Source organism: Coregonus clupeaformis, chromosome 10 (genome assembly GCF_020615455.1).
Source record: "Coregonus clupeaformis isolate EN_2021a chromosome 10, ASM2061545v1, whole genome shotgun sequence".
Taxonomy (NCBI): domain Eukaryota; kingdom Metazoa; phylum Chordata; class Actinopteri; order Salmoniformes; family Salmonidae; genus Coregonus; species Coregonus clupeaformis.
The window spans coordinates 46,414,671-46,558,849 of NC_059201.1; the positions used below are offsets into that span (position 1 = coordinate 46,414,671).

The window sequence follows — 144,179 nt, forward strand, 5'->3', positions numbered from 1 at the left end:
GCTGGAGGTGAAGGAGCAGACCTGGGAGGAGAGAGAAGCATTCTGTTAGCTAATGACAAACAAACAACACAATATGAAGTAGAGTGTTTTGCGATCCGTGGCCTGTATGCTTTGAGTTTGAGAAAAAAGGCCTCATGGATCAAATGTACCTCGTAGTGGGACCAGTATCCTGCTTCGCGGGTGAAGGGGCCGGCATCAGCGGGGCCGTTGGCGGGGGCTCCCAGGCCAGTGTTGGAGGTGGTGAGATGGTAGGTACGGCCGTAGGTGGAGAAACCCATCAGCAGCTTCTCAGCAGGGGCACCGTTGTCCAGCCAGTAGGTCATGGCAGAGTCCTAACACACAGGGACAGGTGGTTAGGACAAGGAAGCTAAGTTGGAGGACATCAACACCAATATTTCCTATATTTAAATAGTTTGTTTACAAGTTTCCTTTATATCATCATGGTCAATAACACAATGGTTTACAAGTACTTCCTGGTTTAATACTCAGCATGGAATAGAATCAATCCTAATAAAACCAAGTGTGTGTTAGTCTTACGACGTTGAAGTGGTAGTGTGTCACTGAGTCGTGGCTGCTGCGGTACAGAGGGCTGTTGTGTCCGGTTGCTCTCTCCCAGTGTCCATGGAAGTCATAGGTCATCACGTTGATGAAGTCCAGAGAGCTGCAGAGACATTTAGAGACAAGTATATGAAGTATAGTGTGTTTGTTGAGTTTGTAAGATTCATGAATTGGATGTATGGTGTTATTCTCTATTATGAGGTTTTCCTTTACTGACTAATTTGTCTTTTTAGATCAAATGGAATTTACCCCAACTCTGGTTTAAAATCAATTGGAAGTGTGTTTGACGAATCTCTTTCAGCCTCAGTCACATTCTGCCTACCTGGCGATCTGGGCCACCTCGTAGCTGGAGTTGATGGTGGGCTGTAGAGCTGCCACGCTGGCAGACAGCAGCAGCTGGGTCAGCCTGGTGTCTTTGGCGTCGTCCTCAAAGGCCTTCTGCAGCTCCTGTAAAGCCATATAGAGACATAACGCTCTGACAGAAAGTAGTAGAAACTATATGGCCCTTCAGCCTGAGCTAACCCTTCAGAAGTTATGGCTCTACAACCATAAATAGTCCCAGAAAATGACAGGAACACATTGAAAGATATTGGTGCAAATCCTCACTCATGTTATAACTGTCAGTAAAAAAAAAAGGTTATGTGCAAGCTTACCCTGACGAGCTCGGTGAACCTCTTCCTGTCTCCATCGGGGCTGCCGTTCTGAGTGGGGTACTCCCAGGCCAGGTTGAGACCGTCAAAGCCGTGGGAACGCAGGTAGTTGATGGCTGACTTGATGAAGGCCTGCCGGCTCTCAGGTTTGGACACCATGCCGATGAATCTGGAGGGGTGGAAGGAGACATAATGTAACCGTTACTCTGGTTGTGAGCCTATACGAAAGGACTGAAACCCAACAGACACAGCAGTCCTCCAGATTAGGACAAAGACTGGGAAACACTATGATAAAAACTTGCAACATTATAATTGATATCTCAGGTGCTGGGTACAAAAAGACAAATCTGCCCAATGTGGAATTGCGCAAAATAATATTGTGATGAACCAATAACAATCATCACTAGACTTACGGGCTGAGTCCTTTGACTGTGCCTCCGACAGACAGCAGAGTCTTCATCATTGGGTTCCTGCAGATCAGAGAGATGAGATGAGGAGTCAAACCTAGTGTTCATCATGAAGTCATCAACTAAGGCCCAACTCTCACTGAAGTCAACGCAGAGTCACTCACACATTCTTCAGGTTGTTGAGGCTATTGTACAATGTTTCGTCGTTCCACTCAATGGGGGCGACCTGGTTGAAGCTGTTGATGGTGGCCAGGCTGTAGATCACATGGGTGCAGAGGAAGGGGTCGATGTTCTCAGGGGTGAACTTCCCACTGCTGGGGCGGTACTGGGCCCAGTTGGTCATGTGGCACACCAGTTTGGTGGAGGTGGCTGAAGGTAGAGGTGGAAAACTATTCAGAGACAGCAGTTCACATTGACCCTTTGGGGTACCTTAAAATAGCAGGCTGGACAATTGTGTTTATTGGGATGCCCTCTTTAATATTCCAAATGCTTATGGGGGATGTGTGGTTTTTGATGCGATTGCCAAGCCTCTTGGGTGTGAACCACAGATTTAGATAGAATACATAATCTATCTCTATGGTCTAAACATGTCAATTGAGAAATGTAAAAATGTTGATGAGGGAAATGCTTACCAATCTGCACCATCAGCAGAAGGCCCAGACCTGAGGAGAGATGACAGTGTTCACATACACTGAATGACCAAGACCCAGAGGTTCATGTTGAAGAATAATGATAAGAATAAGATGAGGATGATGATAATGATTAGAATGACTGAGGAAGCCATTTACCTGCAAGCACAGTGAGTCTGGCCATTGTGTTGTGAAATCAAGTCTGTTAGCCTTAAAAACAATGTACCTGTAAAAATAAATACCAAATAAAACATAAATACATTAGTAGACACACAAACAAAAAAATTAATAAACAAATACTTAAATATAGCTATATAACAACATGTTATAATTATACAATTATAACATTTCATAGAGCAGTTATGTTTTTATGTTGTTAATTCAGATGAAACAAGTTTGTAAATATTAAGTATTGGATACTGTTCGTATTACACAATCCCTAATATTTAGCAATGAACCTATGGTTCTTTAATAGCGAGATAGCAAACAAAGCCAGATTTATGTATGTCCAGACCTAGGTCAAATGTATAAACAATTTCAAATACTTGAGGTGCACTTTACATAACTTGACTGGTACAATTGAATCGATGAAATGGTCCCAAAAGTGCAAACCCCACCCACCCCACAGTGTATTCTATAATGTATTTGAACCAAGTCTGTTACTGCATACAGATGTAGGATCTTTTTTTGATCACTCTTTTGTTGCTGTGAATTTTTGCAGGAAATGCAAACTTGTAGTGTATTTGAGGTTTAAAAAAGCTTCTAAAGTTTGTAATTTCCACTTTGAAATGTCAGACTTCATTTGCCGTAATGAAAAATGTATGTACCCCCTACGAAAAAAGTTAATTTAATTATAATTCACATAATAATTCACATTTCCTGTTGCTGCAGGATTATTTTCCTGCTGTAGCAAACTCGCTCAAATGAATATCCTACATTTGTACACAAACACTCACCCACTCACTGTTAACAAACCTGCTAGATCTCTTCACATGCAATTCATAATTAATAAACACACTTTTATCACTATGTAATCCATGATAAGTAAGGTGCAATATAGTAGGGATATTACCTCTGATATTACAAGGTATGTTACATAAATGAATATAAAGTTACATATTACATTCAGTAAATGAATATAGACGTGACCATGTTACCTTTCTCCACCAGTGACAGAGGGAGAGTTCCTGCAGTATGCTGTGCTGTGTTCTTGCTGATTTATACTTCTCACTTTCCCTAATAATAATTGGTACCAAAGTGCAGGTGATAAGATTCCTGGGTATTCTGGGAAGTGGGAGACATACTGATTACCTAATAGATTAAATTACGCACACTAGGTAAAATGGCAAGTATTATGACTTACTTGAAAAGGGGCTATTCATGCTGCTAGGTCACAACCTAATATGATCATGCTACATCTACCATGCAAATTCAACAGTGGTAAGGAAATAAAAAACACAGTGGAACAAGCATGATTTAAATACAATCCCAAGGTGTTTATTGATTAATATTTACAAGTGCCATACCCCACCCCTTCACATTCCCATTTAATCACAGATTTAGATACCCAATGGTATCAGAACATATCAACATTTCAGCCCAGCCAGCTGACAGACAAACACATCCTGGCAAACAGGTTGCCCTTAACCACTGATACAGTGACAGATTTGTTTTCAGCCCCGTATGGTTCAGGTTATGATTAGGGGGAGTGTAATCTGATCCTAGATCTGTGGTTAAGGGCAACCTCTACCTCAATAGCCATTGTAGCTTCCACCAGGAAGTGAGATTTGAACCGACCAATCAGACTTCTTGAAGTTGACACATAATATTCAGAGAACAGTAGTTGGAAAAGATGTCACCTTAGTATTACAGAGATGCTGTAAGATGATAATTACATTTAATGGGTCTTTAGCTGATGGGAACTTTGAATACAAAAAGCGTTGGGTTAACAAAAACATTCACACACACACATACGCAAATGAATAAGCTAGCATTAAGTACATAACCAAAAAGGCAGTGTTTCCAATATTTCCCATTGGGTTAGAAACAAAGCAAGGGCAGATGACGTGTACATGTGTTGTGTGTCTTTCAGGTCTATACCCGTGCTGGTTGAAGAAGGAACAACACTAACCACCAAACAGTAGGCTATTTTTTCGGAGTTTGTGAGCTAAGTGTACTCTAGCAGTACAGTATCTACAGACTGATGATAAGTGAGATCCAGTGTATATATATTTCTTCACTACGATAACTCCTATCTTGCTCTTGAGGGAACACAGGCTGCTTTCTCAGTTGGCAGCTCTATCAGTTTATCTTGAACATTATTGAACAGCTAGATGAGATATAGTGTATAGTGATCTCAGAGCTGGGTGGTCCAGTAGCTTAAAGCATATAGGGCCATCTGTTAGGCCCTGCAGTAACTGCTACACGGAGGAGAGTGAGATATCATATCACCAGCAACATGTTTGACTACAGTTTGACAGGCAGGTTGAAAGAGAGTCGAGTTGACTCCCTTGTTCTGCAGTTTCGTATAGCCAGACAGTAGTTCCAATCACACATTCACTGTCTTCAACTACGAAGTGTGAGTTTGAGTTTCCCCAAGTAAGTCATCACTGCAAGACATCTGGACATTCACATATTTTTAAGCTGCCCTCTTTTTTTTTAAGTTACAGTGAGCCACATACAAAAACAGTTTATAAAACACAACACTCCCAATCCAATATAAAAGGACCCTGAATGAACACCGTCAGGCACAGGGTAAAGTGGCTTCACACACTAAAATCCAAACAACATTATTGGTCTAAAACATAAAAACTGTCAGGTGGGGACTAGTGTGGTGCTGAATATGTCTATGTATTAAACAAGACTGTCACTAATGGGCACTCTGGGTATACACTTAGAAAAAAAATGCTATTTTAGAACCTAAAAGGGTTCTTCGGCTGTCCCCATATGAGAACCCTTTGAATAACTATTTTTGATTCCAGGTAGAACCCTTTTGGTTCCAGGTAGAACCCTTTCCACAGAGGGTTCTACATGGAACCCAAAAGGGTTATCCTATGAGAACAGCTGAAGAACCCTTATGGAACCCTTTTTTCTACGATTGTACTGGTGGTGTTGCTGTACTAACAGATTGTCATCAACATGTTTCATGTGCAGAGTGTGTTTGTATCTTGCTCATTCTGATGTTGACAATCAGTCGATGTCTGTTTAAAAGAGTCAATAACATCATAATAACTTATATACAGTTGTGGGCACTACAAAGTGAGATGTAGCTAACAAACAAACAGCACTGAAAAAACCAAGTGGTCCATCATCCAACCACTTACTCAACAAACCTTTTTCACCACCCAGACTTTTACAAATAACAAAAAAAAACATGATTTTGGCTTCTCCGGACCGCTTGCAAACCATAAAAAGTATTATTTGATTCCTACACTCCTGAGATGTATTGAAATCATAAACTTACAATACAATTTACGATGACCCACAAACCCTGGAGTGCCACAAAGCTTCTTGATACCTTGCACTGTTCTACTGCATAGAACAACATGTAGTAGCATACATGTACTGCTACTGGCCAACCTGCCTCTCAATGGTTCAGAGCAACAGAAATGGAGAAAACAACAAGAGACAACATACAGTAGTTGCCATCTTGTTTGCTGTTGCCTAAGCTTTATGTACCGGTAGTTATATTCAGAACAGACACACTGTGTTGAAATGGCTGTTTACTATTGAACTACTTGACTATGCCCAAAATCAATAGTTCAAGGTATTATACAGAACACACATTCCACAGACTTTACAGGTGCAAAGGGTATCAGATATGGAAAAAGAAAGTAGAATACCAACTGTTCAAATGCTGCCACGGGTTTAATATACAGTGGCAACAGGCTTGACAAAGACAGTGGTTGACATTGTAACTCTGGGAACATCGGGAACATCTAAACGGTGTGCAGGTATTCTCCTTGCTTTCCATCCAAATCAATCCTACAGGGGCTTCATGATTAACTAGCAGATGCGGCATGTTCCTTAGATGACGTATCCTTGCTGTGAACTCTCCTCAGACAGACAGTGTTTATAGCAGAAGTGTTGCATGATTAACAGTTAATGAACAACAGGACATGTTATATGAGAGGTGAACGATAACACTGTCCTTTGTGATCAGTCTTCAATACCTGCTTTCATAGTTTTATCGCAACAATTGCCATGGTGAAAGACCTCTTATCTTTCAGCATAGATGGGTTTCATAGCCAACCCCAAACCACTGAATGTAAATAGTTTTCCATTTGTGTCAGAATCTTCTAAACAATGCAGGCACAAAAAAAGTGTAAACAAAGAACTGATAAATATCTTTATCAAGTTGAGTTCTCTCAACATAAAATAAACGATAAAAAAGGTAAACATTCATTTGGACGAGTGAAGTTATTCATCCGTTCGCTGTCGTCGCCATAACTACATCACATAAATCAAACAAACCAACACACAGGCAGAAAATCCTAGGTTGAGACAATGGGTTGTGTCATAAGAAAGTAAGTAAGCGTTCCATTCACAGGGGGTTCCATTTGAAGTAGACTTCCTGAAGAACCATGAGTTTTATGGCATCACTGTTTAATCCCCCTTCATCTTATTCTAGAGAAAAACGTAAGAGTTGGTCAGTGTCTGAGTGAACCAGGGATGTCTACTGCTCTGTATGTACTGTATGTACACATCATGTTCTACATACAGAGGTTAAGTTGGGTTACATATAGTGCTGAGCGATTAACCAAAATGTTATTTTTCGTTTTTTAAATAACTAATTGACCGATGTTGGTTCAATTATTTGAATTCCATTTAGTTATTTTTTTATACTGTAAGCTCAATGCTCCGTTTCTCTAGAGAGAAATCAGATCAAGCACAAACTGTGTGACGTAGTAGGGAGTTGTAGTTTCCAACAGCCCAATATTCTACATAGTTTAGTGCAGAAAACGTGGTAATTAACTACAATGACCATAATCCATTGCGTGCCTACTTGTCCGGTCAAGTTGGTGGGGCAGATACGGAGAGGGAGAGAAGAACGTGTGATTGAGAGGGTTAGAGAGAGTAGTTGTTTCTTCGCGAGGTATCTCTTCCTGACAATACATGAACTAAGTGATTGATAGTTGGTAATCAGCAGTCATAAAAGTATGCCTTATTTACTTGGAAGAACTACTAAAATAGTGATTTTGTCAGACAACATAGGCAGCAGCTCTATAGCCAGCAAATATATAGGATGACTCGACCGGGAGCACAGAGATAGAAGGCTGGCTGGCTGCTACTCCATGAGTAGAGATTAGACAATGACTTGGAATAAAATAAAAAAGGGCCCAATCAGATCCGCTTTAGCTGACATCCACATAGCTGATGTTTTGACCGTGTAGTAGGTGGAACTGTGTTAAATCTGTCAAATCCACAAGCAGCTCCCAGCATTATACCTAAAGTGGACATTCCCATTGGCTGCACTGAGTTGCAATAAGAGAAATCCCATGCAGCCTTGTTTACAAGTTTGAACACCTGAATGTGAGATGTAATCTACACCTTATATTTAGTTGAATGATTTTCAATTTAAGCGTAATTATTTCTATATAGCCTACACTTTCTTGTTGTGAACTTCTAACGCAAATGGGGCGGGTGTGGCTTCGTGACAATGATCGCCAGAGGAGCTGCTCACTGATTTGACTGCAATGCAGTTCCACCTCTTACACATCCAAAACATCCACTATGCAGGTGTCTGCTATCGCCAGTTAATGCTTGATCTGATTGAATCTAGTCCAAAGTTATCAAATAAAATAAATGTATACATACACAACAATGAAATATTTTATTAAATAAAGTAATGTGAATAAATGATGGTTAATAAGTGATAAGCAGTATTGGGCAGTCACTACCATCATGGGGCTTTAAAAAAAATGTTATTCTGTGTTGTTACAGCATTCAACCCACATAATGCATAGTGCATTTATTGTAAAAAATGTAACATTGAAACCGAAATCGAAAACCATGATTATTATTTTTTAAACGAAACGAAGCCGAACAGACTTCAAAAAGCACTACTGACATACGCTATCGAGCCTAGGGTTCATAGCAGAGTAGGGGAAGCCAGGAGACATGGAGAGTGTGACGCGTTGCCCTGCTGCTGTGACGGAGAAGGACAAAAGCCTATCGTGTCCCCATAAGGAATGGTTCTAATGACACCAACGTAATTGACAATCAGGTAGTCTGACCCCTTGAAACCCATAGACACACACACATAAAAAAATTCCCGCTTTGATGTTCTTATAAAAAGAAGAATAAAATCACCATTAGTCATTTTAACGCCCCCCATCCTCCTTGCTTCAAAATATTACCCCACACCCCCACACCCCTGTCCTCCTGTTCAAATTCCCCTCTCCCCCCCGCCACAACGATAGATAGGTGAATCTGAACATTAGGCTTAGACCATGAAACCATAATGTCCAGGGATTGGCGGAGATCACAGGTCCAGTAAGCCAATGAGAGTGAGGGAGAGTGTGGCGGTGAGAAGGAGAGGAGCGTGATTGGACCATGGGGATCTTGCTTGATTCTGCACCATCATTCCAGTTCCTGTTTGAGAGAAAGAGAGAGAGCGAGAAAGAGAAAGAGATAGAGGGTGGGGGGACGGGGTGGGGGGTCAGAATTTTAGACATGCTCTAGTACAGTATTATCCCAACAGTTGCCTTCTTGTCTCCTTTGCTTTTTTGAGGAGTCACAGTTAGGGGCTCAGAATAGTGACAGACAGCTCCTAAGGAAAACCCCATTGACTGACACTGACTCATATTTAAAACTGTCTCTCTGATTGGCTAAAACAGCTCTTTTGTGGTCTAAAATGTGCAATATGTAACTTTTTGGGCGACAACAACATTCTCACCAGCTTCAAACAACTGAAAATACAATATTTTTGGTTATGGAAAATATATTTCACAGCGGTGTCGATGGTACAATGATTCTCTACACTATGCTTGCTTGTTTTGTCACATAAACTGAAATTAGGCGAACTATTAGAATTTTAGCAACCAGGAAATGACGGAGCGATTTCTGCATAGTGCATCTTTAAGTAGAATTTAAGGACTAATGTGTGTACGCGTGTGTGTGTGTGTGTTAGGTGCGGACGCATACGTGTGTACAGTACAGATTTAGGATCTTAATTTGATCACTCTTTTGTTGCTGAGATGTTTCCGCACTAACACACGGTTATATTAACAGTATTCTACTTTTCATGTAGCCTTGTTTTGACCAGCTAATAGCCTAACCACCGATCAAGCAACATTATGGACTAAATGTTCAAATCCTGCTTCTGCAAAATTAAGACAAATTAAGATCCATATGTGCATGTCTGCGTGCACTAATACAGAGCCCAGTGAGGCAAACCCCCATTAACCCTCACTGCCTCTCACTAAACCCTGTCACTCACTGACAAACCTCAACTTCCCTCAGCAGCCTATCAACCTAACTTCACAGGCAGCTGCCGTGTGTAGCCGCAACTTGAGACAAAATACAAATTAGTCCCTTGGTTCAAATGAGCACTTATGCTCTTGTAAACTTATGCTTGTGACAGCTAGCTAATCCTGTTAGCCACGGGCCACACTAGCTGTTGGGGCAGACTCGGTGCAGACAGGAGGTGGGATTTGATTTATTTCCTGCTGTAGTGAGATCTAGTCACAGCAGGAGTGGTGTTGCTTCTAGGCAAGTCCCAGGTGGGGATGTAACTTAAACCTGACACAAAACCTTGCCTGGATAAGCTCTGGGGCTATGTGGTGTGTGACTCTGTAATAATGTGTTGTGCTGAAGTCTCATTTCCATCAAACCTCAGTGTCAGTGGCTATGTTCCTATTATATCTCTTTCCGCCCAAATGTGCAATTGTTCACTTCCCTTCACTGATTTGAAAGGAAATAACTGGTATATACATATGGTGGAAATTCCTTTTCGTCTTCCTTCCACCAATCCAATGCTTTTAGATTTGTGAGAAGTAGTGAACGAGTGTACACCTCAGGAAAAATTTGATATTATTGGGACGCACCCAGTCAGTCTGTCTTACCTGAGTCGCGGGAGACAATGGTCTCGTGTGCGGCTCCGTCTCCGCCCTCCCCCCAGGAGCGTATCTCCAGGACCACATAGCTGTTGTCTTTGGGTAGGGGCAGGGTGACAGACGTCTTCCCCTTGTCCAGAACCTTTAGTGCAGACTGGCCCTCATGCTTATACAGCACCTGAAAGAAGAGAGAGGGAGGGAACATCTTCACTTCAGATTCTGACAAACTCTACAGAGGAAATACAGTTATTTCATGTTTTTCCTTTGCCCCTATGTTTAATGTTTGTTTAAGTATTTTTGTTTAACTAACTAATGTTTTTATTTCTTTTCATTTTTCGTTTTGCACAGTATCACATTATAAAAGCAATAAATGATTGTTAATGTTATCTATTGATGATATGCCGTACCATGCTCTTAGATTTTTTTATGACCTTTTTATTACTCTGAAAATCTGATTATATACAGAAGTAGCTCATTATGACTTATCCAAACAACATGAATAATTTTGGCCGCATATCCCCTTTCACTTCACACATCTTAACATTATATTATATATTTTGACAGTGCATTTGCAATATGACAAACACATACCCACCTGCACACACACCGTTCCTTCAAACAGACAGCACTCACCTTGTAGCCCAGTACAGCTGATTCGTTGTCTAGGGCCTTGACATGATCCCACCTTACAGTTACCCATGAGCCATCAGTTTTCCAGAACACATTACCAGGGGGACGATTAGGAGCTGTAAACATAAAAGAACAACAGACAACAAATTAGAGTTACCTGACCAAGACCTGACCAGGAAGTTATTGAAGAATTAAACTTAGCAACGTAATAATAACTTGATAATACAAAGGTCTCACGCACATATTATAGATACAGAAACGTGACAATCCAAACTGTAACCGAACTGCAAACTAAAAGGCATGATATCATATAGAATATATTAACATAGGTTTATGTGTGTGTTATGTTGACGTTAGTGGTGTTAAGGTATCAGAGTGTCTACAATACACTCTTATAAATAATGGTTCCGAAAGGGTTCTTCGGCTGTCCCCATAGGAGAACCCTTTTTGGTTCCAGAGAGAACCCTTTTTGGTTCTACCTGTAACCAAAAAGGGTTCTTCAAAGGGTGGGGACAGCCGAAGAACCATATTAGGTTCTAGATAGCTCCTTTTTTTCTAAGAGTGTAGCTCCAGGAGAAGAGGAGAAGAGAGAGGAGAATATCCTCTGTATCAGGATCTAAATCCCCCACTAGAATCCCTTTACACCCTTAAAGGAAAATTCCACCCACAAACTATATTTTGGTATTTGTTTCATCAGTCCATTGTTGATATAGTCCCAAAATGTTTTGCATGTCAGCGATAAAGTTTTCGAGATATATAACAAAATGCATCATACCGGCTGTATTTCTGTATTTTAAAAGTTACATATGTTGAAAACTTGATAGCTGACATGCAAAACATTTAGGGAACTATATCAATGGACAAATATTTTTGGGAGGTATCTTTCTTGAAGCCCAGTAGATACCGGTAGTCAGGTGCATGGTGGTTATCTCCCCTCCCAAACACACTGTGTGTTTGACCCCCTGGGGTATTCTCAGCTGGTAGGGACAATCCATCTTAGCCCACAGGGGAGAACTCATACTTACACTACTGGCCTAACCCAGTTATGTCACATATGATCCTGGAGGAGGGTTGGGGCCAAGGGACTGAAATAATATTTGAGTGTGTGTGTTTGTTATGTCATACATACAGTACGGTGTGTTGGTGGTGGCAATACTGTGTGTGTCCTACATACGTGGTCTCCTGGTAGTGACAGTGGATTTGGGTGAGGCTGGTCCTGTGCCAGCGCTGTTGTAGGCCAGCACGGTAACATGGTACCGGGTGCTGGGTCTCAGTCCTGCCACACGAGCCGTTGTCTCCAACCCAGCTGTACGCACACGGTCTGCAGCTGCCTCCCGCTCATGCTGACGCCAGTACCGGATCTGTAAACACACATTTTGTTTAGTGTGCTGATGCCACCAAGAGTACATCTCTGTGAGAAACTGGGGGCCTAATCCTAGGAAAGGTTTGCAGCAAAATAGTTCATTTTTCCCAAAAAAATAAAGTATCAAATAATTATGACGGTTTCTTCCTCACAATATACTGTGAGTTAAATATGAACAGATCACCTGAAGGCCCTAAAATGTAAGCATTTTGATATCTTTCTTATCTAAACAGTTTTCTTTCAAATGCGTACAATAACCAGATTAAAGAGCAAAGTTTCCTCCAGCTGCCCTGTCATAACATTAATGACTCTCACTCTGACTCTCCCATTTTTTCCCCTCAGGGCCATCATGATAACCAACCATTAGACCTAATCTGCCTGGCGACGGACAAAAACATGCTGATCCCAACCAAACAGCACAGCAAGTAAATGAATAAAACCCTTATTAGTAGGGGGATATAAGACATCAAGGCTGAGGAGATGAGGTGAGGTCAACTCCAGGGCAGTGTCACCTCAGGATGGTAATAGCACCATAGCTGTTACCTCAGTTAACCTCCACACCAGTACTGACTGGTTCAGACTGGTTTGAACCAGAAGTCTAGAGATGCGTCCCCAATGGCATGCTATTCCCTTTATAGTGCACTACTTTAGACCAGGGCCCATTGCTTGTCACATTGTTTGGGGTAAATGCACATGTCGGGGTATATCGTGAGATATATTTAATGGTATATGTATATGTTCGTGTGTATGTTGTGCAGGTCCTTAACCTCGTAACCTCTGAGGATGCCGTTGGCGCTGAGGTGTTGGACGGGGTCCCACGACACCTGCATCTCGAATGCCGTCAGAGCCGTGGCGTTGATCCTCGAGGGCGCCACCGTGGGCTCTGCATGGAGGGGCAGGGGTCAGAGGTCAGGGGTGAAATTAGGGTTGGGGATAATATCCAACACACATAAGTACGATAAACACAATGAACAATGGATTTACACAATGTGGTTGGTAAGTTCATTTAGTTTTTTGTGTTTTTGTTCGCCCTCTTGTGGCAAAACAGCATAATGTTCCTCTTCCTTCCTGTATGCCCCCGATCTGTTCTGACTCACCCTCCTCTGCAGAGTGCACCAGGGCGATCTGGCTGAAGGGACCCTCTCCTTTACGGTTGTAGGCTTTGATCTTCACCTCAAATGGGCAGTAGGGGGACAGGCTCTGGTTGGAGTACACGTAGCGTGATGACTCCACATTAGAAACACGCTCCACCACCCACGTCGGAGAGTTCCGCTTCCGGAATGCCAGGATGTAGCCGAAGCCATCTCCATTCTGGTACTCTCTGGCCATGGGCTGGGATCAGATTCAAACAAAACTTTAAGTCAACTTTGACAAAGACTAAACTCTCTAACTTTCTCTCTAACATGCACAAACACACACACACACACACACGTACACACACACATACACAGACAGACAGACAGACAGACACACTTACGGTCCAGGTGATGATGAGTTCGTTGCGGTCTCCTCCTCCTCCACCTAGTCCACTAGGGGCCACTGTGGGAGCTGCTTGCTGGGTGCGTACAGTGTGAGAGGACATGCTAGGCTCTCCACTACCCAGGATGTTACTGGCGATGACCTGGAACTCATAGTCCATCCAGGGCAACAGGCCAACCACACGAGCCAATTCAGCATTGCCTTCAATGTTAGATGGGTCTGTGAGGGGAGAGCAGGAGGGGGAGAGGTCAGGGACTGATTGATTGATATAAAAACATCCATTCATACACACGTGTGCACACACACACAGTGGTGGTCCTCTCACCTGTCCTCATCGTCCTCCATCCAGATGACAGTGGCGAGCGACCCATGATGACATACTTCCCGATGGGGCTGTGGTTGTCATAGCCACGACTCCACCGCAACTCCACCGACGTCTCGGCAACATTCTTCACCACTAAACCACCAGGAGGTCCCGGGGGGCCTGAGGAGAGACAGTTGGAGAATGCCTAGTCAGGACTTTTATCCAACTTCCTTCATTTACAAGCAACTACAAATCCTCACCCAGAAAGTAGTGGACGGAGCTCATTGTGGCCTGGGGATGAAGAGGATTACGCAAGTAAGTAACTAAGTAAAAATCCTCATAAAATGTAGAATCGAAATCCTGCAATGCTGTAACACAAACATTTCATGAGGATGACCATCATAGAAAAAGGGCAGGTTAGTTGTTGTGATATTCTCAGGTCTTACCTCTGACTACCAGTTTAGCGGAGGCTGAGGCGCTGTCCACCACGGTCTGAGCTGTACAGCTGTATGTACCTGCCTGACTCAGCTGACCACTCACTATCAACAGATCCCCTATGGTCTCCTTCTGTTAGAGAGATATAGAGGGGATGGAGGGGGAGTGGGGGGGAGAAAGACAGAGAGAGAGAGAGACAGAGAGAGAAAGAGAGAGATTGTTCAGAATTAGAGACATACTCAGTAATTGGAGACATGGTCTGTCTCATACAGAGAAACAAGTCAGGTATTCAGTATTCATATAATCACAGTTTCACAGCAGTACCCAAGGTAACTTTAATTCAAATGAAATTCAATTATATCCAACACTCTGCTTTGAAAGTCTATCCCATTATAAAGACGACTCCAGTGACAGTGTAATCATGGTGCTGACCGTAATTTGTTTGGGTCAGGATTATAAACTCTAATCCCCAGTAAACCCAGAGGCATGGAAAACGGCAACGTCACATCATCAACCTAGAAGTGTTTAATTAGCAAGACATGAACAGTAGGGAGTGACTCTGCACATCAAATTGAAAGTTTCCTTGATATGGTGTGCAGCTTAGATTGCAATGACGCATATAATATCTGACTAATGTTTTGTAAATACACCCTTCTTCATGGTTCTTATTTTCATTAACCCTACCAATCACACAAAAAAATCATACTAATGTATTTTTGATTTAAAATAAACAGTTAAGCAGTTTGATTCAATTTCAAACTGTTTGATTGAAAATAACCCCAAGTGAACCTGTGGATTTTTTGTTGTCTTATTCATCATGACACACCCCCATTCCTGCAATGGTACGTTCTACTGTGGTCTGACTAACTCACCCCCTCCACACGGTGGTACGGTCCAGCGGGGTCCTCCAGGTCCAGCAGAGCTCCGTTATGAGCCCAGGTGAAGGTGAGGTCCATGGTGGGGTCATGTGACGCGTGACACTGCAGCGTGACATTCTCCTCCTGGTTGATATCAGCGTTGGAGGGAGCCAGGGTGATCTTAGTGGCATCTGGGGAAGAGAGGGGGAGAGAGCGAAGGAGGAGAGGAGGGGAGGAGTGAGACTGTTTTAAAACTTTCAGTGGGCCAGTGTGTGTGTTTGTGTGTGCACGTGCGTGTGAATGTGCATGTCGTGTGTGTGCATGTGCAAGTGTGTGTGTGTGTTTTTGCATGTGTCCCTGGTGTGTACCGTGTGTGTGTGTGTGTACCTCTAACTGACAGGTGTCCAGTGCTGTTGGCCTTGCCCAAGTAGTTCTCAGCAAAGCAGGTGTACTTCCCCTCATCTGCCCTGCTGATGTTGTGGATCCACAGGATCCCATCTGGAGTCACTGTCACCCTGGGAGAAGAAGCAGGAAACTTAATCTTTATTATCCCAACTGTTTGGAAATTCATTTGGGCTTTTTATGTGTGGCAGTTTGCACTTGTTGTTAGGTGGGAGTAGTGGACAAAATCGAAGCTAAAACATGAGACACTTTTCCTTCAGATCACATTTCTCTTTTAATCTCCATTTTACCAGTTATTCTGCCATTTATGTTTAATTCCCTCCGGAGATGTAACAAGTACATATTCATACACACACACACACACACACACACACACACGCCACACCTGTTGAGGCTTCCTGAATCAAGCTTCAGTAAGTCCGAATCCAAGGTTATAGTGAGGTTCAGGGTCAGGTGTGTGTTTGTGTATGTGCGTGTACCTGCTGCTGTTGGTGAGGAGCTCAGTGCCACGGCTCCAGAACAGGGTGGGTTTTGGGGCGGCTCGCGGCCGACACTCCAACATCACCTGCCCCCCTCGGGCTGCTGGGACCAACCTCCTCACTGGGTTGGAGCGGAAGTCTGGGGCCTGGACTGGAGACCACAACACAGGGGTAAGGACAGGGGGATAGAGAGGTTAGAACTCGGGTGTTAAGTTGCATTTCTCTTGGGCTGCAGTGTTTATGGGGTTTGGTTTTAACCCTTGAACCCTGACCTCTCACCTTGCACCCTCAGTTCGGCATTGGAGTAGATGGTGCCGTGTTTGTTTTCAGCCACACACTGATACATCCCAGAATCCTCCAGTGCCAGGTTGATGATCTTCAGACGACCCCCGTTGACCTCCACTCGGTCCTGATGTCAGAGTGATGGATGGATGCAGAGATAGAGGGAGGAAGAGATGATGGAGAGATAGAGGAAGGGATGGAGGGAGACATAGGTAAATTAATACGGAGGGGGAAAAACATCACATAAGGGAGGGGAGAAATGAGAGATATGGGCTTGTGAGTGTGTATGTGTACATGCGTGTGTGTGTATACCTGTGTGCTAAGGGGCTGTCCATTACGTAGCCAGTGTATGGAGGGTCTTGGTTTGCCAGCGGCCACACAGGTCCAGTGCAGCTCTGAGCTGATCTCCACCTCAGAGTCACTCATCACCTGCAGCCACTCTGGCTGGGCTGAAGGGACAAGGCAGACACAGGGACAAGTTCACAGACAAGTTCAGGTAAACACGGATGGTTTTGATGGTCATATAATGGTGATATTCAGGGGGAACAGAGTTTCAGACTTGCTGCTGGATACTACACTGAACAAAAATATAAACACATGTAAAGTGTTGGTCCCATGTTTCATGAGCTGAAATAAAAGATCCCAGAAATGTGCCATACGCACAAAAAGCTTATTTCTCTAAAAAGTTGTTGATATTTTTTTTGTATATCTCTGTTAATAAGTATTTATCCGATGCCAAAAGGATCCATCCACCTGACAGGTGTGGCATATCATTACAGCATGATCATTACACAGGTGCACCTTGTGCTGGGGATAATAAAAGGCCACTCTAAAATGTGCCGTTTTGTCACACAACACAATGCCAAAGATGTCTCAAATTTTGAGGGAGCGTTAAATTGGCATGCTGACTGCAGGAATGTCCACCAGAGCAGTTGCCAGAAAATACAGTGCCTTGCAAAAGTATTCATCCCCCTTGGCATATTTCCTATTTTGTTGCATTACAACCTGTGATTTAAATGGATTTTTATTTGGATTTCATGTAATGGACATACACAAAATAGCTTGTTTCAAAAAATGCAAAAAAATTAATAACGGAAAAGTGGTGCGTGCATATATATTCACCCCCTTTGCTATGAAGCCCCTAAATAAGATCTGGTGCAACCAATTACCGTCAGAAGTCACATAATTAGTTAAATAAAGTCCACCTGTGTGCAATCTAAGTGTCACATGATCTGTCACATGATCTCAGTATATATACACCTGTTCTGACAGGCCCAAGAGCCTGCAACACCACTAAGCAAGGGGCACCACCAAGAAAATGGCACTATGAAGACCAAGGAGCTCTCCAAACAGGTCAGGGATAAAGTTATGGAGAAGTACAGATCAGAGTTGGGTTATAAAAAAATATCAGAAACTTTGAACATCCCACGGAGCACCATTAAATCCATTATTACAAATTGAAAGAATATGGCACCACAACAAACCTGCCAAGAGAGGACCGCCCACCAAAACTCACAGACCAGGCAATGAGGGCATTAATCAGAGAGGCAACAAAGAGACCAAAGAGAACCCTGAAGGAGCTGCAAAGCTCCACAGCGGAGATTGGAGTATCTGTCCATAGGAAAACTATAAGCCGTACACTCCACAGAGCTGGGCATTATGGAACAGTGGCCAGAAAAAAGCCATTGCTTAAAGAAAAAAATAAGCAAACACATTTGGTATTCACCAAAAGGAATGTGGGAGACTCCCCAAACATATGGAAGAAGGTACTCTGGTCAGATGAGACTAAAATTTTGCTTTTTGGCCATCAAGGAAAATGCTATGTCTGGCGCAAACCCAGCACCTCTCATCACCACGAGAACACCATCAGCATGGTGGTGGCAGCATCATGCTGTGGGGATATTTTTCATCGGCAGGGACTGGGAAACTGGTCAGAATTTAAGGAATGATGGATGGCTCTAAATACAGGGAAGTTCTTGAGGGAAACCTGTTTCAGTCTTCCAGAGATTTGAGACTGGGACGGAGGTTCACCTTCCAGCAGGACAATGACCCTAAGCATACTGTTGAGCTGAATCTCAGGAGTGAGTCAAAGAACTACACTTCCCAGAGTGCACCAGCAGCAGCAAACCGGCTGCTTGTCACCTGATCAGTCATTTTCACTGATGTGGAGCACCTGTGAAGGCATGGAGGGGCTCAGTCATTCAGAAGAACAAACTTCAGAGAGAAGACTCCAAGTTCACTCACAGGTTCAGTCCAAAGACGCCAATGGTAAAAGGCTTAAATGGTTAATTCATTTAAGTTATTTAGAATGTTTATTTAAATGTTTTAACTAATTTAAGTTCATTAAAATGTTTAATTAAAATGGTAAGTTTTTGTTCTGTCTTTAAAGGTTTACAACCTAATTTACTGGCTAATTTACTGGACAGACCAATCAACTGAAAGCAAAAAAAAAAAAAAAAGATTGAGTCGGAAATTTGAGTTGTCCCTGTGTCCTTTGGATGGTGAACAAGAGGAGGACTTGACAGTTGTAAACCACGCGGAGCGGCCTGGCCCTGAGGATAAACGGCTTCAGATCCAGAAATAAGCTGTTGACGCAGAGGAAGTCAAGATGGCGGAAGTTGTCCTGGGGAAGTCGGTCCAGCAGCTCAAAAAGGAGAGGACCACTGCAAAAAGCAGCTTCACCAGACAAGCCAACTTCATTTCAAGAGGAGCAAGCAGCATGCTTCAAGTGGAGTTAAAGGAGGAATTCGCTAAGCTTTCAGATTGTTTCAGAAAGATGCTCGATGCCAATGATGACTACAGGATTGGACTGGAGGCTGACATGACTGAGGATAAGGAACCAGGTCTTAATGAACAGCAAGAGGCTGACATTGATAGATCTGTAAATGAAGGTGAAACAAAGTTGGCGGAGATAAGAGACATTGTTCAAACAAACCTGTGGTCGAGGTATGGAAGGAGTGAACTTCTTGTGGCAATCCTGGAAGCAGAAAAAGCCAATGATAAAGTGGCTGATGTACCTGTGGAAAGTGCCAATTTAGAGGGCTATGAAGTGCACCTCGCTCTCTTGGACAAGAGAATAAAAGAGGCCATCTCAGCAATGTCAACATGGGAGCGATGGATCCCTGTAGGATTAAAGGATGAATTAGATGGAAGAGTCAAGGACGTAAGAGCATTCTACTACAGGCTTGAGTTAAGGAGACCTGAATTTCAACCTACACCACTGCCGATGACATGTTCAGAGTCCTGGAGAACAGGTATGGCAACAAGTCAACCATCATAGTGGAAATCCTGGAAGAGCTGGAGAAGATGCCACATGTGAAAGGGAACCAACCAAGAAAGGTCATTGATCTCATACAGTCAGTGGAGAAGGCTCTAGCAGATCTCACAGAGTTAGGAAACTCTGGAGCCATAAATAACCCACTGGTAATTAGATCCATTGAAAGCAAGTTGCCTGACTTCATTAAGAGAGACTGGGTGATGTTCATGGTTGAACCCAGAAACAATGTCACATCAGACAACCACTTTGTCATGCTCTTGAAGTTCCTGAAAAGTCAAGAAGAAATACTAGAGAGACTCGAACAGCTCAGAACTGTGGAGAAGGTGGAAAAATCAGATCGTTTGGACAAGAAGTATGACAGAAAGATTGCCTCAACAAAAACCACAAAGAAAGAAGAGCTTGATGAGGTATGTGGTGTATGTGGTGATAGTGGGCACAACAACAAAATCTTTTTCTGTAGAAAGTTCAAAAGACTTAAGCTACCTGAAAAGAAAACTGTATTGAGAAAGCTGGGAGCATGCAGAACATTTCTCGGATGCCATGATGAAGATGGATACTGCAGAGACACTTTCCTATGCAGAAACAAAGACTGTAAAAGGGAAGGTGGTGCCCCAGACCACCATTTTTTCCTCTGCCCAAAAGGAGAAGTCAAAAGAGGGGAAGAGAGAAAGAGTGGAAAAGACGGCAAAGGTGAAAGCAAGCTAACGGAGGAACAAGAGGAGATCTTGTCTGAACTTTCCCAGGAAATGGCAGATCGATGCAGAAAGGCTTTCACCAACACCAACAAAACCGCAGTGACACTCGATGCTTCAGGCCAGTCTGAGCTACCGCAGAGAAATGGGCTCTCTGAACTTCCTGTCATCATGATGTTGATGCAAGTCACGGCAAACTCAGGGCAGAAGATTGGGACTTTAATTGACCTTGCTTCAGACACAAACTACATTACCCATAAGGCTGCTGAAAGACTGAGGTTAAGACATGAGAAGATAACTTTAGTTGTGCATGGGGTTGGTGGTATGACCATGGAGGTGAACACACAAAGGTATCTCCTCAAAGTCAGAATCAAGACACCTAAAGGGACAGAGAGAGCTCATGAAATGGTCTGCTACGGCTTGGATGAAATCGCCAGAGTGCATCAAGTAATTCAACCTGAGAAGTTGAAAAAATTCTTCCCAGAAGTCAAACTTACAGAATTGGAAAGGCCAGAAGAACTTCTCATTAGCCACCGAGAGGGAAGACTCGCTCCCCAGAGGGTAAAAATCATCGGAGACCTCGTCTTGTGGGAGGGTCCATTGGGGAAAACAGTGGGTGGAGCACATCCCGACTTATTTGAAGAAGTGGAGGTTGCAGCATATGAGTCCAAAACACACTTCGCTCGCTCCATGAGGACAGCAGCTGTCAAATATCAAGAAATCACAAGTCCAACAACTGACACAGCCCAGCTACAGCAGGAGGATGTGACTCAGACCAAATTTACAGCTGCCAGTGAGTTCCTTGAGTGGTGGCACTGGGACAGCATTGGAGCTGCATGTGAGCCAAGATGTGGAGGATGCCGATGTGGAAACTGTCCAGCAGGAGGAAAATAAATGACCCTGGCAGAGGAGAGGGAACTGGAGATCATTAAAGAAGGCCTCACCTACAAGAAGGGGGATGCTCATACACCGGCTCCACATTGGGATGCAAAGTATCCTTGGACGGTAGATCCAGCCTCTCTCCTGAACAACAAAAGTGCAGTCCAGGCTTGTTTCTTAAGGATGGAAAAGCAACTAAGCAGAGAGCCAGACTGGAAAGTCGCATATGCTACCCAGATCCATGAAATGGTCGAGCGAGGCGCAGCCATAAAACTCACCAACAAAATCATGGACGAGTGGAACGGACCAGTGTGGTACGTAAGCCACCTGGTGGCACCAAACCCTCATTCGGTGACAACACCGGTTCGTATTGTATGGACTAGTAGCCAGAAATACAAAGGCGTGGGTATGATGATCTTCTTCTGAAGGGACCAGACGTTCTCAACCCTATAAGAGCTGTCTTGCTGAGGTTCAGAGAAGGGACGTATGCATCTCTAGGAGACATCAAAAACATGTACAACTCTGTATGGCTGGAGGAGCGTGAGATGCATCTCACAGGTTCCTCTGGAGGGACAGCCCAGATGAAGAGATAAGTGAATTTGCAATAACCAGAGTCAACATTGGGGACAGACCTGCTGGTTGCATTGCTCAATTGGCTATGAGGGAAACAGCACGCCTGCCCAACTTTCTTCACTTGGAGGATGAGCGCAGAGTCATTGAAGAGGACAGTTATGTGGATGACCTCTTAACCTCCCAAAATGACCTGAATAAACTTGACAAGATCACAGCAAATGTCGAAGAGATCTTGAAAGCTGGAGGGTTCTTCCTCAAACCATGGGTCCGGTCAGGGCAAAGTGGGAGGCAAGGAATGGAGATGGAGGTTCTAACAAAGACACAAAGTAAAACCTTAATTCTTCCAAATCAAATGAGGGACGAAGACAACAAAGCCTTGGGTATCGGCTACCAAATGGATGAAGACAAGCTCTACATGTTAACCTCAGTTAACTTTTCCAAAAGGAAAAAGAAGATTAGAGTTGGAAAAAATCTTCTCAAGGAGGAGGTGAGAACTGAGACACCTAACCAACTGACTAGGAGGGCTCTCTTAAGCCAAGTGGCTGGACTGTATGACCCAATTGGCTTAGTTACACCTGCCAAACAGAAGGGAGCAATTCTTGTTCGAAAAGCATTCCAAGAGGGAGGGGGTGGGAAACTAACCCAAGAAACCTGGGACCAACCTCTCTCAGAAAGCCTCAGAGAAGAAGCCATCCAGCTTTTTGAAGAATATGTGCAGCTTGGAGAGGTGAAATTCCACAGGAGCCTCACACCAGCTGGCTGGGAAGGGAAACCTTGGGGCATCACATTTTCTGATGGAAGTGACAAAACCTATGGAGCTGTGATGTACTTAAGATGGGAGACAAGTCAAGGCACTAAAGTTCGATTCGTTGAATCAAAAGCCAAGCTGACACCCCTGGATCAGAAGGGAGAAGCTGTAAAAGCTGAGATCTGTGGTGCTGTCTTCGCAGCCAGGATCAGGAAGTATGTGGAAAAGCATGCTCGAATGAAGATCGAGAGATGGTTCCATCTACTTGACAGTCAAATGGTCTTGGGAGCCATTCAAAGAGTCAGTTATGGGTACAAAAGGCTGGACAAGTGCTGGACAAGTGCAAGACTGGTGGTGGATCTGTGGGGATCTAAACATAGCTGACATCATAACAAGAGGGGGTGCTCCTGAAGATTTGAAGGAGAATTCCACATGGCAAAATGGACCAGAGTTCCTAAAGTGGCCAGTGGAGGAGTGGCCTATAAAATCAGCTGGAGAGGTTGCAGCTCATGCCAGGGAGAGTGTAAACAAGCTCCAGAGGAAGGCATTCTCAGGTGCATTAACAAGAGCTCAAGCAAGAAGTAGTCAGCAGAAAGAAGACCTACAAGGCACTCAGGAAAGTCCAAAGAGTGAAACTCAAGAGGGAATACCTGTGGTAAACCCAACTCTTCTTAGAAGGAAGCCCACTGGCTGGGTTAAAGATATTGTGGAAGTAAGAAGATTCAGTAGCCTGTCCAAACTGGTGAGAGTCGTTGCCTGGGTTTGTCTAGCAGCCAAGCAGTGGCTGAAGAGGAAGGGCCGGGCCCCTAAACAGGCAAAGAGGGAGGTAAGATCACCCAAGCAAGCTGTGCTGACTGTCAAAGAACATGAAGATGCACTCAAGTACCTTTTCCTCGCAGCTCAACAAGGTACAGATTTTTCAGACACAACTCTAAGCAGACTGACAGTGTACAAAGATGTGAACTCTGGGCTGCTAGTTTGTGGAGGCAGAATTCAGACATTCAACGAAGATAAGACAGCAGTGCCAGTTTTACCCTTTGAAGCATGGGTGTCTACACTGCTGGCACAAGAATCCCACAAAGCAAACCACGAGGGAGTGGCAGGAACCCTTCTCCGGATGAGGAAGAAAGCCTGGGTAATAAAAGGCAGTAGACTTGCCAAGAAAATGGTTGACAGCTGTGTGGTCTGCAGGAAAAACAAGGCAAAACAGTGTCAATAAATCATGGCTGACCTGCCTCTAGATCGAACAGGCCCAGCTGCACCTTTTGAATTCACCACCATGGACCTGTTCGGCCCTTATGAAGTGAAAGATGAGGTCAAGAAGAGAACTAGACTCAAAGTATGGGGAATAGTCTTCTGCTGCATGGCTTCCCGAGCCATACACACTGAAGTGGTGAGTGACATGTCATCTGAAGGATTCCTGCTAGCCTATCAAAGGTTCACTTCACTGAGAGGACACCCCAGGAAACTCTGGTCAGACCCTGGCACTAACTTTGTGGGAGCCAAACCTGCACTTCAAAAATTCCTTAACCAACTAAACAAGTCTGAACTTGAAGACACAGCTGCCATGCATGGTACAGAATGGTCATGGAAGATCCACCCTGCAGACTCTCCCCATAGGAATGGTGCCGCAGAGGCAGCTGTCAAAGTAGTGAAGCGGGCGTTGAGCAACCTTGGTGGAGATGGTGTTTTCACGTGGGGAGAATTCCAAACTTTTCTCTTCATGGCAGCCAACCTTGCTAATGAGAGACCCATCGATGCAAGAACTCAAAGCAGAGAAGACTGTGTAGAGTACATCACCCCGAATTCTCTGCTTTTAGGACGCATCGAATCCAAAGGGAGACCCTGGAGATTTCCAGTTTGATGGCTACCCTTACAAAAGACTTAAACATATTCAAGCAGAGTTAAGCCATTTCTGGAAGAAGTGGAGCCAATTGGCTGGACCTAATCTGTTCATAAGGAACAAATGGCACACCAAAGAGCGAAATGTTGCTGTTGGAGATGTGGTCTGGTTGGCTGACCAAAACGCCCTAAGAGGACAGTAAAAGCTGGCTAGAGTGGTCGGTGTCAATGCTGACAGCAAAGGCATCGTAAGAGATGTGCTTGTGAAGACTTTTCCCAGCTATCCTGTTCACATCACAAAGTCAAACAGCAAAAAAGGGCCCACAAGAGCAAACGGTGAAAGAACGAAGAGGCTTCAAACCAAAATCCCAGCCACAATTCTTCATAGAAATGTCAGACGCCTTGTCATTCTACTTCCCATTGAAGAACAAACAGAGGTGTGAAGGGCTTGTTTGACCTCTCTGGATTTGAAAAAAACAGGAGCTCAAGTGGGAGGTGTTGAGCTGAATCTCAGGAGTGAGTCAAAGAACTACACTTCCCAGAGTGCACCAGCAGCAGCAAACCGGCTGCTTGTCACCTGATCAGTCATTTTCACTGATTTGGAGCACCTGTGAAGGCATGGAGGGGCTCAGTCATTCAGAAGAACAAACTTCAGAGAGAAGACTCCAAGTTCACTCACAGGTTCAGTCCAAAGACGCCAATGGTAAAAGGCTTAAATGGTTAATTCATTTAAGTTATTTAGAATGTTTATTTGAATGTTTAAACTAATTTAAGTTCATTAAAATGTTTAATTAAAATGGTAACTTTTTGTTCTGTCTTTAAAGGTTTACAACCTAATTTACTGGCTAATTTACTGGACAGACCAATCAACTGCAAGCAAACTAAAAATAAAAAAGATTGAGTCTGAAATTTGAGTTGTCCCTGTGTCCTTTGGATGGTGAACAAGAGGAGGACTTGACACATACTGCTAAAGCAACACTCGAGTGGTTTAAGGGGAAACATTTTAAATATATTTTGCATCTTCAAAGTGGTAGGCATGTTGTGTAAATCAAATGATACAAACCCCCCCAAAATCCATTTAAATTCCAGGTTGTAAGGCAACAAAATAGGAAAAATGCCAAGGGGGGTGAATACTTTCGTAAGCCACTGTATCATGTTCATTTCTCTATCATAAGCTGCCTCCAACGTCATTTTAGAGAATTTGGCAGTACGTCCAACAGGCCTCACACCCGCAGATCACGTGTAACCACGCCAGCCGAGGACCTCCACATCCGACTTTCTCACCTGCTGAATAGTCTGAGACCAGCCACCTGGACAGCTGATGAAACTGAATAATTTTTGCACAAACTGTCAGAAATTGTCTCAGGGAAGCTCATCTCGTGCTCGTCATCCTCACCAGGGTCTTGACCTGACTGCAGTTCGGAGTCGTAACCGACTTTTGTGGGAAAATGCTCACCTTCGATGACCACTGGCACGCTGGAGAAGAGTGCTCTTCACAGATGAATCCCGGTTTCAACTGTACCGGGCAGATGGCAGACAGTGTGGCAATTTGAATGCACAGAGATACCGTGACGAAATCCTGAGGCCCATTCATCCGCCGCCATCACCTGATGTTTCAGCATGATAATGCACCGCCCCATGTTGCAAGGATCTGTACACAATTCCAGGATGCTGAAAATGTCCCAGTTCTTCCATGGCTTGCATACTCACCAGACATGTCACCCATTGAGCATGTTTGGGATGCTCTGGATCGATGTGTACGACGGCGTGTTCCAGTTCCCGTCAATATCCACCAACTTTGCACAGCCATTGAAGAGGAGTGGGACAACATTCCACAGGCCACAATCAACAGCCTGATCAACTCTATGCGAAGGAGATGTGTCGTGCTGCATGAGGCAAATGGTGGTCACACCAGATACTGACTGGTTTTCTGATCCACGCCCATACCTTTTTTTTAAAGGTATCTGTGACCAACAGATGCATATCTGTATTCCCAGTAATGTTAAATCCATAGATTAGAGCCTAATGATTTTTCAATTGACTGATTTCCTTATATGATCTGTAACTCAGTAAAATCTTAGAAATTGTTGCGTTTATATTTTTGTTCAGTGTAGATCAGGTTATGATGAGTGTAAGCTTTGTTGTTTTGGGCTTGTGTGTGTGTGTGTTTTTGTGTCTCTACCCTACCTTGCACGGTGATGCGTCCCTGGTGTGTGTCGCGGCCCTCAGAGTTGTAGGCCTCACACTCGTACATGCCCTCGTCATGGAAGGTCATCTCAGGCAGAGTGAGGATGGGTCCCTCTGCACTGGCCCCGGACTTAGACGGCAACAGACCATCCACCTTCCTCCAACGCAACTTTGGGACGGGACTAAGGTGAGGGAAGGGAAGCAGTGGGGGATAAAGAGGGAGAGAGGCATTGAGGTGGGACGTAGAGGAAATGGGAGGAAGGTACAAGGCGAGGAGAGGGAGGGAGAGGCAAGAAGAGGAATGCAGGGAGAGTGTGTGAGTACAGAAGAAATACAACAAATCCTGTATATAGAATGCTTATTTACTATATCGTGTTATTCTTATTTTTATATATAGTGTGTTTTTGTTCTACCTTGTGTTATTTTTAGTATTACATTGTTATTGATTACTGCATTATTGGGGTTAGAGCTTGCAAGAAAGGCATTTAACTATACATGTGACATTAAAACATGAAACTTGAAAATCTGAGATTTCTAACATTGTGGGACAATAACATGGATCAGGGACTTACTTTCCATAGGCAAAGCATTCCAGCTGGGTGGTGTGTCCTACCAGGGCGTAGGTCTCTGCTGGAAAACGGACTTTGATAGCAGGAGCTGACTTCCTGGCATTGGCTGTGGTTAATAGAGCGGACATGTCAACAACAGAGAAAATGGCTGATGTGAAATAAAGCAAATTATAGGCTACACCTGCACTTCAAGTCTCCCCTCTTAGAGGAGAAACACATAGCATTTTCCCGAAATTGTCAATTGAAATGTCAAAAGCTTTTCAAAGCTGCACAATTACCATGTAAGAGAAACAGAGTCTTGAATAGTTATTTTCTCTCTACTCAGCTACCCACACACACACACACACACATACACACACACACACTCCTGTACCGTGTGGCTGTACGGTGAGCTGGTTGGCCTTGCTGAAGGTACTCTTGGTGCTGATGTCCATGTTGACTGTGGTGAAACAAAAGTAGCTTGCTGTATCGTTAAGCTCCGCCTTGGCCAGGTACAGGTTGCCCGTTACCTGGGAGACAAACCACCGACCCCCATCAGGCTTCACAAAGCTGGGGAACTCGTTAACGATCCAGCGGTAGGACAGCGCTAATGAGAGGACAAAAGAGAGACAGAAAGAGAGAAAGGAGAGAGAAAGAGAGAGAGGAGGAGGAGAATGAGACTTAATCAATGTGCCATAAATAGGGGCTTATTGATGAAAACATTCCACAAACTAGTTCAAGAGAGCACTCAGAGAGGAAGCAGAGATTGAGCATATGTGTGTGTGTGTGTTTGTGTGTGTACCTGGGTAGTGGGCGGGGGCCTGACAGGCCAGGAAGGCACCTGCACCCTCGTAAGCTGTCTGTGGGCTCTGCCCTTCCCCAGGGAAGTCATGGAGGTCTAAAAAATAACAATAAAGAAGGATATCACAGGAAGATAGAAACAAACTAAACAAAACAGGGAAAAAAATCAATTAAATCCAGTCAAGAGTACCACAAGATGAAAGTGTACTCCTCACTGAGCAATTTCTTCTTTTCATTATGTAAGCCAATCAATGTAATGAGATGATATCTACACAAAATATAGTTTGATGAATAATAACTTGGATCCAATACATCTTGATTAATATGCTTCAACACTGAGAGAAATATAAAATAAATGAATAAATTAATGTACTCACAGCCGAATTTGAGGTTGGCGACCCGGCTGAGTATGGTGCCACAGCGGTTGATGGCCAGACACTGGTAGGAGCCTCCATCACGGCCGTACAGGGGACCACTGATCACCAGGTTACCGGCTACCAGTGTGTACTGGGGGTCCCCTACCGGGACATTCGTACCATTCACACGCCACCTACCGGACAGGGAGGGGAAGAAGTTACATAACGCTGTAGAGATGAGCACTTAGTACCTGTCCCACCTCTCTGATGACTGCTTCTCTGATGTGTGTGTGTGTGTTCTTACCTGTACATAGCAGCAGGGCTGGCTCTAGCCTGGCAGTTGAGAGTAACTGTTCCCTTACTGAGTTCCTCTGGGTAGACCACACTGCTGGGCTGCTCCTCAAACACTGGCCCGCTGTCATGACCCGTTATGCACACGTCCCCGCCTGTCAACACACACAGCCAATCAGAATTACCAACCACCCAATTTCCTACTACCATCCCCTTCCAACCAATCAGGATTTAGAATCAAAGGGTCTTTCCCTTTTCAAACTGTATTCAACTGAAACTGTGTTGTACTGCGGCTGTTGAAAGACACTAGCATTTCAAAACAAGTTGTTCTGTATCACTATAACATATTTTTTATTAATTAAATGGAAATGGAGCATTCCCAAAACACCATGTATCACCATTCAGAAACTCAGTTAATTAGAGGTAAATCCGAGTTTCATCTGTGCTTTGGGAAGCCAAGGTCAGAAAATGTTAAAGTGTCTAATTTAATGAGAAATATTTACAAATTACAGTGGAATATTTGATTAAATGTAATCTAATCCATTTTAATCTCGTCTAAATAATGTACTCTGAGATGGTGTTGAGATGGCCTGTTTTCCCCTATTCCCTGTTCCCCTGACAGAAAACCCATAATTATGTGTTCATGGCTCAGAGACGTGTGTGTGTGTGTGTGTGAGGGAGGAGAGGAGAGGACATAGAGGTGGAGAGTTAAAAGAGGGGAAGAGATTGAGTGTTGGGGTGGAGAGAGGGAGGAGAGGCATAGGTAAAGGTGGAGAGGGGGAGGAGCAGAGTAGAAGAGTGGAGCGGTGGGGAGATAAATAGATGAGAGAAGCAGAAGGTGCAGTAGAAACAGCAGGTTGGAACAGACAGCTATTCTCCAGGTACACAGAGAATCTGTCCATGTTATACAGCGCAAATTGGGTTAGAGACGCATAATGAACATATGGGAATCTAATGCTGAATCCTCGTGGCACAAAAAGTGTGTACGAGAAAGGGAAAGAGGGAGGGAGGAAAAAAGAGAGATAAAAGGTTGAGATGGTATGTGTGTGTGTGTGTGTGTGCACATGAGCATGTACGTGCATGCGTACTTGTGTGTGTATGAAAGTGAGTTCTTAAAGGCCCAGTGCAGTCAAAAACTTAATTTTCCGGTGTTTTATATATATATATAGTAGTATTTCCACACTATGAGGTTGGAATAATACTGTGAAATTTAGAACATTACGATAATGCCCTTTTAGTGTAAGAGTTGTTTAAAAAGACCGCTTTAAATTTCAGTCTGTTTTGGTGGGATGGAGTGCAGTATAAGTTAATAGACCAATAACAAAGAGAGTTTTTAAACCTCTCTGCCAATAACAGCACATTTTCTGGGGGGTTTCAGTTTTTTTTTCCAATTACAAATGGTCAAAAATAATCACAGTAAGGTACTTTAATTACTTTAATTATTACCCAGAAATGATTTGATATTGAGATAAAAATGGCTACATTGGACCTTTAAATCTGGGGCAGTGAGAGACACACAGGCTGTTTGGGGACTCTCTAATCAGTCTCTCCTCTCTCTGGGTGTTTGTTAAGCTGGGGTGATAGGATGCTGCTTGTGTGTGTGTGTGTGTGTGTGTGTGTGTGTGTGTGTGTGTGTGTGTGTGTGTGTGTGTGTGTGTGTGTGTGTGTGTGTGTGTAGGGGGGGACTGCAATCCCCCAACCATACAGAAGATACATGTCCAAATCCTTTCATACCCTGGAAACATCCCAACCTACCAGCTACCAGTGCTGTATGTTGGAAACCTGCCATACAAATTTTAAAAATGGAAATTAGATCACCAAGACAACTCCACTGTTCTTGTCTATTTTGAGGTGTGGCAATGAGAGAGGATAATGAGTATATATCTCAATATCTAAATATCAAATCATTTCGACTTCTGAATGCTCGGCTATGAAAAGCCAACTGACATTTACTCCTGAGGTGCTGACCTGTTGCACCCTCTATAACCACTGTGATTATTATTTGACCCTGCTGGTCATCTATGAACGTTTGAAGATCTTGAAGAACGATCTGGCCTTTAATGGCCGTGTACTCTTATAATCTCTACCCGGCACAGCCAGAAGAGGACTGGCCACCCCTCGGAGCCTGGTTCCTCTCTAGTTTTCTTCTTAGGTTACTGTCTTTCTAGGGAGTTTTTCCTAGCCACTGTGCTTCTACATCTGCATTGCTTGCTCTTTGGAGTTTTAGGCTGGGTATCTGTATAAGCACTTTGTGACAACTGCTGATGTAAAAAGGGCTTTATAAAATACCGTTGATTGATTGATTTGATTGAACAGGCCTATTATTTTACAGTACAACAAAACAGAATAACCTGATGTAGGCTAACTATGAACTTCCCAACCAAACAGACCAATAGTTATATATTGTCAGATAAATGTAATGTTCTTGTTGTATCCTTGGGGGTGTTTGTGTGTGTGTACTTGTTTTCCTACATTATCAGGACCCCAATGTCCTAACATTTCACCTGAATGTCCTGAAAAGGTAGGAAAACAATTACTTTTTTGAAAAGTCAGGACTATTTTAAGCTTAAGGGTTAGGTTTAGGGTTAGGTTTAAGAGGGTTTCTGTTTGTGCTGGTATCAAACCTTGGGTTGCACGGGTCTATTGCAACTTCCTGCTCTGTCTGCATATTGCAAGTCAGTCTGGTTAGGTTTAGGTTTAGAGTTAGGGTTATGGTTAGGTTTAGGGTTAGGGTTTTTGGGGTTAAGGTTAGGGTTAGGTTAAGGGTTAGGTGTACGATTAGGATTAGGGTTAGGGAAAATAGGATTTTTAATGGTTAACCATTTTTATACTCAAAAAAGTCCTGAAGTTTCACAAAAACAAAGCTATGGTATGTGTGTGTGTGTAGGTAACAAGCTGTCACTTCAGAATAAGAAGTTTTTCCACAAACGTCAAATTTAGAGTGCCTATCACTGGGATTGAACACGTGACCCTCGGAGCCGGAGCTCTCAGATTAGGTCCATCCTCAACACCCTAGCAAAACCCAAGCCTACTTGATGGTAATAGTGCTCAACGTTGCCTGTAGTGGCGACGTCCTGTATTTAGCCAAACATCTCCCTCATGAGCTCCAAACATTTTAGGCATATTAGGCACACAGAAACAACTCTATGGTTAAGATAAAGGCATTACTTCAGACTGGGTTAATTTAAGGGTTAGGTTTTCAGGCATCTCTGAGTGATGTTCTATCAATTCCCGGGTCATTTCATATTTTAATGTGTATCATGAGATCTTGCCATTCACACAGGCAGAAATACAGCTGGTATGACGTAGCATTGTGATGAAGCCGCTCTCACTACTCTGGAAGTTAATAGGAAGATTACTTTTAGATCCCGAAAACATCTATCATACATGTCAGATTTCAATAATGGCCAATGTCATAACGCGGTAGGTTGTCTTCTCTCGAATGAGCTGTCATGACGTGACTTATATTAATATGGTGACTGTTATTTATCGAATCAACTAACTATGTTTAATTGTAACTCTATTAAATTAATAATGTAACAATTAACTCATTAGGAATCTAGGGCACCACCGAAGAAGTTGTTTAACGAGTTACCATCTCCAGAATGAAACTCTTAGAAGATATGTTATATTTCGATAACAGCAACTTATTAAATAATTACCTCTTATCAGTCTCATTCTGAACGTTGCATAATCCTTGAATAACACAGAATACAAACACACACACACACACACACATAGGTTATTGATTACTAACGTAATACAATGAGAACAGATCCCTAGTGGACTGGACGAACAATAGCATTAATGCTTGGGTAGAAGGAGGGTCAGAATGGAAGGGAGCGACAGAGATTCAAACTATCTTTGTTACTTTGGAGACTACGTTCACAGTAATCATAATACTTATGCGCGCTAATAACTGCTCATTCGGATTAGAAATGCAACATGTATTTACGTGTAGCTGTCTTCGATAGTTGAGTTGATGATGTAGGACTCTGGTTTGCCCAGCAGAGATCCCAATGTCCTTGGTAGAGTTTCTGGTCGTAGTGGTGGTTAGAATGGACACTTCAGCGTACCCTGTAGTTCGTAGAGTTGAGAATAGTTACTTCAGGAGAGGGATTATCCTTCCCAACTCGTGTCTTTAGTGAAAGTTCTCTAGACGGCTATACATGCCAGCTGCAGACTGAGATGATAAGGTCTAGTGCATTGTCTTCTTCTTCACCTCGTGTAGAGGTTGAGAGTATCAGAGTTTTTTCAATTTCAAACGTGTGGACTAACGTCTCATGTTTTCTGGTCTTTCTGGTCTAACCATTTTGTAACGTGTAGCTTCAGATTCACGCTTCCTGGTCTGGTAGAAATTCTACCATTTGCAACATCCGGTTTATACCTGCTTGGTCTCCCTTTGGTAATGGTAACCATTTTGTAACATTTAGCTCACGCTTCACGTCTGCTGGTCTAATGTTAATTTGTTTTTCAAGGCTTTTTATGCACTTGGGGTAAAAGGGGCATTCCATCATGTTTGTGCTTATCTGGGCGTGGCCACTGACTGAGAACAAATCAATATGGAAAACAATAATCTCATCTAGAATGCTAAAATCACATTGTTATCTTCACAAAAGTACTATTATACTTAATCATTCGTTTTATACAACAATTAGATGCAAACCTCATAACTGGGAAGTGTACAACCCCAGAGATACAATTATGTTTTTCCACTTTAATGACATCACAACATAGTAACGAATTTGACATGATTGTTCTTTAAGTCCCGACCATTTCCCATATTCTTTTAAGTAGGAATATTGTTTCATTACCCCCTCTCCTGGCCCCCAGGAGAGGGGGTGATCCTCCTCTCACATATTGCTTGGTCTGCTGCTCCATCGTTGGAAATATGACAGGTAAGCTTGCATGCATGATACAGGCTACGATATTTTGAGCTAGCTAAATAACTATTTTAAATGACTGTTTACGAATGTAATTAATTCATACAACTATCACACCCGTGCATATTATTAAATGACACTGGTGTTCAAGATAACATAGTTTTATATTAATTGATAACTAATATTGAAAGGTGATATGATGCAATCTAACTAGATTAGAAGGACTAATAAGCTACTTAATTCTAATGTAAGATAAATGCATTGGATACAAAACAAACATTGGCATGTGATAAAAGATAACATATATATATATGCATATTTTTTTATTTATTTAACCTTTATTTAACCAGGTAAGCCAGTTGAGAACAAGTTCTCATTTATCACATGCGACCTGGCCAAGATAAAGCAAAGCAGTGTGATAAAAACAACACAGAGTTACATATGTGGTAAAACAAAACATAAAGTCAAAAATACAACAGAAAATATATAAACAGTGTGTGCAAATGTAGCAAGTTATGGAGGTAAGGCAATAAATAGGCCATAGTGCAAAATAATTACAATTAGTATTAACACTGGAATGATAGATGTGCAAGAGATGATGTGCAAATAGAGATACTGGGGTGCAAATGAGCAAAATAAATAACAATATGGGGATGAGGTAGTTGGGTGGGCTAATTTCAGATGGGCTGTGTACAGGTGCAGTGATCGGTAAGGTGCTCTGACAACTGATGCTTAAAGTTAGTGAGGGAGACAAGAGTCTCCAGCTTCAGAGATTTTTGCAATTCGTTCCAGTCATTGGCAACAGAGAACTGGAAGGAATGGCGGCCAAAGGAGGTGTTGGCTTTGGGGATGACCAGTGAGATATACAGTTGGGAGAACAAGTATTTGATACACTGCCGATTTTGCAGGTTTTCCTACTTACAAAGCATGTAGAGGTCTGTAATTTTTATCATAGGTACACTTCAACGGAGAGAGACGGAATCTAAATCTAAAGAGAAAATCACATTGTATGATTTTTAAGTAATTAATTTGCATTTTAGGACACTGTTTAGGGGACAGGACGACTGCACCGTATTGAGGGGAGGATGAATGGGGCCATGTATCGTGAGATCTTGGCCAACAACCTCCTTCCCTCAGTAAGAGCATTGAAGATGGGTCGTGGCTGGGTCTTCCAGCATGACAACGACCCGAAACACACAGCCAGGGCAACTAAGGAGTGGCTCCGTAAGAAGCATCTCAAGGTCCTGGAGTGGCCTAGCCAGTCTCCAGACCTGAACCCAATAGAAAATCTTTGGAGGGAGCTGAAAGTCCGTATTGCCAGCGACAGCCCCGAAACCTGAAGGATCTGGAGAAGGTCTGTATGGAGGAGTGGGCCAAAATCCCTGCTGCAGTGTATGCAAACCTGGTCAAGACCTACAGGAAACGTATGATCTCTGTAATTGCAAACAAAGGTTTCTGTACCAAATATTAAGTTCTGCTTTTCTGATGTATCAAATATTTATGTCATGCAATAAAATGCAAATTAATTACTTAAAAATCATACAATGTGATTTTCTGGATTTTTGTTTTAGATTCCGTCTCTCACAGTTGAAATGTACCTATGATAAAAATGTACAGACCTCTACATGCTTTGTAAGTAGGAAAACCTGCAAAATCGGCAGTGTATCAAATACTTGTTCTCCCCACTGTACCTGCGGAGCGCATACTACAGGTGTGTATTGCTATGGTGACCAATGAGCTAAGATAAGGCGGAGATTTGCCTAGCAGTGATTTATAGATGGCCTGGAGCCAGTGGGTTTGGCGACGAATATGTAGTGAGGACCAGCCAACAAGAGTGTACAGGTCACAGTGGTGGGTAGTATATGGGGCTTTGGTGACAAAACGGATGGCACTGTGATAGACTACATTCAATTTGCTGAGTAGAGTGTTGGAGGCTATTTTGTAAATTACATCGCCGAAGTCAAGGATCGGTAGGATAGTCAGTTTTACGAGGGCATGTTTGGCAGCATGAGTGAAGGAGGCTTTGTTGTGAAATAGGAAGCCAATTCTAGATTTAACTTTGGATTGGAGATGCTTAATGTGAGTCTGGAAGGAGAGTCTACAGTCTAACCAGACACCTAGGTATTTGTAGTTGTCCACATACTCTAGGTCAGACCCGTCGAGAGTAGTGATTCTAGTCGGGTGGCGGGTGCCAGAAGTGTTCGATTGAAGAGCATGCATTTAGTTTTACTAGTGTTTAAGAGCAGTTGGAGGCTACTGAAGGAGTGTTGTATGGCATTGAAGCTCGTTTGGAGGTTTGTTAACACAGTGTCCAATGAAGGGCCAGATGTATACAAAATGGTGTCGTCTGCGTAGAGGTGGATCTGAGAGTCACCAGCAGCAAGAGCGACATCATTGATATACACGGAGAAAAGAGTCGGCCCAAGAATTGAACCCTGTGGCACCCCCATAGAGACTGCCATAGGTCCAGACAACAGGCCCTCCGATTTGACACATTGAACTCTATCTGAGAAGTAGTTGTGAACCAGACGAGGCAGTCATTTGAGAAACCAAGGCTATTTAGTCTGCCAATAAGAATGCGTTGGTTGACAGAGTTGAAAGCCTTGGCCAGGTCGCTGAAGACGGCTGCACAGTACTGTCTATTATCGATCGCGGTTATAATATCATTTAGGACCTTGAGCGTGGCTGAGGTGCACCCATGACCAGCTCGGAAACCGGATTGCATAGCGGAGAAGGTACGGTGGGATTCGAAATGGTCGGTGATCTGTTTGTTAACTTGGCTTTCAAAAACGTTCGAAAGGCAGGGCAGGATGGATATAGGTCTGTAACAGTTTGGATCTAGAGTGTCACCCCCTTTGAAGAGGGGGATGACCGCGGCAGCTTTCCAATCTCTGGGGATCTCAGACCTTACGAAAGAGAGGTTGAACAGGCTAGTAATAGGGGTTGCGACAATTTCGGCGGCTAGTTTTAGAAAGACAGGGTCCAGATTGTCTAGCCCAGATGATTTGTATGGGTCCAGATTTTGCAGCTCTTTCAGAACATCAGCTGTCTGTATTTGTGTGAAGGAGAAGTGGGGGGGACATGGGCAAGTTGCAACGGAGGGTGCAGAGCTGGTGGCCGGGGTAGTGGTAGCCAGGTGGAAAGCATGGCCAGCCGTAGCAAAATGCTTGTTGAAATTCTTGATTATCGTAGATTTATCGGTGGTGATAGTGTTTCCTAGCCTCAGTGCAGTGGGCAGCTGGGAGGAGGTGCTCTTATTCTCCATGGACTTTACAGTGTCCTAAAACTTTTTGGAGCTAGCCTTTGCTTTCCTAACTGCTTGTGTATATTGGTTCCTAACTTCCCTGAAAAGTTGCATATCGCGGGGGCTATTTGATGCTAATGCAGTACGCCACAGGATGTTTTTGTGCTGGTCAAGGGCAGTCAAGTCTGAGGAGAACCAGGGGCTATATCTGTTCTTAGTTCTGTATTTTTTGAATGGGGCATGTTTATTTAAGATTGAGAGGAAATTACTTTTAAAGAACAACCAGGCATCCTCTACTGATGTAATGAGATCGATATCCATCCAGGATACCTGGGCCAGGTCAATTAGGAAGGCCTGCTCGCTGAAGTGTTTTAGGGAGCGTTTGACAGTGATGAGGGGTGGTCGTTTGACCGCGGACCCGTTACAGACGCAGACAATAAGGCAGTCACTGAGATCCTGGTTGAAGACAGCGGAGGTGTATTTAGAGGGTACGTTAGTCAAGATATCTATGAGGGTGCCCATGTTTACGGATTTAGGGTTGTACCTGGTAGGTTCGTTGATAATTTGTGTGAGATTGAGGGCATCTAGTTTGGATTGTAGGATGGCCGGGGTGTTAAGCATATCCCAATTTAGGTCATCAAGCAGTACGAACTCTGAGGATAAATGGGGGGCAATCAATTCATATATGGTGTCCAGGGCACAGCTGGCGGCTGAGGGGTGTCTGTAGCAAGCGGCAACAGTGAGAGACTTATTTCTGGAAAGGTGGATGTTTAGAAGTAGAAGCTCAAACTTTGGGCACAGACCTGGATAGTATAATAGAGCTCTGCAGGCTACAGTGAGGGAAAAAAGTATTTGATCCCCTGCTAATTTTGTACGTTTGCCCACTGACAAAGAAATGATCAGTCTATAAAATTAATGGTAGGTTTATTTGAACAGTGAGAGACAGAATAACAACAACAAAATCCAGAAAAACGCATGTCAAAAATGTTATAAATTGATTTGCATTTGAATGAGGGAAATAAGTATTTGACCCCTCTGCAAAACATTACTTAGTACTTGGTGGCAAAACCCTTGTTGGCAATCACAGAGGTCAGACGTTTCTTATAGTTGGCCACCAGGTTTGCACACATCTCAGGAGGGATTTTGTCCCACTCCTCTTTACAGATCTTCTCCAAGTCATTAAAGGTTTCGAGCCTGACGTTTGGCAACTCGAACCTTCAGCTCCCTCCACAGATTTTCTATAGGATTAAGGTCTGGAGACTGGCTAGGCCACTCCAGGACCTTAATGTGCTTCTTCTTGAGCCACTCCTTTGTTGCCTTGGCCGTGTGTTTTGGGTCATTGTCATGCTGGAATACCCATCCACGACCCATTTTCAATGCCCTGGCTGAGGGAAGGAGGTTCTCACCCAAGATTTGACGGTGCATGGCCCCGTCCATCGTCCCTTTGATGAGGTGAAGTTGTCCTGTCCCCGTAGCAGAAAAACACCCCCAAAGCATAATGTTTCCACCTCCATGTTTGACAGTGGGGATGGTGTTCTTGGGGTCATAGGCAGCATTCCTCCTCCTCCAAACACGGCGAGTTGAGTTGATGCCAAAGAGCTCGATTTTGGTCTCATCTGACCACAACACTTTCACCCAGTTCTCCTCTGAATCATTCAGATGTTCATTGGCAAACTTCAGACAGCCCTGTATATGTGCTTTCTTGAGCAGGGGGACCTTGCGGGCGCTGCAGGATTTCAGTCCTTCACGGCGTAGTGTGTTACCAATTGTTTTCTTGGTGACTATGGTCCCAGCTGCTTTGAGATCATTGACAAAATCCTCCCATGTAGTTCTGGGCTGATTCCTCACCGTTCTCATGATCATTGCAACTCCACGAGGTGAGATCTTGCATGGAGCCCCAGGCCGAGGGAGATTGACAGTTCTTTTGTGTTTCTTCCATTTGCGAATAATCGCACCAACTGTTGTCACCTTCTCACCAAGCTGCTTGGCGATGGTCTTGTAGCCGATTCCAGCCTTGTGTAGGTCTACAATCTTGTCCCTGACATCCTTGGAGAGCTCTTTGGTCTTGGCCATGGTGGAGAGTTTGGAATCTGATTGATTGATTGCTTCTGTGGACAGGTGTCTTTTATACAGATAACAAGCTGAGATTAGGAGCACTCCCTTTAAGAGTGTGCTCCTAATCTCAGCTCGTTACCTGTATAAAAGACACCTGGGAGCCAGAAATCTTTCTGATTGAGAGGGGGTCAAATACTTATTTCCCTCATTAAAATGCAAATCAATTTATAACATTTTTGACATGCGTTTGTTTTCTGGATTTATTTGTTGTTATTCTGTCTCTCACTGTTCAAATAAACCTACCATTAAAATTATAGACTGATCATTTCTTTGTCAGTGGGCAAATGTACAAAATCAGCAGGGGATCAAATACTTTTTTCCCTCACTGTATCTCTACAGTAGATTGCAACTCCACCCCCTTTGGCAGTTCTATCTAGACGGAAAATGTTGTAGTTGGGGATGGAAATTTCAGAATTTTTGGTGGCCTTCCTAAGCCAGGATTCAGACACTGCTAGAACAGGAATATATATTCAATTAAATGAATACAGAATTGTAATATTATTGATGCCTTTCTCTCTCCTTGCAGTGGATTAGACAGATGAACTGCAGACACTAGATGCCCAAGCTTCAAAACCAGAAACGTGGAGACATTAAAACCTGTATTTTTAGAATAAATGTTAACATTTGAATTGGTTTTCCTGTATATGTGCATGAGTCCTTAAAACACACTCCATTATACAAAATAAGTCATTCCCAAGTGAGGGATATCTCAAGGCTTGTTCAGTACATGAGGGAACATTTTGTCACAGGTTTATTTATACACAGGACAGGAGTTTACAGGTTTTTGTTCCAGCCCTTCACTAACACCTAATTCAGCTAAGTGTGGTCTACATTGAAGACTTGCACACAGTGCAATCCCCTGGGACAGAAATCACATCTGTATTTTAGAACGAGCTTCGTAAGTTACAATGACCTGACAAATCTGGATGATCAATTATAACCAGCTTTCCATCCAGCGTTTTTATACGAGTAAAATACGTTCGATAAAAAATGTCACGACAGGCCTGATGGAAACCTGGTTGTAGATTTATTTTATTTTTTTTGCCGATAGTGGACAGTTTTGACGGCATCTCCCAACTTCCTGGGGACCTGCAAAAACGTACAATTTCGACTTGAATCTCTGGACTCATCTCTCTGGTGTACGAGTGTTTGAAATTCAGCTCACTTGAATAGAGCATTTTTTGTCTTAAAAAATGTGTCTATTGGGACATGTTTGTGTTGAGTTTCAGTATGTGTTTATGATTGTGGCCTTGTATGTGATTGTCTATGTATATATTATTCACTTGTTGTTAACTGAGCATAGAAAGTTAACACATACTACGTGTCAAAGTCTGTCCATTGAGATTTGTGTTTGTTTGTGTGTGTGTGTGTGTGTGTGTGTGTGTGTGTGCGCGTGCGCATGTGGCCTTGCATCTGTTTGCCAGTGTATGTATGTATGTATGTGTGAGTCACCTCACTCATGTTGAGTATTGATTAATACTACACTAAGTTTTGTTTATGCAGTGTGTGTCTATGTGTATGTGTGTGTGTGTCTATGTGTGTGTGTGTGTGTGTTTGGCGTGTGTGCATGTGTGACTCACTTCATCAACAGTCCAACGGAGCATTGACGGCGCGAATAATTACAATTTCATGGACTGTGTGCTGTCCACAGGGATTGACTATGCATAACTGCACAATTGGCAACAGTGGAAAATCTTGTTCATTTCAACAAAGGAACGCTACACCACATCTTCATCTATCATTCATGAGATCACTGAATTATTTCAACTCCGTCGTCAAATGAAAGAAAATCGAATCCCTTGCGCCCGCTGGTCTAAAATAACAACATTAAATTTTTATCTGGCCTGAAGCCCCCCAGAGGTGCAGAACCCTTACTTTTGCTTCTCCAGACACACACTCTCACGCATTCAACCCCCAAACCCACCCAACACACACCAAACCATCAGTCTGATAAGACGCATGGACATGATAAGTGTGTGTACGTGTCTGGAGTGAGAGGCAGTGGGGGCTAGGGAAGCACCATAACTGAAAGAGGTTGCATTGGGAGGGGACGGGAGAGGGAGATTTTAATAACGACGACAGAGATAGTGGATGTGTTCATATTGATGGGTAAGTAGCCTGGAGCTGAAGTCCATCCTAATTTACTAGTCAATTCAGGAAGTGAACAGCACTCCTATGGAAATGTCATTTTATCCAATTCACCGGCCAGGACTGACAGTAGCCACATTTCTTGGTAGTATTGAAAGATTCTGACTGATGGAGTGGACGTGAGAGGAGATCTGACAGTAAGTGGTGATGTGAGGAGGAAAGGAACTGACATTGGAACATACGGTAAGAAGAAGAAAATAGTAAAAGAGGGAAATAGAGAAGAAAAGACAGGAGGAGATGAGAGGAGAGGAGGGAGGGAGGGTAAACAGAATACATAACAAAAAGAGAGAGAAAACTTACCGACAGCGTAGCTCAGAGCTAATGAGCTGAGGCTCAACAGAATCAGCAAATGCACCATTCTCACGCTCCGATCAGAACTGAACCAAACCGGATCAGAACCAGATCAGAACCACACCAGGAGGAAGGAGAACAGGCTTATCAGTGCCTGTGGAGAACAAAAAGAAAGACAGATTTACTCCTGGTTGAACTACAAGGCTAGCTCTCTCTTGCTATTTCATGATCTATAAGCAGCCACACTCTATTCTTCTAAACATCCTCACAGTACAGGGTCTCTAATGTCTGTGGACTGAAGCAATGCGTAACACTACAGCTGGGGTGTGTCCCAAATGGCACACTATTCCATACATTGTGCACTACTTTAGACCAGTGCCTTATGGGCATTATAGGGAGTAGGGTGCCATTTGACACGCAACCCTGCTTAGTATGCTCCAGTGGCCTTATCTCTTCAGTATCTCTCCTACTGCCTTTCACACAACCAGGAGACTGTCTTCCCGCACTCTGCTTCATGTTACATTACAGAATAAACACTATAGTCCAAGGTAGATAGACAAACGGAGAGAGTATGGGTCATTCGTGGTACACAGCATTGCAATTATCTCTCTCTGGCAATGTGAAAAAGCAGCTTGAGGGAAAAATAGGCAAGGTAAGAGCATTATCAGTGTTTTAAACTGGATCTTTATTGAGTTTAAATAAATCGTAGTGCTCTTAAATAAATTGGATTGGTCGTAAATAAATCGTTGTGCTCTTGCGTTCAATGTATGACTCTTTCACAAGGTGCAAACAGAACAACTCCTTGACAATGTCGTCTCTTACCTTCTTATATTCCCTCCCTCCATCTCTTCTCCTCCTCCCTCCCTCCCTCCCCTCTCCTTTCCTGTCACTTTTTCTCTCTCTCAGCTGGAAACTCTGGCCAAACACTCAGCCTCACTAAAAACACTTCCACCTAATCTAAAAATCAGCATTGCATAGCAAAGAATAACTCAAAACACAATATTCTAACCAGACCGTGGAAAGCAATGAGAGGGTTTTCATTCATGAAGTGTTTTATTCTCTTCAAATACAATAAAGGTCCAATGACTTTAGAAAGAAACATCAATAAGACAGGAAGGTTCTGTTTCTTTTACTCAGAAGCTGGCACAGAAGGTAGAATTAGATCTAGTACATCTGTCAGAACTTCTCCAGACAGCTCACAGCCTAGTAGGCTTGTTTGCAGACCAGGAACAAGTTACTCCATGGCAGAATTCCCTGGACAGACCCGGCTAACATAATCTACTCTGTCAGCCTGTGTTCTCCCTCTGTGCGCTCCCTCTGTACTCTCCCTCTCTCCCTCTCCCCAAACTGTCACCTTCTGACACTTCACTGGATACTACAGTTATTAAACACAGAGAGAGAGGGAGAGAAAGAGGGGGGGGTAGGAAAGGGAGTGAGATAGAGGTACGAGAGAGGGGGGATAGGGAGAAGGAGAGAGAAAGAGAGATAAAAGAAAGATAGCAATAAAAAGAGCAGAGAGAGGGCGGAGAAACAGACAGAAAGCGAGCCAGGCAGGTAGAGACAGAGAGATATATCTCATCAAATCAGCTCACAGCTTAATGGACTGTGGAAGGAGGAGATGAGAGCGGAGCAGCATATCACATTGCTCTCACGTCTTCATTGCACCACAGCCAAACAACTGGGTCTGGTTCAACAGTCAGCTCAAAGTAGATAGAAACATTCATATGACATGCTTTAATTGGGCTTGGATACGCTGAAATGACGACATGACTTGACAAGACAATTATCTAGTAGTGACAACCAGGAAAAGTACCTGGTTGCTTTGCAATGGAACATGACTCTTACATGACTCCAGCAGATGCAGGTGCGTCACTTTCAAGATCAATGCCGACAATTTGCTGCACCTGATGATTTACATACGGCATCTCATTGCCAGCCAAGCAGCTACGACTACCAACAAACAGGTGTTGTGCATTTAGCAGTCAACGGAACCAAAACTGAACAAGACACGTCTCTCCCCTCAGGGAATGAGAGTTTTCTGTAAATCGGTCCAGACGAATTGTCGTATCAGGGTAAAATCTGTCCAATGTGTGCAGTCAGTGAAGACCCTTCCATTTCTGTGTGCAGCACTGGGGAATATTGTGTCCCATTGGTTATCCTCAGGGTGAGTCACCCATCAGTGCACACCTCTTCCTCTCTTCCTCGCTCTTCCTCTCCTCTCTTTTCTCATCTCTCTGCTCCTGTAATTGGAGCTCAGAACTCTGACACATTCTGACAGATAACAGTAATGGAACCAGCACTGTTCCAGTCTAGACAGGAAGAGTTCCTCCCTTGGGCACTGATCTAGGACCTGCTTTACCCTCTCCTAATCCTATAACCACAAGGGAGAAATCGCAAAACGGACCTTAGATCATTGCTATCTGTTTTGCTCTCGGCTGAATTATTCTGGGCTGTTTCTGGGGGATGGCTGGTCCAAGAAACCTAACCAAGGACCACAGATGGGCTGTTTATGAGGAGTGCTTATTATAAACAGATTCAGGCTCTGGAGAGGAGAGGGCTCAGAGTGGTGATTCTACAGTCTAGAGTGAGCAGCAAAGAGAGGGTACACACACACACAAACAGATCCTGATACATGTGATGGCGCCGGAGAAGATGGCTGCCGTTTTACAGCCCTCTAACCAATTGTACTATTATGTGTGTTTTTTCACGTTATTTGTAATTTATTCTGTACATAATGTTTCTGCCATCGTCTCTTATAACCAAAAATAGCTTCTGGATATCAGGACAGTGATTACTCACCTCGAATTGGACAAAGATTTTTTCTTCAATGAGTCGGACGCGAAGCATATCCTACAGACACCCGACAAGGCCCAAATCCCCGTCATTCGCAGGAGAAAGAGACAGAGATATCGTGGACGTAGGTCGGGGTGCCTTGTAAGGATCCGACGTCGAGCGAGTAAACTGCCTCTTCCATCAATCCTATTAGCCAATCTTCAATCATTTGAAAATAAATTAGATGACCTAAGTTTACGGTTATCCTACCAACGGGACATTAAAAACTGTAATACCTTGTGTTTCACCGAGTCGTGGCTGAACGACGACATGGACAACATACAGCTAGCGGGCTATACGCTACATTTGCAGGACAGAACGGCTGACTCCGGTAAGACAAGGGGTAGGGGTCTGTGTATATTTGTAAACAACAGCTGGTGCACAAAATCAAATACTCTGGAAGTCTCGAGGTTTTGCTCGCCTGAGGTAGAGTATCTTATGATAAGCTGTAGACCACACTATTTACCAAGAGAGTTTACATCTACAGTGGGGAAAAAAAGTATTTAGTCAGAAACCAATTGTGCAAGTTCTCCCACTTAAAAAGATGAGAGAGGCCTGTAATTTTCATCATAGGTACACGTCAACTATGACAGACAAATTGAGAAAAAAAATCCCAGAAAATCACATTGTAGGATTTTTAATGAATTTATTTGCAAATTATGGTGGAAAATAAGTATTTGGTCACCTACAAACAAGCAAGATTTCTGGCTCTCACAGACCTGTAACTTCTTCTTTAAGAGGCTCCTCTGTCCTCCACTCGTTACCTGTATTAATGGCACTTGTTTGAACTTGTTATCAGTATAAAAGACACCTGTCCACAACCTCAAACAGTCACACTCCAAACTCCACTATGGCCAAGACCAAAGAGCTGTCAAAGGACACCAGAAACAAAATTGTAGACCTGCACCAGGCTGGGAAGACTGAATCTGCAATAGGTAAGCAGCTTGGTTTGAAGAAATCAACTGTGGGAGCAATTATTAGGAAATGGAAGACATACAAGACCACTGATAATCTCCCTCGATCTGGGGCTCCACGCAAGATCTCACCCCGTGGGGTCAAATTGATCACAAGAACGGTGAGCAAAAATCCCAGAACCACACGGGGGGACCTAGTGAATGACCTGCAGAGAGCTGGGACCAAAGTAACAAAGCCTACCATCAGTAACACACTACGCTGCCAGGGACTCAAATCCTGCAGTGCCAGACGTGTCCCCCTGCTTAAGCCAGTACATGTCCAGGCCCGTCTGAAGTTTGCTAGAGTGCATTTGGATGATCCAGAAGAGGATTGGGAGAATGTCATATGGTCAGATGAAACCAAAATATAACTTTTTGGTAAAAACTCAACTCGTCGTGTTTGGAGGACAAAGAATGCTGAGTTGCATCCAAAGAACACCATACCTACTGTGAAGCATGGGGGTGGAAACATCATGCTTTGGGGCTGTTTTTTTGCAAAGGGACCAGGACGACTGATCCGTGTAAAGGAAAGAATGAATGGGGCCATGTATCGTGAGATTTTGAGTGAAAACCTCCTTCCATCAGCAAGGGCATTGAAGATGAAACGTGGCTGGGTCTTTCAGCATGACAATGATCCCAAACACACCGCCCGGGCAACGAAGGAGTGGCTTCGTAAGAAGCATTTCAAGGTCTTGGAGTGACCTAGCCAGTCTCCAGATCTCAACCCCATAGAAAATCTTTGGAGGGAGTTGAAAGTCCGTGTTGCCCAGCGACAGCCCCAAAACATCACTGCTCTAGAGGAGATCTGCATGGAGGAATGGGCCAAAATACCAGCAACAGTGTGTGAAAACCTTGTGAAGACTTACAGAAAACGTTTGACCTGTGTCATTGCCAACAAAGGGTATATAACAAAGTATTGACAAAACTTTTGTTATTGACCAAATACTTATTTTCCACCATAATTTGCAAATAAATTCATTAAAAATCCTATAATGTGATTTTCAGGATTTTTTTTTCTCATTTTGTCTTTCATAGTTGACGTGTACCTATGATGAAAATTACAGGCCTCTCTCATCTTTTTAAGTGGGAGAATTTGCACAATTGGTGGCTGACTAAATACTTTTTTTCCCCACTGTATATTTTTCATAGCTGTCTATTTACCACCACAAACCAATGTTGGCATTAAGATTGCACTCAATGAGCTGTATAAGGCCATAAGTCAACAGGAAAACGCTCATCCAGAGGCAGCGCTCCTAGTGGCCAAGGATATAATTCAGGGAAACTTAAATCCGTTCTACCTAATTTCTACCAGCATGTTAAATGTGCAACCAGAGGAAAAAAGTTAAGCAAAAACTAAAGCAGGAAACACCAGTGACTCGGTTAATAAAAAAGTGGTCAGATGACGCAGATGCTAAGCTACAGCACTGTTTTGCTAGCACAGACTGGAACATGTTCCGGATTCTTAAGATAGCATTGAGGAGTACACCACATCAGTCACTGGCTTCATCAATAAGTGCATCGATGACGTCGTCCCCACAGTGACCGTACATACCCCAACCAGAAGCCATGGATTACAGGCAACATCCGCACTGAGCTAAAGGGTAGAGCTGCCGCTTTCAAGGAGCGGGACTCTAACCCGGACGCTTATAAGAAATCCCGCTATGCCCTCCGACGAACCATCAAACAGGCAAAGAGTCAATACAGGACTAAGATTGAATCGTCCTACACCGGCTCTGACGCTCGTCGGATGTGGCAGGGCTCGAAAACTATTACAGACTACAAAGGGAAGCACAGCCGCGAGCTGCCCAGTGACACAGGCCTACCAGATGAGCTAAACCACATCTATGCTCGCTTCGAGGCAAGCAACACTGAAGCATGCATGAGAACACCAGCTGTTCCGGATGACTATGTGATCACGCTCTCCGTAGCCGATGTGAGTAAGACTTTTAAGCAGGTCAACATTCACAAGGCCGCAGGGCCAGACGGATTACCAGGACGTGTACTCCGAGCATGTGCTGACCAACTGGCAAGTGTCTTCACCGACATTTTCAACATGTCCCTGACTGAGTCTGTAATACCAACATGTTTCAAGCAGACCACCATAGTCCCCGTGCCCAAGGACACTAAGATATCCTGCCTAAATGACTACCGACCTGTAGCACTGACGTCTGTAGCCATGAAGTGCTTTGAAAGGCTGGTCATGGCTCACATCAACACCATTATCCCAGAAACCCTAGACCCACTCCAATTTGCATACCGCCCCAACAGATCCACAGATGACGCAATCTCTATTGCACTCCACACTGCCTTTTCACACCTGGACAAGAGGAACACCGACGTGAGAATGCTATTCATTGACTACAGCTCAGCGTTCAACACCATAGTGCCCTCAAAGCTCATCACTAAACTAAGGATCCTGGGACTAAACACCTCCCTCTGCAACTGGATCCTGGACTTCCTGACGGGCCGCCCCCAGGTGGTAAGGGTAGGTAACAACACATCTGCCACGCTGATCCTCAACACATGCCCCCATTCTCATCGACGGGGCTGTAGTGGACAGGTTGAGAGCTTCAAGTTCCTTGGTGTCCACATCACCAACGAACTATCATGGTCCAAACACACCAAGACAGTCGTGAAGAGGGCACGACAAAGCCTATTCCCCCTCAGGAGACTGAAAAAATTTGGCATGGGTCCTCAGATCCACAAAAGGTTCTACAGCTGCACCATCGAGAGCATCCTGACTGGTTGCAACGCCTGGTATGGCAGCTGCTCGGCCTCCGACCGCAAGGCACTACAGAGGGTAGTGCGCACGGCCCAGTACATCACTGGGGCCAAGCTTCCTGCCATCCAGGACCTCTATACCAGGCGGTGTCAGAGGAAGGCCCTCAAAATTGTCATAGACTCCAGCCACCCTAGTCATAGACTGCTCGCTCTGCTACCGCACGGCAAGCGGTACCGGAGCGCCAAGTCTAGGTCCAAAAGGCTTCTCAACAGCTTCTACCCCCAAGCCATAAGACTCCTGCACAGCTAATCATGGCTACTCTGAGTATTTGCACTGCACCCCCCCCCATCTTTTTACGCTGCTGCTACTCTGTTAATTATTTATGCATAGTCACTTTAACTCTACCCACATGTACATATTACCTCAACTACCTCAACTAGCCGGTGCCCCCACACATTGACTCTGCACCGGTACCCCCTGTATATAGCCTCCCTATTTTTTTCTCAACACTTTTTTGTTGTTGTTTTATTTTCCTTTTATATTAAAAAATAATTGCATTGTTGGTTAAGGGCTGTAAGTAAGCATTTCACGGTAATGTCTACACCTGTTGTATTCGGCGCATGTGGCAAATAACATTTGATTTGATTTGATTTGAAATTAGATCTATGTGAGATTTATTGTATTATTAGTGTCATGCAAGGATGTGCAGCCCACATGGGCTTATAAGACACTGTATTCGCTGTAGAAAAATAACATAATAATTTGTGTCTGAGTGTCTCTGATGGCTGATTGCAGACTCAATGTGTGTGAAGCACCACTCTACCACTCTGATGCTCATTTTCTCAGTGTGGGTTCAGCCTGCTATACTGCAGTGCTCTCAGCAGCCCCTTCGTTATCAACAAAACGCCACACACACATACACACGCTCTCCACACAGTATGGATGGCTGGAGACCAAGCTAAGCCTTTTAAGGATGCTCCTCTGTCAGTGTGCGTGTTTTCCCAGAGGCCCCTCAGTTATCCACCATTATCTGCACACTCTTCACATAATATGGATGACTGGGTCCGCACCAGAGTCAAGGGTGGCTGGTGCTGTATTCCGTCTTTGCAGTGTGCAAGGCTAGTGTGTGTGTGTGTGTGTGTGTGTGTGTGGGGGGGGTATGCCGTAGCTGAGTGCTTGAGTTAACACCGACTCCACTTGTGTGGAGTGGAGTGTGGGTGTGGTTGATGGTACTTTTGGCAATTGACGTTCATATCTGTGTTGTTTATAATGCTCCCTCCCAAACCACATCCCACAGACAGACCACACCACCTCTTTTACCATCTATCCCCACCATCGTTCAGCCCTCTCCTTGTCCACCTTCTCCTCTCTCCATCCCTCCATCCATCCCTCTGAAGTTGTCATGTTCTATAAAGGAGGGAAGGACTGCCTGAGGTCATGGAGCTTTTAGCTCAGCCCAGACATCTGCTGACAGGACACACAATCCCACAAGGACCACACACAGACACGCACGCACGCATGAACATACACGCAAACAAACAAACACAAACACACACAGGACACTCTCATAATGGCACTTACCACCCCAGGTGGGCTGTTTGGGACACCACTCTGTGCAGGGGGGAGGAGAGAGGGAGAGAGGGAGAGAGGGAAAGGGAGGACTGACAGGGACACCAGAAGACAAAACCTTTCATTATTGAAGGCATTTTTTATCAGCTAGGATCCCCACAGTCCTGCCCTACCCTCTGTGGTGACAACTAATATTCTGTCTGCTCTGGCCTTGAGGCGTGACAGACACGCACAAACACACACTCACATGCTGCTCTGAAATCTCCTGTCTTCTTGGCGATAACCATCTCTTTAGCAGGTGTTTGATGAGAAAGCAGAGGGTGTTAGCTGTCCCTGCCAGCCCCCCTGAGAACATCAAACATAAAACTGATCTGGTCCCTAAATCCATCTCTGGGATGAACTGTGGAGATTGGGAGCTTTGGATGGCTTCTACATCATACACCTCTCTGAATAGCATACACATGCACCCACACACTCTCTCTCACACACACACACACCCTGATCCCTAGCTGTTGATTCAAAGATAAAGAGGCTTGAAGATGGAGACGGCTGATATTGCAGCGTGAGATGACAGCCACTGGCAGCATGACTGGAATCATAACTTAGTCATCACATCACAACACAACACATCAAACACACACAAACACACACACACACACACACACACACACACACACACACACACACACACACACACACACACACACACACACACACACACACACACACACACACACACACACACACACACACACACACACACACACACACACACACACACACACACACACACACACACACACACACACAGACAGATAAAAGGTAGAGATCATTACCACACCTTAGTCAGGAAGGTCAGGGACTGCCTAGCTGCAATTTCACAGGTAAATTGGAAAATAGCTCCAGATTTCAACACATAATGATATAATGTACGTCACGTCAATTTCACAGCTGGAAGATGTAGCACCTCAGACAGATATCTGTGACAGTCACAGTAGCAGTATCCTGCACATGCATACACAGTATATCCTCCGGGGTAAATGGAATTCACACTCAACCTGACTTTAAATGGTTTGACTATAATTCACACTCAATTTGGCTTGTATATCTGACTTACAAAGAGTACTCTACACACATACATTGGCAGGCATGCACGCACAGACACAAAGGCACTTTTTCATATATTCACTCAGTGTCCTTCCCTGACTCTCGCTCGCTCACTCGCTTACTTACTTTCTCTCTCACACTGTGAACTACTCCCCACCCCGACCCAATCCCCCACCCCCAGCCGCCACAGGGTGCAGAATGATGTTGTCAGAGTTGGCAAGGGTGTGTTGTATCACATTCTCTCTCTGTGTCTCTGTGTCTGGCCCTGAGCATCTCAGGCCAGTAGTCAGTGACACGGACAGACACTGAAGGTGACTCCAGTCATGACCAAGTCTGAGCTAATACACTCAGAGATGCACCCACTCAGACACACACACACACACACACATACAGCCAACAGATGGCAGGCACTGGGCTTTTCATGCATTATATATTGAGTCACTCTAGGATGTTCCACATTGGCTGTCAGTTAGTCACTGGGGCAGTACCAACCAGATTGAACTATGAAACTATGAAAGAAGATTAGAAGGTTTTCCACATTCAAACTGATGGACACACATACACATATACACTGTCAAAAACAAACACGATTATACGCTTGGCTGTCCACACGCCCACCATTCCTGCACACACCACTTCTAAGGGCAACGTTTGACCATGCGGGGGACTGAGAGTACAGAGAGCTCAGATGTGACCACTGCAATCCTGTTGATGAAAAGACATCAGCACAACTCAATATCAGCATTATAATCACACCTCTATATCCTACAGCTAGAGTTTAGAGTTAGGATTTAGAGTTTCCATTTTAGCTTAGAGTTGGGATTTAGAGATTACAGTTTATGGTTCAGATTTAGAGTTTACATAGTTTAGAGCAGGGCTATTCAACTGGTGTCCCGCGGTCCAGATCCGGGCCGTAAAAATAAAACTGGCCCTTTGATCAATTCTGAACATGAATAAAGGTTCTGCAAAAAAAACCCAGCCAAAATCTGCCGTTCAGTTCCAAAATTCTATTCTATAATATTCTACTGTATCTTAGTCCATGCCGCTCTGTCATTGCTTGTTCATATATGTATATATTCTTAAATTCCATTCCTTACTAGATTTGTGTGTATTGGGTATATTACTTGTTAGATAGCTCAGTTGGTAGAGCATGGCGTTTGCAACGCCAGGGTTGTGGGTTCGATAAAATAATGTATGCGCTAACTGTAAGTCGCTCTGGATAAGAGCGTCTGCTAAATGACTAAAATGTAATGTAATGTAAATATTACTGCACTGTCGGAGCTAGAAGCACAAGCATTTCGCTACACCCACAATAACATCTGCTAAACACGTGTATGTGACAAATAACATTTGATTTGATTTGATTTGAAATGACAAGCTCTATTGTGGTTGTCTATAGTGTGATTTATTTCTACCGTGGTTATAGAGGTTTCTACACAGTAAATTCCATAGTGTTAAATATGCAGTGTCAAAGTACATTGACTCTTACAGAGTTATTACTACAACAGTTGGAGTAAGATACCGCCCAGTGTTGGTGAAAAAGTACGTTGTTAAAAGACGCAGTGTCAGACGTACTCTGGAAAGCTCCGCCCACCTACGACTCGTCTCAAACGGACCACACATTTTCACGGCGCCATTTTCTTCATGTGGAATGACTGCGGTAAGTTTCTCCTAAGCGACTATACACACATTATTTGTCATTTTAACAGAAGCAGCATTTAAGAATTACTTTATATCGTTGCTAACAGTGCACTCTAGTTGGTTTTAGGTCTTAAAATGTCGAATTTTAAAAAGGCTAACGTTAACATGTTGTGACTGACTTCTGTCCAGTCCATGTGCCAGCAGTATTAAGCTAACGTTAATTAACATTAACTGACGAACATAACGTTCAAACTAGACAATGTCAGCCCGATTTATTGTAAGTTATGTTAATACAACGTGGAGGGGGGATTGTGTACTTCTTGTTAACGTTCAGATATTACAGGAACATAGCAAAGACTAAGGGGAGTTGGCTAAACTAGCTACAGTTAGCTACGTTAGCTTGACTGGCTAACTATGTGCGGGTGGCATGGATTTATTATGTTAACGGCGGGTAGACATTAACCTTGGACACTGCTTAAGCGGTGTGCCTTTATTTTTTCCCTGGATATTATACAAAATGACTTTCGGGTTTCAAAGCAGCAGCAGTACTGTTAAAATACTTAAGCACTATCTTAGCACACACTTATGGTGTAACGTTTAGCTAACATTATTCAATTCAATGTTATTTATATTGTCAAATCATAACAAGAGTTATCTCAAGACACTTTACAGACAGAGTAGGTCTAGACCACACTCTATAATATACCAAGACCCAACAATTGCAGTAATTGTGCGGGCAAGGCGGTAACATTAATGTTACAAGGATGAAAATCAGACGTTATCCTTTTTTAATGTGTTTGACAGTAACTTCAATTTAACTGGCCATTTCTGCAAAAGTGCTGATCATTTCTCAGCACTTTGGTGGCTTGAAACAATATTTTTTCTTATATTTGAGGAAATACTGCTAAAATAAGACCATCAACTTTTTAACTGTGAGAAATTGTACTGATACTATTTGCAGGGAGCATGCTGCTTAAAGCTAAACTTGGAGATGTCCAAAAATTTGTCAGAATAACTGAGCCAAATCTGAAAGACTTTTTGATTGCAGGTAAGAATTTGACAATGTTAGTAATAACTGTCTGAATTTAGCTGTTTAAAATTGATATACTGGAATATTCCTAAAATGATGGGACATGTTAAGTTCTCAGGTTTTTGGAACTGGTCCATTTTTGTACGTCTAAATTTCTTCTGTTTTGCCCTTGGTAACTACACTTTAATTGTGGATGCATTGCTTAAGGTATAGTTATGATGCTACAAAAAAAACATTTTAATCACTTAATAGTGTTTGTTTAAAACCTATTTTATAGGGTAAGGTAGGTGTACACAGTGAAATTATTATATAAATAATGATTTACTTTTGTTTACACAAGCTTTTATCCCTGTTTTTTCTAGCATTTGCAAAGTTTGGTGTCCCAGCTGTAACAGAAGGTGTGAAAATTGTTGACAGTTCAGGGACTGAATTGGATGATGATGTTTTTGAGGATATTATAAAGGATCCCTCAACTGGGGTGCTAACCATCAAATATGACTCAAGTTTGTTTCAGTTAATTAGACTAATTAATGAATACGTTATTTCTTTGTTTTATGAAGTTCATGGTGTCTATTAAATAAGTGTCTTAGATTATGAGGGAACTATATATAATTCTTTTTCTTCTAAAAATCATGGTTAGAATCTGTCTCCATGGTGGCCTCTTCTGAGCAATCCCAACCATCATCCCTTGATACCTTGGACTCTGAGGATACAGTCATTATTTCAGATAGCCCCTCCAGAAAACGCCAGAGGCTGGATACAGAAGCCAAGCAAGTAAGACAATTCTGACATTTTAAATTCTGTTCTTGAATCTGTTCTCAGAGAATTAAAATTACATTAATATACATTGTAAATTACATGGTTTCAAAACATTTTTGAAGTCCTGATTAGGGATGTCCCGATCAAGTTTTTTTAAGCGCCCTATCCGATTAAAAAAGTATCTGCTGATATTGAGTCCTGATCAGATACTTTTATTTATTTATTGATAATACAGTGCACACTTCGAGTACATTCAAGTTATTGTCGCTGTCTGGAGGGGAGTTTCTTACCATTATTGGCTTTTTCATTGGATTTTTGTAGCACTTGCAATCTTTGAGATTGGATCGGGACATCCTCTGACATCATATTAGTTTATTTCCAGTTTATTTGCAGTGGACATAACATGCAGAATTGTTATGCATTTTGTTTTAAGTTGGTGGAATCAGCTCTTACCAACAAAACCGGTGGGGAACGTATAATAAATGAATACAACCGAACCAAGTCCTTGACGGATGAAACAAGACGCAAAATGGTGAACATGCTGGCAGCTGACATGACAGAAATGAATGGGTAATTTGTTAATAGTCCTTGTGTTCTCAATCTGTAAATCTAAATCTGAATCTAAGTGAATATGACTGCACAATCCTTTCTTCTTCAATTTTGCAGTACATCTCCACCCAGACAGGTGAAAGAAATGTATGCCAAAGGAATAGTGACCTTATTCCCGTACCTCAGTGACCCATTCTCTAAGAATGGCTATGTGAGTTGCACACAGTAATAGTTGTAATGTTAAATATTATTGGAAGTTTTTGAATCCTACCAGACCATGTTGTTTTCAATGAAGTATCCATTTTTGTTATCCTTTCATCCTTCAAGGAGCATTATTATGATGGCGAGAGTGGAACTGGGTACTTGGCCTGGAGGATTAAAACTATTCAGAGAGGCACCGCCAAAGACAGGCGATCATCATTCGGAGGTAATACTGGAAAATGTATGGAACAAAACAGTTGCTAGATCAATAATTGCATTTGTTGCACTATTTCTCAGACATATAGTATAATGTGTAACTACATCCTTCAATTCTGCTAGCTCCCTCCCTCTTAGCAAATTTAAAGAAAATATGCATCAGAGACCTACAAAGGACTGTGACATAGGGGGGTTGCCTCGACACTGACTGGTCGAGGCAACCCCTGGCAAACTGGCCTTGCAAACTTTAGGGTGATTTAAACCAGTAGATGGCATTTTCATACATTTTTCAACCCACAAACTGCAGATTTCATAAATTGTGAAGAAATAATGTCAATATTAACACCAGCATTGATGCAGGGCTCCACACTAACTTTTTGTCTTGGTTGCACTTGTGCGCCTAACTTTTTTATTTAGGTGCACCAGCACAAAATGTAGGTGCACCCAAATTTTTTCCTTGCGTCGCCATTAACGCCACAATTTCAAGGTCACCTTTTTATCACGCTCCATATACATTCATATATATCATGTAACCACCCCCCCTTTGCTGTCCTCTGCCCCTCAGATGGCCAACACCTGTAATTTGGCCTTCTTCCCATTTGGCCTTGGCTAAACCAGCTTGCCACACTCCCTAGCATCAAACATATCATTCATATCATTTAGTTTACAGCTCAAAAAGTATATTTTACAGTGGAGTACTTCCTTTAAAAGTTAGCCAGGCTACTAAAACTTTTGACATGATTGAAATTTTCCCGTGTTGTGTAGAATCAGCCAAAGGATCAACTGGTGAAGACATGTCTGGAGGACCGACTGTCAGACGAGAATCCCAGTTTGTTCCAGAGACTGCCCTGACTGATGATGAGTGCAACAAAGCAATCTCACTGATGAAACATTCTGCTGATGCAGACACAATCAAGAAGAAAATGGAACTGACGTTTGTGTATCGCCGCAAAATGATCCTCGACCCCCAGCAGTCAAGCAACATACTGTCTGAGTTTCCACGTTTTAAAGACGTCAAAAGCTTGGTAATTATGTTATTTTGAAAATACTATGACAAGTGAATTGTTTTGTAAGACATTGTAGTGATACTAGCTAGCTAAACTAGCACGCAATACAATTTGATTGGCTGTCAAATAACTGAAATTGTCACCAACACCACCCCACTCCAGGTTGAACAGGATTTTGTTCTAATGTTCGGAGAGGATACCTCAAGCAAGCTTCTGGAAAGGTGGCCGGTCACGTTCAAGAAAAAGATCATCAAACAATGCAGAAAGCTTCCATCCACAAGTGAGCTTGAAGAACTCTTGCTGGCAGCTGATCCTCCTGAGGATGGCACTGAATTGGATGTTGACTTTGGTAAGATGCTTGTAAGCCTACCTTTTGTGTTGTATTGCAATATCAACATTATGTGTAAACATTTAAATATCAACATAATACTAAGAAGCTGGATCTGTGAAAGATTTACGAGTACGTTCTGTAGCAGTATATTGAACAAAACTTTTGAGATTTGACTCAGCCCTGTGGATGTTTTAGTTAGAGAACTTCTTGTGATGTAGAACTGCTGTCTGTCTGGGGGTCTTTTGTAAAGAAAACAACGTAACTGAAGTGTGTTAACATTGAACTTGTGTTGTTACAGGTTGGGACAGTGATCTGTCATCGGTTTTACTGCTTATACACCTGATTCCACCCTCCGCTCAGGGTCGGAAGAGACCAGGAAAGGTTTCCGCATCCCAAGCAGAGAAACATCTTGTGGTATTCAAGAAGGTTTGTATTTTTTCTAATTTGTGGTATGAACACCTAATATTAGGCTACAAGTATTCATTCAATATTCATATTCAATAAGAGTAGTGTATTGGCTCTTTCTGCATATTCTACAACTACTTGGCCATTAACTACAGTTTTCCCTCATTTGTCTTCGCAGACCGGAACAAACATTCAAGAGCATCTCGATGCCATCACTACTAGCGCTCAGCCCTATCTCCTAGCTGTTGGAGTTAAGAAGAATGCAATCCACCAGTTCTTCATCATTATCGACAAGAATGCCATACCTTGCAGGTCAACCTCTTCTCTTGTTGCTTTTGACGAACTATTTAAGGCACATTTTGTGTTTGGCACATCCTACAACACCATGCTCCACAACATGTACACTTTCATCCAAACTACAGTGTACAGCATCGATGCTGGCAAGGTCAAAGAGAGCCCTCGTGTTGCTGAAATCAGGGCGAGGTTACTTCATTAGTGCTTGAAGTTTCTCCTCGAACATGAAGTGTTTTGTTTGTCAGGCTGAGTTATCGAGTTCAAATATGCTTGTTAGGCATTTACGATTAGTTCACGGTTACTTGCCTGGAAAAAATCTCCGGCTTAAATGTGCTCAGACTGGATGTGGCTGTGCGTTTGGTACGTTTTCTGGTTTTAGGAAACATTTAAACACAAAACACACTGAGTATATTGACCAACAGGTTGACCCTGATGTTTATTTAAGCAGCATTGGAGAGGCAGTGACCACTAATGTAGAGGAGACAGCTACAACGTCACGGACAGTTAATGAACACGAGGTAGCCACATCTACTCTGTTGAAAAAGTCCAACAGGAGCACTCTAGATATGTGTGCCTCTGCTGTTGCACAACTAAAAGCAGCTGGATTAAGTCAATCTACTGTAAATAGTTTTGTTTCCTCCATGGAAGAAGTGTTTTTTGAGATTCAAAGTCAAGCTACAGATGCAGCTTTGCAGTGCTTATCTCCACAGGAAACTGAAAATAAGAACAGAATAGAACAATCTTTGCAAAAGTTGGAAAACCCTTTCACACCCTTAAATTCAGAAGCTAAACGAAATAAACACTTCAAAGAGAAATGGGGAATCGTAGAACCTGTTGAAAAGGTGCTTGGCACAAGATTTGACAGCAGAAGAAACAAAACAACTGGGACATACGATCAGGTCGTTGTAACTGACAAGTTTGCATATATTCCTATTTTAGAAACACTAAAGGCCATTTTTCAAAACCCAGAACTTGCAGACATGTTCAAGCCCAGGCACATGCCCAAGGAAGGTGTGTATGCAGACTTGAGAGATGCAAAAAAAAAAAAAAAAAGTCCCTTATTCTCTATAGAAAAAGATGCCATACAGATCCAGCTATTTTATGACGACTTTGAAACAGCAAACCCCTTGGGGTCTAAAAAGGGTATACACAAATTAGGTGCTATATACTTTACATTAAGGAATTTTCCCCCCAATCTTTAATTCATCATTGATAAATATTCATTTGGGTGCTCTTTTCCATGCGCAGGACATCAAGCGTTATGGTTTTAATTTGATACTTGAGCCACTTGTCAGTGATCTTAAAGTACTCGAGACAGAGGGACTTAAAGTTCCCAGATTGAAAGATGTGATTCACGGTACCATAGTTCAGGTCACTGGTGATAATCTTGGGTTGCATGGTTTATTTGGCTTTGTGGAGTCATTTGGGGCAAGGTATTGTTGTCGTTTCTGTCTCCTTGAGAAAGATTGTTTTCAAACTGTGTTCTGTGAAGATGATCCAAAAGTTGTACTACGAACTATCGAGATGCACAAACTGCACTGTCAAACTTTACAAACAGATCCTACACTACCTCATATCTATGGTGTCAAACGCATTTGTCTGCTGAATTCACTACAGTATTTTAATACAGCCAACAATTTTTCTGTAGATATAATGCACGATATTTTAGAAGGAGTTGCTCAGTTTGAAGTCAAACTTGTCCTGCAGTACATTAAGGAAAACTTCCTAAATGCTGAACAACTGGCTGGTAGAATACATGCTTTTGACTATGGATACAATCAGCAGCGAAACCGTCCACCTAGAGTAAAGTTGTTTGATGGAAGTAATGATTTGGGGTTGAATGCTATACAGTCTTGGTGCTTATTACGTAATATGCCTTTGCTATTTGGTGATTTAATACAGTCAGATGACCAGCACTGGCATCTTCTACTTTTGCTTCTACACATTGTTAACATTGTATTTTCCCCAGTCCTTACATAAGGCATGACCATTTACCTCAAACATTTAATCATTGATCATCATCAGCTCTTCAAGCAGTTGTTTCCTGCAATCAATCTCTTACCAAAGCATCACTTCATGATTCATTACCCTCGTAATATAAAAAACATCGGCCCAGTTCTGCACATGTGGTGCATGCGTTATGAAGCTAAACATAATTTTTTTTAAGAAGCAATTAAAAAGCTTTAAAAATGTAACAAAAACATTAGCCAAAAAGCACCAAAGTTGTATGGCAATGTATCGAGAGTCCTTTAGCAAGGAAAGATTAACTTTAGGTTCGGGAAGATGGTAACACTTAGTGAGCTCAAAGAAGGTCCCGAGATTGCTTTAAAATGTGGGTCTGTATTGTCTACCAGTGTGTTTTCTGCCAAGTGGATCAAACATCATGGTACAGAGTACCGCCGTGACTTCATTATCTGTACTGAGGTAGCATTTGAGATGCCTGTATTTTGTAAAATCAAAATTATTGCTGTGAAAGATGACTGTGTATTGCTCTGTGGAAAACTGATGGAAACAGTGTGTTTTGATTACCATTACTATGCCTTTAAGGTCAGGATGCATCCAGACAGGGTTCAAAAGGTGATCAACATTACTGAACTGTGTTACTTTAAACCTTTTGATGTTCAAATGAAGTATGGAACGACAGATTCCTCCTTGTATGTTGTTCCCTATTGCCATTTTATGGAAACCTAAGGTCAATGTTTTAAAAAGGGATTTGTATTCTTAATATATTTTAGCCTGACATAGTTGAGCTGTTAATAAAAATTTGAAATGCATTATTTTGTGGTAAGTTGTGATTTTTACTCACTTAATGGAGTATTTGGTGTAATTTGACACTAAAAAAGTGTAAAATGAATACTGCTGAGATTTATTTCCGTGACACTATACGGTGTTAGAATTTGACTCTATTTGAGCTTGTTTTTCACTGCAAGATAGTCAATTATCAACACAATAGTGTGTAACATCAACACTTATCAGAGTTATTTTAACCTTGAGTGTCAACTCCATGCAGTGTTAAACTGGACTGGAATCAAACTCAATCAGAGTTGATTTGTTATTTTAGAAGAGTAAATGATTAACTCTTCCAAGGGTAATATTTACACTCTCCAGTGTTATTTAACCTTTAGTGTAAAATTAAAATAACACTATTCAGTGTAAGCGAGTGTTAAATTTTTACTCTATTTAGAGTTAATTTAACTCTAAAATGTTAACACTATGAAAAGAGTCAAATTAACACTATTTCAGGGTGGGACCATATACACTCAGAAATAGTGTTAAATTTAACTCTTTAAGTGTTACTTTAACACTTCAAAATTTACTGTGTAGTGCCTACAGTGCATTCGGAAAGTATTCAGACCCCATGATTTTTTTATCCATTATCTAAAATGTATTTTAAAATAATAATCGTCATCAATCTACACACAATACCCCATAATGACAAAGCAAAAACTGGTTTTAAGACATTTTAGCTAATGTAAAAAAAAAAAAAAATCACATTTACATAAGTATTCAGACCCTTTACTCAGTACTTTCTTGAAACACCTTTGGCAGTGATTACAGCCTCGAGCCTTCTTGGGTATGACACCACAAACTTGGCTCACCTGTATTTGGGGAGTTTCTCCCATTCTTCTCTGCACATGCTCTCAAGTTCTGTCAGGTTGGATGGGGAGCATCGCTGCACAGCTATTTTCAAGTCTCTCCAGAGATGTCAGATCGGGTTCAAGTCCAGGCTCTGGCTGGGCCCCTCAAGGAAATTCAGAGACTTCTCCCGAAGCCACTCCAGCGTTGTCTTCGCTGTGTGCTTAGGGTTGTTGTCCTGTTGTAAGGTGAACCTTCTCCCCAGGCTGAGGGCCTGAGTGCTCTGGAGCAGGTTTTCATCAAGGATCTCTCTGTACTTTGCTCCATTCATCATTCCATCGATCCTGACTAGTCTCCCAGTCCCAGCCGCTGAAAAACATCCCCACAGCATGATGCTACCACCGCCATGCTTCACCGTAGGGATGGTGCCAGGTTTCCTTCAGACGTGACTCTTTCAGGCCAAAGAGTTCAATCTTGGTTTCATCAGACCAGAAAATCTTGTTTCTCATGGTCTGAGTCCTTTAGGTGCCTTTTGGCAAACTCCAAGCGGGCTGTCATGTGCCTTTTACTGAGGAGTGGCTTCCGTTTGGCCACTCTAGCATAAAGGCCTGATTGGTGGAGTGCTGCAGAGATGGTTGTCCTTCTGGAAAGTTCTCCCATCTTGCTCAGTTTGGCCGGGTGGCCAGCTCTAGGAAGAGTCTTGGTGGTTCCAATCTTCTTCCATTTAAGAATGATGGAGGCCACTGTGTTCTTGGGGACCTTCAATGCTGCAGAAATGTTTTGGTACCCTTTCCCAGATCTGTGCCTCGACACAATCCTGTCTCTGAGCTCTACGGACAATTCCTTCAACCTCATGGCTTGGTTTTTGCTATAACATGCACTGTCAACTGTGGGACCTTATATAGACCTGTGTGTGCATTTCCAAATCATGTCCAATCAATTGAATTTACCACAGGTGGACTCCAATCAAGTTGTAGAAACATCAAGGATGATCAATGGAAACAAGATGCACATGAGCTCAATTTCGAGTCTCACAGCAAAGGGTCTGAATACTTATGTTTTTTCTTTTTAATAAATTTGCAAAAATCCTGAAAAACCTGTTTTTGCTTTGTCATTATGGGGTATTGTCTGTAGATTTCCGAATGCACTGTATGTGACATGTTGATTATTTTTTCTTCATATGAATTTGGCTCTAACGTTTGAACAGTTTAAGCTACAAAATAGTATGACCCCATTCCTGAAAGCTCTCAGGAACACGTACAGTACATGCTTTCTGTTTTCCTCTCTCATGCTCACAAGGACTGGGAAATTAATTCAAAGAATTCTCCCTTCAGACTGTAAATTGGCATTACATGATTTGACATATCTTTGTATTACAGTGGGGGAAAAAAGTATTTAGTCTGCCACCAATTGTGCAAGTTCTCCCACTTAAAAAGATGAGAGAGGCCTGTAATTTTCATCATAGGTACACGTCAACTATGACAGACAAAATGAGAAAAAAATATCCAGAAAATCACATTGTAGGATTTTTTATGAATTTATTTGCAAATTATGGTGGAAAATAAGTATTTGGTCAATAACAAAAGTTTCTCAATACTTTGTTATATACCCTTTGTTGGCAATGACACAGGTCAAACGTTTTCAGTAAGTCTTCACAAGGTTTTCACACACTGTTGCTAGTATTTTGGCCCATTCCTCCATGCAGATCTCCTCTAGAGCAGTGATGTTTTGGGGCTGTCGCTGGGCAACACGGACTTTCAACTCCCTCCAAAGATTTTCTATGGGGTTGAGATCTGGAGACTGGCTAGGCCACTCCAGGACCTTGAAATGCTTCTTACGAAGCCACTCCTTTGTTGCCCGGGCGGTGTGTTTGGGATCATTGTCATGCTGAAAGACCCAGCCACGTTTCATCTTCAATGCCCTTGCTGATGGAAGGAGGTTTTCACTCAAAATCTCACGATACATGGCCCCATTCATTCTTTCCTTTACACGGATCAGTCGTCCTGGTCCCTTTGCAGAAAAACATCCCCAAAGCATGATGTTTCCACCCCCATGCTTCACAGTAGGTATGGTGTTCTTTGGATGCAACTCAGCATTCTTTGTCCTCCAAACACGACGAGTTAAGTAATTACCAAAAAGTTTTATTTTGGTTTCATCTGACCATATGACATTCTCCCAATCCTCTTCTGGATCATCCAAATGCACTCTAGCAAACTTCAGACGTGCCTGGACATGTACTGGCTTAAGCAGGGGGACACGTCTGGCACTGCAGGATTTGAGTCCCTGGCGGCGTAGTGTGTTACTGATGGTAGGCTTTGTTACTTTGGTCCCAGCTCTCTGCAGGTCATTCACTAGGTCCCCCCGTGTGGTTCTGGGATTTTTGCTCACCATTCTTGTGATCATTTTGACCCCACGGGGGTGAGATCTTGCGTGGAGCCCCAGATCGAGGGAGATTATCAGTGGTCTTGTATGTCTTCCATTTCCTAATAATTGCTCCCACAGTTGATTTCTTCAAACCAAGCTGCTTACCCATTGCAGATTCAGTCTTCCCAGCCTGGTGCAGGTCTACAATTTTGTTTCTGGTGTCCTTTGACAGCTCTTTGGTCTTGGCCATAGTGGAGTTTGGAGTGTGACTGTTTGAGGTTGTGGACAGGTGTCTTTTATACTGATAACAAGTTCAAACAGGTGCCATTAATACAGGTAACGAGTGGAGGACAGAGGAGCCTCTTAAAGAAGAAGTTACAGGTCTGTGAGAGCCAGAATCTTGCTTGTTTGTAGGTGACCAAATAGTTATTTTCCACCATAATTTGCAAATAAATTCATAAAAAATCCTACAATGTGATTTTCTGGATTTTTTTCTCTCAATTTGTCTGTCATAGTTGACATGTACAGTGGGGAAAAAAGTATTTAGTCAGCCACCAATTGTGCAAGTTCTCCCACTTAAAAAGTTGAGAGAGGCCTGTAATTTTCATCATAGGTACAAGTCAACTATGACAGACAAAATGAGAGAAAAAAATCCAGAAAATCACATTGTAGGATTTTTAATGAATTTATTTGCAAATTATGGTGGAAAATAAGTATTTGGTCAATAACAAAAGTTTCTCAATACTTTGTTATACACCCTTTGTTGGCAATGACACAGGTCAAACGTTTTCTGTAAGTCTTCACAAGGTTTTCACACACTATTGCTGGTATTTTGGCCCATTCCTCCATGCAGATCTCCTCTAGAGCAGTGATGTTTTGGGGCTGTCGCTGGGCAACACGGACTTTCAACTCCCTCGAAAGATTTTCTATGGGGTTGAGATCTGGAGACTGGCTAGGCCACTCCAGGACCTTGAAATGCTTCTTACGAAGCCACTCCTTCGTTGCCCGGGCGGTGTGTTTGGGATCATTGTCATGCTGAAAGACTCAGCCACGTTTCATCTTCAATGCCCTTGCTGATGGAAGGAGGTTTTCACTCAAAATCTCACGATACATGGCCCCATTCATTCTTTCCTTTACACGGATCAGTCGTCCTGGTCCCTTTGCAGAAAAACAGCCCCAAAGCATAATGTTTCCACCCCCATGCTTCACAGTAGGTATGGTGTTCTTTGGATGCAACTCAGCATTCTTTGTCCTCCAAACACGACGAGTTGAGTTTTTACCAAAAAGTTCTATTTTGGTTTCATCTGACCATCTGACATTCTCCCAATCCTCTTCTGGATCATCCAAATGCACTCTAGCAAACTTCAGACGGGCCTGGACATGTACTGGCTTAAGCAGGGGGACACGTCTCGCACTGCAGGATTTGAGTCCCTGGCGGCGTAGTGTGTTACTGATGGTAGGCTTTGTTACTTTGGTCCCAGCTCTCTGCAGGTCATTCACTAGGTCCCCCGGTGTGGTTCTGGGATTTTTGCTCACCGTTCTTGTGATCATTTTGACCCCACGGGGTGAGATCTTGCATGGAGCCCCAGATCGAGGGAGATTATCAGTGGTCTTGTATGTCTTCCATTTCCTAATAATTGCTCCCACAGTTGATTTCTTCAAACCAAGCTGCTTACCTATTGCAGATTCAGTCTTCCCAGCCTGGTGCAGGTCTACAATTTTGTTTCTGGTGTCCTTTGACAGCTCTTTGGTCTTGGCCATAGTGGAGTTTGGAGTGTGACTGTTTGAGGTTGTGGACAGGTGTCTTTTATACTGATAACAAGTTCAAACTGGTGCCATTAATACAGGTAACGAGTGGAGGACAGAGGAGCCTCTTAAAGAAGAAGTTACAGGTCTGTGAGAGCCAGATATCTTGCTTGTTTGTAGGTGACCAAATACTTATTTTCCACCATAATTTGCAAATAAATTCATATAAAATCCTACAATGTGATTTTCTGGATTTTCTTTTCTCAATTTGTCTGTCATAGTTGACGTGTACCTATGATGGAAATTACAGGCATCTCATCTTTTTAAGTGGGAGAACTTGCACAATTGGTGGCTGACTAAATACTTTTTTCCCCCACTGTACCTATGATGAAAAGTACAGGCCTCTCTCATCTTTTTAAGTGGGAGAACTTGCACAATTGGTGGCTGACTAAATACTTTTTTCCCCACTGTATTTATTTAGATGCTTAGTTTTAAAATGACCTACTTACTTTTAAGAGGTTTTTAATAGTTGTTTAAATAAAAAATTAAAAAATGTTGAGCAAGCGTTGTGCCTTTTCCTTTTCAATGATTATCAGATTTTTTTGGTTGCACCATGTTGGTTGAGCATCCACTTCTTTCCTAATTACTTTTGTTGTGTGTGTCTGTTGCTTTTTTATACAGTTCTTCTGAAGAATAATAGCATGTGGAAAATTCCGGCCCCCCATGCAATTAACTTTTTATTTTCATTTTATTTACATCTGGCCCCTTTAAGAATATAGTTCAATAGCCCTGGTTTAGAGATTGCCTTTGTAATGCTCAGCACTCTGTAGACAACCATGAGAATGTCTGGACAGGAATGAGTGTGCTTGAGATCATTGGGATTTGTACTTAACCCACTGGCTGGACTGTTTGTTCACACGCTCCTTTCTGTATATAGTGTGTAGTGATGGCTTGGTAAATAAAAATCCTTTATCAACAATACATGCAGTAGGTGGGTCATAGAAGGGATTGCTTTATCTTACACAGAATGTGTGTGTGTGTGTGTGTGTGTGTGTGTGTGTGTGTGTGTGTGTGTGTGTGTGTGTGTGTGTGTGTGTGTGTGTGTGTGTGCAAGAGAGAAAGAGAGAGATAGAGAGTAGAAAGAGAGAGAGAAACAAAGTTGTGATAGTATGTACAGAAAGATAGTGAAAGCGCGCGAGAGAGAGAGAGAGTAGACTGAGCAGGAGCAAACATAACTGCTCTAAACAGCAGAACAGTGTAAATCAATCCGTGGGTTCATATTTCACCCAAACGCAAACTGTATTTTACGTGCTTCTTCTATTTGGAGCTCAGTGTGCTAGGCTTATGTTAGGAGAAAGACGGCTTTTTAAGCTCTAATGATGGTACCATCACTCTGTGTGTATTTGAACAGTGCTCTGCTGAGGAGCAAGGGTTAGAGTGATGACGATCCTACAGAGACAGTCAGACAGCGTATGGAATACTCCAATTTAAAGTTTCAGATTTAGAACATTCGGCAGTGGCACCAAATATTCCAGAATGTTCTAGTAAGAATGTAAATCTTCATTGCCTGGTATTTACTAAAAAACATATGTGAAAGTATGGGGAGCAAAAAAGCTAATCTGAGGAAAATGCTACCGAAGTTTTATCAACACATCGCCTGTGCTACTCGATCATCAAGAATTCTTAACCATTGCTACTCCGCCTTCCGGAATGGCTACAAGGCCCTCCCTTTGGCAAATCTGATCACGCCTCCATTCTGCTCCTCCCTTCCTATAGGCAGAAACTTAAACAGGAAGTACTCGTGGTAAGGACTGTTCATTGTTGGTCTGACCAATCGGAACCTATGCTTCAAGATTGTTTTGATCACGCGGACTGGGATATGTTCCAGGTTGCTCCTTAAAATAACATTGACGTATACACTGACTCGGTGACTGAGTTCATCAGGAAGTGCATAGAGGTTGTTGTTCCCACTAGACAAGAGGAATACCTATGGAACTGGGTCCTTGACTTCCTGGGTCCTGGAATTCCTGACGGGCCGACCCAAGGTGTGAAGGTAGGCAACAAAATCTCTGATACACTGATCCTCAACACGGGGGCCCCCACAGGGGTGCGTGCTCAGCCCCCTCCTGTACTCCCTGTTCACACGTGACTGCGTGGCCACACATGTCTCCAATTCAATCATAAAGTTTGCAGACGACACAACAGTGGTAGGCCTGATTACCAACAATGACGAGACAGCCTACAGGGAGGAGGTGAGGGCCCTGTCGAAGTGGTGTCAGGAAAATAATCTCTCCCTCAACGTCAACAAAAAGGAGCTAATCATGGACTTCCACATCGACGGAGAGTGGAGAGGGTGAAAAGCTTCATGTTCCTCGGTGTGCACATCACTGACAACCTGAAATGGTCCATCCACACAGACAGTGTGGTGAAGAAGGCGCAACAGCACCTCTTCAACTTCAGAAGGCTGAAGAAATTCGTCTTGGCCCCTAAGACCCTCACGAACTTCTACAGATGCACCATTGAGAGCATCCTGGCGGGCTGTATCACCGCCTGGTACGGAAACTGCACCGTCCGCAGCCGCAGGGCTCTCCAGAGGGTGGTGCGGTCATCCCAAGATTGTCACAGGGGAAGTTGTATGTGTCTGGCTTAGGGTTCTAGTTTCTGTAATACCAGTCTGACAGTCAGCAAGACAGTGTGTATCTGTGTGTGTGCGCATGTGCATCTGTGTATTCCAGACTGATATCGGTTAAGATAGGGCTGCAGAGCGTTCTGCCACTATTGAAGGGTGATTGTGCACATTTGCCCTTTCAGAAAACGGGAAGAAAAAACGTCTAATAGCTCTGACCTTTAAAGAAGGCCACAAGAGGGATAATTTTTTGCATTCAGACTAAATGTCTGGAAGTTTAGTAGCCCAAGGAATGAGCTAAGTTTAGCTAGGGGACATTTTTATACATGATTTAAAATCTACCTCATGATTTAACATCTACATACACCCTCCATAGAAACGAACAGAGGCCTTCTTTACACATTCACATACAGACACACACACAAACACACACCCCTGCTCTAGAGAACAAAATGTAATGGGGATGAATGCTAGATCAACATTTCAACATGTCATGGAGACCAGTGTTATATTTGTCCACCTGTTACGGATACAGGTATCCTGTGTGTGTCTTTGTGTTTTTCCTCTCCTTCTGCCCTAATCACAGGTGTCCTTTGTGTTCCTGATTGGTGGTCGTTGGGGTGTCCCACCTGTCCGACATCCGTTTGTCTGCTGATTGCTGAGGTGGACCAATCAGTGGACATTCCTCTGTATTGCACCACCTGTTTCTGGTTTTTCACTCACACCTCCCATTGTTTTAAAAGCCAGTCAGTTGTGTTTGTTGTGAGAGACTATTTTCGTATGTGAGTATGGATACTGTGGTGTTCTGTTTTTTTTGTGTACTCACTCATTTGCTGGTTACTCTGTTTGGTAACTATGTTGTGTGTTTCAGGGAAAAGGGGGATTTAAGCAAGTTGCCCTTGGGCATACATTACCCGTAGGAAGAACATTGTCTAAAAACACTAGTTAGACCTGAGCGGACCACCCACTGTAATTTCTGTATGGTTAGCAGTAGCTTAGCGGTTCTTGAGGTAGGCAAGATCAGTTTATTTTTTTTTTACATTATTGTTTCATTCCTTGGGTCCTGCTCAGCCCTTTTTCCCAAACCTTTACCGTGTGTTCAAAATAAACATTTTATGTTTGACGGTAGCTTATGGTTGTCTGTGTATTTTTTAGTTCTCACTGTTTCCATGTCACGATTCTAATTTGCATGAATTATGTTACGGGTCTCTTGTCCATCCACCCTAGACTTTTAAAGCCACTGGGTTCGTAACACCACCCATAAATAACACAGGAATAACAAACAAACATACACAACCAGACCATGTCCTTCCTGTATGACCTTCATCGGGACAACAATGGATTTCCGATATGAAAACATCATTGTGTTCTTCAGTTTGTCATTAATTTCACCTCTGGTCAGGAGTTTTTCATGACATATGACTAAACCATGAAAAACTCTGGGCCATCGTAGAATTGGTCATTTCGGCAATCCTGGAGTAAAATAAATTAATAACTAACCCCTTGTTTGCACTAACACTCGCACTTGTATTTTCTTTTTTACCACTGACTTTGCTGGTACCTACTTTACTGAGGAAAAATTAACTTACTATGGCTCACCTAGCTATCTTAAGATGTATGCACTAACTGTAAGTCGCTCTGGATAAGAGTGTCTGTTAAATGACTCAGTCAGGTCACACGGTCAGGAAAACCCTTGTGGTCCCTCATTGAATATATGCAGTAACTATTCAGATATCAGTTCTACATTCCTCTCGGACTAAGTCTAACGCATGCAGAACAGCAGTGATGCTTTAGAATGTAGAGTGCTGGGAAGGGTTGATACCAATAGTGACTTCATCTGTGGATGGAGGTTCCCTGCGTCTGTGTTTGTGTGTGTGAGTACTGTTCATTGTGGAACAATACAGGGTCTATGAGTCCTGAACTCCAGTTAAACAGAGAACCATTTAGTAGCACTCTACTTTAATGACAAGGTCACAGAGGGACACAAAGTAAGAGATGCGCGCGCACACACAAACACAGATACTTGCAAAACGCACACTCAAACACCTCGACAGGGCCGCAGTGGAGAATGTCAAAAGCTTCAAGTTCCTCTGCGTGCACATTACTGAGGACCTGAAATGGTCCCTTCACACAGACAACGTGGTGAAGAAGGCGTAACAGCGCCTCTTCAACTTCCGGAGGCTGAATACATTTGGCTCTGCCCCTAAGACCCTTACAAATGCCTACAGATGCACCATTGAGAGCATTCTATCTGGCTGCATCACCGCCTGGTATGGCAGTTGCACTGTCCGCAACAACAGGGCTTTCCAGAGGGTGGTGCGGTCAGCCCGACACATCATCGGGACACACTGCCTGCCCTCCAGGATATCTACAGCACCTGGTGTCACAGGATGGCCAAGAAGATAATCAAGGACCCCAGCCACCCAGCCATGGCCTGTTCACCCAGCTACCAGCTAGAAGGAGGAGACAGTACAGGTGCATCAAAGCTGGGACCGAGAGACTGATAAACATCTATTTCCAGGCCATCAGAGTGTTAAACAGTCACCAATAGACTAGCTGGCCTCTGCCCAGTACCCTGCCCTGAATCTTAGTCACTTTTACTAGCTGGCTACCACCTGGTATTCGTTTTGTGCTGTTGGCAGTAGGTGCACTTGATTCAGCAGCCATAGCGCTGGGAAGGCAAAGTGTTCCCATTTTGAACCATTTCACGTGTCTGAAGGTAGAACTCCGCCTACCCGGCAGGCCCAGATAGTAAATCAAGTGCACTTTAGTCAACACTTTTATAAGCATAAAATGTGCGTTTTCCCTACTTCCACTGGCGCTACAACCAGCACTTCAGCTGTAATGAATGAGCATACGACAGCACTCGATAACCTTGTGTTGTTATTATTAGCGGCTGTTCATAGGAGTAGCAACATGAATTGGTGCATGAGGCAGAAATAATGCAGTGCGACTTAAATTTCGCCATCAACTGAAAGACAGTGTCCCCTTTTCTCAGCGGCGGGAGGGCGAGAGGCAGCCTCAATGCTGCTCCCTCCCCTCAGTCTGACCATCAGATGCAGGCCATCAGTCCAGTAAAAAAAAAGCAAATTGTTATGCTCACTCAGCTGTGCCTCACAAGTAAAACAACAAATGATCTATTACTAGTGTGATCTATGACATCCCTCCAACTGTCTGCTGGGATCTACTGTTTGGTAGTCTGCTTGTTGCAGGAGGCCAGTGGGCAGAGCTGGGAGGATCATCAGCTGATGTGGAACACCTGGGCAGGCTTGGCCTGCAGGCTATAAAGGGTGGCTACATCAGCCAACACGCTCTCTCTTCCCTGACTGGCAGGCTGGCTTCCACCACCTTCTGGGTTTTTGATCTGTTTTTGCCATACAACACCCTCTCCACACACTGCATACACTACTGATCCTACAGATGACCACAGCTTACAGTGAGGGAAAAAAGTATTTGATCCCCTGCTGATTTTGTACATTTGCCCACTGACAAAGAAATTATCAGTCTATAATTTTAATGGTCGGTTTATTTGAACAGTGAGAGACAGAATAACAACAAAAAAATCCGGAAAAACGCATGTCAAAATTTTTTATAAATTGATGAGGGAAATAAGTATTTGACCCCCTCTCAATCAGAAAGATTTCTGGCTCCCAGGTGTATTTTATACAGGAAATGAGCTGAGATTACGAGCACACTCTTAAAGGGAGTGCTCCTAATCTCAGCTTGTTACCTGTATAAAAGACCTGTCCACAGAAGCAATCAATCAATCAGATTCCAAACTCTCCACCATGGCCAAGACCAAAGAGCTCTCCAAGGATGTCAGGGACAAGATTGTAGACCTACACAAGGCTGGAATGGGCTACAAGACCATAGCCAAGCAGCTTGGTGAGAAGGTGACAACAGTTGGTGCGATTATTCGCAAATGGAAGAAAAACAAAATAACTGTCAATCTCCCTTGGCCTGGGGCTCCATGCAAGATCTCTCCTCGTGGAGTTGCAATGATCATGAGAACGGTGAGGAATCAGCCCAGAAGTACATGGGAGGATCTTGTCAATGATCTCAAAAGCAGCTGGGACCATCGTCACCAAGAAAACAATTGGTAACACACTACGCCGTGAAGGACTGAAATCCTGCAGCGCCCACAAGGTCCCCCTGCTCAAGAAAGCACATATACAGGCCCGTCTGAAGTTTGCCAATGAACATCTGAATGATTCAGAGGAGAACTGGGTGAAAGTGTTGTGGTCAGATGAGACCAAAATCGAGCTCTTTGGCATCAACTCAACTCGGCGTGTTTGGAGGAGGAGGAATGCTGCCTATGACCCCAAGAAAACCATCCCCCCTGTCAAACATGGAGGTGGAAACATTATGCTTTGGGGCTGTTTTTCTGCTAAGGGGACAGGACAACTTCACCGCATCAAAGGGACGATGGACGGGGCCATGTACCGTCAAATCTTGGGTGAGAACCTCCTTCCCTCAGCCAGAAATGGGTCGTGGATGGGTATTCCAGCATGACAATGACCCAAAATACACGGCCAAGGCAACAAAGGAGTGGCTCAAGAAGAAGCACATTAAGGTCCTGGAGTGGCCTAGCCAGTCTCCAGACCTTAATCCCATAGAAAATCTGTGGAGGGAGCTGAAGGTTTCGAGTTGCCAAACGTCAGCCTCGAAACCTTAATGGCTTGGAGAAGATCTGCAAAGAGGAGTGGGACAAAATCCCTTCTGAGATGTGTGCAAACCTGGTGGCCAACTACAAGAAACATCTGACCTCTGTGATTGCCAACAAGGGTTTTGCCACCAACTACTAAGTCATGTTTTGCAGAGGGGTCAAATACTTATTTCCCTCATTCAAATGCAAATCAATTTATAACATTTTTGACATGCGTTTTTCTGGATTTTTTTGTTGTTATTCTGTCTCTCACTGTTCAAATAAATCTACCATTAAAATTATAGATTGATCATGTCTTTGTCAGTGGGCAAACATACAAAATCAGCAGGGGATCAAATACTTTTTTCCCTCACTGTATGTTACATTTTTGTATTATTTTGTTTAATACATTTACTCCTTTTTACATTTAAGTCATGCATGGTCTCCCATTGTTGTTACGAACTATTATATTTAAAAAATTTATTTAACTAGGCAAGTCAGTTAAGAACAAATTCTTATTTACAATGACGGCCTACACCGGCCAAACCCGGACGACGCTGGGCAAATTGTGTGCCGCCATATGGGACTCCCAATCACGGCCAGTTGTGATACAGCCTGGAATCGAACCAGGGGGTCTGTAGTGGCGCCTCAAGCACTGAGATGGATTGCCTTAGATCGCTGCGCCACTCGGGAGCCCAGGTTGTAATGCAGTAGTATGTTTGTAAATTTGGCTAATTTGTTTTGTTTGGTTGGCATTTGGTTTGGACTCCCTATTTTGTGCATGGTCAGCTTGGAGCACCGTGTAGGGGTAGTAATTTTGGACAAATTAGGTTAAGCTGTGTTGCTGCAGTTCTTAGAATGCAATGTGGTACTATTTATTTGGCAGTCTTTGTTAAAGCCAGAGTTTGGGAGTATAACTCATAATTTTTTTTCAGGGTTTTTCCTTTGTGTAAGCTTTAGGGGTTTTGTTTTGGTGGATGCTGGAAGGGCAGCAGCTTTTGTCCCCAGTGTGTTGGTCTACAAAGCCATTTGTTTGTGCCTATTTCATAATCATTGTGGGTTACAGTATAAGCAAGATCTAATCAGAGAGGGCAAGCTTAAAAAGAGTAATCAATTTCGCCAGTAACAAACTATCCAACTGAGGACATTGTAAGACATTTGCATTTACTTCCTAAGTTTAATGGAAAGGACCCAGAAACATTTTTCTCTTTTTATGAGCGAATAGCAGAATCTAGATATTGGTCTGATGCAGATCGTGCTTTACTGCTACAGTGTGTTAACTGGTAAAGCTTGAGGCCTATTCAGCGTTAAGTTTAGCTGAGTCAGGTCTATGAAACGTTGAAAACGGCGGTGTTAAAAGCCTACGAATTGGTCCCAGAGGCTTACAGGCAGCGTTTTCGCGATTGGAAAATAGGTGACAAGCAAACCTATGTAGATTTTGCACGTAATTTAGTGTCTCACTTTAATTGTTGGTGCTCTGCCTCAGAGGTAGATACATTTGAGGAATTGTCTGATCTGGTGGTACTTGAACTGAAATTCAGTACCAGAGCGTGTTGCAACTTATATTATTGAGCACAAGTTGAAAACTCCTAATGAGGCAGCAGTTCTATCAGATGAGTGTCTTGATCCACAAAAGCTTTTTTATGGGATCCTGGTAGTCATACTGAAACTTTATTTTTATTTATTTAACCTTTATTTAACCAGGTAAGCCAGTTGAGAACAAGTTCTCATTTACAACTGCGACCTGGCCAAGATAAAGCAAAGCAGTGCGATAAAAACAACAACAACACAGAGTTACATATAGAATAAACAAAAACGTACAGTCAATGACACAATAGAAAATAGAAAATCTATATACAGTGTGTACAAATGTAGTAAGTTATAGAGGTAAGGCAATAAATAGGCCATTGTGCAAAATAATTACAATTTAGTATTAACACTGGAGTGATAGATGTGCAGAAGATGATGTGCAAATAGAGATACTGGGGTGCAAATTAGCAAAATGAATAACAATGTAAATAACAATATGGGGATGAGGTAGTTGGGTGGGCTAATTACAGATGGGCTGTGTACAGGTACAGTGATCGGTAAGCTGCTCTGACAACTGATGCTTAAAGTTAATGAGAGAGATAAGAGTCTCCAGCTTCAGAGATTTTTGAAGTTCGCTCCAGTCATTTGCAGCAGAGAACTGGAAGGAATGGCGGCCAAAGGAGGTGTTGGCTTTGGGGATGACCAGTGACATATACCTGCTGGAGCGCATACTACGGGTGGGTGTTGCTATGGTGACCAATGAGCTAAGATAAGGCGGGGATTTGCCTAGAAGTGATTTATAGATGACCTGGAGCCAGTGGGTTTGGCGACGAATATGTAGTGAGGGCCAGCCAACGAGAGCGTACAGGTCACAGTGGTGGGTAGTATATGGGGCTTTGGTGACAAAACGGACGGCACTGTGATAGACTACATCCAATTTGCTGAGTTGAGTGTTGGAAGCTATTTTGTAAATGACTTCGCCGAAGTCAAGGATTGGTAGGATAGTCAGTTTTACGAGGGCATGTTTAGCAGCATGAGTGAAGGAGGCTTTGTTGCGAAACAGGAAGCCGATTCTGGATTTAACTTTGGATTGGAGATGCTTAATGTGAGTCTGGAAGGAGAGTTGACGGTCTAACCAGACACCTAGGTATTCTAAGTCAGACCCGCCGAGAGTAGTGATTCTAGTTGGGCGGGCGGTTGCAAGCAGCGTTCGATTGAAGAGCATGCATTTAGTTTTACTTGCGTTTAAGAGCAGTTGGAGGCCACAGAAGGAGTGTTGTATGGCATTGAAGCTCGTTTTGAGGTTTGTTAACACAGTGTCCAATGAATGGCCAGATGTATACAAAATGGTGTCGTCTGCGTAGAGGTGGATCTGAGAGTCACCAGCAGCAAGAGCGACATCATTGATATACACAGAGAATAGAGTCGGCCTGAGAATTGAACCCTGTGGCACCCCCATAGAGACTGCCAGAGGTCCAGACAACAGGCCCTCCGATTTGACACATTGAATTCTATCTGAAAAGTAGTTGGTGAACCAGGCGAGGCAGTCAGTTGAGAAACAAGGCTATTTAGTCTGCCAATGAGAATGCGGTGATTGACAGAGTCAAAAGCCTTGGCCAGGTCGATGAAGACGGCTGCACAGTACTGTCTTTTATCAGTCGTGGTTATTATATCGTTTAGGACCTTGAGCATGGCTGAGGTGCACCCATGACCAGCTCGGAAACCAGATTGCATAGCGGAGAAAGTATGGTGGGATTCGAAGTGGTCGGTGATCTGTTTGTTAAGTTGGCCTTCAAATACTTTCGAAAGGCAGGGTAGGATGGATATAGGTCTGTAACAGTTTGGATCTAGAGTGTCACTCCCTTTGAAGAGGGGGATGACCACGGCAGCTTTCCAATCTCTGGGGATCACAGACGATACGAAAGAGAGGTTGAACTGGCTAGTAATAGGAGTTGCGACAATTTTGGCGGCTAATTTTAGAAAGAAAGGTTCCAGATTGTCTGGCCCAGCTGATTTGTAGGTGTCCAGATTTTGCAGCTCTTTCAGGACATCAGCTATCTGAGTTTGGGTGAAGGAGAAGCAGGGGGGGCTCAAACTGTTTGGGCACAGACCTGGATAGTATGATAGAGCTCTTCAGGCTATCTCTACAGTAGATTGCAACTCCGCCCCCTTTGGCAGTTCTATCTAGACAGAAAATGTTGTAGTTCGGGATGGACTTTTCTGAATTTTTGGTGGCCTTCCTAAGCCAAGATTCACACAGTGCTAGAACATCAGGGTTGGCAGAGTGTGCTAACACAGTGAATAACTCAAACTTGGGGAGGAGGCTTCTGATGTTAACATGCAAGAAACCAAGGCTTTTACGGTTACAAAAGTCAACAAATTATAGCGCCTGGGGAGTAGGAGTGATACTGGGGGCTACAGGGCCTGGGTTAACCTCATCATCACCAGAGGAACAGAGGAGGAATAGAATAAGTATATGGCTAAAGGCTTTAAGAACTGGTCTTCTAGTGCGTAAGGTACAGAGAATAAAAGGGGCAGATTTCCGGGCGTTGTAGAATAGATTCAGGGCATTATGTACAGACAAGGATATGGAAGGATATGAGTACAGTGGAGGTACACCTAAGCATTGGGTAACGATGAAAGAGATAGCATCACTGGAGGTACCGATTGAGCCGGTCTCTGCGTGTATGGGGGGTGGGACAAAGAAGCTATCTGAGGCAGGTTGAGCGGGACTGGGGGCTTTACAGTGAAATAGTACAATAACAACTAACCCAAACAGCAATAGGCTAGGCATATTGACATGGGAGAGAGGCATAACGCAATCACAGGTGTTATTCGAGAGGGCTAAGACAACAACTGGTAATGGCGACAAAAGTTTGGGCTGAGGCTAAACAGATAAACAAGATGGGGTACCGTGTAAAGGAACAGTCCAGCGGGCTACAGATGTGTAGCTGAGTGATCATAAGGTCCAGTGAACAGCAATAGGTAAGTCCGGGAGCAGTTCGTAGGCTGCTACAGCACAGGCGAGCAGGAGGCACGGATGTTGATTGCACGTGCTAGCGGGCCGGTGCTAGCAGATGGATCTTCGTGGTCGTCGCAACGGGAAGCCTGTTGAAACCACATCAGATGATTACGTCGGCAGACCAGTCGTGATGGATCAACGGGGCTCCGTGTCGACACTAGGAGGTCCCGTCCGGTTGACAGAGAAATGGATAGCCGGGAGATGGGCCTGGCTCGAGGCTAGCTCAAGGCTAACTGGTGCTAGCTTTGGGACAAGTGGTGATTAGTGGTGATTAGCCAACAACAACATCCATTCGGTTGCAGCTAGCTAGTTGTGATGATCCGGTGTTAAGGTCCAGTGATTCAGTGATTCCGGCAGAAAATCCTAAATGCTCTGGGTCGATAGCACGCTGTGCAGACTGGCCGATAATTGTCCAGGCTAGAGCTGGCTGGTAGGTAGTGCAGGCACCGGACAGTGGTGAAGACCGCTAACGGTGGCTAATAGCAATAGCTAATAGCAAGTAGCTAGTTAGCTGGCTAGTTTCAGCCGTGGGTTCTTGATAAAAGGTATGAAGAAATAATAGAATCCGTTCCACATTGGGTGAGGCGGGTTGCAGGAAAGTATATTTAGTTAAGGATGGAAAGTGAGATAGAGAAATATATACCCCAAAAAAAAACAGGCTATTTACACGAGGACACAACACAATACACGACCGCACTGCTATGCCATCTTGGATTTCTTACGAAGTAGAAATGATCTAAACAGAGTTTGTAACTACTGTCAATGTACTACTGTAACTACTGTCAAGGTAACTACTGTCAATGACACTGGAAAAATGAATGTCCTGTCCTTAAAGCAAAAGCTAAGAATTCTGGTGGAAACTCAAAATTACCGTTTTTTGGCCTAGCTATGTCACTTAGTCCAAATACTGTATCTCAGCTTGAGAAGCATACATAACCTTTTGGCTGCATACATTTGTGAGGGTTATATCTCACTGGTAGAACGTGATGAGAAAATGCCAGTCAGAATGTTGCACGACACAGGCTCTGTGGAATCATTGGTTTGTGAATCCGTATTGCCATTCTCTTCTGAGTCAGATACAGGAGATTCTATACTCATTTGTGGGATGGGGTTGTTCGTTATTCCTGTTCCTATGCATACATTGCAACTTGACTCAGATCTTGTGAAAGGAAAGGTGTGCGTACTCATCTACCAGTTGAGGGTATTGATCTCATTCTGGGTAACCAGTTAGCCGGTGTACAGGTCTGGGCTGGGGTGCCACCATCTTGTGGTTACACAGCAAACCACTGTTCTCCCTGTTCCTGAGGAGTCTGAACTCTCCAGATAGTACAGTTATCAATTCAGCTTGTGCAGTGACACATGCTGTGAGATATCAGTAACTGAACAAAATTCTGTCTGTTACATACAGTGCATACGGAAAGTATTCAGACCCCATTACTTTTTCCACATTTTGTTATGATGCAGCCTTTTTCTAAAATTGATTAAATCGTTTTTTTCCCCTCATCAATCTACACACAATAACCCATAATGACAAAGCAAAAACAGGTTTTTAGAATGTTTGCAGCCTTGAGTCTTCTTGGGTATGACGCTACAAGCTTGGCACACCTGTATTTGGGGAGTTTCTCCCATTCTTCTCTGCATATCCTCACAAGCTCTGTCAGGTTGGATGGGGAGAATTGCTGCACAGATATTTTCTGGTCTCTCCAGAGATGTTAGATCGGGTTCAAGTCCAGGCTCTGGCTGGGCCACTCAAGGACATTCAGAGACTTGTCCCAAAGCCACTCCTCTGTTGTATTGGCTGTGTGCTTAGGGTCATTGTCCTGTTGGAAGGTGAACCTTCGCTCTGGAGCAGTATTTTTTTATCAAGGATCTCTCTGTACTTTGATCCATTCATCTTTCCCTCGATCCTGACTAGTCTCCCAGTCCCTGCCGCTGAAAAACATCCCCACAGCATGATGCTGCCACCCCCATCCTTCACCGTAGGGATGGTGCCAGGTTTCCTCCAGACGTGAGGCTTGGCATTCAGACCAAAGAGTTCAATCTTGGATTCATCAGACCAGAGAATATTGTTTCTCATGGTCTGAGAATATTAAGTTGCCTTTTGGCAATCTCCAAGCGGGCTGTCATGTGCCTTTTACTGAGGAGTGGCTTCTGTCTGGCCACTCTACCATAAAGGCCTGATTGGTGGAGTGCTGCAGAGATGGTTGTCCTTCTGGAAAGTTCTCCCATCTCCACAGAGGAACTCTAGAGCTCTGTCAGTGACAATCGGGTTCTTGGTCACCTCCCTGACTAAGGCCCTTCTCCCCCGATTGCTCAGTTTGGCCGAGCGGCCAGCTATAGGAAGAGTCTTGGTGGTTCCAAACATCTTCCATTTAAGAATGATGGAGGCCACTTTGTTCTTGGGGACCTTCAATTCCGCAGACATGTTTTGGTACCCTTCCCCAGATCTGTGCCTCGACACAATCCTGTCTCTGCGCTCTACGGACAATTCCTTCGACCTCATGGCTTGGTTTTTGCTCTGACATGCACTGTCAACTGTGGGATCTTATATAGACCTGTGTGTGCCTTTCCAAATCATGTCCAGTCAATTGAATTTACCACAGGTGGACTCCAATAAAGTTGTAGAAACATCTCAAGGATGATTAATGGAAACAGGATGCACCTGAGCTCAATTTCAAGTTTCAATGGTCTGAGAAGAACAACATTGGCAGGGCAATTCAAGTCATATCTAGTGATAATGTATTGGGCCTATAGCCTCCTGCACAAACCTCATTGCTAAATAACTGTTTTTAATTGGTTAATGTAGCATAGGCTTACATTTAAGTCATGTTTAAAAAAAAAATCTGAGCGGTAGATCTCTGCTTGTGTTTTGACTATGAAAGTGATCTTGACATTGGTCTACAGTATACACCATTATTTATACATATACTCAGGACTGTTGACATTGCTCATTCTGATATTTCTTAATTTTTACTTTTTAGATTATGTGCTTATTGCTAGGTATTGTTACTGCACAGTTGGAGCTAGGAAAACAAGCATTTCACTGCACCTGCGGTAACATCTGCAAATCTGTACGCGACCAATAAACTTTGATTTGATTTGACCTCTCATATCTAAAGGCTCTTGCAATGAACATTTTGCTGGCACTCGCATAGGCAAAGCACACACAAACAAGTACACACACACATACAGACATGTTAACATATTCATGTGAGTAGGCAGCATAATTCATACACACCCCCTTCGCCTCCTCCTAGCCTCCAGACAGCCCCTCCATTCTTCTTTGTCCCATAGATGAAGGACAAGCTTCTCAGCAGATGTGTGTATGCGTGTGTTCATGAATCGGCAGATGTGGAATGCCCTGACCACTGTGACCTCTGACCCCTGATTTGAGTGGTCCTTTAGAGGACATTCAGCTGCACAATTTATAGCTCCCATAGCAGAAAGCCAATTCTTACGGTACAATATACACATACCTCACGGTATATGTGCAAATAAATTCATGGCCTCCATAAAATAGAAAAATAGACATATCAGATATTATGTCATTGGGATGATAAATGAGTGAAAAATGTTAATACAATATCTAAGTATTATATTATCTCATACCAAATCAATATAAAAAATGTATGACATATATAAGGTATTTTTCAATTGAATTGCTGTTATTTTCCTCTAATCTCCTTTAATCTTTAATCTAATTTCTCCCGATGTTAACACAGATTATGACAGCTCTGTATGAGCAACAGATTATGAACTCCTTCGTAATCCCATTAAATGGATTAGGAGTAGAACTCTTGTATTGCTATCACAAAGACGTATTAAAGCAAACATATAGAGGAACTTACTGTAGAGCTAGGCTGCAGCCCATAACATTGTAATACAACATACAGTATCTGTAATACATAGGCATTGTCAGATGATCATTCACACTCCTACATCAAGATAACACTCTCTTAACCGTGATACAGCATGCCATGCCCCGGGTGATGACGCAATACTAATATACAGTGCCTTCAGAAAGCATTCACACCCCTTGACTCTTTCCACATTTTGTTGTGTTACAGCCTGAATTTAAAATGGATTAAATTAAGATGTTTTTGTCACTGGCCTACACACAATACCCCATAATGTCAAAGTGGAATTATGTAATTTGAATTAAAAATGAAAAGCTGAAAAGTCTTAAGTCAATAAGTATTCAACCCCTTTGTTATGGCAAGCCTAAATAAGTTCAGGAGTAAAAATGTGCTTAAGTCGCATAATAAGTTGCATGGACTCACTATCTGCAATAATAGAGTTTAACATTATTTGTTTTATGACTACCTCATCTCTGTACCCCACACATAAAAATGTCTGTAAGGCCCCTCTGCCAGGCAATGAATTTCAAACAGATTCAACCACAAAAACCAGGGAGGTTTTCCAATGTCTTGCAAAAACGGGCACGTATTGGAAGATGGGTCAAAATATAAACGCAGACATTGAATATGAGCATGGTGAAGTTATTAATTACACTTTGAATGGTGTATCAAGACACCCAGTCACTACAAAGATACAGGCGTTCTTCCTAACTCAGTTGCCTGAGAGGAAGGAAGCCGCTCAGGGGTTTCACCATGAGGCCAATGGCGACTTTAAAACAGGTACAAAGTCAAATTAAATCACATTTTTATTGTCACATGCTTCGTAAAAAACAGGTGTAGACTAATAGCGAAATGCTTACTTATGGGCCCTTCCCAAAAATGCAGAATACAATATATATATATATATATATATATATATATATATATTTTTTTTTTAAGATAGCTTGGCTATAGGGTACGAGGAAATTTAGGTAGATACTGTATGTACATATAGGTATGGGTAAAGTGACTAGGCAACAGGATAGATAAGATAGTAGCATGCGATGAGTGTGTAAGTGTGTGAGTGGCAAATGTGTCTGTGTGTGTGTGTTGGAGTGTAAGTTTGTGTGTGTGTGTGAGTAGAGTCCAGTCTGTGTGTGCATAGAGTCAAAAAGAGTTGGTGCGAAAAGGGTCAATGCAGGTAGCTATTTGGTAACTATTTAGCAGTCTTATTGCTTGGAGATAGAAGCTGTTCAGGAGCCTTTTGGTCCCAGACTTAGCGCTCCGGTACCGCTTGTCATGCAGTAGCAGAGAGAACAGTCAATGACTTGGCTGGCTGGAGTCTTTGACCATTTTTAGGGCCTTCCTATGACACCGCCTGGTATAAAGGTCCTGGATGGCAGGGAGTTTGGCCCCAGTGATGTACTAGGCCATACGCACTACCCTCTGTAGCGTCTTGCGGTCGAATGCCGAGCAGTTGCCATACCAAATGGTGATGCAGCCAGTCAATATGCTCTCAATGGTGCAGATGTATAACTTTTTGAGGATCTGAGGGCCCATGCAAAATCTTTTCAGCCTCTTGAGTTTAATGGCTGTGATAGGAGAAAACTGAGGATGGATCAACAACATTGTAGTTACTCCACAATACTAACCTAATTGATGGAGGGAGAAGAATGAAGCCTGTACAGAATCAAAATATTCCAAAACATGCATCCTATTTACAACAAGGCACTAAAGTAATACTGCAAAAAATGTGGCCAAGCAATTCACTTTTTGTCCTGAATACTAAGTGTTATGTTTGGGGCAAATCCAATTCAACACATTACTTAGTACCACTCTCCATATTTTCAAGCATAGTGGTGGCTACATCATGTTATGGGTATGCTTGTAATTGTTAAGGACTGGGGAGTTTTTCAGAATAAAAAAGAAAAGTAATGGAGCTAAGCACAGGCAATATCCTACAAAAAACCTGGTTCAGTCTGCTTTCCACCAGACAATAGGAGATTAATTCACCCTTCAGCAGGACAATAACCTGGCAAGACCTGAAAATGGTTGTCTAGCAATGATCAACAACAAATTTGACAGAGCTTGAAGGATTTTGAAAAGAATAATGGGCAAATGTTGCACAATCCAGGTGTGAAACGCTCTTAGAGACTTACCCAGAAAGACTCACAGCTGTAATCGCTGCCAAAGGTGCTCCTACAAAGTATTGACTCAGGTGTGTGAAAGGTTATGTAAATGAGATATTTATGTATTTCATTTTCATTACATTTGCACAAAAAACAAACATGCTTTCACTTTTTCGTTATGGGGTATTGTGTGTAGACGGGTGAGAGAAAAAGATTACTTAATCCATTTAGAATCAGATCAAATCAAATTGCACCAAATACAACAGGTGTAGGCCTTACGGTGAAATGCTTAATTACAAGCCCTTAACAAACAATGCAGTTTTAACATTTACGTTTACATTTACGTCATTTAGCAGACGCTCTTATCCAGAGCGAATACCTAAACAAAATAAGAATTAAGTAACAAATAATTAAAGAGCAGCAGTAAAATAACAATAGCGAGGCTATATACAGGGGGTACCGGTCCCGAGTCAGTGTGTGGGGGCACCGGTTAGTCAAGGTAATTGAGGTAATATGTACATGTAGGTAGAGTTATTAAAGTGACTATGCATAGATAATAAACAGAGAGTAGCAGCAGCGTAAAGGGGGGGGCAAATAGTCTGGGTAGCCATTTAATTAGATGTTCAGGAGTCTTATGGCTTGGGGATAGAAGCTGTTTAGAAGCCTCTTGGACCTAGACTTGGCACTCCGGTACCGCTTGCCATGTGGTAGCAGAGAGAACAATCTGTGACTAGGGTGGCTGGAGTCTTTGACAATTTTTAATTTTTAGGGTCTTCCTCTGACAATGCCTGGTATAGAGGTCCTAGACGGCAGAAAGCTTGGCCCCAGTGATGTACTGGGCCGTACGCACACTACACTCTGTAGTGCCTTGCGGTCGGAAGCCGAGCAGCTGCCATTCCAGGCAGTGATGCAACCAGTCAGGATGCTGTCGATGGTGCAGCTGTAGAAACTTTTGAGGATCTGAGGACCCATGCCAAATCTTTTCAGTCTCCTTAGGGGGAATAGGTTTTGTCGTGCCCTCTTCACGACTGTCATGGTGTGCTTGGACCATGTTAGTTTATTGGTGATGTGGACACCAAGGAACTTGAAGCTTTCAACCTGCTCCACTACAGCCCATCGATGAGAATGGGGGCGTGCTCGGTCCTCATCTTTTTCCTGTAGTCCACAATCATCTCCTTTGTCTTGATCACATTGAGGGAGAGGTTGTTGTCCTGGCACCACACGGCCAGGTCTCTGACCTCCTCCCTATTGGCTGTCTCGTCGTTATCTGTTATCAGGCCTACCACTGTTGTGTCGTCGGCAAACTTAATGATGGTGTTGGAGTCGTGCCTGGCCATGCAGTCATGAGTGAACAGGGAGTAGAGGGGGGGACTGAGCACACACCCCTGAGGGGTCCCCGTGTTGAGGATCAGCGTGGCAGATGTGTTGTTACCTACCCTTCCCACCTGGGGGCGGCCCGTCAGGAAGTCCAGGATCCAATTGCAGAGGGAGGTGTTTAGTCCCAGGGTCCTTAGCTTAGTGATGAGCTTTGAGGGCACTATGGTGTTGAACGCTGAGCTGTAGTCAATTAATAGCATTCTCACATAGGTGTTCCTTTTGTCCAGGTGTGAAAGGGCAGTGTGGAGCGCAATAGAGGTTGCATCATCTGTGGATCTGTTGGGGCAGTATGCATTTTTGAGTGGGTCTAGGGTTTCTGGGATAATGGTGTTGATGTGAGCCATGACCAGCCTTTCAAAACATTTCATGGCTACAGACATGAGTGCTACGGGTCGGTGGTCATTCAGGCAGGTTACCTTAGTGTTCTTGGGCACAGGGACTATGGTGGTCTGCTTGAAACATGTTGGTATTACAGACTCAGACAGGGAGAGGTTGAAAATGTCAGTGATGACACTTGCCAGTTGGTCAGCGCATGCTCGGAGTACACGTCCTTGTAATCCATCTGGCCCTGCGGCCTTGTGAATGTTGACCTGTTTAAAGGTCTTACTCACATCGGCTACGGAGAGCGTGATCACACAGTCGTCCGGAACAGCTGATGCTCTCATGCATGTTTCGGTGTTACTTGCCTCGAAGCGAGCATAGAAGTAATTTAGCTCATCTGGTAGGCTCGTGTCACTGGGCAGCTCGCGGCTATGCTTTCCTTTGTAGTCTGTAATAGTTTGCAAGCCCTGCCACATCTGACAAGCGTCGGAGCCGGTGTAGTAAAATTAGATCTTAGTCCTGTATTGACGCTTTGCCTGTTTGATGGTTCATCGGAGGGCTTAGCGGGATTTCTTATAAGCTTCCGGGTTAGAGTCCCGCTCCTTGAAAGCGTCAGCTGTACCCTTCAGCTCAGTGCAGATGTTGCCTGTAATCCATGGTCTCTGGTTGGGGTATGTAGGTACAGTCAGTGTTAGGGACGACGTCATCTATACACTTATTGATGAAGCTAGTGACTGATGTGGTGTACTCCTCAATGCCATCGGAAGAATCCCGGAACATATTCCAGTCTGCGCTAGCAAAACAGTCCTGTAGCTTAGTATCTGCTTCATCTGAACACTTTTTTATTGACCGAGTCACAGGTGCTTCCTGCTTTAGTTTTTGCTCGTAAGCAGGAATCAGGAGGATAGAATTATGGTCAGATTTGCCAAATGGAGGGCGAGGGAGAGCTTTGTACGCGTCTCTGTGTGTGGAGAGCTTTGTACTTTTTTAAAATTGTATTTCACCTTTATTTAACCAGGTAAGCCAGTTGAGAACAAGTTCTCATTTACAACTGCGACCTGGCCAAGATAAAGCAAAGCAGTGTGATAAAAACAACAACACAGAGTTACATATGGGGTAAAACAAAACATAAAGTCAAAAATACAACAGAAAATATATATACAGTGTGTGCAAATGTAGCAAGTTATGGAGGTAAGGCAATAAATAGGCTATAGTGCAAAATAATTACAATTAGTATTAACACTGGAATGATAGATGTGCAAGAGATGATGTGCAAATAGAGATACTGGGGTGCAAATTAGCAAAATAAATATCAATACAGGGATGAGGTAGTTGGGCGGGCTAATTTCAGATGGGCTGTGTACAGGTGCAGTGATCGGTAAGGTGCTCTGACAACTGATGCTTAAAGTTAGTGAGGGAGATAAGTGTCTCCAGCTTCAGAGATTTTTGCAATTTGTTCCAGTCATTGGCAGCAGAGAACTGGAAGGAATGGCGGCCAAAGGAGGAGTTGGCTTTGGGGATGACCAGTGAGATATACCTGCTGGAGCGCATACTACGGGTGGGTGTTGCTATGGTGACCAATGAGCTAAGATAAGGCGGGGATTTGCCTAGCAGTGATTTATAGATGGCCTGGAGCCAGTGGGTTTGGCGACGAATATGTAGTGAGGACCAGCCAACAAGAGCGTACAGGTCACAGTGGTGGGTAGTATATGGGCCTTTGGAGACAAAACGGATGGCACTGTGATAGACTACATCCAATTTGCTGAGTAGAGTGTTGGAGGCTATTTTGTAAATGACATCGCCGAAGTCAAGGATCGGTAGGATAGTCAGTTTTACGAGGGCATGTTTGGCAGCATGAGTGAAGGAGGCTTTGTTGGGAAATAGGAAACCGATTCTAGACGTCTCTGTGTGTGGAGTAAAGGTGGTCTAGAGTTTTTTTTCCCTCTGGTTGCACATTTAACATGCTGGTAGAAATGAGGTCAAACGGATGTAAGTTTCCCTGCATTAAAGTCCCCGGCCACTAGGAGCACCGCCTCTGGATGAGCATTTTCCTGTTTGCTTATGGCCGTATACAGCTCATTGAGTGCGGTCTTAGTTCCAGCATTGGTTTGTGGTGATAAATAGACAGCTACGAAGAATATAGATGAAAACTCTCTTGGTAGATAGTGTGGTCTACAGCTTATCATGAGATACTCTACCTCAGGCGAGCAAAACCTCGAGACTTCCTTAGATATCTTGCACCGGTTGTTGTTTAAACATATACATAGACCGCCACCCCTTGTCTTACCAGAGGCTGCTGTTCTATCCTGCCGATACAGTGTATAACCCGCCAGCTGTATGTTATTCAAGTCGTCGTTCAGCCACGACTTGATGAAACATAAGATATTACCGTGTTTAATGTCCCGTTGGTAGGATATATGTGCTTGTAGTTCGTCCACTTTATTATCAAGCGATTGTACGTTGGCCAATAGTACCGATGGCAAAGGCAGATTAGCCACTCGTCGCCGGCTCCTTACCAGGCACCCAAATCTCCTTCCGCAATATCTCTGTCTCTTTCTACTGCGAATGACGGGGATGAGGGCCCTGTCGGGTGTCTGCAGCAAATCCCTCTCATCCGACTCATTAAATATTTATTTTTTGTCCAATTCAAGGTGAGTAATCACTGTTCTGATGTCCAGAAGCTATTTCCGGTCATAAGAGACGGTAGCAGCAACATTATGTACAAAATAAGTTACAAACAATGCGAAAAAGCAAACAAAATAGCACGGTTGATTAAGAGCCCATAAAACGGCAGCCATCCCCTCCGGCGCCATTGTAATTCAGGCTAACACAAAATGTGGAATAAGTCAAGGGTATGAATACTTTCTGAAGCACTGTAGGCTTATTATTCTGTCTGTATTATTCAATATAAATCTGTACAAGACTGAACGCATCCATTCAACAGCAAAGTCAAGACTGATGACACAGGTCCATTTGAAAGTTAAAAGACAAGATATTGTCAAGATTCCATGAAGTAATTTCCAACTTGGTGATCTCGCAGTCCCTGTCTTTCCCAGCAGGGCTTCAGATAAGGCTGGAATAGAGACATCATTATTTGTTTCTGGCCCTGCCCAGACACGGTGACCTCCAGAGTGGGCCGGCCATCAGCGCATCCGGGGTCCCTGTGGAAAACCTTATTCACAATATTGGTGTTTTCTCCCCCCTTATCTGCCACATCTCACACAACCAGCACCCAGGGAGGGAGGGAGAGAGAACGAGTGGGAGGGAGAAGAGAGAGAGGAAGGGGGAATCGATGTAGCTGGCAGCGGTTAAAATCATTCCCTGATGCTCTTGGTCTCCAGTCATCCTGACCCGAATCTCTCTCTTTCTCTCTCTCCCTCCATCTCTTTTACACCCCGGGCTCTCTTTTCAGCTGGCGTTAAGCCAGCACAATTGTCAAATGCATGCTCATTACAAACCCTAGCGCCAGATTGGTAATGTATCTGTCATATGAGCTCACTTGCGCTGAGGTGGGAGGAGTGACCATATCTGAGGTGTGTCCGTAAGAAAGTGTGCCAAAGTGCCAATTTCAGTATGAGCTGGTGGGGATTTTTCAAATAATTTATTTAAGACCAACCAAAATCTGGTCTTAGCGGTAACGCGGTTTGTTATGGCATGGATTTTGACAATGGAAGTGCAGCCTATCCAGCCGTGATGCACAGTGCCCATACGCACATGGAACAAGAGATATGTGCTTTTTTTGTCCGTAAACCTCGTATTTAGAAACATAAAAACTCAATGTTTTTGTTGCCCTGCCCAATGCATTCACCAAGTCGTCAAGACTATCGACAAAGGGTTTGGCTTGTGAGAAAATATCAGGTTTGGGAGCAGCAAAACAGTGAACGGACATTCCTTTTTTATCTATGTATGTTGTACATTATTTAAGCCAACTCCTGTTATTATTTTGAATGTGCATAAAAAACCCTCCATGTAGGCTATATGCCCATTATGGATTGAGAGATGAGATAATCCGATGACACTAGTATTTTGAAACATCTAAGTTATTTTCCTGTAACAATTGCTTGTTTTCTGTTTCGTTTGATCAAAAAAACAAGCCCTTATAGGCTACCCTTACCTTACTATAATGAAGGCTGGTTCATCAGCAATGCATCTGGTGTCTTCCTTATCCTGGCCATGCATTAGCCACGTAGCTTATCCATAAAAGGTTTATAAATGGTCTACTCGTGAGGCTTTTTCCATTGTGCTTTTTTCACAATTCACATAGGCCTACCCGCCGTGCATTCTCCGTTTGGCTAGTCCCCATCTCCATTTCTAAAGAGCGCCTCTTGTCCGGTTACCAAAGACGCGCTCCTCCAAACATATTCAAAATGTTCAGTCCTATAACGCCATATCAATGGTAGGCCTAGGCTATATCTTCCTTACTGAGAATGTGCCTCACACATACAATACCATTTCTGGAAGTTTAGTATTTTTTATTTGTGGAGAAGTGCGACGCGTAAATTCCTATACTCATTGAAGCCAATTACAACAATGTTGACTGTCAATGCTCCAAACATATTGAGCAAACACTGGATGTTGTACTCTTACTATCACTCATTCCTGTATGCTATTTAATAAACTGTAGTATCAATCTACAATGGACTAGGACAAGAATATTCTGTGCCCCGAGCTGAATTGGAGTTAACCTACAGAACTTGAGACAAACACATGCAGTATTAAGCCATGGAACGCCTTGATTGGCCAGTGAATGGCCAAGCCCACATCACACCAACAACTCGTTTATTCATCAAAACCAAGCCCCTTCGCGCCACCGCCAGCTTTTGTGCTCTAAATTCCGGCTGTGAAAATTGCAAAAATATTTCTGACACACCGCCGGACCTATAAAGCTATCGCCAGCGCTAAGATTTGCCATTGCTTTAGGTTTGTTAAAATAGAGCCCTCTTTCTCATTCCCCAGAACACCTCACAGAGAGCGGGAGTGTGTCACATGCACAGGAAATAGCACTGGCTATTATCAAAGCCAGATTTACTCACAAATAAACCTTGATGAATCCCAAGTTCACCATACAACAGATTGATCCAACAGCCAGAATGACATAGGCTATTAACCAAAGTTGACAGACAATTTTCAACAAATGTGACTCGTTTCAGGAAACTAGGCGTATGTCGCGGGTCACTACTTCACAGGAGAGCCATTTGAACGTAAACCTTTTTATAAAAATCTAAATGCGATTTTTGGTTGAAATGCCTTCTGGAACATGTGAACTTTCATGTGCCTTAATAACAAACTTGTATGCCATCTGTAAATACGAATAACATTGTTAAATGACAAGCCTAGTTATTTTAACCACAGAAAAAGACAGCAACCTTCCCACTAGCCATGATTGGCTAAGATAATGAGTGGGCTGGACATGCCGAGAGAGGAGTTCGGATTGGTCTGCCATATAGCATGCTTCTGTATATTTGAGCTGGTCAGTGTGTGTAGGTAATCCTGTCTAACACGGCTTTTTAAAAAAATGTATCATGTAATAGAGCTGCATAAGTGTTGCTCTCCACTTTTTGGAGAACCAAGTTTTGAAATCAGTGGAATTAGAGTATGATAGCTAAGGAGATGGAGAAAACACCTGTCTCCGGATTACATCTTCAAACTAAGTGCAACCTTGGCATCCGTGACAGGGAGACGCGTCCATCCATGCACGATGTATACGGGTAAAATAGTCTAGCTAGCTACATTTTCAGATATTACACGTTTCTAATTTTGACAGAAAGTGGTTTCATTTCAAGTTAAAGTGTACTGTTAGCTAGCTAGCTAACATTAGCTGGCTGGCTCGCTAGCTAACTTTACGTGTATGATCTTATTATTCGTATCTCCGAGCCATTTTCTTTGCTAGTTATAGCTTAATGTTAGCTAGCTAACATTGAACCTGGTTGGTTAGCTACCTGCAGATTCATGCAGGGTAGTAACGTCATGAGTTGGGAATATGGTTCATTGTTTAGCTAGCTAGCTAACGTGAGCTGGCTGGCTCGCTAGCTAACGTTACTTGTATGATCTTATTATTCGTATCGCAGAGCCATTTGCTTTGCTAGTTATAGCCTAAAGTTAGCTAGCCAACATTGAACCTGGTTGGTTATCTACCTGCAGATGCATGCAGGGTAGTAACATCATGAGTTGGGATTATGGTTCGTTGTTTAGCTAGCTAGCTAACGTTAGCTCGCTGGCTCGCTATCTAACGTTACATGTATGATCTTATTATTCATATCGCAAAGCCATTTGCTTTGGTAGTTATAGCCTAATGTTAGCTAGCTAACATTGAACCAGGTTGGTTAGCTACCTGCAGATTCATGCAGGGTAGTGACGTCATGAGTTGGAGTTATGGTTCATTGTTCATTGCTTAACAAAAGACTCCACTATGCAAGGGTGCATTCGTAAATTCACTCTGGAGTGCCAGAGAGTGCTCAGAGTGCGCACTGGGTGTTCGTAAATTCAGGGCATTGTCAGAGTGTCTGTTTGTAAATTCAGAAACGCTCTGAATTTACAAATGGACACTCTGAAAATGCTCTGAATTTACGAACACGTACATTCGTCAGTTATTCTGTGCTCTTGCACACTCAGACGAAAGTGCTCTGAAAGCTAGGTAAACAATGAACCATAACTCCAACTCATGACGTTACTACCCTGCATGAATCTGCAGGTAGCTAACCAACCAGAGTGGCACTCCAGAGTGAATTTACAAACGCAAACTTGCATTGGGTTCAGAGCGCAAAATGGACACTCTGGCCGAGGGTTGATCCGAGCATTCTGACCTCACAACAGCAGTCAAGCACCCAAGCTAACTGGCTAAAGTTAGCTAGCTTGCTAGTTACTTCCAGACATAAATGAGAGAACGCCTCACTCTGACCATTTTACTTGCCCTGGCAGAGCTGGTTAGGCTGTATTCATGTTATCCAGAGTGTTGGTGACTGTAACTGTGCTGCTGGCAACAATTTAATGATGCTTTTTTGCCGGCCATATTCAACGAGTGTCTCAGAGCCATTTGCTTTGCTAGTTATAGCCTAATGTTAGCTAGCTAACATTGAAGCTGGTTGGTTAGCTACCTGCAGATTCATGCAGGGTAGTAACGTCATGAGTTGGGATTATGGTTCATTGTTTACCTAGCTTTCAGAGCACTGTCGTCTGAGTGTGCAAGAGCACAGAATAACTGACGAATTTACGAACGCTCAACACCCGTTGAATATGGCCGGTGTCAATAAACGTTGGCAAAAAAGCGTAAATTGTTGCCAGCAGCACAGTTGCAGTTACCAACGCTCTGGATAACATAAAAACAGCCTAACCAGCTCATTTGTGTCTGGAAGTAGCTAGCAAGCTAGCCAACATTAGCCAGTTAGCTTGGGTGCTTGACTGCTGTTGTTAGTACAGAACACTCGGATCAACCCTTAAGGAGATGGGTGGGGCTAAAGCTTAAGAGGGTGTGAATTATGTTGAATGGGTGTAGACAAAGAAGAGCTCTCTTGTAGGTACCAAAACATTCAAAGGCCATTTTCTCAAAAGTGAGGTTACAAGTTTATCAACTTTCAAAGTATAATTACTTTCCCACTGTTCCTCAAATGCAATGTATGATATACAATTGTGTAGCGCTGTGTCTCTGCTTTTATCCAATGTAAAAAAACACAGTTTCAAATGTTGCTACATAAGACCAAATGAAGGCGGTTGGTCACAAATGTAAATACCAATGTAGCCAATGTACACAAGCGATAGCCTCCGATGGCGGCATACTTCAATTTCATCCGACATAATGCTCAACTCAGCTCAGCCATAGACCAATGTAGCATTCACAGTTACAACTGATAGGTGGCACTAAAATACCAATATGGTCACTTTCCATACAAATAATTTGCAACGTAAACTCCATAGCCTTTCACAATGGATTTACAATTCTTTCAAAGAGGGTGTGCACAAACACAAAATAATATAATTATGTGAAATATTATTACACACACATATATAATAAGGATCTAACAACACTTCCATATCAACAGTTGAAATGACTGAAAAATGTGTTTAAAACATCAAAGAAATCTCTCATCAATACAAAATTCTAGCTTGATAAATCAAATGCATTCAAAGGGATGTTGTCTATGCTCATGATTCAACAGCATCCCCAAGGCCCATTATTACGTCAACAAAGCAAAAGTAAATGTCCAAGATGGGTAAAAAGTATTAATTGGTAATGAAAAAGTGGACAGTCCAGTACTCACTTGTTTGCCTGCCCGACAGCTAGCAGTGAGGGAGATGGTGTCATGGTGGTTGCCTGTCATGTCATGTCTTGTAGCTAGAGCTCCTGTATGCTGCCTCTGTCTGGTCTTAACTTTCATTATAGTTGACGTTCCACTCTTCCACTCTGACATTTCAAGTGGCACGTTACATTATTGTTTAAGGTGCGATAGAATCCATTAATGTAGTAACAGGGTGTTTTTGCTAGCTAGCTGTTCAGTTAAAGGGGGGATGTGAGCGTCAAATTATGTAGACAAAACCAAATGTGCAGGGGGCAATACCCACACAACATGTTTAGGCAATATGCATGCACGAAATATGAAATTGGTTCTATTTAAGCTACTTCAAGCTAGGCAAAGCAGCAACGCCTACGCTGACCCTGTCCATTAACATTGACTGGAGTCAGGAAAGGCTGTGTGCGTCAAAGATTGTAATGGCTTTGAATGGATGGAAAGAAAGGCATGAATACCCTGCTGCCTTTCCTGAGGTTTTTATGCAGTTTTAGCACATTTTGAGATTTTGAGCATAAAAAACACTAGAAGCATTGAGAAAAAACATTAGATATCAAAAAATAATGACCTTTTTCATATAATTCTTGTTTAGTTTAGTTTTTCATAACATATTTTTTTATTAGATTATCACAGAGTAAGCACTGCCTACCCTGCCTACCCTGCCTACCCTGACTGCATGTCACTGATGTGTAAGAGGTGTCAAGTGTCTTGGCCGAGCTAGAACAGTGCTGTATTTAATACTGTAGAAAAATGTGTCTGTGTGTTGGGCATAGTGTTGGAGAAAGTGATGTGTGGATCAACATTTAAATATTTTAGATTCACTGTTGAAAACAGATATGGCCATCTCGGGAGGAGGTAGCAACTAGCTACTGTAACTAACAATCACTTCCCAACTCAGATGGAGTTACAGTGGGGAAAACAAGTATTTAGTCAGCCACCAATTGTGCAAGTTCTCCCACTTAAAAAGATGAGAGAGGCCTGTAATTTTCATCATAGGTACACGTCAACTATGACAGACAAAATGAGAAAAATTATCCAGAAAATCACATTGTAGGATTTTTAATGAATTTATTTGCAAATTATGGTGGAAAATAGGTATTTGGTCAATAGCAAAAGTTTCTCAATACTTTGTTATATACCCTTTGTTGGCAATGACACAGGTCAAACGTTTTCTGTAAGTCTTCACAAGGTTTTCACACACTGTTGCTGGTATTTTGGCCCATTCCTCCATGCAGATCTCCTCTAGAGCAGTGATGTTTTGGGGCTGTCGCTGGGCAACACAGACTTTCAACTCCCTCCAAAGATTTTCTAAGGGGTTGAGATCTGGAGACTGGCTAGGCCACTCCAGGACCTTGAAATGCTTCTTACGAAGCCACTCCTTCGTTGCCCGGGCGGTGTGTTTGGGATCATTGTCATGCTGAAAGACCCAACCACGTTTCATCTTCAATGCCCTTGCTGATGGAAGGAGGTTTTCACTCAAAATCTCACGATACATGGCCCCATTCATTCTTTCCTTTACACGGATCAGTCGTCCTGGTCCCTTTGCAGAAAAAACAGCCCCAAAGCATGATGTTTCCACCCCCATGCTTCACAGTAGGTTTGGTGTTCTTTGGATGCAACTCAGCATTCTTTGTCCTCCAAACACGACGAGTTGAGTTTTTACCAAAAGGTTATATTTTGGTTTCATCTGACCATATGACATTCTCCCAATCCTCTTCTGGATCATCCAAATGCACTCTAGCAAACTTCAGACGGGCCTGGACCTGTACTGGCTTAAGCAGGGGGACACGTCTGGCACTGCAGGATTTGAGTCCCTGGCGGCGTAGTGTGTTACTGATGGTAGGCTTTGTTACTTTGGTCCCAGCTCTCTGCAGGTCATTCACTAGGTCCCCCCCGTGTGGTTCTGGGATTTTTGCTCACCGTTCTTGTGATCATTTTGACCCCACGGGGTGAGATCTTGCGTGGAGCCCCAGATCGAGGGAGATTATCAGTGGTCTTGTATGTCTTCCATTTCCTAATAATTGCTCCCACAGTTGATTTCTTCAAACCAAGCTGCTTACCTATTGCAGATTCAGTCTTCCCAGCCTGGTGCAGGTCTACAATTTTGTTTCTGGTGTCCTTTGACAGCTCTTTGGTCTTGGCCATAGTGGAGTTTGGAGTGTGACTGTTTGAGGTTGTGGACAGGTGTCTTTTATACTGATAACAAGTTCAAACAGGTGCCATTAATTTATTTTTATTTTTATTTCACCTTTATTTAACCAGGTAAGCCAGTTGAGAACGAGTTCTCATTTACAACTGCGACCTGGCCATTAATACAGGTAACGAGTGGAGGACAGAGGAGACTCTTAAAGAAGAAGTTACAGGTCTGTGAGAGCCAGAAATCTTGCTTGTTTGTAGGTGACCAAATACTTATTTTCCACCATAATTTGCAAATAAATTCATAAAAAATCCTACAATGTGATTTTCTGGATTTTTGTTCTCATTTTGTCTGTCATAGTTGACGTGTACCTATGATGAAAATTACAGGCCTCTCTCATCTTTTTAAGTGGGAGAACTTGCACAATTGGTGGCTGACTAAATACTTTTTTCCCCCACTGTATATCAGGCAGTAGGCAGTTTTCCATCTGCAGCGACAGAGCCCAGTGTTCTATAGGGCCTCTCAGCTCTAACAGACACACATGAGAGCTGCAGCTTTGAGATACAGTAAATGAGGTCTGATTGAAATGAGCTGATGCTAAGTGCTTTGTTATGGCTATCAGAAGCCCAGGCTGGCTGGGTTAGAAGAAGAGATGCTTCAGAAGAACAGCTCATGCCTCAGCAAGGAGGAAGAAAGGCAGGCAGGCAGAGATTTAAACATCAGTGTTCAGGGTGGACGACTAACAGGCTCAGGGAAGAAAGGGGGAATGTACTGAAGGACATCAGAAGGAGGGAAAGAGAGAGTGAGATAGAGCGGAAAAATACGAGTCCTCAAAAATGATCTGCAAACGAATAGCTGCACACAATGTTTTGGATGGCTGATTGATTAGCAGGCACTCGAAATACAAATCTGGCCTGCAATTGTCAGTCATCCAAAACCTCCACAAACTTGAATGACCATAGATCATATTCACAATGCATGATTGTTTCAGGGACATTTCTTCTCATCTAGGGAAATCTTACTTTACATTTTCATAGTTCTGGTGCCAAGGCCCCTAAACCCCAACTCAGCACAATGTCCTTTAGAAATAAGTACAACATCTTATTTCTGCCCAATAACTCAAAAAGCATTAGCTGTATCCATTATTCAAAAGGCTTTCCTTGGTTTGTGGGAAAACCCCAGTTGGATTCAGTGAGACAAAAGCTGTGTCAAATGAAATGAGAAATATAATTTCTAAAGGTTACTCGCTCCCCAAAAAAGCTTTTAGAGTTGCAGCCTAACTTTGGTGATGTAGCAGAGGCCCTCTCTGAACCTATCTGAAACAGTTAAAGTTTAATGAGGCTGTGTGTCTAGTCTACTGCCATTAGCCTTCCCTTAACAGGTAAGCTGACTGAGAACACATTGAGAACACAGCAATGATCTGGGGAAGAGTTACAGGGGAGGAGAGGAGAGCAAAGGAGAGGAGAGCTGGGCTAGCTGGGCATTATTATGTTAATGTATCAGTATGAGCTGCCAGGTGTGGAACTGAGCCAACCAGTACACTGGGGTTTCCTACACCCACTCCTGTGACAGGTTTTAAATGACTATTGAGTCGGGACCTTGGTTCAACGTCTAATCTAATGCCTGTGTGAACAAATAGCTTTGGTAAAAAAATTGACAGACCTAGGATCAGCTTACCCTCACCCAATCTTCACCTTCATCTTCATCTTCACCTTCAAACACAAAATGAACCTTAGATCAGCATCTAGGGGCAACCTCCTCCTACTATGTGTATGCAGTATGCTGCCTGTGTGGATGTGAACTGCTGCCTGGTGCAGTGTGGGTGGCTATATACAGTATATATATATATATATATATATATATATATATATATATATATATATATATATATATATATATACAGTGGGGAGAACAAGTATTTGATACACTGCCGATTTTGCAGGTTTTCCTACTTACAAAGCATGTAGAGGTCTGTAATTTTAATCATAGGTAAACTTCAACTGTGAGAGACGGAATCTAAAACAAAATACAGAAAATCACATTGTATGATTTTTAAATAATTAATTTGCATTTTATTGCATGACATAAGTATTTGACACATCAGAAAAGCAGAACTTAATATTTGGTACACAAACCTTTGTTTGCAATTACAGAGATCATACGTTTCCTGTAGGTCTTGACCAGGTTTGCACACACTGCAGCAGGGATTTTGGCCCACTCCTCCATACAGACCTTCTCCAGATCCTTCAGGTTTCGGGGCTGTCGCTGGGCAATTCGGACTTTCAGCTCCCTCCAAAGATTTTCTATTGGGTTCAGGTCTGGAGACTGGCTAGGCCACTCCAGGACCTTGAGATGCTTCTTACGGAGCCACTCCTTAGTTGCCCTGGCTGTGTGTTTGGGGTCGTTGTCATGCTGGAAGACCCAGCCACGACCCATCTTCAATGCTCTTACTGAGGGAAGGAGGTTGTTGGCCAAGATCTCGCGATACATGGCCCCATCCATCCTCCCCTCAATACGGTGCAGTCGTCCTGTCCCCTTAGCAGAAAAGCATCCCCAAAGAATGATGTTTCCACCTCCATGCTTCACGGTTGGGATGGTGTTCTTGGGGTTGTACTCATCCTTCTTCTTCCTCCAAGTGGAGTTTAGACCAAAAGCTCTATTTTTGTCTCATCAGACCACATGACCTTCTCTCATTCCTCCTCTGGATCATCCAGATGGTCATTGGCAAACTTCAGGCGGGCCTGGACATGCGCTGGCTTGAGCAGGGGGACCTTGCGTGCGCTGCAGGATTTTAATCCATGACGGCGTAGTGTGTTACTAATGGTTTTCTTTGAGACTGTGGTCCCAGCTCTCTTCAGGTCATTGACCAGGTCCTGCTGTGTAGTTCTGGGCTGATCCCTCACCTTCCTCATGATCATTGATGCCCCACGAGGTGAGATCTTGCATAGAGCCCCAGACCGAGGGTGATTGACCGTCATCTTGAACTTCTTCCATTTTCTAATAATTGTGCCAACAGTTGTTGCCTTCTCACCAAGCTGCTTGCCTATTGTCCTGTAGCCCATCCCAGCCTTGTGCAGGTCTACAATTGTATCCCTGATGTCCTTACACAGCTCTCTGGTCTTGGCCATTGTGGAGAGGTTGGAGTCTGTTTGATTGAGTGTGTGGACAGGTGTCTTTTATACAGGTAACGAGTTCAAACAGGTGCAGTTAATACAGGTAATGAGTGGAGAACAGGAGGGCTTAAAGAAAAACTAACAGGTCTGTGAGAGCCGGAATTCTTACTGGTTGGTAGGTGATCAAATACTTATGTCATGCAATAAAATGCAAATTAATTACTTAAAAATCATACAATGTTATTTTCTGGATTTTTGTTTTAGATTCCGTCTCTCACAGTTGAAGTGTACCTATGATAAAAAAATTACAGACCTCTACATGCTTTGTAAGTAGGAAAACCTGCAAAATTGGCAGTGTATCAAATACTTGTTCTCCCCACTGTATATATATATATAAATGATTCAAGGTCAGCCAGCACTGGCTCTGAGTGAGACAGTGGTGGACCATTAAGGTTGTGAGATGGCATTGACTGTACCAACGTAACTATATCTCCATGAAAGTGTCACAGTAATAAGGCCCTCGCATTATTTATGCTAGTGTTGTGTGGATGCACCGGTGACTGATATTTGCTCTCTCTACAGTATCTCTGTTAGTGTGTCGTCCTCTCTCCCACTCTCCTTGAGTCTCTCTCTCTCTCTCTGTAGGCCTATGCCTTGCTCTTTCTAAGTCTGTCTCTCACTGTCTTTCTCTCTTTCCCCAAACCTCATGTTCTTCTCCTTGTAAACCCCCAGTGTTCTGTCCTGCCGTGATTCGGTGTTAGCTTGCTAGCGCTGCCCTGACATTACCAATGTAGTAGTTAGCTGTGCTGCCCTAACATTATCAGTGTAATAGCTGGCTAGCTGTGCGGGGCACCAGCATTAGCAGTCTGCATCGTGTTCTCCTGTAGCGCTTCACTGACTTTTAATTTGCACTTCTGCTGCTGCTGGGCTTCTATCTGCTGCCCTGACAGTCCCAGTACTCCCACACCCCTCCAGCCAACCAGCCCGCACTCAGACAGACACACACATTTAAATACACGTGCATGCACACACTTGTGAAGCAGATCACACAAACACACACATTTATGGTGCACATACATGGCTCTCCCTTGCACACATTTCAAACCCATTTTAACAATTGTGGCTGCAGACACACACACACACACACACACACAGCTCTCTGTCTCCCACTCAGTTATCCATTTGCAGAGTGCTTTAGGAAGCTAATTCACAGGGACGTGTGTGAACTCCCCAGCAGTGTGGGACCAGATCAGAGCTCAGTTAGACTGGGGGTCACATCTAATCACCCAGGGTCATAACACTCAGCTCTCATCTACTGCACTGAGCTAGAGAGAACAAGTGTAACAGTCTCAACAGTCTCGCCCCTCCAACTATTAGTCACGCACGTTATCACACTGACCACAATAGTTTCATGAAAAAGGAGTGTGTGTGGTGTGTGTGTGTGTGTGTGTGTGTGTGCATGCGTGTGCATCAGACCCATTGAACTCATTCGTCTCTGCAGGAAAGATAAGATGACCGGGAGGGATGGCGTGTAGTCAGGATAGAACATTCTCACCAAACCACTGTCCTGTGCTGGGGGTTGGGAGTTCAGAGGAGGAATTTACAAGTGACACCACAGCAGAGAAAGAAAGAGAGAGCGAGAGCGATAGACAGACAGAGCTAGAGACAGAGACAGGGAGAGTTTTTGCTACTGAACAAATGTACTGTATGTTTTCATTGGACAAGAAGTAACTCCTCTGTTTGATAACACGTTCTCCCGTTCCATGCCTTCTGAACACGACCCAGCCAAACATAACGACGTCATCACTCTAGAGACAGAGACTAGAAGGTCAGGGCATTCAACTCTTACCCTATGAGGTCCGGAGACTGCTGGTTTTCTCTTCTACCTGATAATGAATTACACCCAGCTGGTGTTCCAGGTCTAAATCAGTCCCTGATTCGAGGGGAACAATGAAAAAACGCAGTGGAATTGGCTTCGGTGTGCAGAGTTGAGTTTGAGGGGTCTAGAGGGACTGAGTGACTGATATCTCGTTCCATCGCAGATAGAGCTTATCAAAGAGGAGCTTTGGAGCATCGAAATGAAGAAGGATGCAGATCACCTGAGATCTTCCATAACCAATCAGGGCACGCCCAGAACCTTCAAAACATTGCATTAGTTGGTCTAGTCCACCATTTCCAGGAGAGTTACAACAGTCATTGTATAATTCAGACCCTAAAGGGGACCATTATACCATGCAGCCAAACAGTTTGTCTGGTATCAGAGGATACTGTGGAAGTACTACTGTAGCCTAATAGTTCTATATCTGAGAGCGTTCCATACAGAGCAATGGATTCCACCAACATTCTACCTGCTCTATTTGCCAGTCTGAGACAAAGCATTCCACTCGCTTCCATTGATTGTTGATTTAAGATTCTGAGATGTTCTGACAGCTCCATGAGTCACTGGTTGGTGCCATGAGTCACTGAGTAAAACATGCACACATATGTGCATGTGCAGACACACACGCAAGCACGTGTACACGCATACACACACACACACACACATATACACACAAGCACACTCTGAGGGAGGCTTGACCCCTGTGGTCTGCCCCTCGTTATAGGGAGCAGAAGGATTCTTTGAGCTGGGGGTGGGTTACCGAGACACAGAGACAGGCAACAGGGGAAAGACAGACACTCCAGCCTAAGGAATATCCAGGGAGGGCTAATCTTGTCAAGTTTAAAACGAGAGGAACCCCAGTGTATCATCAGCAACATGAGAAGAAAGTGAATGTGCACAGCGGCTGGCCACACAGTGTGGGCCTCTCCCAGGCCTCACCCTGATCGTTTTTCAGGTGGTGGTGATACAACATACGGTGACCTTGCTGGCTTTCACATGGGAGGAGGACCCTGCTGCTACAGCAACACAGAGAAAATGACTAGAGAGCTCCTCAAGGCTGAATATATTCACTCTGTAGCTAACATCTCAACTGGAGGATTACCAGCACTTTCTCTTTCTCCACAATGCAACTATTTCACAGGTGTACAATGCCTAGATTATGGTTATTCTGAGTGATAGACCCATCTCTACCATCTCTATTCCTCGCCTCTCAGCCTTCCAAGTAAGAAGGCTATTATCACACCAATGCAAGTGTGGATGCTTGACAGTTTCTGCATTCAACAATGCTAGTGTTTTTTTTAAATATATATATTTTAAATATAATTTATTTTTACTCATTTAGCAGACACTCTTATCCAGAGCAACTTACAGTTAGTGAGTGCATACATTATTATTATTTTATTTTTTTCATACTGGCCCCCGTGGGAGTCGAACCCACAACCCGGGCGTTGTAAGCGCCATGCTCTACCAACTGAGCTACACTGGACTACATTTAAAAAAACATTTTTAGTCATTTAGCAGACGCTCTTATCCAGAGCGACTTACAGTTAGTGAGTACCTACATTTTTCATACTGTGTTGCCTTGCCAAGTAGACCAAAGCAAAAACATCCACCTTCACCCTCCATTCTCAACTTGTGTGTTTCTATTTAATCAATTCACAGTACTATGAATTTGATAAAAACTTACTTTAGAGGTGTTCTGTTGATAGTATGGAGACGCATTGACTTTTTCTATGACTGTGCTGTCGCGCCAGATAAACAGAAAGCTGAATAGGCTATTATATAGAAAGGGTAATATTAACATACAACATGAACTGTCTGGAGTGGTGCTTTAGCATCTGGGAGAAAGTCAGCGAGATATGCTTTTCTTCTGAATTCTCTATGTTCTTCGCCATGATATTAGCCATTTGATATGTATCAATAAATTGCAAGTGCCCTTTCCTACTCTTGCTCAGCAGACCTTTAAAGGTAAACATCACTGTCAGAAGGCAATTTATGCTTGAGTGCGTTCGTATTAATGTGTGTGTGTGTGTGTGTGTGTGTGTGTGTGTGTGTGTGTGTATGCACGCACGAGACGGTGTGCGCGCTATACCTGCCCGCCAGCACACAGCGCCAGCCCTGCGCACCTGCCCAAGAAACGTGCTCATCAGCGGCGAATGATGATGGTTGGGCTGACGGTATATCGCCCCAGGCGCATCCGTGGGGTTTCTCTACCCCTGTACCACTAAGATGGGTTGTCTATCACTTTAGGTGCAACAGACCCGAAACACAACCTACCGTTTTACTGTTCACCAATCAGGGGGCTGTCAATGGAGCATGAACCATCCCACTGGGCACACACTGGTTGAATTAAATTACCTTGAACCAACGTGGAATATACATTGAATTGACGTCTGTGCCCAGTGGGATGCCCCTGTTTGATCCTGCAAACTACGGGAATAATCCATAAGGTGTCCCAAAACGAGATGAAACAGAATCCGTCTCAAAAGGGGGTTTACTCTACAATCATGCTAAATTGTGTATAAGTGCGTATCTCTATCCCATGCACAGTTGCGTCTAATGAGATGAAAACGGAAAATGGGAACCCTTTCATAACAGTCAAACCCAAACAACTGCTCAAGCGGCATCATGCCTTTTGAAACCCTTTAATGATAGGTAAAGACAACCTTTAAACTGCACAAATCTTTACAGGTCAGAAAACACAAATATTATCTGATAGTGCGACAGGGAAATATAAATGCGCCTTTACCTACCTCAATTAGCGGAGGAGAGCGGGTGTTTTTCTTTCTGTCTCTGGCGGAGAGATGCTGAGATATGTGTTGACTCCCGGCAGAAGGGATGCGTAGACAGCTGATCATGCGCAAGAGACACACTGATGCTGCCCGTTCAGAACGCCCTGTAATAAAGGAGACCACACAGAAAATAGAAGCGTCTCTAGCCTCATCTGACAGATCTTTGTTGCCCCTCCCTCCCTCCCTCCCCCCCTCCCCCTCTCTCTCTCCGTTTGTCGTTGCTCACTTGCTGTTTCCTGTCCGTCCGTCCCCCCTTCTGCGCTAAGCTATTTAGTCAAGCTGCAGCCCCTGTCCTATCAGAATGCTCTGTCTCTCTCTCGCTCTCGCTCGAAAAGCAGCCCGCTTTTCTTTCTTTCGCTGCGTGTACCCCCTGCCCACTTTCCTCCTCCTCCTCTCTCACCTTCTGTTCTCTTCTCCTCCTTTAAAATGAAATGAAGAAAAACTAAACAGCAGCAGCCGGTGCATCTCCCTTGCTTTTGTTGCCTACCTCTCCTACACAGCCAACCTGGACTCAGAGGTAGACATAACATAGACCATCTAAATCTGTATCCCTCCATTTAGTATGATATTTTATATTTCATATGGTAAGTATTAATTTGTGGATATCCATCATCCATTTTGTATGATATGTTAAGAATTGTATTATATGTTACTGTCAAAGTCGCGTCAATTCAAATCTGGTATTAGGAACAAAAGAGGTCAACACGACTTCTAAGATATACTAGTTATTTTAATTAATGCAAAAACCTTCAATGGTAAATATGATGTTTCGTATATACGGGCTCTCTGAGATACCTCGCAGGGCACCCCAGAGAACTAAATCCATTGTTTCAGATTGTTGCTCAAATACTCTGACAGAGAGAATTTCCCACCTCTCTGCTGACCAATTAGAGTAGAGACTTGAGCGTGGTTTAGACTTACTCAGTCAATCCGTTGATGCACTCCTGTTGCCAGGCATAAGTCCATATCATAACAACCTGTCATAGTGAGAAGAGCCAGCTCCCTTAGACACCATTCCTACGTCCAAGGAAGGTTCACAGATCACAAAGAACCAGTATATTCCAGCATCTGGAGACACAAATCCCTATCTCCCTTTACCCCCTAAAACAGCTCTTCACATCAATCACAGCCCGCCAGGTGTCACAACCTACATTAGCCCAGTCAAGAATGCATTCTTTCTAAATTAGTCATCCCATCAATCCAATTATTAGAAAATAGAACCCAACATTACGAATTGCAATTTGTACAATATGTTACGAATTTGCAATACATAAGATATGTTACGAATTCCAATTTGTTGTGGCTAATGTTAGCTAGGTGGCTAATGTTAGCTAGGCTAGGGGTTCAGCGCTAAGCAATTTAGTCAAGATGCAGCCCCTGTTAGGGTTAGGGGTTAAGGTTAGGGTTAGGGTTAGGAGTTAGGTTAAAGGGGAAGGGTTAGCTAACATGTGAAGTCGTTGCAAAGTGTCTAAAGAGTAGTACGTAGTTGCTAAAATGCTAAAGTTGTCCATGATGAGTTTCAAACACGCAATCTTTGTGTACAGTCGTGGTCAAAAGTTTTGAGAATTACACCAATATTAATTTTCACAAAGTCTGCTGCCTCAGTTTTTATGATGGCAATTTGCATATACTCCAGAATGTTATGAAGAGGGATCAGATTAATTGCAATTAATTGCAAAGTCCCTCTTTACCATGAAAATGAACTTAAACCCCAAAAAACATTTCCACTGCATTTCAGCCTTGCCAGAAAAGGACCAGCTGACATCATGTCAGTGATTCTCTCGTTAACACAGGTGAGAGTGTTGACGAGGACAAGGCTGGAGATCACTCTGTCATGCTGATTGAGTTAGAATAACAGACTGGAAGCTTTAAAAGGAGGGTGGTGCTTGAAATCATTGTTCTTCTGCAAGGAAACACGTGCTGTCATTATTGCTTTGCACAAAAAGGGCTTCACAGGCAAGGATATTGCTGCTAGTAAGATTGCACCTAAATCAACCATTTATCGGATCATCAAGAACTTAAAGGAGAGAGGTTCAATTGTTGTGAAGAAGGCTTCAGGGTGCCCAAGAAAGTCCAGCAAGCGCCAGGACCGTCTCCTAAAGTTGATTCAGCTGCGGGATCGGGGCACCACCAGTGCAGAGCTTGCTCAGGAATGGCAGCAGGCAGGTGTGAGTGCATCTGCATGCACAGTGAGGCGAATACTTTTGGAGGATGGCCTGGTGTCAAGAAGGGCAGCGAGGAAGCCACTTCTCTCCAGGAAAAACATCAGGGACAGACTGATATTCTGCAAAAGGTACAGGGATTGGACTGCTGAGGACTGGAGTAAAGTCATTTTCTCTGATGAATCCCCTTTCCGATTGTTTGGGGCATCCGGAAAAAAGCTTGTCTGAAGAAGACAAGGTGAGCGCTACCATCAGTCCTGTGTCATGCCAACAGTAAAGCATCCTGAGACCATTCATGTGTGGGGTTGCTTCTCAGCCAACGGAGTGGGCTCACTCACAATTTTGCCTAAGAACACAGCCATGAATAAAGAATGGTACCAACACGTCCTCCGAGAGCAACTTCTCCCAACCATCCACAAACAGTTTGGTGACGAACAATGCCTTTTCCAGCATGATGGAGCAACTTGCCATAAGGCAAAAGTGATAACTAAGTTGCTCGGGGAACAAAACATCTAAATTTTGGGTCCATGGCCAGGAAACTCCCCAGACCTTAATCCCATTGAGAACTTGTGGTCAATCCTCAAGAGGCGGATGGACAAACAAAAACCCACAAATTCTGACAAACTCCAAGCATTGATTATGCAAGAATGGGCTACCATCAGTCAGGATGTGGCCCAGAAGTTAATTGACAGCATGCCAGGGCGGATTGCAGAGGTCTCGAAAAAGAAGGGTCAACACTGCAAATATTGACTCTTTGCATAAACTTAATGTAATTGTCAATAAAAGCCTTTGACACTTATGGAATGTTTGTAATTATACTTCAGTATACCATAGTAAAATCGGACAAAAATATCTAAAAACACTGAAGCAGCAAACTTTGTGAAGACCAATACTTTTGACCACGACTGTACTAGATGTTCTCGCTATACGCCCACCCATCCACCCCGACCAACTACCCTCCTTTTTTTTGTTGCCTTAAGTAACCTTCTGTGTTATGTAACCATTCCAAACCTAACATGTCATACTAATTTGAATGTTCTTGATTTACGTTTGCTATGTCAATGAGACCAGACTGACACAGCAGCTACTAATTTTAGAATAGGAGCCTTGGTGATTCCCCCTACCGCCACTCTGTCCCTTTCTCTCCCCTTCCCCGTTTCTCCAAACGGGTGGGCTGCGCACCCCTCCACCATGCTACCATCCCTCATTTCACACCTCACTAATGAACATCTCATGCCACAATATGCACACAATCTCATCAAGGAGCGGGACCAGCCTGTCGCACAGGGTACTCGGGCGCTTTCCTTAATGATTTCCTCAGACGTTATTACACCCGGGTCTCATCTACCCACACCTGAGCTCCCCGCTCCCAGCCTATAGGCCACATATGGTGCTGACACTCACAATACTAATGACAAAAGAAAACGCACCTTATGAATAAGTGACTTTGGAAAGTATTCATACCCCTTGACTTATTCCACATTTTGTTGTGTTACAGCCTGAATTCAAAATTGATTTTTTTTCACCCATCTACACACAATAATGCATAATGACAAAGTGAAAACATGTTTTTAGAAATGTTTGCACATTTATTGACAATTAAATACAGAAATATCTAATTTACAGAAGTATTCACATCGCTTTGCTATGGCACTCCATTTAGAGCTCAGGTGCATCCAATTTCGTTTGATCATCCTTGAGATGTCAATACAACTTCATTAGAGTCCACCTGTGGCCAATTCATTTGTTTGGACATGATTTAGAAAGAAACACACCTGTCTATATAAGGTTCCACAGTTGACAGTGCATGTCAGAGCAGAAACTATACCATGAATGCCAAGGAACTGTCCGTAGATCTCCGGGATAGAATTGTGATGAGACATATATCTGAGGAAGGGTATACAACAATTTGTTGAAAGTTTCCAAGAGCACAGTGGTCTCCATAATTGGGAAATTGAAAAAATATGAAACTACCCAGACTGCCTAGAGCTGGCCGTCTGACCAAACTGAGCAACCGGGCAAGAAAGACCTTGGTCAGGGAGGTGACCAAGAACCAAATGACCACTCTGACAGAACTACAGAGTGGTTGAGATGTGAGAACCTGCCAGAAGGACAACAGTCTCTACAGCACTTCACCAATCAGGGCTTTATGGGAGAGTGGCCAGACGGAAGCCATTCCTGAGAAAAAAGCACATGACAGCATGCCTGGAGTTTGCAAAAAGGCATATGAAACACTCTGAGAGCATAAGGCAAACTATTATGTGGTCTGTTGAGACTAAAATATAACTCTTTGGCCTGAATGCAAAGTCTGTAGAAAACCAGGCACAGCTCATCACCCATCTAACACCACCCCTACCGTGAAGCATGATGGTGGCAGCATCATGCTATGGCGATGCTTTTCAGTGGCAGGGACTAAGACTGGTAAGGATAGAGGGAACAATGAATGGAGCCAAATACAGGCAAATCCTTGATGATAAACTGCTTCAGATTGCAAACGATCTTAGATTGGGGCAAAGATTTATGTTCCAACAGGACTCCAAGCATACAGCCAAAGCAACGCTTGAATGGCTTCAGAACAATAATGTGAATGTCCAGACTTGAATCCCATTGAAAATCTGTGGAAAGACTTGAAGATTGCTATTTACCGCCACTCCACATCTAACTTAACAAAGCTTGAGAAAATCTGCAAGGAAGAATGGGAGAAAATCCCCATATCTAGATGTGCAAATCTGATACAGACGCAAGATGACTCAAAGCATGTTTTCATTTTGTCATTATGGGGTATTGTGTGTAGATGGGGTGAGAAAAAATATATATTTAATCCATTTTGAATTCAGGCTGTAACACAGCAAAATGTGGAATAAGTCAAGGGGTATGAATACTTTCTGAAGGCACTGTATAGCCTACCTATGACTTTAAATTTCAAAAGGAATTTTAAGTACATGCAAAAATACACTAATTAGACATGCAATGTTAGATTTGAGCACTATAACAAAGCACACCCACACAGGTCTACTGATTAACCATGTGTTAGACAATTAGCACTATTAGACATGCAAGACTAGACAGAACACACACATACTGTATATCATCATGGTTATTACTAGTCATAATGCAGCCATGTAGATTAGTGGTAGGCTAATTACTTGCATTCATGACTCTACATATGGGTTAATTTCCTCATATAGGCAAGTAATGGGCCTATTAGTATTATAACATTACGTTCTCCATTGCTTGTGTTGGAAAGTCAAAATCAGCTAATGGGCAAAGTTGAGTGTAGTTGAGATGAAAATGTACAAATATTTACTTTCACCTCATAAACTCCAATAAAAAGAGTTCACGTATGAAATGTATAGTCTGAAATGAGGAAGGAAGGAATTCAGCCCAATGTCGTTTGGAGAATGGGAAAGTGTTGTAGGCAGCAGTGGTAGCAAACAAAGTGAGTGAAATGGAGTCTAACTAATTCAGTATGCAGACTCACAGTGTATCTACAGTATTATTCCAAGACTGTCGTCTCGGCAGAGAGAGATAGGGCGGAGGGTTGAAAGTTGGATGTTGAGATGATGCTATTGTGGAACATACAAGAACGCCAGTGTGCTGGAGTTTCTTTTTCAAATATAGTATTTTTTTCCCTCTATGCACCTAAAACTATACAATGTATGAATAACCCTCTTTTCAATTGGATGCTGAGAAGATGAAATATCAGACAATGTAGACTCTCTGTAGATCTACATCTCAGTGTACAATGCATTCTCAACCAAATAATTTAGTAGTTATACATTTTTCTCTGGAGAAGTCTACAGGGAAAATTACTAAATAATTAAAACCAACTTGTACATATCCAAATGATTTGAAAAGTGTTTTTGATACTATCATCTTATACATCAATGTTGTTTATATGCTGTTTTAGTTATAATATTTGGTCCACCTAGGCAGTGGAATGTCCAGAACATTTTGAATGGGGTGGCCAAGGTGAGGCACAGACCCAGTTTAGGGGGGCCATAACATTTTCAGGTTTCAAGTTTTAATGTCACGTGCACAAGAACAGTGAAATGCCTTTCTTGCAAACTTCAAACCCAACAATGCAGTAATCAATATCAATGTAGCACTAAAAATAAGAAAAACACACAATAAATAAAAATAAGAAAAACACAAGAAAGTAAGAAGCTATATACAGGGTCAGTTCCAATACCATATTTGTGCAGGGATATTGGAGTGATAGTGGTAGATATGTATAGGGGTAAGGTGACTAGGCATCAGGATATTTGATAAACAGAGTGGCAGCGTAAATGATGATTGTATGTGAGTGTGTGCGTGTGCAGAGTCAGTATAAATGTGTGTGCATGTTATACGTGTGTGAGTGTGCATACAGACAGTGCAGAAATAAAAACATTTATACAAGGGTCAACTCAGATAGTCTGTGTAGCCATTGTGTTAGCTATTTAGCAGTCATATGGCCTGGGGATAGAAGCTATTCAGGTGCATGTTGGTGTCAGACTTGATGCACCGCTTGCCATGCGGAAGCAGAGAGAACAGTCTATGGCTTGGGTGGCTGGAGTCTTTAACGATTTTCTGGGCCTTCCTTTCACACCACCTGATATATAGAGGTCCTGGATGACAGGGAGCTCGGTGATGTACTAGGCTGTTCGCACCACCCTCTGTAGCGCCATGCGATTGAGGATGGTGCTGTTGCCATACCAAGCAGTGATACAGCCAGTCAAGATGCTCTCAATGGTGTAGTTGTAGAACTTTTTGAGGATTTGAGGGCCCATACCAAACCTTTTCAACTTCTTGAGGGGGAAGAGACACTGTCACGCATTCTTCATAACTGTGTGCGTGTTAGTGGACCATTTTAAGTCCTTAGTGATTTGGACAGTGAGGAAGTTGAAGCTCCCGACCCACTCCACTGCAGCCCCATCGATGTGGATGGGGGCGTGCTCACGTTGGCCTCGGGGAGCGAGATCACTCAGTCCTCTGAGTTGGTGACAGCCCTCACACCTGGCACAATGTTATTGTCGAAGCGTGCATAAAATGCATTGAGTTCATCTGGTAGAGAGGCATCGTTGGGCAGATCACAGCTGGGTCTTCCTTTGTAATCCGTAATGTACTGTAGCCCTTGCCTCATGCGGCTGGCGTCGGAGCCTGTGTAATATGACTCCACCTTATTCCTATGGTGTCCTTTTGCTCATTTGATGAATCTGCGCAGGTCATAGCAGGACTTCTTGTACTTGTTCCTGTCCTCAGCCATAGCCTCAGGATTCTCTGCGATAGCCCTGTTTGCGGTAGCCCGTGATTTTGGAATGAGATGTTGTCTAAATACTTTTGATTATGTAGTGTATAAGCCCATGTTGAGCAACATTTATACTGAACAATAAACATTTAAAAATGTAAATAAATTCTTATTTACAATGATGGCCTACCAAGACGAATGCAATTGCATAAGAAAACAAAGTTTTGAGGGCCTCTATTAAAAAGAGGTGGATCCCTTCAGCTTTCTATAGGCTTACTATATTTATTTATCAACTTTCCTAATATTAAGCACATTGCTTCGCTTTACAACCGGAGTGGCCTACCTGGCTGGCATGAAAATGAACCACAGCAAAAGCGTCCTCCATTTGCTATTTTAGTGCATACGGATGACATGTCTTTTTTTCCCCTGGCATGATAATGCTCATTCTAAATCAAAACACATTTCACACATATACTGTATGATTTAGTATTCAGTGCCAGTCAAACGTTTGGACACACCTACTCATTCAAGGGTTTTTCTTTATTTTTTATATTTTCTACATTGTAGAATAATAGTGAAGACATCAAAACTACGAAATAACACATATGGAATCATGTAGTAACCAAAAAAGTGTTAAACAAATCAAAATATATTTTTGATTTTAGATTCTTCAAAGTAGCCACTCTTTGCCTTGATGACAGCTTTGCACACTCTTGGCATTCTCGCAACCAGCTTAATGAGGAATGCTTTTCCAACAGTCTTGAATGAGTTCCCACATATGCTGAGCACTTATTGGCTGCTTTTCCTTCACTCTGCAGTCCAACTCATCCCAAACCATCTCCATTGGATTGAGGTCGGGTGATTGTGGAGGCCAGGTCATCTGATGCAGCACTCCATCACGCTCCTTCTTGGTCAAATAGCCCTTAAACAGCCTGGAGGTGTGCTTTGGTTCATTGTTTTGTTGAAAAACAAATTATAGTCCCACTAAGCGCAAACCAGATGGGATGGCATATCGCTGCAGAATGCTGTGGTAGCCATGCTGGTTAAGTGTGCCTTGAATTTTTTATTAATCACTGACAGTGTCACCAGCAATCACCCCCACACCATCACACCTCCTCCTCCATGCTTCATGGTGGGAACCACACATGTGGAGATCATCTGTTCACCTACTCTGCTTCTCACAAAGACACAGCGGTTGGAACCAAAAATCTCAAATTTGGACTCATCAGACCAAAGGACAGATTTCCACCAGTCTAATGTCCATTGCTCATGTTTCTTGGCCCAAGCAAGTCTCTTCTTATTATTGGTGTCCTTTAGTAGTGGTTTCTTCGCAGCAATTCGACCATGAAGGCCTGATTCACGTAGTCTCCTCTGTACTGCCAAATTCTCTAAAACAACATTGGAGGCGGCTTATGGTAAAGAAATGAACATTAAATTATCTGGCAACAGTTCTGGTGGACATTCCTGCAGTCAGCATGCCAATTGCATGCTCCCTCAAAACTTGAGACATCTGTGGCATTGTGATGTGTGACAAAACTGCACATTTTAGAGTGGCCTTTTATTGTCCCCAGCATGAGCTGCACCTGTGTAATGATCATGCTGCTTAATCAGCTTCTTAATATGCCACACCTGTCAGGTGGATGGATTATTTTGGCAAAGGAGAAATGCTCACTAACAGGGATGTAAACAAATTTGTGCAGAACATTTGTGAGAAATAAGCTTTTTGTGAGTATGGAACATTTCTGGGATCTTTTATTTCTACTCATGAAACATAGGACCAACACTTTACAAGTTGCATTGATATTTTTGTTCAGTATACAGTGGGGAAAAAAAGTATTTAGTCAGCCACTAATTGTGCAAGTTCTCCCACTTAAAAAGATGAGAGAGGCCTTTAATTTTCATCATAGGTACACGTCAACTATGACAGACAAATTGAGAAAAAAAATCCAGAAAATCACATTGTAGGATTTTTAATGAATTTATTTGCAAATTATGGTGGAAAATAAGTATTTGGTCACCTACAAACAAGCAAGATTTCTGGCTCTCACAGACCTGTAACTTCTTCTTTAAGAGGCTCCTCTGTCCTCCACTTGCTACCTGTATTAATGGCACCTGTTTGAAATTGTTATCAGTATAAAAGACACCTGTCCACAACCTCAAACAGTCACACTCCAAACTCCACTATGGCCAAGACCAAAGAGCTGTCAAAGGACACCAGAAACAAAATTGTAGACCTGCACCAGGCTGGGAAGACTGAATCTGCAATAGGTAAGCAGCTTGGTTTGAAGAAATCAACTGTGGGAGCAATTATTAGGAAATGGAAGACATACAAGACCACTGATAATCTCCCTCGATCTGGGGCTCCACGCAAGATCTCACCCTGTGGGGTCACAATGATCACAAGAACGGTGAGCAAAAATCCCAGAACCACACGGGGGGGACCTAGTGAATGACCTGCAGAGAGCTGGGACCAAAGTAACAAAGCCTACCATCAGTAACACACTACGCCGCCAGGGACTCAAATCCTGCAGTGCCAGACGTGTCCCCCCTGCTTAAGCCAGTACATGTCCAGGCCCGTCTGAAGTTTGCTAGAGTGCATTTGGATGATCCAGAAGAGGATTGAGAGAATGTCATATGGTCAGATGAAACCAAAATATAACTTTTTGGTAAAAACTCAACTCGTCGTGTTTGGAGGACAAAGAATGCTGAGTTGCATCCAAAGAACACCATACCTACTGTGAAGCATGGGGGTGGAAACATCATGCTTTGGGGCTGTTTTTCTGCAAAGGGACCAGGACGACTGATCCATGTAAAGGAAAGAATGAATGGGGCCATGTATCGTGAGATTTTGAGTGAAAACCTCCTTCCATCAACAAGGGCATTGAAGATGAAACGTGGCTGGGTCTTTCAGCATGACAATGATCCCAAACACACCGCCCGGGCAACGAAGGAGTGGCTTCGTAAGAAGCATTTCAAGGTCCTGGAGTGGCCTAGCCAGTCTCCAGATCTCAACCCCATAGAAAATCTTTGGAGGGAGTTGAAAGTCTGTGTTGCCCAGCGACAGCCCCAAAACATCACTGCTCTAGAGGAGATCTGCATGGAGGAATGGGCCAAAATACCAGCAACAGTGTGTGAAAACCTTGTGAAGACTTACAGAAAACGTTTGACCTGTGTCATTGCCAACAAAGGTTATATAACAAAGTATTGAGAAACTTTTGTTATTGACCAAATACTTATTTTCCACCATAATTTGCAAATAAATTCATTAAAAATCATACAATGTGATTTTCTGGAATTGTTTTCTCTCATTTTGTCTGTCATAGTTGACGTGTACCTATGATGAAAATTACAGGCCTCTCTCATCTTTTTAAGTGGGAGAACTTGCACAATTGGTGGCTGACTAAATACTTTTTTCCCCCACTGTATACAGTTGAAGTCGGAGGTTTACATACACCTTAGCCAAATACATTTAAACTCAGTTTTTCACAATTCCTGACATTTAATCCTAGTAAAAATTCCCTGTCTTTAGTCAGTTAAGATCACCACTTTATTTTAAGAATGTGAAATGTCAGAATAATAGTAGAGAGAATGATTTATTTAAATGTTTATTTATTTAATCACATTCCCAGTGGGTCAGAAGTTTACATACACTCAATTAGTATTTGGTAGTGTTGCCTTTAAATTGTTTAACTTGGGTCAAACATTTCAGGTAGCCTTCCACATGCTTCCCACAATAAGTTGGGTGAATTTTGGCCCATTCCTCCTGACATTCCTCCTAACTCCTGAGTGGCGCAGTGGTCTAAGGCACTGCATCGCAGTGCTAACTGTGCCACTAGATCCTGGTTTGAATCCAGGCTCTGTCGCAGCCGGCCGCGACCGGGAGACTCATGGGCGGCGCACAATTGGCCCAGGGTAGGGTAGGGAATGGCCGGCAGGGATGTAGCTCAGTTGATAGAGCATGGCGTTTGCAACGCCAGGGTTGTGGGTTCGATTCCCACGGGGGGCCAGTATAAAAAAAAATATGTATTCACTAACTGTAAGTTGCTCTGGATAAGAGCGTCTGCTAAATGACTAAAAAAATAAAAATAAATAAAAAATAGCTGGTGTAACTGAGTCAGGTTTGTAGGCCTCCTTGCTCGCACACACTTTTTCAGTTCTGGCCACACATTTTTTATAGGATTGAGGTCAGGGCTTTGTGATGGCCACTCCAATACCTTGACTTTGTTGTCCTTAAGCCATTTTGCCACAACTTTGGAAGTATGCTTGGGGTCATTGTCTATTTGGGAGACCCATTTGCGACCAAGCTTTAACTTCCTGACTGATGTCTTGAGATTGCTTCAATATATCCACACAATTTTCCTTCCTCATGATGCCATCTATTTTGTGAAGTACACCAGTCCCTCCTGCAGCAAAGCACCCCCACAGCATGATGCTGCCACCCCCTTGCTTCACGGTTGGGATGGTGTTCTTCGGCTTGCAAGTACCCCCTTTTTCCTCCAAACATAACTATGGTCATTATGGCCAAACAGTTATATTTTTGTTTCATCAGACCAGAGGACATTTCTCCAAAAAGTACGATCTTTGTCCCCATGTGCAGTTGCAAACCGTAGTCTGGCATTTTTTATGGCGGTTTTGGAGCAGTGGCTTCTTCCTTGCTGAGCGGCCTTTCAGGTTATGTCGATATAGGACTCGTTTTACTGTGTATATAGATACTTTTGTACCTGTTTCCTCCAGCATCTTCACAAGGTCCTTTGCTGTTGTTCTGGGATTGATTTGCACTTTTCGCACCAAAGTACGTTCATCTCTAGGAGACAGAACGCGTCTCCTTCCTGAGCTGTATGACGGCTGCGTGGTCCCATGGTGTTTATACTTGCGTACTATTGTTTGTACAGATTTGCTCCCAAGGATGAACCAGACTTGTGGAGGTCTACAATTTTTTGAGGTCTTGGCTGATTTCTTTTCATTTTCCCATGATGTCAAGCAAAGAGGCACTGAGTTTGAAGGTAGGCCTTGAAATACATCCACAGGTACACCTCCAATTGACTCAAATAATGTCAATTAGCCTATCAGAAGCTTCCAAAGCCATGACGTCATATTCTGGAATTTTCCAAGCTGTTTAAAGGCACAGTCAACTTAGTGTATGTAAACTTCTGACCCACTAGAATTGCGATACAGTGAATTATAAGTGAAATAATCTGTCTGTAAACAATTGTTGGAAAGATTACTTGTGTCATGCACAAAGTAGATGTTCTAACCGACTTGCCAAAACTATAGTTTGTTAACAAGAAATTTGTGGAGTGGTTGAAAAATGAGTTTTAATGACTCCAACCTAAGTGTATGTAAACTTCCGACTTCAACTGTATGTTTTGATAAGGTTTGTATCGCAACTAAAGTTTCCAAATAACTCAAGCATAGCCTATAGGCCTAGGACCCCTGGAACAGCGTTGGAGAGCCCATAGCCTACAGGGCGTAGTGAAGTGTTTTTTTTAAAGCTCAGTATTGTGCAACTGTGTGTGAAAACAGAGTTTTGACTGGCCACTATTTAAAAGAACATCCCAGCTTTCTCGTGTTACATTATCCATGGTATGACCATCTTAAAACAATTCCATATGTTAGCTTAGTCCCAATTGGGATCTAAACAGAGTGTTCCATATTAAACCAACACCAAACACAAAAACAGAAAGACAATCACATTCATAAGGTTGTTACTGTATTCAATTAAAAAAATAAAGAAGCATCCACCACATTTTCATCTACTCAAATGTGTTTAGGTCATTTTACTAGAAGCATGTAAATAAAAAATCTGCTTTTCTATTAAACCATGGCTTGCTAAATTAAATGAGCATTTGCAACAATGTCCAACGACATGTGTTTGTAGTAACAGGATTTCAAATTCATTTATTTGGCACAGTTCCAGGAAGTTTATCCTTTCCCATCATTCCCATCGTCCCCATCTCTTTACATGGCAGATGGATGTGCTCATTTTTCAGACCTAATACCCCTGAGCTAATCTCCTCACCCCATCCTCATCCCCTCTCACTTTTTCCTCTGTGCTGTGCCTTCAAAACTTCTCATCCCAGTCCGTCTTGGCTTATCCCAAAAGACCTAACCTCCTTTTTCCTCTCCCCTCCTCCTCCCCACCCTTCCCTAGATTTTCAAGCCTTGAGCCCTCAAAGATTGGGGCAAAACGTTATTTCTCCCTTCACCAAACCCAACCTCACCCCCTCTGCTCAGAATTGAGAGCTTGGCCTGAAACCCCTCAGTCTGCCACTTCACCCCCTACGTCTCCCCTCACTCCCCTCTCTCCCTCATTCCTCACCCCTCCATCCCTCCCTCCTCACCCCTCCTGTGGAGAGCTCCACCCTCTCCCCCTCCCTCTCCCTGTCTCTCTGCAAGTCCCTTGTGTCGTATTAATTTCCATTCTGACTGCATGGGCCACGCGACCCTCCACAGATCATCTCCGGCCTGTAACTTGTCAGACACTACCACGGTGTGTGTGTGTTTGTGTGTGTGTGTGTGTGTGTGTGTGTGTGTGTGTGTGTGTGTGTGTGTGTGTGTGTGTGTGTGTGTGTGTGTGTGTGTGCGTGTGCATGTGTGTGGGGGCTGGGATGAATAGGGATCGATGAGAAATGTGACATGATATAGGACATTACATTCACTACGTTCATTAAACAGATGCTCTTACTTATAGTGACTTACATGAAGTGCAAATTAATTATAGGCTCTGTATTGTACACAGCCTGATGGAGGTTCATACTGTCAATGTTTTTTCTAGGTAATGCCAACATAACATTTAGTTTTGAAACGATGTTTTTCTATCCTCACATAAGAGCGCATTTGTAGAAGTACGTTTTGTTCTGTTTTTGTCTACGGTATCTTCTGTCCAACAAATCACCATGGATACCGCAGAATGTGAATGACGTTCAGCAACTCTTGGAGGACAATGGATGTTGACTAGAAAAATATTGCTTTACTATTTGACTATTTAACCAGAAGAAAAAAAACATATTTATTATTAAAAGTGTAATAATTGTCCTCATGATATGCCCATGCATGTATCCTTACTGTAGAGTGGGTCTACCTCACAGAATGACATAGGATCTCTATGGCCTACCCTTTGTCTATAGATTATATTTTTGTGTTGATTTATGTGAAAAAACAGATAATGATACATTTCAAGCTTAATCTCTTAAATATCCTACTACGGTAGGGCCTGGTTTAAATGTGACAGGTCCTTCTTCAGAATCCCTCTCTCCTTGGAGTATTGATAATATCAGAGTGTCATCATCATTCATGGCCTCCAGTATAGAAAGTTTATGAGTCAGCCTGCTAACAGACAGAGAGACAGACACACCCTCACTCCAGGCCCCACTCACTCTCTTCTCCCCTAAGGCTGCTTGGGGCCATCTGTTTCTGCAGGGGATCAATAGTTGTGATTTCTAATGATGTCTAAAAGCCCAGTAGAAACCTGAGAGGTATCTGAGCTCAGGGCTACACTGTCCTGTCATAGACAGGGCTATCACTCAGTGTGATGGCCACTGAGCTGACCATCACTGAGAGGGTCAGCCCCAGCCCCAGCCCCAGCCGGGTAAACCTGCTGACCTACTGGATCAACCTAAGGCCTAACATGAATGTCGGCTGTGCACAGTAGATCACCTACTGGGTGGTGATTAATGGTGGTAATGCAACATGTAGAATAGTCAGGAAATGAGCAGAAAATCCCAGCCGATGTTCTTTGGTCAGAGGCAATAGGAAGTGCACCACTGCGCTTAGCCGACGTTCGTGTTGGTCCAACCAGTGTTTAATTTGAGCCGGATCCTGCCAGAACATGATCCGGCACCTCTCAGGTTTGACTTTGATCGTTCTGGGACCTATTTTCCCTAATCCGGTACCTCTTACGGCATGATTTATTAATTGTTTCACTGTTCGCACTGTAAACATTCTAATAAAAGCGATTAGCGTTAAATGAAGTTGCCTCCTCATTATTTCTCCTGCCCCCTAGAAAGACCATCATGTAAAAGCACGGTGATCCTTCTGTGTAATCATCCTATCCTGCCACACTGATTCCAGACCTGCTCGCTTATTTGTACATAGAGGTTATGGGGAGGGCCAGTGGGGTAAGTAACTGATCTTGACACAGGTCTTGGTAGTATTGGTCAGCTAGTGAAGAGGTCCCTACATAACCACATTAATTAGCCTAGGGTAGTCGTCTCCCTACTGAATTTGAAACGTGGGAAAGCCAAATAAAAAATAGATAAGAAAAGGCAATCGAGTTTGATTACATTTTTCAAGTCCAGAAATCCAGAGAAAGATGATGAATCGAACCCAGAATGAGCCAGAGATCTGTAAGTGCTGGAGGAGAGGAGTGAGGGGAAAACTGTTCCTGATGGCGATGCCTTAGCATGCAGCCAAGCTAATCCCGCCAGTTCAGCATCACCACCGGCACCTCCACTAGCTGGTAGCCTACTAGCGAGTCAGACTCAGCGGCAGAGGGAGATGGGGAGTTGTGGGGGACAGTGCATCATCCACTGACGAAGTGCTCGGAGCAGGTGCAATTTGCAGTTCATCAACAAGCATATTTATAACCCCTGGCTTGTCATGCAGAATTCAAAGCTGGGCTGTACAACATGCAAAAAGGTAGGGAGCTTGGGTCTAGAAACGACTGGAGGGATTCAACTAGCAACAGAGTGGGTGGAATGTACAGTAGCATCCTCTGCCTCAGACTTAAAAAGAAACAAACAAAGAGCCCTCAGGCAAAAGGGTTTTGAACATGCCAGAACCAAGTCCTCCCGAGTGGCCCAGCGGACTAAGGCATTGCATCTCAGTGCTTGAGGCGTCACTATGGACACCCTGGTTCGATTCCAGGCTGTATCACAACCGGCCATGATTGGGTGTCCCATAGCGCGGTGCACAATTGGCCCAGCATCGTCCGGGTTTGGCTGGTGTAGTCCGTCATTTTAAGTAAGAGTTTGTTCTTAACTGACTTGCCTAGTTAAATCAACAAAATTCAAAGGTGCATTTGGTGGCAGCAAGCCTTGTAGACAAGGCTAAAGAGGACACCCAGGGTATAGTTAACACTCAAAATGAAAAAATAGGCTTTACAGGCAGGGTCTTCCCGAACAGCCTCAGAAGGAGGCTAAATGTCACAGGCCCACTCATGGCTTTGAGAAATTGACTTTCAGGTGTTAAAAGGACTTGACACGGCAAGAGTCAATGCGGGATTTTTTGAAAATTAAGGTATAATTATTATTGTTTTACAAACTTGTTCTACACTGTGAAATTAATCTAAATATGTGTGTCATATTATCACACAGGCAGGAGGCCTATATATTCTCATATGTGTGTTCTGCTGTAGCCCACATTGATTTATTTTATTTTAAGTTATGTTCCGATATTGTGATATTTGCTCTACTGTTACATTGATGTCTTGAAAATTATATGAAACTTGGGTCTTATAAGCCCCACAGCTGAGGATGTGTGCATTTGCATATGGCCGGTGTTATGCAGTGATGTCTAGAAAATTAGGCCATAAGAAATTCGGACCTGTGTAAGCCCCACAGCTATACTCAAGTATGTGGGCATACTGCAGTGACATCTAAAATGCTTTGAATTAATCAGCAACTTGGAGTGCTGTCCATTTCACCACCGTAGATAGTAGGCTACTTGGCTGTTTACTCTGTCTGCTGCGCTGCTATGTTGTGTTTGACACTTTTTTTCTCAATGTGTTCCGATACCCCAGAGCCCCCCGGATACCCTCCTCTCGCGCTCACTATGTGTTCCGGGACCTCCCGATTTACAAATCAAGCACTGGGTCCAATTTATCGTAAGCCTACGTCTCTTTGATCTGAGGCGCATCCTACAAAGCAAGCTAGATCGACTCAGGGTTTTCTAAAGCTAACCAGCTTCAGTTAGCTTCACATTCATTCCTCCTGTTACAGGAGGGGGTCGCAGTTCCGGAGCGACCCACTAGGTGTCATCCTCAGACAACCTTAGGCCCCTCCTCACTCACAGTCGGGACTAATCATCATCCTATTGGTGTCACCTATGTCTATCGGTTCACCTGTGTATTTATGCCCTCACTTCCCTGTGTTCCCTTGCACAGTTTTCTCTGCTAGTTTCTCTATATGCAGCAGTACTACTCAGTGTCTGATTGGAGATCTATGTACAGGTACTTGAGAAGTGTTCTCCCTGTTTTGTTATTTGTGTCAGTCTTAGGTAGTATTTTGTATTTTGGCTGTCAGCCGGTTTTTTTGTGACATATTTGCTCCGTTATTTTGTATTTTGGCTTCGGGACCACCAGTAAAGATCCTTGTTTCACCATCTCTACCTACTGCCTACTGTATATCCTGCACTGCACCCGGGTCACACCTCACCCAACTGAGCCAATATGGACCCAGCGGAGGCAGCAGTATCGGAGCGCATTGGCAACACAGGGAGCTATGCTGAACCAACACGACCGCAGCCTGCAGCAGATCACCGAGAATATCCGCCAGCTGACGATCGCCGTGCAGAGCCGGGTGGACACCCGACCAGCCCCGGCAGCCGGCGGAGCAGAAGCCGCGGCAGCGCCGTCTCCAGTCTCGCTTGAGGTATGACGGACGTCCAGAGGGCTGCAGGGAATTCCTCTCCCAGTGTTCCCTGGTATTCAGCCTACAGCCCTCCTCCTTCCCGACGGAGCAGGACCGGGTGGCCTACATCATCACTCTGTTGATGGGTCGGGCCCTTTCCTGGGCTAGCGCAGAGTGGGGGAGCCAAACTCCGGCATGCTCCGACTCCTACGAATTCACCCGGGAGCTAGGCAAGGTGTTCGATACCTCTCGGGTGGTGTCTGGGCACGAGGCCGGGGGGCGGCTCACGGCCTGTCGGCAGGGTGATCGTTCGGTGGCGTACTACTCCGTGGAGTTCTGGACATGGGCTCGAGAGGCAGGATGGGAGGAGGCCGCCCTGGTCATCCTTTACGCCCAGGGGCTATCGGAGGGGATGAAGGACGAACTCTCCTTCAGGGAACTGGATGGCCTCGTCGAACTCTAAGTGCGGGTAGACAATCAGGCGTATGAGAGAGGGATGACCCAAGGCGCGCCTCCGCGTCCCCCTATCAACCCGGAGGCTTTCCACCGATTCAGGGACGAGACGCCTCAGGAGGAGGCTATGCATCTGGGGGCAGCGCGCTTGTCCAGGATGGAGAGGCAGAGGCGTCTGTGCCAGGGACGTTGCCTGTACTGCGGCTAAGCAGGTCACCACTGCGACTCTTGCCCAGAGAAGCCAAGAAACGGGAGGGCTTGCTAGTATCGGGAGGGGTGCTAGTGAGTCAGAACCGAAACCCCAACTCCAGAGACTCCAGGACTTTTCTCCCCATCAGGGTTCAGTGGGCCCGCGCTGCCTACCTCCCTAGCGGTGCTTGCCACCGGGAGGACAGCGGCTACAGACTCCGTCACCGGCCTAGACCTGGCAGGCGTTCCCCGGCAGTATAGGGATCTGGGGGAGGTGTTTAGGAAGAGGCGTGCCAAGGGCTTACCTTCTCACAGGCCTTACGACTGCGCTATCAATCTCCTGCCGGGCGCCATGCCCGCACGACGGCGACAGTTTTCCTTGTCCCGGCCGGAGATGCTGGCCATGAGGAAGTATATTGATGAGGCACTCTTCTTCATGGGGAAAAAGGACGGTGGGCAGAGGCCGTGCATTGATTACCGGGCACTCAACGACATCACGGTTAAGAACCGCTACCCACTCCCCCTGATGAAGACGGCATTCGAGTTGTTGCTGGGAGCCCGGGTCTTCACCAAGCTGGACTTAAGTAATGCCTACAACCTGGTGAGGAATCGGGAGGGGGACGAGTGGAAGACGGCTTTTAACACACCCAGTGGATATTACGAGTACCAAGTCATGCCGTTCGGTCTAGCCAACGCACCTGCGGTGTTCCAGGCATTGGTCAATGACGTGCTCCGGGACCTCCTCAACTACATCGTCCTCGTGTATTTGGATGACATCCTAATATTTTCGAAGGACATGAGTGAACACCAGCAGCACGTTCGGCAGGTCCTTCAACACCTGTCGGCTGTCCCCGGCTGAGCGGAATTACGATGTGGGGAACCGTGAGCTGCTAACGGTCAACCTCGCCCTGGGGGAGTGGAGGCATTGGCTAGAGGGGGCCGCCCATCCATTCGTCGTATGGACTGACCACAAGAACTTAGCCTATATTCAGGGGGCCAAGATTCTCAACTCGCGCCAGGCCAGGTGGGCATTGTTCTTCACCAGGTTCCGGTTCAAAATCTCACACTGTGGACCTGGTGGAGAGGGACGACCCCATTGTCCCCAACGCCCTGAGTTCTACCCCAGTTTCGTGAGGAATTGATAGGCTGGTAAGAGCAGCGCTACAGCAGGAGCCCCATCCGGGCGGAGGTCCATCGGGGAGGATGTACATACACAAGGTTGCGCGCTCGCGACTGCATCAGTTGGATGGCTGGCGTCCGACCTCACCAGCCATCTGGGGGGCGCCAGGACGTTGGAGTTCCTGCGTAGGAGGTTCTGGTGGCCATCTGCTGAGGGGGATATGCGCGCCTTCGTGGCTGCTTGCCAGGTGTGCGTGCGCACGAAGAGCTCACGTCAGCCCGCGGCAGGGCTGCTCCGACCCCTGCCTATCCCCAACCGCCCCGGTCCCACATCTCGCTGGAGTTAATTTCTGCCCTACGCCCCTCTGATGGATACACAGTCATCCTGGTCGTTGTGGACCGGTTCTCGAAGGCAGCCCGCTTCATTCCCCTTCCCAAACTCCGGACAGCCCGGGAGGCGGCTAAGTTGGTGGTGCAGCACGTTTTCCGAGTCCATAGCCTTCCCCAAGATGTTGTGTCGGATCAGGGCCCTCAGTTCGCCTCCAGGTTCTGGAAGATGTTTGCCACCTGCTTCGGTGCCTCCATCAGCTTGTCTTCCAGCTTCCATCCCCAGTCAAACGGGCAGACGGAGCGCGTCTGCCAGGATCTGGAGGGGATGCTGAGGTGCTACACCTCCAGCAACCCAGCTATGTGGAGTCAGCGACTGGCGTCGGCAGAGTACGCCCACAACACCCTTCTCTGCTCGTCCACCGGCCTGTCCCTCTTCCAGTGCCAATACGGGTACCAACCCACCCCTATTCCTCGAGCAAGAGGAGGCGGCGGTCCCGTCGGTTTAGGCCCACATCAGTCGCTGTCGCCGCACCTGGAGGCAGGTACGGGCGGCGCTTAAGCGGGCCTCGGTCAGGTCTCAACATTAGGCCAACCGCAGGCGTCGCCGGGCCCCGGGCTTTTTCCCGGGACAGAGGGTGTGGCTCTCCACGCTGGATCTTCCCCTCCGCGTGGAGTCCAGGAAGCTGTTCGTCGGGCCGTTCAGAGTGGTCCAGCGAGTCAACCCAGTGGCCTACCACCTGCAACTTCCCCCCACCATGCGGGTGCATCCCACATTCCATGTGTCCCTCCTCAAGCCCGTCGCCACCTGTCCTCTGGCTCCCCCTCTTCGTCCTGTTCCCCCGCTGCGCCTCGTCGGAGGGCAGCCGGTTTTACTGTGGACCGGATCCTGGACTGCCGGAGGGTGGGGAGGGGTCTCCCAATTCTGGTGGACTGGGAGGGTTATGGGCCGGAGGAGTGGTCCTGGGTACCCAGGAGGCACCCGGAGGCGCCGAGGAGGCACCAGGAGGCACCCAGAGGTGCCGAGGAGGCGCCGAGGTGAATGGCTGGGGTCGATCGTCGGGGGGGGGGGCACTGTTACAGGAGGGGGTCCCAGTTCCGAAGCAACCCACTAGGTGTCATCCTCCGACAACCTTAGGCACCTCCTCACTCTCAGTCGGAACTAATCATCATCCTATTGGTGTCACCTGTATCTATCGGTTCACCTGTGTATTTATGCCCTAACTTCCCTGTGTTCCCTTGCTCAGTTTTCTCTGCTACTCAGTGTCTGATCGGAGATCTATGTACAGGTACTTGAGAAGTGTTCTCCCTGTTTCATTATTTGTTTCAGTCTTAGGTAGTATTTTGTATTTTGGCTGTCAGCCGGTCACGTTTTTTTGGTGACTTATTTGCTCCGCCTTTCTTTTATCGTGATAAGTCCGTTATTTTGTATTTTGGCTTTGGGACCACTAGTAAAGATCCTTGTTTCACCATCTCTACCTACTGCCTACTGTATATCCTGCACCGCACCTGGGTCACACCTCACCCCAACCCTTACACATCCGTACTACGATGGCGGATATTGCTCATCCACCGGCGGCTAACACAACTTTTAGAAGTGCCATCTTTATTTTACTATTTATCATTCATGTCGACTTTGGTGTGCTTTGGTGTGCTTATCAATGCACAACCACCTTTTTTCCCACTCCTATCACTGAAATAATTGTTCAAAAGTGTTACTGTGTGTGAAGTTTAAAATGCATTCTGTCATTACTAAATGTGTAATGTGCTATTTCTTAACACACATTTGATTAATAAAATTGTATTTTATTGACTGATTTAATCAGTCATCTTCCTCAAATGAAGGGGATGATGACACAATCTTTGCAAGAGGTAGGGAATCTGATACCAGTGGTCCTCAACTCATGGTTCAATCATTTCATTCAGGTTAAGTGGAGTAAGCAATGAGTTAGCCTGCCCGAGAGCAGGTTAGTTCTGAAGGATTCATTGCCGTAGAAATTTACCTCACTTTCGTATGACCGGTTGTCCCAAGTTGAACTCAGAGTTGACCAAAGTTACCTCGCTAACTCCTCAAACCTGCTTCATAGAATACCCCTCTGCTCCTCAGAGCTTATCACTGTCCTCAATAATTAAGGGTTGAAGGAAGATCGAATGCCTGGTACACTCTGGAATTATCAGAAGTCATTTATAAAAGAGATGATGCTTGGGTCAAGGCCAGGAACACAGGCTTAGGCCTGGACTGGCAAGCTTTTAAGCAACTGAGGAATCTTTCTGTAAGACAAATCAGAAAGGTTAAATCTGAATATTATGTAACCGCTCTTTCGGATTGTAATGGGAACCCAGCTAAATTCTGGAAAACTGTCAAATCCCTGAAGGGTTCTACTTCCTCCTGTCTGCCACAACAAATTGATTCAGACACTGGCCTCATTACAGAAAAAAATGCCATCATTGATCCATTTAATCACCTTCTAAGCCTATTCACAATGATATTGGGCTGCATGCTGATAGGGGAACCTTGCTGAATGATCAGAGAAATTATAGTCAAAGCTTTTCGTTTAGGCTATTTATAGAAAAATAAGTCCTGGATGCTTTGCTAGCAATAGACAACAAGAAATCCACAGGGGGCGACCAATTGGATCCCGGTCTGCTTAAGTGTGCAGCGCCCATCATTGTTGGCTCAATAACCCACATTTTTAAATTAACATTGTTATCAGGAAATATTCCAAAAAGTATGGAAATCAGCTTTTGTGCTGCCACTCCATAAGGGCAGGATAGTAGTGATCTTAATAATTATTGCCCCATTTCAAGGCCTCCTTGTCTAGCTAAGATTATTGAATCCTTGGTAAATGTACAACCTTTCTCTTTTTCATCTTAGAAATGTGTTTTGAATGTAAACCAATCAGGATTTAGGCCTGGGCATAGCACTATTACAGCAACCACTTTAGTTGTTAATGATCTTGTCAATGCTTTGGACACTAAAATGAAATGTGCTGCTTTGTTTGTGGACCTGTCAAAAGCTTTTAATACCATTGATCATGCTATTTTATTGAATAATACAATTGAAATCCTCGATAGGCCTGAGCCCTGATGACTGTTCATGATTTCATGATTATCTTAGTGACAGAACTCAGGCCATCGTGATTGATGGGGTTAAGTCTGAATTTCTTGAAGTACATAAATATGTACCACAGGGGGTCGATTTTGGGACCTGTTCTCTTCGCTATTTATATAAATATCTATTAAAAATGGTAAACTTAATCTACAATATATGTGGATGATACTATTATGTATGCTATTGCCTCGACTGTTGATCTGGCTGTGTCAAAACTACAGTCAGATTTTATAACTATGCAGGAATCCCTTGCTGATTTAAAACTTGTGCTTTATACGGTCAAAACGAAATACATGTTTTTAAACTCTCGTAGGAATGTTTCAGATGAACTACATTTTCACTCACTGGACGGTTCTCCAATCGAACATGTTCCCGCAAATAAATATTTAGGCATTTGGATTGATATGGATTTAACATTTAAAAAACCTATAGATGAGCTGGTTAAGAAGCTACGATTTTAAGTTGGCTTTTTCTACAGAAACAGATCACGCCTTTCTCTAAGCAATAGGAACCTTTTTATCTGTTCTTGATTATGGTGATATTATTTATCAAAGTGCAGCTGCTACTACTCTTAAACCTTTGGATGCCATCTATCATAGTGCCCTTAGTTTTGTTACAGGTGACAGTTTTGATACTCATCACTGCATCTTGTATTAAAAGGTTGGCTGGACTTCGCTAAAGACCCGTAGATCTCCACATTACTCCCTTTTTGTTTACAAGGCCCTACTTCATAAACTTCCATCTTATCTAACTTTACTGTTGAAGTATAGACACCTGAGTTGCCTAACCCGTTCACAGGATTGGTTAACTCTTGAGGATGCTAGGGTCTCCACCGAGCTGGGTAAATATGCTTTTAGTTTTAATGCACCATATTGCTGGAACAAAATTCAAAATTTCATCTTGATGTTCTGGTGCCGTTCAGGTAATTTAAAGTATTGATTGGGGACTTATTTGTGGAGGAATGTAACGTTTTTTTTTGTGATGTTTTATTTGTGCTTCCCATGACTGTGTATTTTCACATGTATATAATGTATAATGTGTATATTTATGTTGTATTATACAGAGCACATTTGAAAAAGAGACCTAAGTCTCTATATGTCTTCCCTGTTAAAATAAAGGTTAAATAATATAAAATAAAAATAACGTTAACAACTGGGAGTCAATATCAATCTTCTCACAGCAGCACTAAGTATTCCAATCCAACCGTTTGTACAAACCTCTAGCCTACAGCACTACCATTGATCCAGTCTAGGCTACCCAGCCGTCTGAACTAACCATCTCATTACTGAACTGATGAACACACAAGCACACTCAGACACATACTGGCGCCAGACACATCAGAGATCAACACATTCACATCAGTTTTTTTACATGACTTGAAAACTGCCTATTATTTTCAACGTCTTCCAATTCATGGACTGAATTACCACTCACTTCCTCGCCTGACTGTGTGAATATTGAATTGACCCCAACTTCTGCCTGTCTATCTACTCGCATACCTCCTCCTCCACAACAACAACCACCCAATCACCCAACAACAGCTCTTTGACCCTCCTCCTCCACCACTACCGACTGACCAGCCCACTCAGGCCTTTCCAGGCCAGGAGACGTGGGCACACTCTGGGCTGAGAGAGAGAGAAATCTGGCCCTGTTTGTTCTACAAACTATTGTTGTTGTAGAGCTAGATTGCTCCTAGGGCCTCCTTTCATCACTGAGCCCCAGTAAAGCTACTTCGCCTGGCTGCCAGATTGGAAAAATAAAACATGTAATCTTTGCTACAGGACAAAGATGGAGGCTGTGGAATTGTGTTGAGATTCAGAAAGGAGAGCAAGATCTGCGGGAAATGACCACAGTGTTGAGTAAAAATGTAATATGATTGCAGTGGGGTGTGGGAGAATTTGATTTTGTTCGGTGAATATAAAAGGATGTAACATCTATAGACAATACATGCTCACAAACAAGCATGCACACCGTCAGGCAGGCAGTCAGGCAGGCATGCACACAGGCAGGTGCACGCGCACACGTGTGCACACACACACACACACCAATATGATAGAAAATGCCTGAGGAAGAGAGTGTTCCTGGTACCTGAAACTTGATCCAGCAATATACGCATCCCTGGCTCTGCAACCCTCCCCCCACCCTGCCATGTCATCCACAGACCCGCTGAAGACAGGCAATCGATGGATCTCTTCTTTCTTTGTTTGTTTGTTTGTTTCTTTCTTTCTTTCTTTCTTTCTTTCTTTCTTTCACTATTTCTTTCTTTCTTTCTTTCTTTCTTTCTTTCTTTCTTTCTTTCTTTCTTTCTTTCTTTCTTTCTTTCTTTCTTTCTTTCCACAGACTCATCCATCCATTCTCTCTCTCTCTCTCTCTCTCTCTCTCTCTCTCTCTCTCTCTCTCTCTCTCTCTCTCTCTCTCTCTCTCTCTCTCTCTCTCTCTCTCTCTCTCTCTCTCTCTCTCTCTCCAAATTAGCATTTAGATGAGAGGTACTGGCTCGTAGAGAACCAAGACACATCTCTCCTCAGAGTCCTAGACCACTGTCCTCTCTTCCTCAGGGGAACCACGGGATGCTCACAAACTTACAAAAGTGATGCCACTCACTCATACCTGCAGGCTGGCACAACTGAGTGGTGGGGGTGGTGTGTGTTGTGAGTGTGTGTGTGTGTGTGTGTGTGTGTGTGTGTGTGTGTGTGTGTGTGTGTGTGTGTGTGTGTGTGCATGTGCTTGTGTGTGTCTCAGTGTTTACGTGCGTGTGCACACATGTTTGTTTGTGTGTGCATGCCTGCATGCGTGCGTATGTGTTGGGTTAGAGGTCTCCAGAACTCCAGATATTACCTCTCTAGCGAGATTTCATCATCTCTCTCCCCCTCTCAGGGTTCTGTTTCTGGATGTGAGATACAACACTGATTATAACCTGTGTAGTGTCTGAAGGTCTGTGATTTTGCTGACGTTTGCAAATGGTGTGATAGGTGAACTTTACTCTGCTTTGCTGAAACATCTGGAAAGCATTACTACATAGGCTTCTTGGAATAGAGGACATTTGGAGATATGGGGAGGTCAGGGATTGGTCTATCAAAAACCACCCATCTTATGTTACATAGGATATAAATACCATGTTTTGAACAAAGGACGGGAGGAACAACATATTAGAGATTGGGTCAGTTGTTCTCCGGACTTCTGCAGGAGTCTGTAAATTGATACTGTGATCTTTGATGTAATAAACCATTATAATCAAGGACAGTATCAGCGGATTTCTTGTCATCACAGCATAATCAGCATCGTTGTCTCGGACACTACACCTGCCTGCCAGCTTCTCCAGTCTCACACCCACGTTCCCCGGGTGTAACATCCTCATACAGCTGTGTAACTACTGTATCTTTATTCCTCTCAAAAGGAAAGCACTGTTCTTAATTTAACAATGGTGACATAGTTTTCACATACAGTGAAAGCAGACTGGGGTGTTTAAGGTAAGAACGGTTTAGCATAGAAGATGTCAGACAACACTTAAAATAGTCTTCATAACATGGCCAATTATATGGCAGATAGACTTGTTCATTGTGTGTGCAGTTGAAACCTTCCTTTAACTCTTGTTAACTAGACAGGAGGGCCAGTGGGGGTGGAACCAGAGTCCCAGTGCACTTAGTCCCACTCTCAGCATCTTTATCTTTAGAAACTGTCCAAGCAGTCAATTTGATAATAGAATCCCTCACAGTGGGAATCATGGACCGCCACGTTGGCGCTGCCAACTGTGCCATCTGCCTATGAGGCATATGGTGGCCGTGCACTGGGGAGAGTGTGTATGTAAAGGAGAGAGAGTGTGAGTGTGTGTGTGAGCCGCATGACGGGTGTTATCGAGTCACCACACACCTGTGCCAAGCCAGGCAAAACAGCAACTATACCAACACTTCAGCTACCCACTGTGAGGACTGTCTAACTCACTTACAGATTTACACACATCTCACCCCCACCCACACATTGATGCACACACACACACACACACACACACACACACACATACGTACACACTCACGTGCACACACACCCACGACCACTTAAGATAAACAGATGCAGATATTTCACAAAACATAGGAAAGGATTTGATTAGCAACTCAGAAAACTCACTCTAATCTCCATCGCCCACTCAACTCTCCAGGAATCGCCTTACAATAGACTAATTAATAAGGCCCTGCATTTCCCATGCTCTTCAATGTTAGAAAGGAACCCTTATAATGAGTGGTTTTCAGACATATCATTGTTAGCCGTTGTAAATATGTGGTGAGTCAAGTCTATTGAGACTGAGGGGAAAAGCAGTGAGTGTATTTTTACATCCAGTTAGACATATATCGTAAGCATGTGTCTGCATATTACTTCTGTTCTTACCCTTGAAAACCTTACGATATTAAACTATAATACATTCTGAAAGCACTTTTCTACATGGTGATTAAATTATGACAGAAGGAACAGGGGGCAGTTGTCGTAAGGAACACACAACAGATGATGCCCCCTACAGTAGCTCTCCATCTCAACTCCCTAAACCCCCCCTACCCCCCGCCATCTTATCTCAGATTGTATGTGTCCCATGGGACTGAGGAGGGGATTGGGCATCCTCACGTGTCAGATGAAGAAAATGGCTCATGTCTCTGAAGGTCAGTCTAAGGGGTGGAGGGGGCGAATGGGTGAGAGGATGCTTTTGAGGATGTCATTGCTTTGTGTTCGGTTGACTCAAGCCAACATACAGTATATTGACTTTGAGTTTGAAATATCCAACAAGTAAACAAGCGAATAAGTGATTGTTTGAACTCCAATGTGCCCCTTCCTTGATCTCAATAGATTGTGAGCTGAGTCTTGCTTCTGGAAATTAGAAAAATAAACGTCCCCTCCTCTCCATGTGGTTCGACTCAAACAAGCTCTGAGGGATGAAAGAGATATGCCGACGAGGCAGGCTTGACACTGATGAGAAGAGAACAGGAGAGGAGATGGAATGGAGTTGGTGCCTCTAAAGTCAAGCGCGATGGGAGGTCTGATACGGAGATGAAAGAGAGAGCCGGGGCTGTGATGGTAACCGGGGTTGATGAGGCGAGCTGCAGGTTGATCAGTCTCTCTTTAAAGAGAAGGTTTCTATTCCTTTGACAGACTGGCTTAACACATTAATGAGAGAGACCGTAATGAATACATCAGCGACATCGCACTGTGGTTCTCAATGGAGAGGTTGTATGAGGATACATGAGGGAGGGAATCAGGAATCATTAACACTGATTCAGTCTATCTGCTCAGGCTAAACAGACATGATTATGAAATATATAGAGAGCGAGAGCGAGAGAGAGAGAGAGAGAGAGAGAGAGAGAGAGAGAGGGAGAGAGAGAGAGCGAGACAGAGACAGAGAGAATTTGCAGCTATGTGATGGTCCAGTGCTGATCATCATAGCAACAGCAATTTAGCTTCAAGTAAATCAACATTCCATGTCTCATTGTTTGAAGAACAGGAAGAATGACTCAACAACAACCAGAACAGTAGTAGAAGAGTGATTGACATGTACCAGTACAGTATTACTCCACTGAATCCAGAAAGGCCAGTCAATGAAAAGAGTTCTATTGGAATTAAAGAGGGAAACCAATACCAACCGCCACAATCAATCACCTGTTTAGCTTCCAATACATCCACCATGTCAAAGTCCATCCACTCATTACCAGACTGACTGACCCTAACAACATGATAATCCTGTTGGTGTGTTGACCTTCCCTGGTCTGAGGAACATCACCTGCCCTTAAGGAGTTTAGCATCTCGCAGTTCTCATGGTCCTCCATAACTAGACACAAATCAACTACAGGGGGGAATTTGATGCTTAAATGTTCTCTATTTCTGCTCTATTCTATTAATTTACATTTTAGTAATTTAGCAGACACTCTTATCCAGAGCGACTTACAGTTAGTGCATACATATTTTCATACTGTACTATTCTGTACTCTTTCTGTTCTATTCAATTATATTCAAGCACTGGATTTTGAAGGACGTTTTCTTTGTGAGACTAGTACTATGTGGTTGTCTCAGCAGGTATTCCAAGTTGCTTTGAACAAGAGTATTTGCTAATTGGCCAACATGTAAAATATATCCCTCCCACAACGAGCCAAACTTTACTTTGGAAGTGTTCGGTCCTAACTTCTGTTAAATAATGAACTTGCAGATCCAGCAGCCATACAAATCCTTGTGTTGATACAGTTTAATCAGACTGAGTGAAGCTGGCATATTTGTCTGGACATTCTGCAACCACTGTGGCATGCAGTCACAGGCACAATGACAGCCAAGACAAATATGTAAACAGCTATGATTGAAATATAAAGGCCTTTCACATCTAAAACTCACTCACCATTCTGTCATTCAGAGATGAAATCTTAAAATCAGAGTATAGTAATAACATTATAATAATAACTTTAGAAAGTGATTTTGATCATTTCACTCATCTGCTAATGTGTCAACAACAGTACTTGCAACATTTATATGCATATTAAATCTATCCCTACAACAGGATTCAAGATTTTAGAACTGTCATGCTTTCAGCAGCATTTGACCCTAGAGTAAACTACATTACAAACTGGGTGGTTCGAGCCCTGAATGCTGACTGACAGCTGTGGTATGACAAGACATTTATTTTTACTACTGTAATTACATTGATAACTTTAATATTTTGTCTTGCCCATTTACCCTCTGAATGGCACACATACACAATCCATGTCTCAAGGCTTAAAAATCCTCCCATTCATCTACACTGATTGAAGTGGATTTAACAGGTGACATCAATAAGGGATCATAGCTTTCACCTGGACTCACCTGGTCAGTCTATGTCATGGAAAGAACCTAATGTTCCTAATGTTTTGTACACTCAGTGTATAAGCCACATGAACATGATATAAAGCAAGCTAAGCTGTTAACCGTCTGACTTCATTTAATCCACTGATCCAGATAAAACACACAGTGACAGCACATGTAATGAAATGTATATTTGAATGATTAATAAAGATCACTTTAAGGGTCCACCTAATAAATAAAAGATGTGCATGCGTCCCTCCCCCCTGACCCATCAGTCTGACATAGAGGGTCTGGTATTCCAGTGGGAATGCTGTAAGTTGGTTATAGTGTCTGTCCCGGGTAGCAACGCTAACCATGCGGCACCATATTGGGGCTGGGCTGGGGGAAGGAGAGAGGGGAGGGAGGGAAGAGAGGAGGGGGTGGGGGAAAGATGGGGGAAGACAGAGGCAAGGAAGGAGGGGGGTCCCTGTCTGTCATATGAGCTAATGACTGTCCACTGGCATCTGCCCAGTGTGTACTCAGGCAGCTCATTACAGAGCCACTCTGCTGTCACCCACAGGACATGGGGAGGGAGGTAGTCGAGGGAGTCGAGGGAGTCGAGGGAGTCGAGGGAGTCGAATGAGGGAGGGAGGGAGGGAGGGAGGGAGGGAGGGAGGGAGGGAGGGAGGAGGGAGGGAGGGAGGGAGGGGTGAAAGGAGGAAAAGACAGACGTGAAGAAAGAGAGCGATGAAAGAAGAGAGATGGATGCTGTTATTATGTTTCTTGATTAGTATTGCTATCATTGATAATGACATTGATGTTGAAGATGTTGTTATTGTTGTCATAATTAGCTTTTGCAATGTAAGTTCCTTAACTTTTCAAGCCAGATATTTTTGAATGAAACTGGAGAGAGGTGGCTCGAAAATAGACAGAAAGGGATAGAGAGAGAGGGGTAGATGAAGAGCAGGATAACGGTGGGAGTGAAGAATGAACCGAGAAAACAGATGGAGGAACAAGGGGATAGAGAGGTGATGGAGAATAAGGGTTGGATTTTTGAGAAGCAGAAACATATGGAGAAAAGGAGATAGTAGGAAGAGAGAAGGGATGTGGAAAGACAGGCATAGAAAGGTAGGTGTGGAGAGAGATGGATTAGAATAAAATAACAAGGGAGAGGTGATGTAAGGATGACTGATGATGGATGAGAAAAATAGTGTTTTTAAACGGCTGAAAATTACTCAGAGATAGTTAAACTTTTTACGCAACCAACCAATCTCCTTCTCTGGTCCCTCTCTGGCTCTGTCCCTATACTGCCAAAACTATAGTTTGTTAAGAAGAAATGTGTGGAGTGGTTGAAAAACAAGTTTTAATGACTCCAACCTAAGTGTATGTAAACTTCCGACTTCAACTGTAGCTAGCTAAACATATAACTAGCTGGCTAATGTTAGTTAGTCAGCTAGCTTGCTAAGTAGCTATTTTCATAAATTAACTTCATGACAAAAAACATTCATAATTCTTTGTCTCTACGTTAAATAACATATTCCTCTGAACTGTACATTTTTTTGCATGACTCATTTTGAAGTTATAATGACTTACATTTGCTTCCATCCTAGTATTTTTGGCAGCCATCTTTCCTGAAGCAACTTTCCAGCCTTGGGTCGCAGAGCTTTATGGGAAGTCTGGGTACCACTCGCTACGAAGTCTGCAACTTTATTTGCTTCGTCTGGAGGGCCTACTAGAGGGCTGAAAAGGCAATTTGCTTCGTTAAAAGTTGGATTGGGACTTGACTCCCACTCGATAAGGCTCACAGGATCATGCAAAACGGAGGGGTAGGGCTAAGGGGGAGGGCTAAGGGGGGGTATTGGGATTGAGCCTCTGATCCCTGTCTCCCCTCTCCTCTCTATGTCTGAGGTAGCTGTCTCCCCTCTCTCACTCTTTCGCTCTCTCCTATCATTCTCTGGTCCTGTCTCCCTCTCTCCTCTCTATTCCTGTCTCTCTCCCTCTCTAAGGTTTTGTCTTTCTCCCTCTCTGTCTTTCTCACTCTGTTGTACTCCCTCTCTCTCACGCTCTAAGATCCTGTCTCATTCTCTGGTCAGGTGCTTTAAGTGGCATTAATTATTCAGGCCTGAGTGATAGAGGCTGTGGCTTAGTGGCTTTTAAGCTATTGGATGAAGCGGTGCAACATTAAAACAGCTCCCCATGACAAATCTAACAGTAATGGCATTACACACCACATCGCATCCAGTCCGACGCTTTATTATTCCCCTTCCTCTCAGACTAATGAACAACGGCCAACAAATAACCCAGATTAATTGGTAAAAGGTGTAAGGATGCATTAATAACAGTGAGGGATGTGTACAATGTCCCGTTCATGTATAATCTGATTAATTCACAGGATGGAGTGTACTAATGAAACAGGTTCATTAGGGTGGACAAAGAGATGGACTAGAGGGGACTATGAGGGACTATCAACTGTCTACTGATTGACAGGAAGAGAGCTGGACAGACTTACAGCCGGAATTGTCCTGGCCCACCATAGTTGCTGGAACTGTGCCGGAAAGGACTATGTGAAAAGAAAATACCAGAGCCAGCACAGTATGGTTCGGGTTAGCACAATAGTGTGAAAAGATTTATACAGACAAACGGACAGAAATATGGTCAAAGCTATGGTCCAGGGCAAGGAAAAATTTAGATAAAAGATGAAGGATGTCTGCAACACTGGTGAGCTCCTGTGATGATTAATTCATATTGGCACAACAATAAATAGACAAAATAATAGTGCAAACCCAGTGATGTAGAAATTACTTATTTCCTCATCGTTGATCTCTGTCTAGCACCCAGGCCAGTGGGATGTGTGTTCTAGGTCATTCATTGATCGAATGTGAAGCAGCTGGCCTAGCCATGGCACCAATGGAGAGGGAGTATACAGTACAAAGTAAGGAAGTATAGAGTACGAAGCAAGTTATTATAATGTAGGTGTGATGGATATATCTCAAGTTAGTATTCGGCCCATAAACTAGACAGTATAATCTTCCCTATATAATGTCCAATACAGCTCCTCATAAAAATATATACTGTATAGTAACCTATTAGTGTAAGAGGCTCTGCTATGTGAGGAGGATGGTGCCGGACTAAGACAGATCCTCCCCTGGATCTGCTGGCTGCTGCAGCTCTCTGAGCGATAGTGAGTCATACACTCTTAGAAAAAAAGGTACTATCTAGAACCTAAAAGGGTTCTTTGGCTGTCCCTTTGAATAACTATTTTTGTTTCCAGGTAGAACCCTTTTGAGTTCCATGAAGAACCCTTACACAGAAAGTTCTACATGGAACCCAAAATAGTTCTACCTGGAACCAAAAAGGGTTCCCCTATGGGGACAGCCGAATAATCCTTTTGGAACCCTTTTTTGAACTGGCTATCCAGCTAGCTAGCTAACAAGCTAGAAACAAACCAAAACATTGTTTAGAAAGTTGCTTTTAGTTGCCTGGTTTGCTAGATTGACATACAGTACCAGTGTATACTATAAATGCGTTTTTAAATGGATTGGTGTATTGGTGTTAAAATATAGCAGTTATGTTAATTTGGACCACCAGCCTGTCGTTTTTGTGTTTATACTTTTTCATAATGACAAAGACAAGTTTGATGTCTGACGACAATAGAATGTTCATGTTGTCACTGCGACAACTGTCTACAGACATGTCGATAGACTAACTGTAAACCAGCCTTAGCCTTAAGAGTGTAGTGGCCTGCTTTTCTGTTACCCATCACAGAGAAGAGAGAGACAGAGAGACAGAGACAGATAGAGACAGAGAGAGACAGAGCGAGACAGACAGAGAAAGAGCAAGAGGGCGAGAGAGAGAGAGAGAGAGAGCAAGGAGAGAGAGAGAGAGAGAGAGCAAGGAGAGAGAGAGAGAGAGAGAGAGAGAGAGAGAGAGAGAGAGAGAGAGAGAGAGAGAGAGAGAGAGAGAGAGAGAGAGAGAGAGAGAGAGAGAGAGAGAGAGAGAGATCAAAAGAGAGAAGATACAGAAAAGACACATCATTACTGCAGCTCAACACAATCCCAGAAACTTGTCTGGGCTCTGATAGATCCCAATCACAATGCTAAAACAAGCTGGGTGATAGATTGACTTTACACTGCATGGTGCTTTTTTAAACTAGGTTTCAAAGAGGTTTACATTGTCAGCAGGGCAACTCATTACTATGAGCCTGCCTGCCCTCACCACACTCCTTTGAACTCAGCATGTACAGTATGCACTGGAGAGAGAGAGAGAGAGAGAGAGAGAGAGAGAGAGAGAGAGAGAGAGAGAGAGAGAGAGAGAGAGAGAGAGAGAGAGAGAGAGAGAGAGAGAGGGAGAGAGAGAAATAGAGAGAGAGAGAGAAGAGAGGAGAGAAACTCTCAACTGACACAATACATAGTTGTCAAGGTTACGCAATACCTGTATTGAGCTTACGCAATAGCTGATACCCTGTTTCAAGGTTGTTCCAAGCACGCACCCACTCCTGACTTCAAGCCTTACTTTCAGTATACAGAAGTCTCTAAATGCATGAACATCTATCAGTTGTTCTATCCAGTATCCTCTGTATACTCTCTCTGCCTGAGTCTACATTCACAAAGTGAGCTCAGCTCCTAACTCACACCAGGGCTAGAATCACAATGACTTACCCCCATCTTAAACACAATGCTGTTTTCCTTTATTTTCTCTCTAACCTCTCCTGGTTCTTTACAGATGTATTTTATGGCCCGCATAAACCAGGGAACCTAGCTTGGCTTTTTGGTGTTGCTGAGTATTGACAATGCACCAGATGTTTTGTAGTAATCAATGGAATCGACCAGGTACTCTAACCTCTTCTGCCTTTCAATCTACTGCAGAATGCACTAAAGATGAAGATGGCTGCATCCCAAAGGGCACCATATTCGCAATATAGTGCACTACTTTTAGTGGAAAATTACTGCACTATAAAGGGAATAGGGTGCCATTTGGGAAGCCCCCAATGATTCACTGTAGACAGTGACTGCAGTCAAAGTCCACTTGGTATGGACAGCCCCTGGGTAGATGCATCATACAAGCCATGCATTTGGCGCACAGATAAATCAGGTTGTCAAAAATTCTTTTTGTGCGTTTTCATCATGTCATCTATCTTTTTATAGACTACGGCAAAGCTGAAAGGGCAGAGTTACTTGTCTGGCTCTAGTTCAGTGGCTGCGGGAATGAAATACTATGATTTCAACCCCCTTGGCAATTCATTCATTCAACGCAACGGAAGCCATGTGTTCCAATTACTCTGAATATGCTCCTTGGTGCCAGTTGAACAGAGTGCATTTGCAAAATTAACAGGTCAAGCATAAATTATAATTCCAGTGGAGCGGTGCGGTGGGTGGGGGTGTTTTTTTGCAATGATCTCATACCCTGTGGATGGGCTAAAATAAGATAGTACTTTATTGATCCCCAAAGGGTCAATTAGATTGTGCCAACCAATACCTAAGACACAGTAGTCTACGTAAAGACAGTAATCTACGTAGAGACATTTTCAATCAATGACAATTTGTCACAACATGAACATAATCAATAGCTTACCCAAATACCTTAGTTCAAAGGAGATTCATGTCTTTATAGCCCAATCCACAGAGAAGGGCAACACTATTGCACTCTGGTAGATTAAATCAGACATGGTGTGTGTTGAGTTGTACCTGGACAGGTTCCGTAGTAATGTGATGTGCTACCTGGCAGGGTTTGGTGTCGTGAACATCTGCTTCTGTTTACCTTAACTTATCCCTGTGGAGATCACAGAGCGTCTGCTCTGGGGAGGGGAGGGGATATTTTGGCTGGTTAGTGTTGTCTTTAGGGTTGTCACATTGTGTAATGATTTCTATGTTAGACTGCGTCCCTGTGTGGGGACTTCTATGTTAGACTGCGTCCCTGTGTGGGAACTTCTGTTGGACAGTGTCCCTGTGTGGGGACTTCTGTTGGACAGTGTCTCTGTTTGGGGAATTCTATGTTAGACTGTGTCCCTTCTATTTCAGTGTCTCAGCAGTGTAGCAAATTCTTTATTATTCAGAATCTCTGTAGAGCAACTTCTGTGCTCCACTGCTGTGACATGGTCCTTACAAACAGTTATACTGTGGCCCAAGTACTTGACAGTGCCCAATTAATGACACTGCTGATGAATTAATGACTAATTAGCAGCTACAGTACTTCATTTAGGCCTTTGAGACCAAAGGCCAATCCGTATCTCAGAAGTTCAGCTTTACAGCGTGATTGAAATTTAAAGGTAATGTTCCCGCGTTAGCGGAGACTGCATTCACGGTAAACGCTGCATGTCGGCTCAATAAGAAATTACCTTTACATTTCTATCGCGCAATCTGTAACGCTTCAGCGATACAGGTTGAATAGAGCCCAAAGTGTTAAAATACCAACGCAACATTTGCCGTAACTGCAGACAATAGAATTATGGCATGTCGTGCCCTTTTAATTATGGTCTGTGGTGCGCGTCTATAGATTATGGAGTGTGTTGCCGTTTTAATTACGGAGTATTTTGCCATATATTAGCTGTCATTCATTCAGAGTGCTTAAGCTTAGGGTTTTGGTTTGAGATAGGGTTAAACTTAAATTTAGTCATTCATTCAGAGAGGTTAACGCATAAACTGACTGAGAGTGTTCTACAGTGTGCTGCTACTGTAAACGGCTGAAATGTAATACTGCTTGTATATATGTGACAAAGTTATGGGTCCAAGGTAATTACAGGACAGAAAGATGGTTATGTATGAAAGAAAAACAAGTCTCATGTTTAACAATTACATTTACTTAGAGGAATCTCATTAGCCGTGATATCATAATACATCATCTCTTATAACCGCCGTATAGAACGATTACTGTTCTCCAATTCCAGACTCTAATGCAATGTCCTCCTTGCCTTGGTTAAACCTGAACACAATGCAATCACAATTTGTCAGTAAAATCTCAATTTCCCCCTCTGCATCCAAGTAACCTAATTCCCTTTATGTAGAGAGAGGAGGGCGTAATTCCAGAACACTACCGTGGGACATGGGAATGAGCAGGTGAAGTGTAGTTTTCGGCAGCACCAGACACAGATGCGTTCACTAATGGCTTTTATGGGTGACGTATTTGACAGAGAGAGGCTAAGGAGAGTGGTCTGTGGCTCTCTTTAGAAAGGTGGTATGGTGGCATGGTTAGAACATTAATATTTACAAGCCTTGTGGGGGTCAAGGCAGGGAGAATGTATTCAGCCTTCTTCAATAAAACATGCCATTAGCCCACTCCAACTCTCCCTCTCTCTCTTTCGGTCTGCCAGCTGATTTATTGTTGTGCTGATTGTATTAATCTTGCCAGTGTTGTGGGGTTGTTGTCAGGAGAACAGTAGCCTTGCCAGTTTAATAGGAATGGTATAATCCACTCTAGGCCTACATCAGAAGATAAATCTGCTTCTCTTAAATGATTTGTATTCGGCGCATGTGACAAATACAATTAGATTTGATTTGATTTGAAATCAGTAAGTTACTTACGGTAAGGCTGTTTGGTGGGCTAAAAGTAGTAGTGTTTAACCTTTAATGCCAAACCTAGACTGATAATAAAACTATATCAAGCTCCAATAATATATACCTGTATGTGTATATTTACTGATGCACAAATATACTCAGTAAACATTGGAAATTAATTTCTATTACTTTTCTGGATTTTGAAGTTTCCAGACTCTGTGAAGTGAATGAATAGTACAAGTAGTGTTGACATAGACAGAACAGTAGAAGATAAAGACAATAGCCAGGAGTTAGAGAAAAAGAGATAGCTTTACTATAAAGAAGGCGTCTCTAGCAGAAGTTGCAACATCTCATCATACACGCATACATGGTGAATATATTAATATGCAATTTTTCGGTTGATTAGACGTACCTTACAAAAGCTGTTATTTTGAGTGTAGAAGCAAGACGGACGAGCTGCTTTGATACACTTATAATTGTAAAAGTAAAATGCAGAAATAAAAATGAACTAAAATCATTCCAAATAACAAGAATATGAACAATAACAATCCATGCATCAATTTTATAATTGTTATGTGCATCTCGTCATATGAATAAAATCCAATTTTTGCAGAATCTCAAATCAAGTGAACTCAAAGCTGTGAAAATGCACATAGATGCTTTAACATTTTTGTTACCCCTTGATAGTTGAAAAGTGATTTGCTCTTGTTGGGGAGGAGTGGTGTCTATGATACACACATTACAAACAGAATAAAAAAACACACTACTCCTTATGCACCTCCAGTAAACACGCACAAACAAATAAAAATACAAGAAAGCACTGTGTATCAGCAAATATGCATTATTATATTTTCTGTTTTCTAGCTAGTTCACTAATTCCCCCTTAATGATCCATACAGGGAAAGGAGAAAGGCTGTCAGGGGAAAGGGCTTGTACAGTATCGCGACCGGAACTCAAACAACGGTGAGTTCAAGGCTAAATCCGTCATCGAACATTCTGTGATTCAGCTGTTTTTAAGGGTTGTTTGAGGTTTGTGAGTGGACTGTCTCTCTGTGCACTTTGTCTTGCGTTGTTGAGGAGAGCATATAGCAACAGGAAAGGCACTGTATTGTGTCTCTGCCAGCACTCCTGGCCTCCTGTGTCCTCATGTTTATACAGTGGTCAGGTGTCTGCGCATGGTAGGCTACTGTAGTCACTACCCAGTGGTCACAGTGAACTTTACCACAAAGAAACAACATAAAAAACAAATGGGTCAAAACTTGCTTTGACATACTGGAGAAAGAAGGTTTAAAGAGGACCTGTTCACAGAGGATGTTAATTGCCATACAGTATATTATATTTTTTTAAGTCTAAGATGAGGATGAGGGCAGGACACAAGACATCTCTTTAAATAAGTGATACACACAACCAAATCTATCCCTTTCAAAATGACCACCAGACACTGGGCTGTCACCAGGAGGGGTGGAGCAGCAGGCATGTTAGGTGAACGTCATGATGGGAGAATGAGTCTGTGCAGCCTTGAGAAAGTCTGGGTTTGCCTTATTAAGAGACAACAATACAAAAACAAACAAAATAGGGGAAAATTGGCTATCCGTTACCTCAGCAAATGCTTTTTTTCATACCTATTGAACAGGTGTGCGCAGAATGCTACAATGACACATTTCATTAGCAATTTTTATTTACACCATAAAGTGGCTGACTACTGTACACCTGTTCCACAACATAGTGTTTATTCTCAACTGTTTCTTTAGAATTAGTGATGATCAGAAAAGTGAAAGACCAAGAGACAAGTCACAAGCCATATATTACAATTTCAAAGCAAGTTCTTAGGGACAACATCAATTGAGAATTTTGAGTCCCAATCGTAATCAAAGCTATATTGCAAAGGTGCACATGACATCATTCTTGGGATGCACCAGGTACATTTGCTTGGTGGATACAGATTTGTGACTATTTCTTTACTCATAAAGCAGTTTTTCTGATAGATATTTACAATGACATATTGTTTCAGGACCTACGTCTACGTACAGTTATAGTATGTCAAACAAATAAGCAATGTTACATTTCTGTGTTAGGTAAACGTTATATTAAATCAATTCTAATACCAACATGGAATAATAACAGTAATACAAACATGAATACTCAACATGAAGAGCAGCACAATGAATAGATCAACACAACCTCTTTAATGGTGACAGTCAATGTTGTTAGGTTACAGCAAAATACCCATAGCAACAAAAGATGTGTCATACAGCAGATTTTCTTCTTCTTATGTACAATAACAAATCCAGTTAAGTTCTTTATCGTGGCTTTCAGAGTTGGTTCTGATGTGATACCATCAATTCAGTTGGTCAAAAATGTGTATTCAACAATTAATACGTTAATTACTAATATATTAATTAATGCTATCGACATAATGTAATAAATTAAAATATAAAATAATTATCTGAAATACAATGTGACCTCTCTTAGCTAATTGTAATTTGTTAGCTAAGATCTATTTGATTTAACGTGAAAGACTTTAGTAAAGCTGTTGTAATAAGTTGTAAATGTGGGTGTTGAGCTTTCTGCCGCTTCAAGAGGTGAAACATCAAGGAAGTTCTACTATTGAAAGGATCAAATGGTAAAATGGCGGTCCACCAATGTATCAGTATCGATGCACTCTAACTTCTTCACACTTCCTTGACATACTGGCTTCCTATGTCAATGATGACTAGGGCCAGGCGGAATCTGCAGGGACATTCAATACCTTCACAGAGTTGTCTGTATCCTATATTCAAAGACATTAAATATGTTTTGTAGAAGTATTTCATTTTATTTTGACTTCAAGAGTCAATTATGATTCCAAATAATTTCTGGAGGTTTGAGGGTGAAGACATGCCTCTACAGATTCTGGCTGTCCCATAATGAGATACAGTTATAAAAGAAGCAGACAAAAGAGGTGCCGATCAAGCCTAGCCTAAGGATCACAGCCATGCTAAACAGGAAGTAAACAAGAAGTGAGTCACCTCCTTGGAGCACCATTTGCCATAGAGATGGACAGACAGTCAGTTGCAGTTTACCAAGCAGAGCAATCTTCCTCTCCAAGCTTCTTCTCCTTCGTCTCTTGCACTAAAGTACTACCATGCTTGAAAATAAAATATTATTTTCAAATGTCATTTATAACTGACATAGTAGAGGCTTGTACTATAAAAAAGCTTGAGGCAGGAATGGCATTGCTATAGCTGTGGCCATTTTGAATATCTTCACACGACTTGAGTTTGGAGGTGAAACAGAAGTACATTTACCACAGCAGGATGGGGAGGGAACGATACCATTTCATTAAGCAAGTTATTCTTCTTTAAACCTGTGAGAATCAACACTGAAAAACTCCAAATTGAATTCATAACCAGACTTTAACCAAAAACATGAGGTGGTGGTAGTGCATAGTTTTGCAGCGCACTAGAAGGCGAGCTAGCACTGTTTACAGCATTCATATATTTAAATGACTCATCTATTGTACCAGTTGTGAACAAAAATGATCTCTCTTTGCGGAAATATCAATATGATAAACATATCTGCCGACATCCTGCTATATTGGTGGTCCATAGCTGATATGTTCACAGGAGTAGCGTCTGTGTCTCCTTCCCTAGGAATGCTGGGTAAAGACACAGGGGGCGTGAGGATATGTGTGGGAGGAAGAGGGGGGTTGCGGGAAAAGCTGAGGACGTTGAAAACAAAAAAGAGCCACACAAAATGCTTGAAAACCTCTGCGTTGCCTCTTAGTCCTCTATAGTTGAGGCCAGCCCTTTAGGCACACTAAAGTCTGTGTGAGGGGCAGGAGGAGGAGCATAGAGAAACTGGTACTGTTCAAGATTCCCAAACTTTGCCTCGGCAAGCCGTTTTCTGGAGCTGACAATCAAGGCTTGGCTCACTGTATATAGTAGCTTCCATTCCATTCCATTCACACCCCCTTATTTCTCAGAGGAATGGTTTCTCTGTCCGCTAAAAGAGGCCAAACAGTCTCCAGGCAGGCGCTGTGTGTTTACGTGTGCATACGTGTTTTCATAGATTCATATATATATATATTAATATTCATATGTGTGTGTGTTTGTGTGTGTGTGGTAGTAGTAGTGGTGGTAATAGCACCCTCCGACCGCTAGGGGGAGCTCCTCAGATCCCCAGGCCGGGGCGGGCGGGTGGGGGGGCTATGCCAGCGAGTAGATGGCGTTAACGGGTGAGGTGGCCTCGGAGCTTTCGTTGCCCTCTGTCTCATCCTTGTCCTTCTTGACTGTGTACTGGCCGATGAAGGAGCCGTCCTCGTTGAACTGGCCGTCCCCTCCCTCGCCGTAGTCCACCAGGCTGTCGT

At 43.4% G+C, this 144,179-nt stretch overlaps 4 protein-coding genes across 16 annotated transcripts in view; 1 reads left to right on the top strand and 3 right to left on the bottom strand.

Moving 5' to 3' along the window:
- Positions 1-3,442, bottom strand: part of LOC121575985 (acidic mammalian chitinase) — a 4,421-nt gene extending 979 nt beyond the window's left edge. The window contains exons 1-10 of the mRNA XM_041889286.2: positions 3,402-3,442; positions 2,404-2,470; positions 2,248-2,277; positions 1,780-1,984; positions 1,622-1,678; positions 1,212-1,377; positions 881-1,005; positions 538-661; positions 150-332; positions 1-21 (exon numbers count right to left, since the gene is read on the bottom strand). The exon at positions 1-21 is cut by the window's left edge and continues 96 nt beyond it. Coding sequence (XP_041745220.2) covers positions 1-21; positions 150-332; positions 538-661; positions 881-1,005; positions 1,212-1,377; positions 1,622-1,678; positions 1,780-1,984; positions 2,248-2,277; positions 2,404-2,428 — 936 coding nt within the window. The 5' untranslated portion in view covers positions 2,429-2,470; positions 3,402-3,442. The remainder of the gene's footprint in view (positions 22-149; positions 333-537; positions 662-880; positions 1,006-1,211; positions 1,378-1,621; positions 1,679-1,779; positions 1,985-2,247; positions 2,278-2,403; positions 2,471-3,401) is intronic.
- Positions 3,443-8,200: 4,758 nt separating this feature from the next.
- On the bottom strand, positions 8,201-102,507 carry LOC121575397 (contactin-2-like). The gene is made up of 22 exons (XM_041888466.2): positions 102,360-102,507; positions 41,417-41,561; positions 28,740-28,881; positions 28,457-28,629; positions 28,081-28,176; positions 27,673-27,885; positions 27,303-27,405; positions 26,731-26,912; positions 16,845-16,981; positions 16,530-16,659; positions 16,251-16,401; positions 15,757-15,884; positions 15,385-15,560; positions 14,524-14,644; positions 14,099-14,257; positions 13,772-13,992; positions 13,392-13,626; positions 13,062-13,177; positions 12,106-12,292; positions 10,935-11,047; positions 10,311-10,479; positions 8,201-8,838 (listed from the first exon to the last, which is right to left on the bottom strand). Exons 2-22 carry the CDS (start codon positions 41,472-41,474, stop codon positions 8,729-8,731), a joined length of 3,120 nt encoding a protein of 1,039 aa, XP_041744400.2. The 5' UTR covers positions 41,475-41,561; positions 102,360-102,507; the 3' UTR covers positions 8,201-8,728.
- On the top strand, positions 52,043-57,814 carry LOC121534843. Of its 4 annotated transcripts, XM_045223046.1 has the most exons (11): positions 52,043-52,250; positions 53,193-53,279; positions 53,624-53,659; positions 53,902-54,035; positions 54,454-54,590; positions 54,687-54,780; positions 54,897-54,996; positions 55,752-56,011; positions 56,156-56,342; positions 56,623-56,750; positions 56,908-57,814. In XM_045223046.1, the coding sequence occupies exons 1-11, from the start codon at positions 52,235-52,237 to the stop codon at positions 57,223-57,225; spliced, it is 1,497 nt and encodes a 498-aa protein (XP_045078981.1). In that variant the 5' UTR covers positions 52,043-52,234; the 3' UTR covers positions 57,226-57,814. The 4 variants fall into 4 exon arrangements, with proteins under 4 accessions (XP_045078981.1, XP_045078982.1, XP_045078983.1 ...); XM_045223047.1 differs by lacking the exon at positions 53,624-53,659 and having other exon boundaries at positions 52,044-52,250; XM_045223048.1 differs by lacking the exon at positions 53,193-53,279 and having other exon boundaries at positions 52,044-52,250.
- A 37,614-nt stretch (positions 102,508-140,121) lies between the features above and the next one.
- The window catches only part of LOC121575398 (neurofascin), a 151,480-nt gene continuing 147,422 nt past the window's right edge, over positions 140,122-144,179 (bottom strand). For all 10 annotated transcript variants that reach the window (XM_041888470.2, XM_041888472.2, XM_041888478.2 and 7 more), the window contains one exon: positions 140,122-144,179. This exon is cut by the window's right edge and continues 68 nt beyond it. In XM_041888470.2, coding sequence (XP_041744404.1) covers positions 144,019-144,179 — 161 coding nt within the window. In that variant the 3' untranslated portion in view covers positions 140,122-144,018.

Bases quoted from the DNA above. Each gene is read 5' to 3' on its own strand.
- LOC121575397 (XM_041888466.2), bottom strand. From the start codon at position 41,474: ATGGTGCATTTGCTGATTCTGTTGAGCCTCAGCTCATTAGCTCTGAGC. The intron at 15,885-16,250 runs GTACACGCACAT...TTCTTCTCCCAG, and splicing joins CTCCTCACCAACAGCAGCAG to GGTGACAGTGACTCCAGATG. The intron at 13,627-13,771 runs GTAAGTGTGTCT...ATCTGATCCCAG, and splicing joins AACTCATCATCACCTGGACC to CCCATGGCCAGAGAGTACCA.
- LOC121534843 (XM_045223046.1), top strand. The intron at 54,781-54,896 runs GTGAGTTGCACA...TCATCCTTCAAG, and splicing joins CATTCTCTAAGAATGGCTAT to GAGCATTATTATGATGGCGA. The intron at 56,751-56,907 runs GTTTGTATTTTT...TTGTCTTCGCAG, and splicing joins ATCTTGTGGTATTCAAGAAG to ACCGGAACAAACATTCAAGA.